Source organism: Pinus tabuliformis, chromosome Q (assembly GCF_031772625.1).
Source record: "Pinus tabuliformis cultivar Carrire ecotype Pingquan chromosome Q, CPIR1, whole genome shotgun sequence".
In the NCBI taxonomy this organism is placed as follows: Eukaryota; Viridiplantae; Streptophyta; class Pinopsida; order Pinales; family Pinaceae; genus Pinus; species Pinus tabuliformis.
This window is the reverse complement of record NC_142296.1, coordinates 33781721-33925899: the sequence shown is the minus strand read 5'-3', so window position 1 is coordinate 33925899 and position 144179 is coordinate 33781721. Positions and strand designations below refer to the sequence as shown.

At 36.9% G+C, this 144179-nt stretch overlaps 1 protein-coding gene across 1 annotated transcript; it reads right to left on the bottom strand.

Moving 5' to 3' along the window:
* Nucleotides 1-66445: 66445 nt before the first annotated feature.
* Nucleotides 66446-143820, bottom strand: LOC149218137 (uncharacterized). Its single transcript, XM_089383826.1, has 3 exons — nt 143521-143820; nt 141449-141802; nt 66446-66694 (listed from the first exon to the last, which is right to left on the bottom strand). The coding sequence occupies exons 1-2, from the start codon at nt 143771-143773 to the stop codon at nt 141480-141482; spliced, it is 576 nt and encodes a 191-aa protein (XP_089239952.1). The 5' UTR covers nt 143774-143820; the 3' UTR covers nt 66446-66694; nt 141449-141479.
* Nucleotides 143821-144179: the final 359 nt, after the last annotated feature.

Here is a 144179-nt window from a genome sequence, read left to right as displayed (position 1 = left end):
CATCTTCATTCCTTGAGAGGAGGGTGTCAAGGAAGGGCAAACTATTATTACTTTCAAATTCCATGATGAAATTTATGGAATTAGACTGATTATTAAGATGAAGGAAAAAAAGGTCCAACTCTCCCTTGCCATGGGACCAAATGACACAAGTGTCATCCAAAAACCTCTTCCACGTCCTCGACAGAAGATGAGAAGAGGTCAAGGCCTTTGATTCGAAATCCTCCATGAATGATTAACCACCACACGGGAGAGGGGGGAACCCATGGCAACACCACAAGTTTGTTCATAGAATTCCCCATCGAAGGAAAAGAAAGTAGAGGTTAGAAAAATATCAACTAACTTAGCAGTATCAGGATTCGTAATACGCTTGATGACCTCGATGGCCTCGATGATAGGGATACTAGTGTAGAGGGATACCACATCAAAGCTCACAAGCTTGTCATCGGGATCAAGCCTCAAATTCTTCAACTCATTGACAAACGAAGCAAAGTCCTTGACAAAGGAATCTATATTAACTACAAGGGGCTTAAGCTTCATTGCTAAATATTTAGCAAGAAGATAAGTGAGCCCTCCTATCATGTTGACAATGAGTCTCAGAGGAGCCCCTTCCTTAGGGATCTTAGGAAGTACATAGATTCTGGGGTAAGAGGGTTACTCTCAATGAGCTTATTACTGAATGAGTTGACCGAGCTACTAATCTTTATAGCAAGAGCCACACTTTTGGAAATATTATTCAAGGGGTCGTTACTAAGTTTCCTGTAGCTCCCGTTGTTCATGAGATGATCCAAAATATTCTTCCTGTAATCCTCTTTATCAAGAATAACCACACCACCACCCTTGTCGGATTTGAGAACAACAATATCCTTGTTATTGTTTAAGGACTTGAGAACGTCAATTTCAAGCATACTGATATTGTTCTTGGGGGGACTTTCATTTCTAAGGGCAACCACATAATCTTGTCTGATGATATCTTTAGTGACTTCCGATAAGTCTCTAATACCATATTGGATGTCACAGATGATATCGTCGACCGAGATCTTTCTAGGAGAAAGGGAAAAATTCAAACCCTTCTCCAAAGGACTAAAGACTTGAGGGTCAAAAGAAAAAACTAGAGAGATTGACTACCTTATTGCAAGAGGAAGGAAGAAAATTAGAACTAACAATTTTATTCAAACCTAAAGATCTAAAACTATTCCTATTATTATTATTATTAGAATTAAAAATATATTCCTTAACTCCCATATTACTATTATCACTATTATTATTATTAATAACTTCATTATAATTACTATTATTATTAATTCCAACGTCATTATAATTTATTATTATTGATATTATTATTATTATTAGTAGTAGTAGTAGTAGTAGTAGGATCTTTTGGTCTCTACATCACCCTCTATTTAAGCACATGCCACGATTTGCATCTTCATCTCATCGTGAGGATGAACCACAATAGTTGGTTTGAAACGCGTCGACAAAATTTTCTCTTATGTGATTTCTACCGAAAAGACTCTTCTTAATGTAATATGGATCACAAAAGCCGGAAAAAAATGTTAGATCACCTTTGCAATAGCGGAAGCTACAGAAAGCTTACTAAGAACCCCCTAAAAAAGGTTTCTAAAACTTTTTCTCTAGCCATAAAATCGAGTAGCACTATTAGCTCCCTTAGTAAGAAGCTTATTGAAGGCAACCCTCTCATTCCCTGAATCTATGGTCTCCCCGAGATACATACGGAGGGGATCCCTCTTCGCCCCATTGTCAATACTATTGGTGGGACAACTTATCTTTTAGTGAAATTTCTTACTAACAAGCCCAAACCTCTCATTGGAAGGTGTGAATCCTTTGTTAAAGATTCATATTCGTTCGTTAACGAGTTAAAGGATTTTAGATTTGACCCTGAGGATTAGCTGGTGAGTTTTGATGTGGTATCCTTATTCACTAATATCCCCATCAATGAGGCCACTGATGTTATCAATCGTATCACTGATCTAGATACTGCCTTTTTAGTTAAAATTTGTCTCACCTCTACTTTCTTTAGTTTCTAGGTTGAATTCTATGAGAAAACCTGCGGTGTGTCTATGGGTTCTCCCCTTTCCCCTATTGTGGCCAATCTCTTCATGGAGGATTTTGAATCCAGCGCCTTGACTTCTACTCTTAACCAACCTAAACTTTGGAAAAGTTTTGTGGATGACACTTGTGTTGTCTGGTCTCACAATAAAGAAAAGTTGGAGTTGTTTTACCATCAACTTAATAGTCAATCGAGTTACATAAAATTCACCATGGAATTTGAAATTTATGGTAGCCTGCTTTTTCTTGACGTTCTTATCTCAAAGAAGGATGACGGTTCTTTTTCTCATCAAGTTTTTCAGAAGAAAACTCACACTGAGCAATATCTCCATTCTAGTTCTCATCACTTTCCTGCTCAAAAGCTAGGCGTTCTCAACACCTTAGCCACTCGGGCATTGTGGGTTTCTAACGAAAATCACCTTGAAGATGAGAAAACCCACCTCCTTAAATTTTTTAATAAGAATGGTTATAGTAGGTCTCAAGGCCTTAGGGATTTTCTAAATGTTGAAAAAGGTCCTAAGAGGAAGATTGATCCCAAGGATTGGTCTTCTGGAGTTCATCTTCCTTTTATTCAAGGGACCACAGATAAAATCGCTAGGGTCTTGAAGAAACATAAGATTCATTCTTCTTTTAGACCCCTTAACACTATTCGGAGTTCTCTTCGTTCTGTTAAGGACCTGGTTAACCCTAAGGATGGGAAGGGTGTTTACATCATTCCATATTCTTGTGGAACTCCTTATATTGGGGAGATTGCTCGATCAATAAACTAAAGGATTTGTGAACATGCTGCCAACATCAAGCATGGTAGGTCTCGCTCCTCTGCTATGGAAGAGCATGCAGAAAAAACCAATCATCACATCTGCATCGAAGAGGCTAGGGTCATTGCGAGGATCAACCATTTTCATCATCGTAAATTTAGGGAGTCCTTAGAAATTGAAAAGAGGAATATTAATTTAAATAAGGATGATGGTTTGAGTATCAGCAGATGCTGGATTCCTGCGTTTTCTTCCAAAATATTTATTTATTTAATCATTTTAATATTGTTATTCCCCTAAACAATTTGATTTTTACTTTTTAATATTATTTTTATTTTTATATTATTAATATCCACCTATTATTTATTTTATGACTCTCTAAAATTAATTAATTAATTATATATATATATATATATGATTTTTTCTTTCTATTTTCTTTTTTTAAATATTTGGGGATATGAATAGGTTTCAACCATTAATTTTAATATTTTTGGAATATTATATATAATAATAGGGTGATAAGGGGTCATAAAAAGTTTTAATAAAAATTAATTAATTTATTAAATCTACATATTATAATATTATTAAAAAAAAATTATTTAATAAGATTCCTAAAAAAAAAAAAAATTAAATTTAAAAAAAAATGGTCAAATCCCTCACTTATTTTTGCCTTTATTCAAATTAGGCATTACTCGATAACTGCAGCTCTCTACATCTATTTATTACATTACCTGGATCTCGTTCCTCATATTGTCTTGAAGATGAACCACACTAGCTGGTTCGAAACGCATCAACAAGAATATCTCTTACGTGATTCTTTCCCAAAGATAATGTTAAAAAAATTATTATTATTAAATCTTAAGTTTTATGAATAAATAATTAATATAAATTATTAAATATAAATTTCAATAAATTTTTTAATTATTATAAATCGATATTAATAAAACATTATTAAATATTAAATTAATTATAATTATTAAAACAAATTGATTATTAAATCAATATATAACATATTAACTTAAATTGATATGGTAATTTGATTATTAAATTATTTTTAATAAATCATTTGATATGATATATTTTGCATTGTTTAATAGTGTTTAGATGTAGATATATAACTTAAACTATATACCAAAATGAAAGTTCAATTCTTATACATGGTACATAGGATGGAACCATATCGATAGGTTAAGAGTATACTAGATTTTAGGTGTCGATATAAAGAGTTAGCATAAGTGTGTAATTCACATCATTGATTTATCATTAATGCTACCAAGAATTATCGACATCATGGTTATTGTAAACGCCCTACGATTATTGAGAATTAGGGTTTTAGGTTCTAAGTTTATGCTTTAACAATATGTTTTAATATTAGGTTTTAGGTTTTACGTCTAGAGGTGTTAGCTTTCAATATTAGCTTTTAGGTTTTACATTTTAATATTGGGTTTAATATTATTAAAATTTATATTATTAAATGTTTTCAAATCTTGATAGTGACCGACCAAGGATGACCTTAGTTGACTAAGGTTGACAATGTTTGAATTTGGTCAACCATGGTTGACTATAATTGAATATGGTTGACAGTGGTTTATATTATTGTTAAAAATGTGCAACATTTTTAAAACATCCTTCTATTTTTTACTATGGTTAATGATTCTTTGGCTATGATTGACCATTGTTGACAATTGTCTTCCATGCTCACCCTTTTTAAACATCACTGATTATGCATGACTATGTTTAACAATTGTTTGACTATGGTTAACCATGGTTGACTATAGTTTCCCATGTTCACCATGTTTAAACATCCCTAACTATTTTTGACTATGAATGACTGTGGTTAATGATTGTATGAATATGGTTTTCCATGCTTTTAATATGGTTAATCACGATTGATTATAGTTTAACATGGTTTTACTTTCACTAACCATCATTTGACCATGGTTTTCTCATGTTCAACCATAGTTGAATATGATTGATTATAGATGATCATGTATTGCATGCGGTTTGACTATGATTTCCCAACCCTTGATTATGGTTTGTTTATGAATGCATATGTTTAACAATTGTTTAACTATGATTGACAATGGTTGTCTGTAATTGTCCATGTCCACCATGTTTAAATATCACTAACAATGTTTTAAGTATGAATGACTATGGTTAACCATTGTATGGCTATGGTTGACCATGTTTTGAAAACGATTAATCATGACTGACTATGGTTCAACATGGTTTTACTATGATTGACCATCATTTGACCATGGTTTTCCTGTGTTCAACCATAGTTGAATATGATTGACTATAACTTACTGTGTATTAAATGTGGTTTGACAATGGTTGACCATATTTTGAATATGGTTTGCCTATAGTTGACCATGATTTGATTATGGTTACCATTGCAATGGTGGTTGTTGATGGTTAGCCATGGTTTGACTATGGTTAACCATGGTTTGACGATGGTTAACCCTAACCATCCACTATATGCCTCCATGGTCAACCATGGCCGTCCACTATTGTTCAATATAATTTACCATGGTTTTCCTATGTTCAACGATAGTTGAATATACAATAGTCAACCATAGCGAACCATAATCAATAATAATCAACCGTAGTTAACATGTATTAATGTCTAGATTAATTTATAGTTAAGGCGTTATAAATGTGTCATTAACATTATATTAAATTCTTATTACTCATATTTAAATGTTATAGTAGTGTTATTAATGTTACATTAATGTGTTAATATATATAGTCATTAATGTGTTAACAAATATAGTCATAATAATTTATTAATAATTAGTGTATTCATACAATATTAACTTAATACATAAATAATATATAAATATTTAATATATCATTAATATTTAATTATGACGTTAATATAATATTAAGACATGTATATATATATATATATAGATATATATATATACATATATATATATATACAAGGCCGATGACGAGTTCTTGTGTTAAAAGGTGGCCGAAAACCCAGAAACAAGTAAGCAATTCATAGCAGTAGGGAAATCCATCTTGTAGGTTTCCATGGATCTCTCAACACTTGGGACTATATCTTCGAGAGAATTTGTTAGGGTTTTAAATTTTGCAATCAACTTTGTGTATTCTGGTTCGTAATATTTTGAGGAAATTATGTCACAGACACATGCCTTCTCCATTAACTCTATGATTCTGATGATTGAAAGGAGGTCTGTGAAAATTATCATACATTTCATGCTCGTGTTATCGAACAATAATTTTACCTCCCTAGAAGAGACATGACACCTGGCCAAGACCGAGCATACTGATAGAATCCCACAACAAATCAAGAGTTGAGCCCATGGCCTCCCTCTAGGCAGGACCTAGTAGTTGAAAAACCTTAATAAAGGAGTGAAATGGAGTTGAAGAGTGGTTGTTGGCCCGTTTAGGGTTGGTTAATGGAGGCATAGGCACGTCGGACTCATGCAAAGCTCACCCATCCATGAAGTCCACTATAGCCATTCGATTCCAACCAACAATTTATCTCATAAACAATTAATTTGTTTACAAATCCAAATCTTTTCCCGAAATTGGCCCGAGATGGCATGCTATAAATTATCTTTCAATAAGTTAATGTAGACAAACTGAAAGGAAAATATTGCTGACCACCACTATAGGATGTTGTTAATATATAACAAGTCTATTTGAGGTTTGATATTGCTGTGAGTGTGGTAGTCAATTGTCTACAAGCGAATATTTATATTTTTTACATAATTGAGTGCGGGAGTCGAATGTTTACAAGTGACTGCAAAAACTATTTACATAATTTTATTTGTTAACCGATTGGCAAGGTTTGTCACAATTCAAAAGCAATTTTCTCGTGATACTTTATAGAATTCTAATTTGTTGTGGCCACATATTGACTTGCTCCTCCACGTGATATAACATTTTATATTGCTTGGGATCCATGCTCTCTTTATCTGTAGTCAAACCATTTAATTTTCATCATTAAGTAACAAGATAATGACTCGATCACCGTTTTGTCTGATAGAAGTTTTCGTGCAATTGAAAATTTTTGATAAAAGTCTAGAACAACGACAATTTTCTAGGAGACCAAGGCATGATAATCACTATGTGATCTCAAATCCATTATGATAATCACCATGTGAGGTGGATTGTTAATCACCATGTGGTGAAAACTTAAACATGATAATCACCATGTGAGGTGTATTGTTAGGAAAATGATCGACATAAGAGTCCCACAAGTAAAAATTATGTTTTTAAGATTGAGACTGTGCGGATGTATATAATTTCTTTTCTAGTTAGTATATATTGATTTTAACCATTCATTTAATATATTAACACTAAATTGAAGATCAAATTAAAAAGTTAAATGTATCTTATGACTTTTAAATTTTGAAATTGAGATGAATTTATGCAAAATATTTTCATATATTTATTTAAATTTGAAAATTATTAAATTGTTTTGAAAAAGTTATATAATTTTTTAATTATAGATTTTATCATTATTTTAATTTTAAGCTAGAGTAATGTGAAAGTGGTTTAATATTAAGTTTTTTGGATGTGATTTAAAAAAAAAAATTGTATTCTTAAAAAGTTATATATAGGAGATTTATTATGATGCGGGGGCATATTCTCCCAAATCAACATTGTTGATTGGATTTTAGAGGGGTCTTGACATTTCTTCAAGGAAATGATTTTGTTGCAAACATTGTAGTTTTCTAGAAGAGTCTAGATAATGATTTATTAAGTAATGTAATGCTAGTATTATTATAATTGATAAACCTTGGAATTTACGAATAAATAATTGATAAACCTTAAATCTTATAAATAATATTTATTAAATATAAATCTTATTAACATTTTTAAATATTTCAAATATTTAAAACATAATAATAAATACTAATATAATATTGTTATTCTCGTGATATAATCATATAAATTTTATCGTACTTATCTTATAAATCCAAATTTTATTAATAAATAATAGTATGGTTATTTTAATGTTATTAGTAAATTTAAATTTTTTTTGTAAGCTTGGTAGTTCCTCTGTATTCATTCTTTTGCAAAAGCAGGTTACAACCATGAAAGATGTTTGGTGGCCTCAACCTGCCCAGAAGGGAAACCAAGTCTGTTGGCCACCGAAACGCATTGTAAGCCATCCAAAATCTGAAAGTCTTAATTCTGTCACACAAGGCCTTATAGGCCTGAATGTATAACAAACGGTTTTTTTCTACTAAGCTACAATATTCAGTACTAGCCGACATATACAACATGAAAAAAACACATCCAAAACTAAACTAAAATAACATCTAGTCTTCAGAGCACGAGCTAGGTCCTTTGCACTAGACACTAGAAGTTTTGACTGCAGGAGGCACAAAATGTGTTTCTCTATACGTCCCACAAGAATGTTCTTCTATTGATTCTAGAATTGAATCAACTGAATTTCCTCGAAGCCAGGATGGGTTTACCAGCATCAACGGATAAGGTTGTAATGTCCCTCTGGTGCAGTAAAACCACTATGGTTGGACTGAGTTAGGTTAAAAAGAATGGCAGAAAATCCAAAGAAGAATATTTCATTAATTATGTAAAAAAAAATTATTAATAAATAAATATATGAGATATATGTACTTGGGAATGAGACACCCAGAAACGAGGTTCTTGCCAAAAAGAAATAATAAAGATAAATCTCATTTATTAATGAGATTATTTCATGATAAGTAATATAGAATAAAATTCTATATAAGCTTACTGGATGGGAGAGAAAGCTCCATTAAGTTGCTTAGGTGGAGAAAGATACTAAGCTTAGAAAATCATAAAAGCACCGCGGGAGAGAAAGTGGGGCTTTTATGGAAAAGCCTAAGCAAGTGGATAAAAAGATCCACAAAAGCGGGACTCCGCTAAAAGACACCTTATCATGAAAGAAGTGAATTAAATACCCATTGAAGGGATCAACAAGAGGTTGTTGAATCCTCGACACAAGCACTCTGAGATCATGGGTGGAATGGAGGAAGTCATTTTTTCATTGGGTGGAGGTGCTCGATGCCCAAGTGTCTCTCTATTGGTTGTTCTGGTTTGATTATTTATGTTATACTATGTCATTCATGTGACTCTAAATGTTGGTATGTATTCTAGTAAATACCCTATGATTGCTAGTGACAAATTAGAGAAAGTTCCGGTTCCGAATTGATAGTGGTGTACAATGGAAGGCAAAATATTAGGCAAAGTATATGAATGATTATTCTAGTCTATGAATTTAGTAATGGGTGAGCATGGTGTTGAGATTAATGTAGAACTGGCTTAATAGAGAAACAGTTCAAACCGAACCCTAGATTAGGATTTTGTTCCTATTTTCTAGGATTTCGTTCAACTTCCCTAAATGTGTGTTTGGTGTATATATTTCTCATGTAATCAATTGTAAGGCACAGTGTGTTCTGCAGAAGCAGTCTTATAGTTGGTGTTTCACACCTGTAAGCTTCTCATATTTGAATTAATAAAGTTTGATTCATATTTTGACATAGTATCAGAGCTACAGCGCTGAAGAAGCCTATACCCTGAGTGGAGAGAGAGACCGATGCATTTTAGGCGAGATCGACGCGGAAAATAGCGCTGACCTTGAAAGGTGAAAATGTTGTGTGTGTGTGTTTTTTGTTGTTTATTTCGCAAGCCATGACTGCCGAGTGGCCGGAGGGCACATTTCTCGCTACTTCATGCAAAGAGAGGAGGTCAAGACTGTCGTGGTCGAGTATTGGCCTCTGCAAATGTATGCTTGGCTATTGGTTATCGAGAACCGATGATAAGCAAGCCTCTTCCCACAAGTGGCTATAGTTTTATGCGGCTTAAACGAGTTCCTCGGCATATGATCCGGCCATGATCGAAAAGAATTCGCCGATGAGTAGGGTGCAAGAGCAGCTTTGAGCATGGATCGCTGCTTTAGGAGACCACGGCTTCTGTGGTCGATGATCCAAATCTACTTGAAGGAGAAAACTTCCAGCAACGTGAAGAGATCGGAGGCCGTGGAGGAGGTCGCAGGAGATCTTGGCCACAGCAGAGGAAATATGTGTTGGTGCAAACAACACTGACAAAACTCAACGAGGAAGTTGGACTACCATGGAGGATGCCAAGGAGGCTGCATTTGTGTTGCACCAACCAGTGGATCGGAGGTGCGTGAAGGTTGCGAGGAGGTGTTGTCTACGTGGAGCTTACAGGGCAGTGAGAAAGAATTCTCCATTGATCGCAAACGTTTTTTTTAGCGTTGGCATCTATGTGAAAAGAGGTGGCTGATTCATTGCATTGCTAATTTGGAGATTGTGTTTGTTTTACTCAAAATGCAAAACAAAACAAATTTGGAGAGGGCGTTGAACCTACGCATTCCTTCTCGAGATTCCTTTTTTTTGCGAGTATGTTTAAGTTGCAACCCGAGTTTGGATTTATTGGTTGGTCCATGGTTCATCAATAAACTGATGGTACTGTGCTTACAGGGATATTGGATTAAGTTAAAAGACAAAAAAAAACAAAAACAAAAAAGAAAATCTTTAATTAAACAAAAGGGCTTATTATTTGATAAAGGGGGCGAATTTTTTAAAGACAGATCTAGGCTCATTGGTTCTGAAGTTTGGTAGTGTTTTTTTTGAAGAGGATATAGGGTTGCTTTTTTAATTGTTGGTGTTGAAGCTTTTTTTTATTCATTCAACATGAATAATCAATTAGCAGAAGCTTACCTCAACGAAAACAGCAAGCTGAATGGATCCAATTACTTTGATTGGAAATTCAAGTTGCAAACCCTACTTGAGGGACACAATGCATGGACAATTGTGAACAACGATGAGGTGAAGCCAAACCTGACTGCGGAGGAACAGCAGCAACAATCCAAGACTGGGACAAGCGAGAGACTAAGGCAAGAATGCTCCTGAAATTTTCAGTCAAAGATTGTGTTGTTCCCCATATCCGTGATTGCAAGACTACACCAGAGATATGGAAGAAGCTCAAGGATCTTTATGAGGTCAAGAACACCAATCGGTTGTTGTTCTTGAAGAGCAAGATTCTCTCCATCAATATGGAGGAGAATGAGACAGTTGTAACATTCATTTCGCGGATCAAGGAGCTCAAGAACAAGCTAGGTGATATCAGTGAAGCCATGTCAGATACAGATTTGGTCACGATTACCATGAATGGTATGACTGACAAGTATCATATGTTCATCACTGGCTTGAATGCAAGAGAAAAATCCCCCGTGTTTGAAGAAATGATAGGGATCCTCATGAAAGAGGAGGAAAAGCGACTAACTCATAAACCTCAGAGTTCAGATATGGCCTTAATGGCGAAGAAGAAAACCTACAAAGGAAAGCCAAATGCAGCATAGAAGAGTAGCGCAGCCCCACAGAGAAAGATGACCTCACCTCAAGGTACGTCTTTCAATAGAAATGACTGTGCGACCAAATGTTTTTATTGTGGTAGAACTGGCCATATAGCCAGATATTGCATGAAGAAGAAGTTTGATGAAGGTCGGAAGAGACATAAACAGCATGTAGGTCATTTTGCTGATGAGGAACAGAGTCAGAAAATTAGACTGTTCATATCTGACTCTGCGCTTCAGCTAAGGATGATGAAGCAGATACCTGGTTTGTGGACTTTGGTGCATCCATCCACATGACAAGGAACAGACAGTGGTTTGAAGACTTCAAAGAGACCAGCAGTGGAGCAAACATATATCTTGGCAATGATAAAGGGTACCAAATTAAAGGCTATGGTAATATTCTTGTTGTTTTTCCTGATGGAAATATTAGACATATCCATAATGTTATGAATGTACCTGGGATCAAAAAGAATATGATCTATGTTTCTACTATAACTAATCAGAATCTCAAGATAGAATTTTATAAATCATATTGTGTCATCAATGACTTGTTGGATTCTATGAAGCCTATTGCATCAGGTATTCATGTGGGAGGATTGTACAAGCTAAATATCAAAAGTGCACCATAGCAGGCATTGACATCATCAGCCATGACTATAGTGGACTTAAGGCATCAAAGGTTCAGCCATATTAACTTCAATGATTTTTTGATTTTACAGAAAAGTGGTATGGTCGAAGGTCTTCCTATTTTAAAACCTGTTCATATTGACTGTGATGCATGTGCACTTGGAAAGATGCACAGAGATGAATTTCATGTGAATCCTGATAGAAAGAAGAGATATATATTCAAGCTGGTACACACATATCTATGTGGGCCTATGCAGACAAGATCGTTAGGTGGTGCAAACTATTTTTTACTGTTTATTGATGACTGTATTAGATTTACTTGGGTATATTTCCTTAGGAAGAAGAGCCACGCTTTTGAATACTTCAAGTAGTTTAGAAGTATGGTTGAAAAGCAAACAGGTAAATGCATCAGGATTATCCGCTCATATCAAGGGGGAGAGTACAAGAAAACTTGTGTCCTCAAATACTGCAAAGATAATGGGATACAACAGCATTTTACAGTACCCCACACTCTTTGAGAAAAGGAGGTTGCAGAGAGGAAGAATAGAACCCTTGTGGAGTGTGCTCGTATTATGTTAAAAGGTAAGAATCTTTCTAACGGCTTTTGGGCTGAAGCGATTAATACTGCAGTATATCTAAAGAATAGGAGTCCAACAAGAAGTTTAGATATTAAAAATCCTTTTGAAGCTTTATTTGGTTATAAGCCTGTAATTAAGCATTTGAGAGTTTTTGGCAGCAAAACCTTTGCCCATGTCCCAAAGGAAGATAGAAAGAAATTGGATTCAAAGGCTGTCAAATGTATTTTTGTTGGGTATTGTACTGAATTTAAGGCTTACAAACAGTTTAATCCCTCTACTCATAATTTTTTTGCGAGCAGAGATGTAGTGTTTCATGAGAAGGTTAATGATGGAATCCATGAGAGTGCTAATGAAGAATGGCACGCGCCCTTGTTGGTGGAAGAAGGAAGTGATGAATCAAGTGACAGCAATGAGCAGTAGCAACAGCAGGAAGGGAAAGAAGATGATGTAGTTTTCAAGCCAAGTCTACAAAATGATGATCAGACAATGTTTGAAGCTACCCCACCACTCAGGAGATTAGGTAGGAAGGTTCAGTTTCCAGCAAGATATAGGGAAAATGCTTTTATAACTAGTATGATGCATGTCGTTGAACCCTCTAGTTACAAAGAAGCCAGTCAATATAGTGAGTGGAGGGTTGCTATGGAAGAGGAATATGAATCAGTTCTCAAAAACAAAACTTGGGATTTAGTTAAATTACCTAAAGGCAAACAACCCATAGGATGCAAATGGTTGTATAAGCCTAAATTTAAAGCAGATGGGAGCATAGATAAGTATAAATCTAGGCTGGTTGCAAAGGGGTATTCGCAGCAAGAAGGCATAGATTATGATGAAACATTTGCCCCTGTAGCTAAATTAAACACAATCAAAATGATAATTGCTTTAGCTACCAAACACCATTGGATGATTCACCAGCTAGATGTCAAATCTGCATTTTTAAATGGGGACTTAAAAGAAGAAGCCTACTTAGTGCAGCCTGAGAGGTTTGTCAAATAGGGTGAAGAATATTTAGTTTGCTGGTTGAAGAAAGTGCTATATGGACTAAAACAGGCACCCAGGTCATGGTATGACAAAATTGATTCATTTTTCCTACAGCATGGATATAAAAGAAGCAAAAATTACCCTAATCTTTATACCATGTTTGATAAAGAGGGAAGGATTGTTTTGATTTATTTATATGTAGATGATCTAATCATTACAGGGAATGTTGATAATCTCATTAAAGGAATCAAGGAGTAGATGCCACAAGTCTTTGAGATGAAAGACCTTAGAGAGCTACATTACTGTTATCGAACAATAATTTTACCTCCCTAGACTAGACACAACACATGGTTGAGACCAAGCATAGTGGCAGAATCCTACAACAAATCAAGAGTTGAGCCCATGGCCTCCCTCTAAGCAGGACCTGGTAGTGGAAAAACCTTAGTAAAGGAGCAAAATGGGGTTGAAGAGTGTTTGTTGGCCCGTTTAGGGTTGGTTAAGGGAAGCATAGGCACGTTGGCCTCATGCAAAGCTCACCCATGTATGAAGTCCACTGTAGCCATTCCATTCCAACCAACAATTTACTAATAAACAATTAATTTTTTCGCAAAACCAAATATATTTCCCGAAATTGGCCCAGGATGGCATGCTATAAATTCTCTTTCAATAAGTAAATGTAGACAAATTGAAAGGAAAATATTGGTGACCACTTCTAGAGGATTTTTTGAATATATAACAAGTCTATTTGAGGTTTGATATTGCTGTGAGTGTGGTAGTCAATTGTCTACAAGTGAATATTGATATTTTTTACATAATTGAGTGCGGCAGTCAAATGTTTACAGGTGACTGCAAAAAGCATTTACATCATTTTATTTGTTAAGTCGATTGGCAAGGTTTGTCACAATTCAAAATCAATTTTCTCACGATACTTTATAGAATCCTAATTTGATGTGGCCACATATTGACTTGCTCCTCCACGTGATATAACATTTTATATTGCTTGGGGTCCAAGCTCTCTTTATTTGTAGTCAAACCATTTAATTTTCATCATTAAGTAACAAGATAATGACTCGATCATTGTTTTTTCTGATAGAAGTTTTCGTGCGATTGAAAAGTTTCGATAAAAGTCTATAACAACGACAATTTTCTAGGAGACCAAGGCATGATAATCACTATGTGATCTCAAATCCATTATGACAATCACCATGTGAGGTGGATTGTTAATCACCATGTGGTGAAAACTGAAACATGTTAATCACCATGTGAGGTGGATTGTTAATCACCATGTGGTGAAAACTGAAACATGTTAATCACCATGTGAGGTGGATTGTTAATCACCATGTGGTGAAAACTAAAACATGTTAATCACCATGTGAAGTGGATTGTTAGGAAAATGATCGACATAAGAGTCCCACAAATAAAAATTATGTTTGACCTTTAAGATTGAGACTGTGCAAGTTGAATAAGGATGTCTATAATTTCTTTTCTAGTTAGTATATATTGATTTTAACCATTCATTTAATATATTAACACTAGATTGAAGCTCAGATTAAAAAGTTAAATGTATCTTATGACTTTTAAATTTTGAAATTGAGATGAATTTATGTAAAAAAAAATCATATATTTATTTAAATTTGAAAATTATTAAATTGTTTTGAAAAAGTTATATAATTTGTTAATTATAGATTTTATCATTATTTTAATTTTAGTTTATTTTCATTTAAGCTAGAGTAAAGTGAAAGTGGTTTAATATTAAGTTTTTTGGATGCGGTTTTTTAAAATCTTTTGTATTCCTAAAAAGTTATATATAGGAGATTTATTATGATGTGGCGGCACATTCTCCCAAATTGACATTGTTGATTGGATTTTAGAGGGGTCTTGACATTTCTTAAAGGAAATGATTTTGTTGCAAACATTGTATTTTTCTAGAAGAGTCTAGATAATGATTTATTAAGTAATGTAATCTAATATGCATCAGTTTGTAAGATTTAGAGAGATCTCATTGAGATCTTAGGAATAGGTTATACCTCAAAGAGACATTCTAGGGTTAGTTAAGCAAGTATTTTGGATCTTAGTCCAACATTAGGTTTATTCTTGGTTCATAAATTGTAAATTTCGAGCAAATAGGGATCAACCTTCTAACGTTAAATACCTATAGAGGCAAATGGCCCGGATTGTCTATATTTTCGTGAAATTATTAAAAATTGACCTATATGTTTTCAAATGTTTTAGGTTTATTCTTGGTTCATAAATTGTAAATTTCGAGCAAATAGGGATCAACCTTCTAACGTTAAATACCTATAGAGGCAAATGGCCCGGATTGTCTATATTTGTGTGAAATTATTAAAAACTGACCTATATGTTTTCAAATGTTTTCTATATATACTCGAGGGGTCAAACAACCCGAAACACTATCGACGTGCCCTTTGCACCTTCTCGTGCAAATGCTAGTATTATTATAATTGATAAACCTTGGAATTTACGAATAAATAATTGATAAACCTTAAATCCTATAAATAATATTTATCAAATATAAATCTTATTAACATTTTTAAATATTGTTAATAAAGTTTATTTAAAACATAATAATAAATATTAATATAATATTGTTATTCTTGTGATATAATCATATACATTTTATCGTACTTATCTTATAAATCCCAAATTATTAAATTTTATTAATTTATAATAGTATGGATATTTTAATGTTATTAGTAAATTTAAATATTTTTTTGTAAGCTTGGTAGATCCTCTATATTCATTCATTTGAAAAAGGAAGTTACATCCATGAAAGATGTTTGATGGCCTCAACCTACCCAGAAAGGAAACCAGGTCTATTGGCCACCAAAACGCATTGTAAGCCATCCAAAATCTGAAAGTCTTAAGTCTGTCACACAAGGCCTTATAGGCCTAAATTTATAACCAACAATTTTTGTATTCTAAGCCACAATATTCAGTACTATCTGACAACAACAACAACAAAAACATCTAGTTCTCGAAGGATTCCACAAGAGCTGGGTCCTTTGCATTGAACCCTAGAAGTTTTGACTGCGGGAGGCACAAAAGGTGTTTCTCTATACGTCCCAAACGCATGTTCTGCTATTTAATCTAGAATTGAATCAACTGAATTTCCTGGAAGTCACGATCATGTTTACTAGCATCAACCGGTAAGGTTGTAATATCCCTCTGTTGCAATAAAACCACTCTGGTTAGACTGAGTTGGGTTAGAAAGAATGGCGGAAAAGCCAAATAAGAATATTGCATTAATTATGTAAATGTTTTTTATTAATAAATAAATATATGAGATATATGTACTTGGGAATGAGACACCCAGAAACGAGATTGTTGCCAAAAAAAAAAAAGATAAATCTCATTAATAAATGAGATTTGATATTTATTTCATGATAAGCAATCTAGAATAGAATTCTAGATAATCTTAATGGATGGGACAGAAAGATCCATTAAGTTGCTTAGCTCGAGAAATATACTAATCTTAGAAAATCCTAAAAGTACTGTAGGAGAGAAATGTGGGCTTTTATGGAGAAGCCTAAGCAAGTGGATAAAAAGATCCACAAAAGCTGGACATCGCTAAAAGAAACCTTATCATGAAAGGAGTGAATTAAATTCCCATTGAAGGGATCAACAAGAGGTTGTTGAATCCTGGGAAAGCACTCTTAGTTCGGGGGTGGAATGGAGGAAGTCAGTTCTTCGTTGGGTGGAGGTGCTCGATTCCCAAGTGTCTCTCTATTGACTATTCTGGTTTGATTATTTACGTTATACTATGTCATTCATGTGACTCTAAATGTTGGTATGTATTCTAGTAAATACCTATGATTGTTAGTCAGAAATTAGAGAAAGTTGTGGTTCCAAATTGATAGTGGTGTACAGTGGAAGGAAAAATATTAAGGAAAGTATATGAATGATTATTCTAGTCTATGAATTTAATAATGGGTGAGCATGGGACCCTGCAGACGAATTGTTATTAGTGGTTAATTGTTATTAATGTAGGCTAATAGTGGTTAACTGTTATTAACTCTTCTGTTAGAAGATTAAGCTATGAGTAATGGGGTGAGGTGTAATACTTATCACTGTTAGAGATTTCACCATTCATTATGGGAAAAATTAGATATATATACTGAGTTGAGTAATTACATGACTAGGAACAATATGTACTTTTATAATTGTTAGAAACAGGGAAAATTTGTGGGTCCTAGTAATTGTAATCATTCCCTATATTCAGAATACTTTCTATGGTTATATTAAAAATATTTTCATCTCGGATGCATCTACATTTTCAGTAGTAAAATGATGAAAATTACCACCTATCAGTATTTTACTGTGAATTGGGTTGCATGTGTAAATATATAGATAGATTATGAGAACTATATGATTGGATATCTTCTAGGATTAATTACCAATTCGCCCTGCCACACCTACATCGTTGCCTTGGTTCTTACTACAATTTTAGGATTTGTAAATTGAGAAATTTATCTTGATTTCAAGGTTGATAGGATATCTAAATTTTGGTTAAATGGTGTGAACAGTGATATCTATACAAATTGTGTTTAAAGGAAAATCAGATGGAATTTAGGATGTAATATGGTTATATGGTAAGAACTAAAGATTCTAGAATTTAGAAGTGGGAGGTAGCAAGAACGGTAATTAGATTGAATTGAAGATATCATTGTGGGGTTAGAGTTTATAACTCACATTTTGTTTGGTTGATAATAATAAGTGAATGGCCAAGTAGAGTAGTAAGGATTGCCAGGTTCGAACCCTACAAGACGTTGAAAATTTATCTTGTGCAATGTACGAGAATAGTCCCGAAAATACTTATTAGACATAGTGGAGTACAATACAGTTCAAGTTAGTACTCTTTCTGTATATGAAAGATTATGGACCAAGTGAAACTATAGTAACTAAGAAAAGTGTTTAGCAGGAATTTCAAAGGAAAACCCGGCATGTCACTTTTAGAGGGTAGTAGAGCAGAGTAAGTTAATTAAATAAAAACCAGCAAGGGATGGGAGAAGAAGATTAGCTCACATCAACAATGATTACATTGTAAAGCCCTAAAGTAATCACAAGCACTTTCATATTTACTGTTATGGAAACTAACTTAGTCCATTGAACATTCAATTGAAACTAACTACTGGAAAGGCATTTCACGTTCATGGTTATGCAAACATGAATCTGCTTATAAATGTAAATATTAAAGTAAACATTGTAAACCATACCAAAGAGTAATGTCTATGATTTAATCTAGCTTTTATGAACCAGCAGTAGGTTCTACTGTGCATGCACCGAAAATTATTCTTCTTACTAAAGAGTCTTAAATTAATTCTACGGGTCCACTTGCAAATATAATCATATAACAATCCCAGAAGCATTTTAATGGGGATGTGATTCAAAATAGGACTATAAGAATGAGTACATATTATTATTAGATGCACACAATCATTACTCTCGACCCATTCACATCTTCTTGCATAGATAAATGACATTCACCATAACTATAATTATAAGCCTGTATTGGCACACCATGAAGTGAACGAAAAGATCAATTCTAAAATTAAGCCAATACAACATTTATACTGAAATATAGCAGAAACATTAACTAAATTTTTAAGTTAACCCATCTTGGAGTATTATCCCAACTCCCAAAAAGACCATCGAATTACGAAGGGTATCAGGAAATAAATAGGTCTTAATAATCTTGAAGCTCAAACTCTATCTGTGGTGAGGGTAAAAGAAGGAGATGACTCGCTGAATATATGTTTAATACAAAACAAAAATTACAGTGTGCATCATATATTAAGAGTAGTTCGTAAAAGAAAAAAATAATGCTCGGCTCTAGGATGCAATGCTCAGCTCCAGGGCATGACATTCGGGGATATTGAGCAAAGTGAGCTTCTGAGCAAGGAAGAAATCTTGGGGCACAAAACTGAAAGTAGCTAGGAGAGTTTAGGAAAGACTTCTGAAGTCTTTTCTCTACACAAGAGCGGTAGCATTTCCATGAAGTTAAAACTTAGGCAAGTTAACCGACCTGTAGAGGGAAAAGCACTAGTTAGCATTCACTGGAGCTGAGGAAAGCCCTGTTTTGTAAGTAAGGAAGACAGTTGTTGGGCTTCAAAATGTCATACAAATATCACTCATTACAATACATTTTTCACCTATGCTTCCGTTATATCACTCATTATTCACTACCATGTCACTTCATTTTCCCTATTGTTCATCATTAATGGGTCTCATTTATATCTTCCAAATATTATTTATTTTTAAGCATTTTTAAGAGAAATTCTTGATTAAATATTAGAAAATAATATATTTTACTTCATATATGGAAAGTGGATTGTTTTTGTGACATGTGTAGGTACAAAGGAAGCTTCCAAAACACCTTTATGTGGCCTTGAATGATCAAAGTCGAATTTGATAAGATAAGCCTCATGGAGAAGATCAAGGACAAAAGGGGGTTATGTGTCTAGATGGTTGAGAGATGTATGGAACTAAAGAGAGATTAGTGGATCATCATTATGGGTTTTTTATCTCATCCCATTGTATAAATAGGAGTACAATCTCCTCCATTTGTAATTTTAGAGTTCCATTTGTAATCTTAGAGTTGGTTTGTATATCATGATGGAGATTTTGAAATAAAGAATCATACTTTGATTTTTTTACTTCTACATTTGAGTCTCCTTTGAAGTGGTGTGCTTGTGGAGTTATGGAGGGCCCCCATGGCCTCACTTGCATGCTTATTTTAGGTATAATTTAATTTATGTTTTTATTTCATTTCAGCTTTTAAGTTCTTGTTAGATATTCTAATATTGGAAGAGATCTTAAAATTCATGTGTTCTTGTAAGGGAACCTTAAGATCTCAGATAATTATTAGATCTAGGTTTGTTTAGTTGTTGGAAGAGATCTTAAAATTCATGTGTTCTTGTAAGGGAACCTTAAGACCTCCGACAAATTAGGAATCTCTCTAGTTTGTTTAGTTGTTGGAAGAAATCTTAAAATTCATGTGTTCTTGTAAGGGAACCTTAAGATCTCCGACAAATTAGGAATCTCTCTAGTTTGTTTAGTTATTGGAAGAGATCTTGAAGAATGTGTTCTTGTAAGAGAACCAATAGATCTCAGACAAATTAGAAATATTTCTAGACCTATAGGTGATACTTCTAAGTTTACTTTCCCGAGTTGACATTAATTGAACTCTAATTTGCATCTGCATTTTAGACCAAACATTTTGGCGCCGTTGCCGGGGAAGTGCAACTAGAAGGACTTAGTAATTATTTTTTACATTTGCTTTTATGGACTAATTTGTGGAACTTGGTGATAGTAGGTTCATAAAGGAGTTCAAAGTTTGGAACATTTTTATTTTCACACATAAATAATTTAAATTCATTTTTTATTTTAAACCCCCCATTTCTCACTAATTCATCTACAGATGAAGAATTTGACAATGTTGAATAGGTACTTCTTGGAGAGCAAGGATAATAACCTTGAGCCAACTCTAAGACAAGTTACTCACATACTTGTAAAACATAACATAAAAATTTTAAATCGTGATGTGAGCATGTTCAAACTTTTAATCTGTAGATGGCTTCATTGGAAGCATTCTTTTACCTACGAAAAAAAAAAATATATATATATATATATATATATATAAAATAAAAATAAAAATAAAAAATAAAAAATATTTCAAGCAAGTTAGATAGAATAAATTAGGAAAATAAAATGAGATCTCATTAAAAAAAATTAGTCTTAATCTCATTAGAAGTTTTTAGTCTTATTTTCAAAAATAAAAATAAATCATCATGAATAAATGAATAAATTCAATGGCACAAAGCGTTGCTTCATCATTGTATTTCTATATCTTGTTTCTGTATCAGGGGTAACCCAAGAGCTTGATTATCGGAAAGCTTTGTCTTCGTCTAAACGCCCCCACGACATTGCAGAAAGAGTGTAGATAATGTGAGGTTTGATTGCAGATCTTAATTGTGTTTATTATCTATCCACGCTAACATGCAGAAATAAAATTAATTCAAGAAATTAGTATGCTCTCTTCCGCGCTACAAGCGATCAAGAAGATCAGAAAATCTATTGAATTATTTAAAAAAATAATAAAAAATCTCGCTGGAAATTTAATTGCAAATCTTATACCCATAGTTTGAGTCATAATAAAAAAATCAGTTTGAGTCATAATAAAAAAAAATCTTCTCTTGTAGAAATCTATCTGTTCTTCATTTTCAGTGACTGTCACCAGATCTCTCAGTGCACTCCAAGAATATTCCTCGTCAATCTCATCTTCGTATGGGTAATCATCTTGTTGATCATATGCCTCATGGGATGGAAAAAGCTCAAACCATGATGCTCACAACAGCAGGCATATGCTTTCTTCAAGCATGTAATCGTGCATGCTCCCATCTAGTGCTCTGTACACATACAGAGAGGAGAAATGGTGCTTGCATTAAGGACACCAAGGATTGTCCACGTAAGAAGCCCATCGAAGGATGCATGATACGCAATAATTGTGCCCACACCCTTTTATCTGAGCCGTCCCTTCATCCTCATTCAACAAGCCACAACCTTCACTGCCAGCAAAATCCGTAACAGTCTGTGGATTTAATTTTATAAAAACCGTTTTTTTTCACGCAGATACCAAAATAGGTTCCCAAAGAACCCAAATTTCCTCTCAAACTGTTAGGAATCCAAGGAAACAATTTCTGGGTTATAAAATGCATTTCGTTCTGAAAAAACCCATGTCTTCATTTTTCCATATTTGTTTTGGTTTGATCACAAAAAGTGATTCAAAACGATGTGTCAAAACTGCTGCGTCTTCTAGTAATGCATAACAAAATCTCATCCTTATGGCGATGCAACCAAAAACCCATGCCTACTCCCACAACTGCACACGTGATAATGAGAAATGAGGATAGAAACAATGTCTACATATTCATATGTGATTCCAATCTGCTTCAGTTTGATGGTGCATCTGAGCTCTTCAACATGGCTTTGATCTCTTGACCAGCATAAACTATGACTCCAACAGAGCAAGAAATGTTTTTCAGCTCACAACCTCGCATTTTGATGGCTCAAGTGAACGTGTAAATCCGCATCAGTGTCGAAGAATCCTCCCCAAGTGCCTTTGCCACAACATCCACTCTTTTTGGGACGGCCATTTTTGGTTGAATGCGAACGTTTGTCGTGATGCTTGCCCACAGCGCCTCCAGCATGATTCTTTGCACCTAGCAAATCAGGTTTCACGTGAAGTTCATGTCCAGACCTTGGAGAGATGGGGGATTTTAGGGATTGCACCGAATCCCTGCTCAAGGATGCAAGCATCACAGCGCCTCCAACATGATTCTTTGCACCTAGCAAATCAGGTTTCACGTGAAGTTCATGTCCAGACCTTGGAGAGATGGGGGATTTTAGGGATTGCACTGAATCCCTGCTCAAGGATGCAACTCGCAGAAGCTCTCGTTGCTCTCCCGTCAGGAACCCATCATTGGAAGCCATAGTGCAAGGAAAGCAATAGAGTAAATCTTAAGGAGAACTCTGCAAATCTACTTCCTGGCTCTTGTAAGGAATAAGAACTACCCGAAAATGGTAGGGTTCTAGTTTATAGTTAATATATTTACAAAAACTGATTCGGTGGCGGATCCTGCTCGAGGCACGGTGAAATGATTGAGATTCTGCTCTGAGCAAACAGTAATAGGGGGATTTGATCTCCTAATCTGTCGACCAGGCCAGAAGGAAATGTGTTGTGAGAGTGCACAAGAATTTGGACAAAGAGATTAACGAAACTGGACGCACAGGATAAGAAAACTCGATGTATTCCATATGCCTTCAATTCCATGTTTTGTGTTTTCTTTTGCATTTGTTTTGCTTTTCTTTTGCATTTACTTTTGTATTTAATAATATATTTTTCGTTCTAATTATAGTAAATGTTTGTTATGATTCTATATTAATATATTAATATGTTGATATAATTGTATTAATTGTTATAGTTGTAATTTGTTATTTGATATGTAATTTGTTGTATATAATTGTTGTTATGTTTGTTATGTATTTTTAATGGTAAGTTGTTATGTTATAATATATGATTGCACTAATATATTGTTTTATAATGTTAGGTAATGATTGTTATTGTTATGTTAGGATTGTTATCATTTTTTAAAAATAAAAATATAAATAAAAAAATTGTTATGTTTTTTGTGACAGTTATTGTTTGAAAAATTTAAAGGGGGAATATTGGCATAAAAAAAAACTTTGGTGGTATGCAAATTGAGAGAATCATGAGAATTATAGAAACTGGTTGATACAGATGAAAAAAAAAAAAAAATTCCACAAAATTCACGCAGGTTTGAAAATAAATAATGGAAGACTTGGAAACAAATTTTGAAAATCGATTTATTAAACATTTGGAGGATTCTATAGATGATGATTATCTTGTTTCGATAGCTTCAAGTTGGCATTAAGCTCATAACATCTTTCTGTTTAATGCTTTTATGTGACATACTAAGACGCAGAACACAACAGATTTTTCTAATGCCAAGCTTTTTGCCGAGCAAATTTCATGAGTTATCTGACACAAACAGGGAGTATTAAATTTCATGGTTATTTTTTTATTTTGGATTGATACTAATATCATGAATTGATTTAATTTCAACACTTTGATTTTCCTAAAATTTGTTTTATTTGGTATGAATTTTTTGCGTAAGAATCATGAAGGAAATGCACATTTCTTCTTGAACACACTTATGTTTTCTTTCTGCCAAGTTTTTTTTACAAGTTACAGGACAATCAAGTGATCATTAAGGAGATTAAATTGTGACGACAATTGGTATTCCAAAGACTAAAGTCATGAAAAATTCTAAAGACAAATCCATCTCCACAATCACTACCTTGCACCTCCCTTTTTGAAACAAATTTTGAATTCCACCAATTGTAAATCCATAAAGCATGACATTTCCATATCCATTTTTCACAGCAAGAGTTCTTATTCATACACCATGCATTTCCTTACAAGCTTATTGTCATTGTCCTTGTCATTACCATTCCCCTTCATTTCCGCCAATAAAACCCTGCTTCTATGGATATCATTGAGTCAAAGTCCTAGAGTCTAATTATCTTTGTAAAAACACCTAGAGGCTTGCATGCCTTAATGGCAAGTACTCTTGCCAATGAACAATGGGAGTACATTAATATCCCTTGTTCGTTGGATCTTGTAGGTGACTCGACCACGACAAATTTATTCGTACCTACAAAGATGTGTTAGGCATCCTGACTCCCATTGGAATCAATGGTGGGAGCTCTTGTGTTGGCTAGGGGCATTCATTAACGGCCACTAAGTCAACAACTTCTTGCTATGTTCGACACCGACACATTTATTCACATAGTAAGATTTGTGCCATCGAGCATTGAAGACTTGAAGACCCATAATTTTTAACAGATGAAGCAGACTTCCTTTCATTGTTTTTCCATTTGTCATGACTTGAGGACAAGTCAATAAATAAGGCTTGGGGGGATGTAACTTCTATATTTTGTATACCTTCCAAGCCTTATACATTTTTAGCCATATTCAGCAGACTCATCAGATTCATCAGACTATCCAATAGAAGATCCAACAGCAGATACGACAATACAGTTCCATCTTTCATCCACAACATGCAGAAGAAGCTCCAGATCAGAATTGCAGCAGCCAAACATGCATGATTCATCCACTTCTTTAGGTAAGTAAGGTATGATGTTTTCTAACCTTTAACCTTGAAATTATTTTTAGATGCTAAAATGATGATATTTGGAAAATATTCCACTATTTCACTATTCCCTTTCTCATTAAAAATTGCCAAAAACCATCAGTTGGGGGGGAATTTCACACTTCATTTATTTCTCTCATTCATATTATATCTTAACCAACATAGTCTTCCCACAATAAAAACTAATACAAAATGATTAGCATATTAAATGACTTATTAAAAATGATTGATCTCAACAAAGTAAATAATGATTGTAACGCAAGAACCAATCATTAAAAAGAGATCTCAACAAAGTAAATAATGATTGTAACACAAGAACCAATCATTCAAAGATGCAAATGCTTTGCAAAAATAAAAGTTATCAAAAGATGTGCAAAGTTAAAATGAAGTCCATGATTGAAAGATGGTTGTTACACAAGAACCAAACATCTTGTAAAAGGAAGCTCATCTAAGAATCAAATCAAATAAGTCATTGTAGTAGCTTGCATGAGGACATGCAAGAGCTTCAGTTGGGGGGTATGTTGGGTTTCAAAATGTCATACAAATATCACTCATTACCATACATTTTTCACCTATGCTTCCATTATATCACTCATTATTCACTACCATGTCACTTCATTTTCCCTATTGTTCATCATTAATGGGTCTCACTTATATCTTCCAAATATTATTTATTTTTAAGCATTTTTAAGAGAAATTATTGATTAAATATTAGAAAATAATATATTTTACTTCATATATGGAAAGTGGATTGTTTTTGTGACATGTGTAGGTACAAAGGAAGCTTCCAAGACACCTTTATGTGGCCTTGAATGATCAAATTCGAATTTCATAAGATAAGCCTCATGGAGAAGATCAAGGACAAAAGGGGGTTATGTGTCTAGATGGTTGAGAGATGTATGGAACTAAAGAGAGATTATTGGATCATCATTATGAGTTTGTTATCTCATCCCATTCTATAAATAGGAGTACAATCTCCTCCATTTGTAATTTTAGAGTTCCATTTGTAATCTTAAAGTTGGTTTGTATATCATGATGGAGATTTTGAAATAAAGAATCATACTTTGGTTTTGTTACTTCTACATTTGAGTCTCCTTTGAAGTGGTGTGCTTGTGGAGTTATGGAGGGCCCCCTGGCCTCGCATGCTTTTTTTAGGTATAATGTAATTTATGTTTTTATTTCATTTCGGATTTTAAGTTCTTGTTAGATATTCTAATATTGGAAGAGATCTTAAAATTCATGTGTTCTTGTAAGGGAACCTTAAGACCTCCGACAAATTAGGAATCTCTCTAGTTTGTTTAGTTGTTGGAAGAAATCTTAAAATCCATGTGTTCTTGTAAGGGAACCTTAAGATCTCTGACAAATTAGGAATCTCTCTAGTTTGTTTAGTTATTGGAAGAGATCTTGATGAATGTGTTCTTGTAAGAGAACCAATAGATCTCAGACAAATTAGAAATCTTTCTAGACCTATAGGTGGTACTTCTAAGTTTACTTTCTCGGGTTGACATTAATTGAACTCTGATTTGCATCCGCATTTTAGACCAAACAAGGGTAAGCGTACCTGTGACGGTAAACCATCCGGAAATAATAAAGATCAATTAGAAAATAACATTAAATGGAAAATAAAGAAAAATACTCTATCTTGGGATGATGATAAGGGGAAGAATAACATTACCTGTATATGTGTTGTGAAACAGAGGGTTTTAATTCCTACACTGAACCAAAATGCAAATTAAATAACAAAAAGGGAAACCAACAAAAATCAAATTATGCTTGGTTGAATTATATAATTATGAACAGGGTAGACAGGATTAAAATCCAACTAGTTTAACCTGAGAATGGCCAGGTACTGGGAGGAAATTCATCCTAGTTTCCTAGTGTTGAGGTTGTCCCTATGTCACATCATGCTCCTTCCATCCTGCACCTGTAGTTACCAAAATGTCAAAAACGAAAACCTCTCCACATACCAAATGAATAAATAGGGGAAACGAAATCCGAGAAGTGAATGAAGTATTGAGGTTAGCAAGATACCTTAAAATTACCTGGTAAGCGTGTTGAAGCTGTTCGTGGTGGTTATATTCCTCTGCGAATGAAAAAAAAGGGGGATTTAATTAAATTATATCAACATCGAGCGACTATGAGCCAGAAGGAAGCCCACCACTGAAATGGAGCGCCATGCATTTAGACACATCCACAGACGAGCAGACGCAGTGGCGAATTTTACAGATGCCACATAGCACCATTGTAGAAACCTCGCTCGGGCAGCATAGCAGCAAAAGAAAATGAGGGTAAGATGGGCAAAAGGAAACCTTAGGGTTTGTGTGAATATTCTGAGTTGTTGATGGATAGAGAACAATCTGGATCGTTGGTGTTTCCCACCTCGATATCAGTGAGGTCCATGTGGCAGAGTACTCGAACTCGCAACGCAAGTACCCGTGTATTGAGTGGGTTGGGTGTGGGGAAAAACTATGTCAAGTGTTAATAATTCAAACTTTGAGGGTGTAGGAAAATTAATTAACCAATCTAACTTCACAAGGAGATATTAATATACGAGGTCTAACCTGGCAATATGCGTCGATGATAGGAAATCTACATATGTTTGAATAATGATATAAAACCATTGTTGAGTATGAATGAAACTATATGGAGAAAATAGTTCATTACTATAAACCTACCTTGTTTAAGATCGAATTGACTTGGTTTAGGAGCATATCAAGTATGGCCTTAAGAACCGAAGTTCAAATACATATACTAAGTGCAATATGGGAAAACTAAACATAAGTTATCAAAAAAAGAAAAAAAAATGGAGTATCAAGGAGGGATGTGACAAAGGTCATGATAGCTTTGGCGAACAAACTTTTCATTAGCCAATATAAATGCATTTTTTGTTTATACTAGGTGGTTAGGCCAAGAGTATGTCCAGGATCCGGAATTAGAACCCACCAATCTTCCACCCGCACTTCAGCTTCTGCGCTCTCGTTGAGCTCTGCTTCCCAAGTTGATATCATCTGTTTGACTTTGGCCGGCGTTCCAACATGGTAAGCCTGAGCCGCGTCCTTATTAATAAACTTAAATATTATTATGAATAAATAATCAATAAAATTTAATTTTATTAATAAAATCTATTAAGTATAAATTTAAATAACTTTTTTTAAACTCAAAATTTATTAAATACATTTTTAATATAAATTATTATTTTAATTATTATAAATTAATATTAATAAACATTACTAATTATTAAAATTAACTATGTTTCTTAAATTAAATTAATATATAATCAATATTATATATATTTTACACTAAGCGTAACATCATCAACATTATAGGAGTTACTACATAATTTGTTATGGTTTTGTTAAATATTTTTTTTTTGTAAGCTTGGTGGGACTACATCTTCATCATGTCCAATATATCACCACAATCGGGGTAGGGAATTGAACCTGTGACTTCACATCAAGGAGTGCCTTAATAGTGCACCAATCACCGTCTATCCAAGACCCCGTGGACGATTTTGTTAAATCTATATATATATATATATATATATATATATATATATGAGATAGGAGTTTAAATATTTTCAATAATCATTAGGCTACTTTCAAATCATAAATTCATATGATATATTAAATTAAATTGATTATTGATTCAATATGTAATATACTAAATTAAATTGATATGTTAAATTGATTATTAAATTATTTTTTAATAAATCATTTGATATAATATATTTTGCATTGTTTAAAAGCAAAGCTAATCAATGATAAGTCTAATCCTAACCCTCATCCTAGTAAAGTTTTTAGATAATTTGCAACTTTTTTGGTGATCAAAAGTTTAAATATTTTCTCGACAAGATGTTTACAGATTTTAACAACTATTTGGTGACTTCCAATCAAGTATCAATCTGATGCTCTTCTATTCAAACTCTTCGACATGAAGGGGGAAAAATAATGAATAAAATCTAAAACACTTTCTAATTGATATTGATAATCAATAAAATCTAAAAAATAAATAGGTGATAGAAATTAACATCCATAATTGTTAAGTATAATGACCATGATTTGACTATGGTTACCATTGCAATGCTAGTTGTCGATGGTTAACCATGGCTTGGCTATAATTAAACGTCATTATCGACTATAGGCCTTCATGGTCAACCATGGTTGTAACTTACCTCATACTCACTCTAACTATTTTTTTTTAATATCGATATAATTAGCAAAAGAGACAATACTTTTAACTATTTTGTTTTCATCATCATTCCATATTTCTAGCTGAACAAAAACATTCATAGAATCAAGGAATTTATCAATAAAAAAATTAAAGAAGAGACCTATGTGGAACCCTTAAGTAGATAATTTAAACCATCAAATTATTTTTTCCTTAACAACTATATTGTGGTCAGACACTCTAAGTATGTTGATATTCTAAAGTAGATAATCAGTGAATTCCATCTTAGTTGTAGCTATTGGTCATGTTCATTGCACTTCATGGAAAAAAGACCAAAATCCTGGTGTGCCATGGACCGAAACAAAAACCCAATTTTGTAGTTCGAATCAAAGGAGAGAAAATTTAGAACAAATAAATCAGAGGGATTCATTAAGAACACAATATAAGCATAAAAAGGGGAAATTACGTGAGACTCGTAAAATCCTCAATGAGAGAGAGAGAGAGAGTTGGGAAAAACCATTGTCTTGTTATAGAGAACCTGGAAACTAGAGAAGGTGGCCCAATAAACTACTGTAAAAATATCACTTATTCAATTCGCAATGTGTGTGAATAAAACCAAATTGTTTACCCGAGGAAGAGTGAAACTCATAGAAGTTAAATGAAATTAGGACTCAAAAACAAATCTTGCACCATCGGAGTAGCCTCCAGCGAAAAACGAGGATGGAGGAGTCTCAACACTATTAGAAAGTAAATCTCCTATATCCAACTACCATAATAACAATGTGACTTGTTAGATCTTCCAAATAAAGATGTAGAAGAATTGTAGATATACCTTGAAAAGAGTTGACACAAGATTTTAATCACTATTTCTACCGTAGGGGTCAAGGTTACTTTCCACTGCAAGAGCCAGGGTGTACGCATGGAGCAAGAGTGGAGTTATAGTTGGTAAATCGAAAGGGTGTGGCAGCAACAGGTAGAACCCTATATGAGAACCAAACCGCTACTTAGATATACTCAAATGAAAATGAGTGAGAAAAGTGGAGATAAGCATCCACTATAGGCCTCCATGGTCAACCATGGCCATCCACTATCATTCAATATAGTTTACCATAGTTTGCCTATGTTCAACCATAATTGAATATACAATAGTCAATCATAGCGAACCATAATCAACAATAATCAACCATAGTTAACATGTGTTAATGTCTAGATTAATTTATAATTAAGACATTATAAATGTGTCATTAATATTATATTAAATTATTATTAATCTTATTTAAATGTTATAGTAGTGTTATTAATGTTACATTAATGTGTTTATCTATATATATATATATATATATATATATATATATATATATATATATATATATATATATATATATATATATATATATATAACTTAAGTATTAAATAAATATTGTATGAATAAACTAATTATTAATAAATATTTATGACTATATTTGTTAATGAAGATTATGTTAATAATAAACCTTGATATTACTATTATTGATCAACCTTGAACTTTATGATAAACCTTAAATCTTATGAATCATCTCTATTAAATATAAATCTTATTAACATTTTTAAATATTGTTAATAAAATTTATTTAAAACATAATAATAAATTTTATTAATAAATATTAATATAATATTGTTATTCTTGTGATATAATTATATAAATTTTATCGTACTTATCTTATAAATCTTAATTTATTAAATTTTGTTAATAAATAATAGTATGGATATTTTAATGTTATTAATAAACTTAAATATTATTATGGATAAATAATTAATAAAATTTAATTTCATTAATAAAATATATTAAATATAAAATTCAAAAACTTTTTTTAACACAAAATTTATTAAAAAAATTATTTTAATTATTATAAAGTAATATTAACAAACATTATTAAATATTAAATGGACAATGTTTATTATATTAAATTAATATATAATCAATATTATATGTTAAGAAGAGTCTTTTCAGTAGAATCACATAGGAGAAAAGTTTTCCAACGTTTTCGAACCAGTTAGAGTGGTTCATCATCAGGACCAGATGAAGATGCATATCATGGCACATGCTTAAATAGAGGATGATGTAGAGACCAAAAGATCCAATAACGATTAGTTTATGAAAAATAATATTTTAATAATAATTATGAAGATCAAATAATATTCTTATAGCGAATATAACGACTAGTTTAATAATAATAATATTATAATTTATAATAATTATTAAGATAAAAATATTAATTAAGAAACTTTCTGAAAACATAAACATTAATAAGAAACAAAGCATCAAAGTCAAACAAAGACAGGGACCGAGTCAAAAATTATGAGTCAAAACCTGATTAATGAGTCAAGATCCTATAACGAAAATAATAATTAAGGGAGGCGAAAATCAAACCAAAGAAATCAAAGAGGGAGGGTAAAAAATTTTAAGGATGAGAAAAGAGATCAAACAAATATTAACATTAAATTCAAATGCCTATATAGAGATAAAACAAAAAATGCTTAAATAGAAACATCAAACCCTAAAAAGCAAAATAATCCGCAAACATAAACATCGAAGAGGACAAAGCAAGGGCCCAACTTCTGCCAACCATGGATGTACCTTACCTCATACTCGCTGTTCTTTTTTAATATCAATATAATAAATTGCCCCAAAAGGTGCAAAGGTACACCAAAGGAATAGAATATTTGAGAAGATTATCTCGCCACAAACCGAGCCCACGACTAAATGCACGCACATAAGGTTTGTCAAAATATCCAATGCAAGCATCATGAGTCGTTTCTTTGGGTGGAGTTAAATTTCCTCTTGATAAGAATACGTAGATGACAAATATATAAAGCTGGTAAGAGACATTAGTAAGGCACATACAAATCTTTGAGAAGGACTGCACGTCTCAAAGAAACATTGTTCGGTTGGGCAGAGACTGTTAATCCCAGACAATTGCAAAGCCTCATTTTCATCTACCTCCCTACATTTAAACTTTTACAAGTGGGGTGGGTCAACAATGTTCACCGTAATGACATGCGATTCTATTTGTTTTTGCATTAAAAGGGTTTGAAGAAAACACGGAAACTGAGGCCCGGAAGCTGAATAATTTCAAATTTGACACTGGAAACATAAATATTTAAAAGTTGGGCATTTAGTATGAGTGTCCAAAGGACACAATGGGGAACATGGAAATCAAATGCGAGTATGTGGAAAGAGCGAGATCTGCGAGATAGTTTTTAGGGAGGGCGAAGAAAACCTGTTTCTGGAAAAAAATGAGAGAAAAAAATATATGCATTAAATATGTATTTATTTACAATTATTTTGTAAAACTAAATCATTACCATTGACATATTAATTATTGATAATATTTTGAATGTTTACCCCTAAATCAAATTAGCCCTCTTTTGTTAATTACGTCGTAAGTCGTTCCCTCTCGGAAGAACTCCCCTCTCATCTTACCTGTCTTGCTATGCTCCATTTGATCTGATGTTAGACGATTAAGATATTCTCCACCCTTGATCACCACCTGTCTGAATTGTTAAACGAGTCCTTCATTTACATTATGGGGAGACGTTTCTTTCTAACTACACCGGCTATACCCTGAGGTATTCTGCCTCTCTCTAGTCGTATTATAGTATACAATGCTCTTTTTTGGATGAAGGTTGAGGAACCTCTCTTTTTTTTCTAGATCTCTTAGGCAATGCTGGCTTCAGGGGAAAGGCATCTTTTTTTCTAGATCTCTAAGGCAATGTCGGCTTTAGGGGAAGGCACAGTACAGGTATTATTATTTCTTCTTTTGATAAGATTACCAGTAACTAAAGCCAATGATTTTCCTTTCTTTATCTTGTCTCCTTAGAGTTTAAATTAAAACCCCTCATTTGGGTTGGTTATCCATCCTCTTACAGGTGTGTATAGTTGGTTTACAGGGCGCCGCTTTAGACCTGTCTTTGGGCGCCAGCATTCAACCAAAAGAGATTGCTGGTTGATTCTTTTTTCCAGATTCTTTTTCAACCCTATTGTCCACTCCCTTCTTGAGCAAGGGTATTCGGTTCAATTATTCAAGATTCCGATTGGATTATTATAATATGGGTTTTCAAATTTATTAGTTAAGGAAAGGAATGGCCGTAGGTATTTAAATTTATTAGTTAAGAAAATTGGGAGGAAGAAGTATCGACTAGCTGGAGTAAAATCCAAGAGGAAGTATACAAAGAAATTCTTGTAGATATATGTAATAAGTAGATAGTAACTATAACCACATCCTGGTATTTTCACTAGTTCATAGTTTGTAAACCTTGTAGTGTATTGTATTGTATGGATTTTTATGATGGTTGTCATCACACTTCAGTTCAAACCCAATAATATTGAAGCGTCCCAAAGCATATTATTTACCTTTAATGGCCAAACGTTTTAACATGTACATTGAAAATGAGGCCACATTGTTGGAATGCCCATTTTTTTACTTTTCATGGCTGGATGGGTGGATTTTATTGACTTTTCATTTGGATGGGTTTACCGCTTTTCTATTCAAAAATTCATACAAAAGTCCTCCACTGTAATGGGAAATATCAACTTTTCTTAAACATATTTCCCTCAAATCATGCCCACGCTCTTGGTATGGTATGAAATAAACAAAGTAATTGTCCAGGTTGGTAATGTACATGGAAGCCCAAGAAAGATAATAAAGAATTGTCAATGTACAAACGAGGAGCATTTTTTAAGTCCAACATAGTGTGTTCGTGAGAAACATGTAGATATCTAAGCGAGTCTTAAGCACAGTGAAAAATTGTCATATGTAAATGTTTTTCTTTGGAATGGTATCGTTTTAATTTTATCGAATACTAATATTTTTTCTATATGAACTAAAAACTTGTGTAGATTAAGTTTCTTTAATATAACTAAATATATTTAACCTAATTATAAAATAATAATTTGAATCATGGGAAAACACCACCCAAACACGGGATACCGAACCTTTTAGATTAGCACTTTAATGAGAAATCATTATAGTTTTGATGAGGATGATGGAGTAACATTTTACATCATGGTTTGAAGGGTATGTAGTGTATTGAGTATATTGTGTTTAATTAAAAGGTAAAATAATTAATTGGATGAAATCATCTTAAATAAGATTATTTATTAGTTTATTAAGGTTTTATGTTTATCATGTTTATTTAAAATGTGAAATATTTAATTACAGAAAATCAGTGTAAATAAGATTGTTGATAGTTGATTAAGGTCTTATGTTGATTAGTTTACTAAGGTCTTATGAAATGTAGGGTTTTCACCATTTCATATTGGTTTATAGTTTTGTATTCGAGGTTGTGTCCTTATAAGGTTATGTAAAATTGAAATTATTCAATACATTTATGGTATCTTACTTTCTATAATCATAAGGCTCCTAAATTTTACATTGCTCAAGATTTGTTTCAATTTAATGACGTTCATCAACATTGTCTTGGTGCAAATTCAAAGGCTAGGGTTAACAAGTGCTAATCAACAAGGAAACTTTGTAGTCTAACATTGACTTCACTAAGTTTGCAAATAAATGGAGGTAGCAATCCCCTGACCGGGAAATTTTGACTTGAGGTGCAGGCTAGGTTAGTTTAGAGATCAACATATTCAATAACCCTTGCATATTCTTTGATCCATATCATGCATCAAAACAATTCATAAAAAGAAAAGGAAGACAAGCCATAACCATGCCATTCATCCATATATAACAAAAATTCTAGTAAATTCCATATTCTTATTATACATTAAGCATCAGTGCATCAAAGATTCCATAATTTCTTATCTAGTAAATTTTGAAATTTCAACTATGTTATTCAGAAATTGTAGCTACTAGCGATATGCACCAGGAAGACCTACCTAGAGGCTTAATGTGATTTTCTTCCAAGATTGAACATTTGAATGAAGCATATTAATTATTTATGAGAAAACCAGTCCACATGTTGAATGTGCTCAAACTATATTTGTTTATTTTACCTTTGACTTGACCTCTATTTTAGAAGGCTTCATAAATCTTGAGGGAATGGTGGAAATTGCAGGTTTCATGATACTCCCTACATGTTCCATGAGTGTATCCAAGTTGTTTGGATTTTTATCAAATCTATTTGCTTTAAAAGGCTTGATAAATATTTGAGGGAGTGGTTGAAATGTTCCATGAGTGTATGCAAGTTGTATTGGTTTTTATTGGATCTCTTTGATTTTAAAAAAGTTTGATAAATATTTAAAGAAATGGGTGAAAGTGCAGATTTCAGGGCAATCTCTCCTTGTTCCATGCTTAGTTAAGGTGTTTTAATTTAATATAAACATACCGATGATTTATTATTTAAATAAGTCCATATGCACATACAATTTCTCGTAAAGCAAAGCCACAAATTGTATCTATAAAGTATGTATTTATATTTAAATTTGGTATTTAACAATTATATTTTTCCAACTATTTACAAATATTCAACAACTGCTTCTATTCCTTTGGGTAATTTGTTGACATTTGATTCATGTCAATCTCTCTCCAATAACGGAATTTATTTAAATCGATCCATATGAACATGTAGTTTCTTGTAAATCAAAGCCACTAATTGTGCCTATAAAGTACATATTTATATTTAAATTTGTTGACATTTGATTCGTGTCCATCTCTATCCAATAGTGGAATTAGTTGAGGGAAATTTGTCTACATTTGATTCGTGTTGATTTCCATCGAAAAGTAATGATATTAGTTGAATGCAAATATCCCTTTATAACAAATCAGACTAGATATACTATTGGAAAATTTACAGGGACAGTGGATTCGTGTTGACCCCATTCAAAGTAGTAGTATTATATCTAGTCAAATACTACAAGTGCAGATTCCCTGTTAACTTTGAGAATTAGTTAAAAGTAATAGACTTTCTTAGATTCTATTTGAATTATTTAAAAGTGCGAGAGTTTTTATCCTAGTGAGTTTTTAATCAAAGAGAAGTAGTTAAGTCATATTACATGGAAATCCATCCTGATTTTTGTTGTATTTATACAAATAAATTTATGTTAACTTTTGACTCTAAGATAATGGATGAGTTTAATGTTTAAAACATAAGGAAAATATTGGAAGTTTTTGTCAATTCCCTTATATATATGTTTATACTAATATAGTAATTAAGGTAAATATCTATATAAATGAGAGACTATAAAACACATTAAATACATCTACATGTTAGCATATAATTAGTTTTCTACTTTTGACTTATAGTTTCTAAAATGTAGATTGGAGCTAATGCATGCCTCATCAATGCGACTATAAAACACATTGACATATATTTTTATATACAATTAGTGTTTATAACTTTTATTTCTTTTTTTTGGAATGTAGATTTCAGGTAATGCATATCCCATCAAAGTTGAAGTCCAACCCACCTTGACCATCATTTTCATTGGTTTAAATGGAAAACTTACTGTATTAGGAGATTCAATGTTGTTATCAATAATGAAGCAAAAACATTACAATGATTGAAATTAAGTAAAACCAACTTGTAACATATATTTATAATATTTCAAAATATTAATAAGCAATTTAAAGTAATATAAATAGTTTTCAAAAAAGGTAGAGGTTGAGAAAGTACTAAAGTCCACCTTTAAAAATCTCATCAAAATTTTCAAAGAAGTGTTTCTCTTTAAATTCATTCAACAATTTTGAGGGTACCTTTATTTTTACATGGAGTGCTTTGAAAAGAAAATTACAACCAAGGAGCATGAGCTAATTAACTAGTATATTTTTTGAAGGATGTTCCATGTTAAAACTTTATTAGTTAAAAGTTAACTCGTGAATATTTTTATTTGCACAAGCATTGGAATTTCCATTGTTTGTGGGTTGTTGACATCATCAATTAAAAGAGCTTTGTTATCCTAGTCTAGGATTCAAAGACCAAATGTGTTCATCTTCATTATTCAAATTTACCATACTTGTGGTAGAGTATGGTAATTTGAGATTTTCAAAACCCTTGAGTTCAAAAGATTCATATTTTGGCTTCAACTTGATCTTATTATAATTTATCTAAAATCATTTAATGTAGGTCACTATGATCTGGTCCACATACTCATAAAAAAGAGAATGATACAAATGTTTACTATAGTTTTAATTGCGGGAACAATGTAAATGGATTTGAATGAAACCCAAGAGAGCTATATCAATTGTGGAAAATCTTGAATCCCAAATAAAGTTGACATATACAAATAGGGTGTGAATAAATTCCAACCATTCAAGTAGGCAAATACTTCAAACCCAAGTGTTTCAAGTGCAAATACATATGGATGTTTAACCAAAATACCAAATCAAGGTCTTCTTGTCAATAATTGTTAAGGATAGAGATCTTCGCTATCTTTATAGTGCATTCTTTGGCAACTACACTAAATAACCAAAAATAGAACTTGATACTGTGGATACTCTTTTCATGTCAATGATGCAATTCTCGAGACCCGCCTTTTTCAGTAACATTTAAAAATTCCACTTACACCCTTTCGAAACATCTTGTGACACTTTCACTATCATCGTGGAAGAGTAATAATTTAATGCTCTCTTTCCTATGCTATGCTACTCTTTCCTACGATTATGCCTTACGGCATTTCCTTTGCAACATGTGGTGCAAATTCTAGTGATATAAAATTATTCACATAGAGTATACATACATATGTTTGTTTGACTTGAATTGTAGATTTTTTTTGCTCATTCTTGTGAGAAATAAAATCCTCGCTTTGTTGTACAACCAAAATTCTATCTTTGTTGTAGATCAAGGTTGAGGCATTAGATCAGGATTGAGGCTTGTCTGTCAAGTGGTAGAACATGCATTCATTTATTTAACTCGAATTCTAGAATCTTTTGATGTCTTAGGTAAAAACTTGTTAAATGAAAGATTGGATTTAATATGTTTTTCATTGTGAGAAACATATCTATGGAAGGACTTAGGACGCGTGTAAACATATCTATGGCATAATCATTCTCTCCCATCATGTTACTTTTGAATTGTCCGTTTTCTCCTTGGGATTTTTACGAGAATTTTTGGAAAGGTCCACCATGTGGACTTAACCATTAACAACTTTCTTCTAAATACCAAGAAGTCTCTATTACTCAAATGCTATTTCTCGATTATTCCCAAATAACTCATTTATTAATTTAATAAAATTTAATTTAATTACATAATCAAATAATTTCAATCCTAGCTTCCATAGCCATTAAACTCAAACAATAATTCAACAGTCTAAAAATAGTCATGTTTTTAAAAAGAAAAACACGGGGTGTCATAATGGCCATCCACTATCATTCAATATAGTTCATTTTAAACCCCTCATGGAAAAGCTATTTTGCAAATTTATGTTATATGGAAGGTTTTCCTCATGGCTTCTTTGAGTGGAAATCCATGTTTCCACTTAATGAAAGATAATGTCTTTTTGAGATATTTATCTCACTTTTATTGATATCTCTATAGCACAAGCTACTTTTCCTATGGAAAACACAAGGTAGGTTCCATACACATAGGGTGGTAGATGTTCCTTGCAATGTCTTCTTAATTAGAGTTACTTGTAATATTGATAATAAACATAGGCATCCTCCCCTAATTCAAGGTGGTATTCAAACTTATAGATTATTTTAGCCATGTGGCCTTCAATTAGAGAGGCATGGGAATACTAAAATGTCAAAAGAATCACCTTGAAAATCAAATTATTAGAGATAAAAGTGAAGGAGTACAAACAAGGAGGAAACTAGCAGAAAAGTTTGAGCAAGGTCATATAGCCATGTTGTCACAGATAGAGCCAAAGAACTTTGAGGAGGCAAGTAAAGACAAAAGTTGGATAGATGTTATGAAGGAGGAATTATACCAAATTGAGAAAAACGAGACTTGGGAACTAACACCAAGACTTGTCAGAAAGAATATCATTGGCACAAAATGGGTATTCAAAAATAAGATGAATGAACATGGTCAAGTTGTTAGAAACAAAGCCAGACTCGTGTGTAAGGGGTACTCACAAATAGAAGGACTTGATTATGAAGAGACGTTTTCAACAATGGAGAGATTTGAGGCAATTGAGATGTTTTTGGACTTTGCACGCTACAATGATTTCAAGGTGTATCAAATGGACGTGAAATCTTCTTTCCTAAATGGTGATCTTGAAGAAGTCTATATGGAACAACGCGAAGGTTTCTCATTGACAGATAATCCTAATTATGTCTGCAGGTTAAATAAAACACTATATGGTCTTAAACAAGCACCTCGGGCGTGGTACTCTAGACTTGAAAAGTACCTTCAAAAACAAGGGGTTCAAGAGAAGAGGAGCTCATAGTAATTTGTAAATTAAGGTTGATAAAGATGAGTTATTGATTATAGTTGTGTACGTGGATGATATTATGTTTGGCAGCAATAAGCATCATCTAGTAGAATGGTTTGCTGAAGAGATGAAGACCAAGTTCGAAATGTCTATGATTGGAGAACTTACCTTCTACCTAGGGCTCCAGATCCTACAAAACATTGAAGGCATATTCATTTCTCAAGAGAAATATCTAGGAGATATGTTTAAAAGATTTAAAATGAAAGATTGTAAACCTGTCTCAATCCCCATGACTGCAGGATGTAAGCTATGTGCAGATGATGAATCCCATGATATAGATCAAAAGAAATATAGATCTATTATAGGAATTTTGTCATACCTAACAACTTCTCAACCAGATAGTTGGCAATCGAATTAGTAGCAAGGTATCAATCAGCACCCAAACAAAGCCATTTGCTAGAAACGAAAAGAATATTTAGGTACTTGAAGGGGACTACAAGCTATGGTCTATGGTATCAAAAATGTAAGGATTGTACTTTGACGGCATACACAGATGCAGATTGGGCGAGTTGTGTGGATGACAAAAAAATGACAAGCAGTGGTGCATGCTACCTAGAAGAATCATTAGTGGGATGGCTAAGCAAAAAAAAAAACATCAATGTCTTTATCTACTGCAGAAGCTTAGTACATTGCAGGTGCAACCTGTTGCACACAACTATTTTGGATGAAACAAACACTACAAGACATGAAGGTAAATTTTAATGAACCTATATCTATCAAGTGCAATAAGCATTTCGAAAATCATGTGCTCCATTCAAATACTAAACATATCCCTATAAAGTACCAAGAACAAGTGGTTGAGGAAACAACGCAGAAGGGAACAAATAGCAGACATATTTACAAAACCCCTTGCTAAAGAACAATTTGAATATTTGAGAAACAAGCTAGGGATATTACCTATAGACTCTCTTCACTAATGTGACTTCAAAACAAGAACCTGAAAGACTCCAGAGTATATGAAATTGAGCACGATTTAAGGGGGAGATTATAGGAACAACAAGGAGTAATGAAAAAACACACAAAGCTTATGATCACGTCAAGAATGTGAAGCAGTTAAAGAAACAGCAAGAACAAAATCATCATCAAAATGAGAAATCAAGTCACGTTCTCGAGGAGCTAACAATATCAATCAAGTTCACTATTCAAGGGTCCATTCTTCATTGAAATTATTTTCTTTCATGTATATATATTCTATGCATAAACATGTAAATAAACTTTTGCAAGTAGACTCTGTACCAGTACTGCTAAGACAATTAGATATCTATTCAAATCATGTTGGAGGTTAAGCATGACTTATTGTAAAATTGCATCATCAATGTTTCTCAAAATTCTTCATCTCTCTAAATGCATCAATGTACATTTTAATGATCCTTGATTAAAAAAATGTATGAAAACTTGAGAGCCATCCAAATACAAACATAGAAGCAAAAGCAAAAACATTTCTATCAAGCCCAGGAGCAGACTCTATATATTTGTATGGTTGGTTTATAGATGCATTCATCATGAAGCATCATGAGATCTACATCCTAACCAATTATTTGCAATCTCCATGTGAAAGATTTATGTCAGCATCTAATCAAATATTGTACCAATTTCATTGCATCACTAGGATTCATCAAAATCCTTCAGCGAGTCATTATGAACACAATGATTTGAATGCAAATGGTGAATGCCAGAAAGTAAGATGGATCTACTATGAAAAGAAGAAATCTATGGAAGTGCTTCGGCAACATTAAACTAAATATTTTTTTTGAAATCCACATGCTCATAGGAACAACGCATCAAGATCTCATCTCTATATTCAATAAAAACAACAATATCAGCAAGCTCTTGAAATCATGATGACTAATCTCTTCAGAAAAGGGAATAACATCAGGCAAAGGCTATTCTCAAAATCTCTGAAAAGAATTTTTTTTGGCACAATTCTATGTGTGGATCCTTAAAGCAAATGAACAAGTCAATAAAAGCCACAGTTAATGAACCCATTTTAGAAAATACAGGCTTTGAAAGAAAACCATTAAGAATTTTCCAATAGAAATAAAGATCCAAATGCATTACTCTCTAGCTGCATTGGATACACAAAAGAACTTGGTAAAATTTGATAATCGTGAGCAATGCCATCTCTAATGGGTTCTGAAAAGCAAGATTGTTGACATAGATCTCAATGTCAATACAATCGTACAACCTGGAAAATATGAAATGTTGGAAATTTCTGGTAATTTCAAACATAAAAGATCAAAGAAAATGCTCTGTTTCTGCCACAGGATCTTTTGCACAAGGAAGCTAACTTGATTTCTGAGAATAGAGATTTTTCACACCCATAAAAACCTTTATATTCATTAATAAAATGCCTGATACAATTTTCTTCCTCTCTCTCAGAGGGATTCACCAAGAACTTTCACAAAAAAAAATTACTCTGCCTCTTTTACAAATAATTTTACACTGCTGTGTAAAATCTTCATTCACTGCTATGTGAAAAGTTTTTACATTGACTGCTATAAAAATAAAAATGCCTTACATAGGTTTACTCCTGTAAAATAAAATAAAAACTTTCATATTCACTCCTGTGTGAAATTTCTCTTTACATTCAAAATTCTGGGTTTTCACATTACATATAAAAAAAAACTTTTCATTCCCATTCGTTTCAACAAACTGCAAGCACCTGTAAAAAGGAATTTTAAATGTTCATTTGCTGCCGCAAGTTTTCTTTTCATTTCATCCCTGCTCTGGTTTCAATTTTGTTTGCACTGCAGTGCTCTCCCCTGGTTTTCTATTCGCGGCCTCAAAAACCCCAGTTTCTTCTCCTCACGTGTGCAATGACAATACAAAGTCAACGCATACAACCAAAACTATATTGCGTACATACCATATGGGTTAACAATAAAAAAAATTACATGCCATAAAAACTTTAAATACTTTACCTAAGACTAGGACAGTTCAATAAATGCATTTAATAAAAGCCGGTGGTAAAATAAATAGGAAACGTTCTGGCAGGTTCAAGGAAATCCATGTGCGTTGACCTGATCGGACGCATTTCGCATCCTTCAGCCACACAACCTAATCGAAGTTTAATGTCCGGGAGATGGGCAGTTTTGGGTTCGTACACAGGACGCGTGGCAGCAGCGGATTGTGATGGAGGCCCTTTGACGAAAACCGCTTTGTGCAAAAGGTGGTGCGATATGAGACAGTGGTTTTGGTGGAACAACACTGCAATAAATGCGCACAGATGAAATTAATGTTTCAACACTCCCCTTTAATTTCAGTTGCTGGGTTATCAGTCATACCCAAACATTTCCTCAAAAATTCGAAACTCTTCTGGTCCAATGGCTTTGTCAAACTGTTTACAACCTGTTCCTGAGTCTTGCAATGTTGTAAAACAATTTGTCCATTGCTCACCAATTCTCTGATGTAGTGAAACCTTGTGTCAATGTGTTTCGTTCTCTTATGAAACACTGAATTCTTTGATAATGCAATAGCTGAGCTATTGTCACAAAAAATCATTGTTGCTTTTGCCTGCTCTTGGCCTAAGCACCTCAACATTCTTCTCATCCAAACTGCTTGACATGCTGCTGCTGTAGCTGCCACATATTCTGCCTCTGCTGTAGACAATGCCACAATAGACTGTTTCTTAGAAGCCCATGAAATGGCTCCTGAACCCATGTGAAAGACATAACCGGAAGTGCTTTTCCGATCATCTACACTTCCAACCCAATCACTATCAGTGTATCCAATTAAATCTGAACATTCTGAGACAATATATAAAATTCCAAACCTTTTAGTACCTTTAACATACCTCAGAATTCTTTTTGCTGCCTTCCAATGTGCTTCTTTTGGCCTCTCCATGAATCTGGAAATTAAACTAACAGTAAACATTATGTCAGGCCTAGTTGCAGTTAAATACATTAGACTACTAACTATACTCTTGTACAAACTAGGATCAAAGTCCTTGCTGTTGTCCTCTTTGCTGAGTTTTAATCCCATTATTGTGGGAGTGATTGTTGCCTTTCACTCTTACATATGGAATCTTTCCAATACTTCATTTACATATTTTGCCTGTGAGATAAAAATTCCATTTTAATTTTGATCTACTTCTATTCCTAAGAAGTATCTCAGCAATCCCATGTTAGTCATTTCAAATTCTTCTTTCATGACTGTTTTGAACTGTTCAATGAGGTAGCCATCATTACCTGTAAAAATCACATCATCAACATATAACACAACAATTAGTAATTTACCATCCTTTTCTTTGACGTAGACAGTGGGTTCTCCCTCACATTTGTCAAATCCATTCTCTAGTAGATAGGAATCTATCCTACTGTACCATGCTCTTGGCGCTTGCTTCAGCCCATAAAGAGCTTTCTTCAATTTGCACACTTTGTGCTCTTCGCCTTTCTTTTCATAGCCTAGAGGTTGTTCAATGTAAACCTCTTTCATTAACACTCCATTTAGGAATGTTGACTTCACGTCCATTTGGTAAACTTTCCACTTGTTTTGTGCTGCTATGGACAGCACTGCTCTCACCATTTCCATTCTTGCAACCGGTGTGAAAGTTTCCTCATAATCTCTCCCATACTGCTGCTTGTACCCTTTGACAACCAGCCTTGCCTTGTGTCTTTCTATCTTGCCTTCAGCATTGCACTTGGTCTTGTAGATCCATTTGACTCCAATGACTTCTTTACCTTTTGGTAGCTCAACCAAATCCCATGTCTTGTTTCTCTCTATGGCATTCATCTCCTCATCCATAGCTTCTATCCATTTCCTATCCTTAATTGCATCTTCGAAATGAATAGGGTCATCAACATGACAATACAAAGCAAACAGGGAATTCATACCTTCATCATAAATGTCACTTAAATTTCTGAACTTCTTACCTCTTTCATTTGGTGTGCAAGTGCTTAAAGATGCACTTGAATTTCCTCCTTGTGGTGTGCTTGGAGAAGCACTTTCATTTATCCTCAAGGGTGTTCCTTGCTGTCCTTGTGTTGGCGTTGTTGTTTGGGGATGTATTTCAGCCACCTCTTCATCATCTTCATCATGAGACAAACAGTTTTTAACATTCATTGTTTTCTCTATGCTTCCATCCCAATCTTCCTCCTCAATGAACTGAACATCTCTGCTGACAAAAAACTTCTTGGTGGATGGGATATACAACCTGTAAGCTTTGGATTCCTCACTGTATCCAATGAAAATACATTTCTCCCCCTTGCTATCCAACTTCCTCCTTAGCTGATCCAGAATGTGTGCATAGGCCACACATCCAAAAAATTTCATGTGGGTGACTGCTTGCCTTCTCCCACACCATGCTTCTTCTGGCACTTTGTTCATCACTGCTTTTGTAGGACACCTATTCAAGATATATACTGCACAATGTACAGCTTCAGCCCAATAATCATTTGGCAAATGCTTTGCCTTCAACATGCTCCTCGCCATATCCATGATGGTCCTGTTCTTCCTTTCAGCAACTCCATTTTGCTGCGGGGTGTACCTAGCTGTAAACTGTTTGTGTATTCCATTTTCTCTACAAAACCGTAGGAATTCCTTGGAGATGTACTCACCTCCTCTGTCAGTTCTCAAAACTTTGATATGCAGCCCGCTTTGATTTTCTACAAGTGCTTTGAAATTTCGGAATTTTTCAAACACTTCACTTTTGTTCTTAAGGAAATAAACCCAAGTTCTTCTAGTAAAATCATCAATGAATGTTAGAAAATATTGGATGCATGCTAGTGATGGAGTTTGCATCGGTCCACATAAATCTGAGTGGACAATCTCTAAGGGTGTCTTTGCCCTTATGCTTTTCCCTGATGGAAAACTTTCTCTGTGTTGTTTTCCCAATATACAACCTTCACAAAGGCTGTCTGGTTTCTCTATCAATGGTAATCCTCTTACCATTCCTTTTCTGCTCAACAAGTTAAGACCTCCAAAGTTGAGATGTCCAAATCTCAAGTGCCACAACCAATTTTCATCCTTTGGTACACTTTGGAAAGCCTCTTGGGTAACTGTTGCAATTACTTCTTTGTTTCTCAAGTTTGTCCTTATTCTGAGAGGGAACATCCTGTTCCTTGTCATCTTTACTTCAGCAATGCATATTTTGCTGGGTGCTCTATCCATGATGGTGCATACATCATTCTCAAAGAAAACATTGTACCCCTTCTGAACAAGTTGTCCAATACTCAAGAGGTTACATCTCATTCCAGGGACATAGTAGACATCTGCTATGGTTTTCTTCTCACCTTTCTTTGTAAATATTTTTACTTCTCCTTTTCCCATAACAGAAATTTTGCTATCAGTCCCAAGTGTGACTTGTGATTCAACACTCTGATCTAAGTTTGAAAGCAGGGCTATGTTTCCTGTCATATGGTTACTACAGCCGGAATCTAAAAACCATATATCATCACTGTTTGTTTCAGCCATGTTACAAGCTAAAAACACATTATCTTGGCTGATATTTTCTCTAGTGATATTTGCATTTGGTCTATTACTCATATCATGCTGTTTTTTCCTACATTCATTTGCATAATGCCCATATTTTTTGCAGTAATAACATTGGACATTGGATTTTTCATACCTTTGTCCTTGAGCATGATGTTGTCCCCTTTGTTGACTGCTGCCTTGGCCTTGGTTCTGATTTGGATTGCTGCCTCTTCCTTGAGCATTTGCTGGACTGTTCCTTCCACCTCTGTTCTGGCTTCTGCCTCTTCCTCTCTTGTTTCCTCTGCCTTGACCTCTTCCTCTTCCAAATGACATCTGGGTCTTGAAGGCTTACTCTAGAGATGAGTTTTCATTTCTACTCAACCTCTGCTCATGTGTTATCAGTGATGCATGTAGCTCATCAACTGAAAATTTTGAGAGATCCTTTGTCTCTTCTATGGTGGTGACAATCACATGGAACCTTGAGGGTAGGACTCTCAATATTTTCTCCACAATCCTCCTTTCTTCAAGAGTCTCTCCATGAGTCCTTATCTGTGTGACCAGACCAATTACATGTGTGAATAATGAGTCAATGTTGTCTGACTCCTTCATGCTCAGGTTCTCAAAATCTTTCCTCAGCAATTGTAGTTTTGCAGTGTTCACTTTCTCCATGCCTTGATAGGTTGTCTTGAGGGTTTGCCATGCTTCTTTGGATGTCTTAGTCGCTGCTATCCTTGGAAACACACTCTGGTCCACTGCTTGATACAAAAACAAAAGGGCTTTTGAATCCTTCTTCCTATTTCTCTTCAGCAGATCCTTCTCTCCCTTAATTAAGCTGTTAAATTGATTTTCATCTGCTGGTTCTTCAAACCCATATTCAACAAGTTCCCATAGATCTTGAGAGACAAATAGGGCTCTCATGGTTATTGCCCAATAGTCATAGTTTTTCCCATTAAACTGTGGGATCTGAGTATTAAACATGCCCATGCTAATGCTTGTGCTAGCCATTCCTTGCTTTCTCAGCTATGCCTATAAATCCTTGACTGTATATTTAAAATACTTATTGTTTCTTCAGCAGTAACAAAAAAAAACTTTGAGGAATGCCTGGATTCTTTTGCCTGAGACTTCACTTTGCTGGAGAGGATTTACTGCTGCAAAAAAAAGAACCTTCCTTCAACTTCTTTATCACATTCAAAGAGCCTAGATCTGCTCTGATACCACTGTTGGAAATTTCTGGTAATTTCAAACATAAAAGAACACAGAAAATGCTATGTTTCTGCCACAGGATCTTTTGCACAGGGAAGCTAACTTGATTTCTGAAAATAGAGATTTTTCACACCCATAAAAACCTTTATATTCATTAATAAAATGCCTGATACAATTCTCTTCCTCTCTCTTAGAGGGATTCACCAAGAACTTTCACAAAAAAAAATTACTCTGCCTCTTTTACAAATAATTTTACACTGCTGTGTAAAATCTTCATTCACTGCTATGTGAAAAGTTTTTACATGAACTGCTGTAAAAATAAAAATTCTTTACATAGGTTTACTCCTGTAAAATAAAATAAAAACTTTCACATTCACTCCTGTGTGAAATTTCTCTTTACATTCAAAATTCTGGGTTTTCACATTACATATAAAAAAAAACTTTTCATTCCCATTCGTTTCAACAAACTGCAAGCACCTGTAAAAAGGAATTTTAAATGTTCATTTGTTGCCGCAAGTTTTCTTTTCATTTCGTCCCTGCTCTGGTTTCAATTTTGTTCGCACTACAGTGCTCTCCCGTGGTTTTCTATTTGCTGCCGCAAAAACCCCAGTTTCTTCTCCTCCCGTGTGCAATGACAATACAAAGTCAACGCATACAACCAAAACTATATTGTATACATACCATATGGGTTAACAATAAAAAAAATTACATGCCGTAAAAACTTTAAATACTTTACCTAAGACTATGACAGTTCAATAAATGCATTTAATAAAAGCCGACGGTAAAATAAATAGGAAACGTTCTGGCAGGTTGAAGGAAATCCATGTGCGTTGACCTGATCGGACGCATTTCGCATCCTTCAGCCACACAACCTAATCGAAGTTTAATGTCCGGGAGATGGGCAGTTTTGGGTTCGTACACAGGACGCGTGGCAGCAGCGGATTGTGTCGGAGGCCCTCTGACGAAAACCACTTTGTGCGAAAGGTGGTGCGATATGAGACAGTGGTTTTGGTGGAACAGCGCTGCAATAAATGCACGCAAATGAAATTAATGTTTCAACATGAAAAAGGCAAAGCAAGAAGAGACTTAATCAATCTAAAGAATTCAATACTTGTATACTTAGTGGAATTGGACAAGCTCAAATGGTAATAAATAAAACAAACTGAGGAGAGAATGAGCATGAAAGATATGGGTTGACCAGTGTCAATTTTACTCTACAATTAAATACAGCAACGTTCACAGGGTCAATTCATCCATTGGCAATTGCAAAGAATGAATCGCTGGTGGAAGAGCCTTACAAATTGTGTGTAGCACTGAGGTACATGAGTTGGGGTTAGAAAATAATCAATTACACTGAAGCATTATATTATTGGCTTGGAAAATAATGCTAGACATTACAATCTCTATCATTGAAGTTGAAACAGTGACATCTACAACATACATTAATGCTACATAAAGCGTTACAAATCTATGTTAAGACAAAGGGCATTAAACCTAATGAATCAACTATTACATGGTATGCAGACTTTATATGCCAAGGAATGTTATATCCCAACCAAAAGATACAAGAGACCCAGAAAAATGATGATAGACATTGAGCATTGAAATTAGGGTTTTGTGCCCTAATTTCGTGATCATGCAAAAATGGCAGCGTTGGCAGCGTCAAATACAATGGATTATGCATGCGCCCTTAATTATTATGAATGATGGCTTGTCTCTATGCATCTCTATATGGCTCAATATTGCCTAAAGCTAATTGTGTCTCCAAAACCTTATGGTCCAATCAGCGCTCTCGCTTATATCATAACCTTCATCATAACATTGTAACATCATTTATCAATTTCCAACTTTAGAGTCCTGATTAATCCATCTTCTTGTCACATTTTCCGCAAGTTTGAAGATTCATTACAAAGTGTTTAAACATTAATATCCACTGTACATGTACTTTGAATGGCCCTGGACATGAACATCTCTCAAAATTCAAATAATTACTCACATTTCTAGAAAATATTATTCCCTCCTAAGTTTTGACAACCTATTCTGAGGCCCTTTGCAAATAATATTTTACTCTCACGCCTTCTCTTTGATAGAACAACTTCGCCAATATTAGCCTGCCTGGTCAATAAATGCCACAAATCTGGAGAGGTGCAGTTGTTCTCTCAGTACTATGGTTTCTCCATAGGTGGAAAATAAATGTATTTTCTCATTTATCTACGCTTAGACAAGAATGGGTATAAGGAAGGACTTCTCACAATTCTACTTGCAATACTACTTCTGATGTAAATTTTATTTTAAGGTGTAAGTATGACTGGAACAGTGTTGGCGTTTTAGGGTTTTATGCCCTAATATATCGATCATCATAGCCGCATGGTCGACCTCATGGGGCGTGCTAGGCTTCCGGTCATTCTTTGCTTATGTCCGTGGGGATCACTCGATTGTAATGCTTTGTGATCTGTGCTCTCACGAATTCATTAAATCTATCCTTTCAATCGTTATTTTCAAAGGTAGTGTCAATTTAGAGAAAGGGAGCCTTCGGCGTTTGAGGGCCTTCCAATGTTGCATACAAAGTGATACATATTTTTTAGGAAATAATAGATTGAGTGCTCTAAAGCGCTCTTCAACGCTCATAAAAAGTATTTGCGCCGCCATCGCCCATGACAGTGAGTTTTTTCGGCTTCATGCAAAAAATGATTAGAGACAATATTGTCTTTGTCCTTTATGACCAGAGATCTTTCATACTGTAAGTTTGTCAGAAGAGCCACACAACTTGAGGCAGCATACCCTATTATTCATTTCAAAATCCAAATGAATATAGGAAACTTCTACACCTCGCTTCGTTAAGAAGCGTTCAATTTCAGAAGGATGCGCCTTTTCCGCCATAACGATCAAATAATTCTAGAAAAGGATTCCGCATATGAGTTCTCGTTATTCTTATTTTTTGTGTTTTTGCTTAAAGGTGACAGGATTGCAGTGGAGAGCAATGGGCAGCATTGGTATCGCAATGGACATGCATCTGTAGCAATGCTTGAATAAAACGTAGTGTCGAGCCACATGCATCTGTAGCAATGCTTGAATAAAACGCAGTGTCGAGCCACATGCATCTATAGCTCTAGGGATCTCGCCATACAAAACATGGACAGTAGTGGTAACGCAGTGGAGAATTCGGATGGTTGCTTGGCTATGGAGACACGTTAATACCAATGTGTTATGCGTTAATGAAGTGAATTAATACGTGAATATGAAGCTATGGACACACGTTAATACAGATGTGTTACTTAATCCCAGTGCGTTAATACATTAATATGCAGTTATTGCAATACGTTAATAACGTTAATGCCAAGTTGACCAAATGTGTTAATTAACGGCAAGCTGACCAGCATGGAGGATGAAGCTATGGAGAATTTCGATCATTGCTTGGTTGTAATTCTGAACTTGTTGTATTGACTCCATGCTGTTTGAACCCCTGACTTTCTAGGGTCTGCCACCGTCACATTACGCGATGATATTATCGTAGGCGTCTAGAGACGAATGCAGTTATATGTAGAGGTAGTACGAAGCATGAGCTGCAATCAGAAAATTATTTCCACTCCTTCATTAGATCAGAAAAACAACCGGGCAGGCCGAAATGTGATTGTTTCTATCTACGTATTAAAGGTCATTTCTGCATTATTAATTGAAAAAACACCTTCACCACCAGCTCTCAGCGATCAAGGTCTTACGCAGATTCCTGCAAGATGGGAGGGAGAGTGTTAGGCCCCTATACTACTGGTGTAACCCCTTACTGTTTTAAGTACAACCCACTTATTATATTGATGTACCCATGTAGTGCCCATATTGTTACTATTGTGCCCCATAGAAGCCCACTATTGTTATTATTGTGCCCTTACATTATTATTGTTATGTCGGCTCTCATTATGTTATGACCCCTTAGATTCCTATATATAGAAAGGAGGTCTTTTCATTTGTATCATCCAAAAATTGTTCATTTATGTAATGTAAAGGAGGTTGCCCCCTCGAAGAGGCTGAATTCTAAGGCGTTGATCTATCTTTTCTATCTTTTCTTGAGCTGGTTTCATAACATTTGGTATTAGAGCTTTGGATTTTAGGGTTTCGCTGCTCCAAACAGGTCATCGTGGCATTTTCGCTATAACTTTTGTTCTACGATGTTTCAGTAGTTGAAAAAAAAACCCATTTGAGAAGAAATCGCACTGAACCTCAGGTCTGAATTTTAGAGCTTTTCGCGTTATATTTGCGGAGATATGATCTGAGGAAGTTGGTCTTTTCGCAGACTCTTGAATTACATTCCAAACAGGTGACCTGGGGAAAATCGTCATAACTTTCTCTCTGGGGATCAGATTGAAATTTCGTAAGAAGGTACAGGAAGAGGACGGACTGTAGTTTCTTGTATGCATTTTCATATCCAAAGGTATAAACAGTGACTCGTGGCACGTCGTACAAGTTCCCTCTACTGAACTAGTCTATAATCAGGTCATCTTGGGAGATTGTGCATAACTCTTTCTTGGAGAATCCAATTTGGATTAGACTGAAGGCATTGGAAAGAGGACACATAGGGCTACTACAGGTCACAATTTCAGAACTTAAAGATCCAAAAGTACAGAGTTACAGTCGTTTCAAGATCAAGCTCCTAAAATCAAGAAAAAGCAAGATGAGGAAGTTTGATGGCAAGGATCCGATAAATTGGATACTTCAGATGGAGCAATATTTTGATCTGCATGGTGTACCACTGTTACAAAAGGTATGTATTGCATCTTCATATTTAGAACCGGATCAATTTTTTTGGTATGAAGGGCTTTGTTCTTGTAAACAACTTGTTACGTGGTCAATTTTCACGAAGGAAATGATAACACATTATGAGGATACAAAGAGCAACACCTTCTTTAGAGCAACACCACAACAATTGGAAAGAGTAAAAAGGCTTTGTGACATAGTGGAAAGAAAAATTATGGAAACTAGGAAGCATACGCCTCACAACTATAAAGATGGAAGTGTTGTTTCTCCTAGCTTTCCACAACCTACAAGGGTTACACCACAACAATTGGAAGAAAAAAGAGAAAAAAGGCTTTGTTACAATTGTGATAGCGAATGCACTAAAGGTCATAAGTGTGCTAAGAAGAAGTTATTTTACATAGAATATGAAGAGAAGAAAGAAAAGGATCAAGAACATCAAAAGAAGAAGATATACGCCAGGACCCCACCCCAGAGAAAGAAGAAATGAATCAGACCATATCTTGTAAAGCATTGGCAAGAATTACCACTCCTCAAACTCTCAAAATAGAAGGACATATCAAGAAGAAAAAGGTGCAAGAAGTGAAAGATCACATCGAGAAAGAAGAAATGAATCCAACCATATCTTGTAATTCATTGGTCGAAATAACCACTCCTCAAACCATGAAGATAGAAGGACATATCACGAAGAAAAATGTTCAAGAAGTGAAAGATCACATCGAGCATCAAGAAATGAATCCGACCATATCTTGTAAAGGATTGGAAGAAATTACCACTCCTCAAACTCTAAAGATAGAAGGACATATCAAGAAGAAAAAGGTTCAAGCAGTGAAAGATCACATCAAGCATCAACAACAAGTTCTCTAAATTTTAAAAGATAATGCCACTTCGGTGCAAAATCAAACGAAACAACAGGTAGATCAACATCGTAGTGAAAAATGTTTTGATGTAGGTGATTGGGTATTTTTATTGCTACATCTCAAGCAAGTTATTTATGAGAAGGAAATGTTGGCAATACTACATGCACTTAAAAAATGGCGACCTTACCGAATGGGAAGACTCTTCAAGGATAAGGATGTGGAAGCATTGTTTTGTGCTATCTCTATTATCCAACGAGATTAGATAAACGAAACAAGGGATGAATGGAAGAAGGATGAAGAAGTATGGCCACTTATTCAAAAGTTGCAAAAGATCCCAATTCAAACAATATTTCCAGAAATTGAAGAAGGAGGAAAAATCATATTGCAACCTGGAGCAGTCACAGAAACAAGAACCCGACAGCTACGAAATCGATCAATTTCAGAGTATCTCATCAAGTGGAAGAACTTACCCATTAAAGATTCCACATAGGAGGACAAGAATTTTATACAGAAGCATCAAGAACTACTCAAGCGTTGAGGATGACGCTTTTTGAAGGAGAGGGGCATGTTAGGCCCCTATACTACTAGTGTAACCCCTTATTGTTATTAGTACAACCCCCTTATTATATTGATGTACCCATGTAGTGCCCATATTGTTACTATTGTGCCACATAGAAGCCCACTATTGTTATTATTGTGCCCTTACATTATTATTGTTATGTCAGCTCTCATTATGTTATGACCCCTTAGACTCCTATATATAGAAAGGAGGTCTTTTCATTTGTATCATCCAAGAATTGTTCATTTATGTAATGTAAAGGAGGTTGCCCCCTCGAAGAGGCTGAATTCTAAGGCGTTGATTTATCTTTTCTATCTTTTCTTGAGCTGGTTTCATAACAGAGAGTGTGAAGTGGGTGATAAGTTCAATGTTTCCCACTGCAACAACAAAATCATTGGAAGCTTGCTACTTTCTTAAAGGATATAAAATGTTTCTCTCTTCTAACATTTTTAATGTTTTGATATCTCTAAAGAACATATTTCAAATCGCCTACGTTATTCTCTTCGTCTATATACCTCTATATTATATGTTGAGTTGCCAAGCCATTTCAAAATTATATCGCATGGTTGAATGATAGAGCATCATAAGATTGTTGTTGATCTTAAATTTCCAGAATTTATTGTGTACAAACCACAAGTTGGTGGTAAACAGGTCTCACTTGTCACTACAATTAGGTTTACAAAGGAAGCTCCTCTGGTAAAGATTCATGCCTTCTAATGCCATTTTTGAAAGTTTTTTGAAATAGCAGCAGAGGAAGAGGTATTGTTGGTGTACTTGAAGCCAATTTAATTGAACTTGTTGATGACAAACAAGACTTCATTCTTCATAACCTACAGAGGTTGGTATGATTGCATCAGGCCTTTTGTATAGCATGTGGATGGTATTTAGTCAGTTGTATGAACTTTGTCTACATCCCCACAGACAGTACTCTTTCAAAAGAATCTCTTGCAGATAATGGTGACTATAAAAGCCATGCCTTTGTATTGTGCTCTTTCTATGCTTTCAGAATATATGATTGAGAATGGTTAGACAAAGTATTTTTCCAATATACATGAAGTTGATGGCCTTCTTATATCTTATTAATTATTCTATATTGGTGCTAGTCAATTTATTTTAAAGTGCACACATTCCAATCATTCCAAGCAAGCATGCCATGATTTCCTTACAAAGGGTTCTCTCAAAAGTGTTCTTGCAATATGTTATAGTGTTATAACAACAATATTTTGTAGTGCGCTCTTATGATGTTAAAAATTTCTGAACCGTTTTTGGAGCAATATTTGTGGAGCAACATTCATTCAATCTGTAGAAGCTCTAATAAACCATCTAGAGTAGCATTAAGCCAATGATGCAAAACAATACATTGCAGGTTTAAAGCAATAAAGCAATGATGACAGCTATACTAAGGACTCTTTTACAAGCTAGAAAGCATCTATAACCCTTTGTCGTTGATGTCAAAGGGGGAGGTAAATAGAGGTCATGGGCAGTGATGAGAAATATCTTCCATGACAAAAGAAGGAGGACGAATGAGTTGAGTTGCCATCAGTGCCAAAGTGGGGGATTGTTGGCAATATTGGCATTGATGTCAAGTTAAGTTGATTGATTAATGTTGATAAATGTTATTGATGTCACTAAGCACATTAGTGATGATTCGTGTTGAAGGGAAAATGTACATAAATGTTGAATGATAAATACAAAAGGTTGAAAGTGATGTGAAGTGCAAAGGTTATGCTAATCAATGTGAAGGTTAAACATTGAAAGAAAAGCTAGATTACATATATTTATTTGAATAGAAAATGTAGATAATCCAAATTTGATTTGTCTCTTGTAATTATTACTGAATGAGTTGTTAATTCAACTCTATTTTTTTATTACAAATAATTTTCTAAACTAAAAATGAAATGACAAACTTGTGAGCAGTTTTGGAAGTCCAAGAGACTATGTTTCATTTCATATTCCTCCAAAGAATACAAATAACCAAGAGGGCTTGCTTATGAAACATATAATGTGGAATGAAACAAGTGTTCTTCCTTTTTGAATAGAAGTGGTCTACATCAAAGAAAGAATGAGCAGCAGCAAAAGAGAATAATAGGGAAGAAAATGAGCAGTTCAGCAGAAAACTTGACAACAGAATTGGATATGAGGTAACCAGCGCTTGTGACTTGTAAAAAAAAAAAAAAAAAAAAAAAAAAACTATATTGCAGCTTGAAAAATAGCATGTTGAGGTACGAGCCCCCTGTGGGTTGTAGCCTGCAGAAAACTAGTGGGAGTTGAAGCTTTCGTTGAGCTAGGAGCCTCTTGTAGGTTGGAGCCTACAAAAATCTGATGCAAAAAGGAATAGCAACTTGCCTTCACATCACTTTTAGCCTAAAGTTCGTAGTTTTCTCCTTTCAAGGTTTCCACTTATATCTAGTGTCTTTATGTGTTTAATTCTTGCATGTTGTGTGAATGCTTTGAATTCTTGATAAACCTATCGATAAACCGTTATCCTTGAAATCTACAAAAGCAATACAATAACGATTGAGCACAAACATAAATCATTAACTGCATAAGAATAAGAGTAAGTTGAGCAAAAATAAAGAATTAAATCACTGATTCACCCCCCCCCCCCCCCCCCTCCAGTAATTTCCCATCTTAAATATCATCCCTCTTTCTTGACAGTAATATTATTTTTTCCTTTGCCTTTAAACTCATTGTTTCCTTTGTCTCCAGATTTAAAAGGCTTCTTGTTGGAATCTTGAGGAACATTCTTGCCTCTTGATTCTAAATGAGTTGCATGAACACATACTTCAACTAGATTGGTGGGATTAAAAATAAGTATAGTATATATCAAATAACTATGTAATCCACCTATATACTTAAGGAGAGTATATTGTAAATTTAAATCAACACCCAAGATTAAAGCTCTTTTTCTAAATTCTTATATGTAACTTTGGACACTAACCTTTAGCTTGTCTAAAATTTTGTCAATCCATAATTGTTTTTTTGCATGTAAGCTAATGGATAAAATTGTCTTCTTAATGCAGCTATAAAATCATTCCAAGAAGAGATAAGTTTACCATTTTTCTTCAAATCTTCTTGAGGTCTAGCCTCCCACAAGATAATAGTTGCACCTTCCAAGTGAAGAAAAGCAAGCTAGATCTTTGTAACATCATGGTCAATCTTTTGAATTCTGCAATAGACTTCAATTTGATGAACCCAATTATCCAGCTTTTCAACATTTATTTCCCCATTGTACATAGGCAATTCAAATTTGACATCAAGCTTAATCAAAGGAGACTTAGCATGTCCTTTGGAGATAGAGGAGGAGTAGGTCTATAGGAAGGAGGTGAGGATGGAGGTGTAGATGGAGGTGGAGGTGGAGGCTTTCTCCCATTACCACCATTACCTTTTGGTTGATTAGAACTTTCTCCTTGCAACCTTGTTGTTCTCTCATTGTACAACACTTTCACCATCTCACACATATCATAGAAAGCATTTCTAAAAGCTCTCTCATCCTCAGACATCAATTTTGGTCCTTGTCCTTCTTCATGTGCCATGACTTGTGGAGTTTGTGGCCTCCTTGAGCCAATTTGAGGGTTTGGTTCTTCAAGTACTCATTCTCCTCTTCTCAATTTAAACCTTGTAAGCATTCAAAAAAAACTTGGAAATTTTGTCAAACATTCACAAAAACAATGCATTCATACCAAACTGATCTGAAATTAAAATGAAGGTTTCATTAAATGTTTTGCAAGCTAGTTTATGTTAGGCTCCTATACTACTAGTGTAACCCCTATTGTTATTAGTACAACCCCCTTATTATATTGTTGTGCCCATGTCGTCCCCATATTGTTATTATTGTGCCCCATAGAAGCCCACTATTGTTATTATTGTGCCCTTACATTATTATTGTTATGTCGGCTCTAATTATATTATGACCCCTTCGACTCCTATATATAGAAAGGAGGTCATGTCATTTGTATCATCCAAGAATTGTTCATTTGTGTAATATAAAGGAGGTTGTCCCCTCGAAGAGGCTGAATTCTAAGGCGTTGATCTCTCTTTTCTATCTTTTTGTGAGCTAGTTTCATAATATTTAGTATCAGAGCTTTGGATTCTGGGGTTTCGCTGCTCCAAACAGGTCATCGTGGCATTTGCACTATAACTTTGTTTCTGCGACGTTTCAGACGCTAAAAAAAAACCATTTCGGATGAAATCGTTTTGAACCTCCGGTCTGAATTTCAGAGTTTTTCGCGCTATACTTGCGAAGATACAATCTGAGGAAGATGGCCTTTTTGCAGCCTCCCGAATTACATTCCAAACAAGTGACCTGGGGAAAATAGTCATAACTTTTGTTTTGAGCATCAGATTGAACTTTCGTAAGAAGCTACAGAAAGAAGACGGACTGTAGTTTCCTGTGTATATTTTTCAGATCCTAAGGTCAAAATATTGACACATGGCACTTCATATAAGTTCGCTCTTCTAAAAAGGTATATAATCAGGTCATCTTGGGAGATTGTGCATAACTCTTTCTTAGAGAATCTAAATTCGATCAGACTAGTGGCATTGAAAAGAGGACGCAAAGGGCTACTGTAGGTCGCAATTTCAGAACTGAAAGAGCCGAAATTACAAAGTTATATGCATTTCAATATCGAGCTCCTAAAATCAAGAAAAGGCGATATGAAGATGTTTGATGGTAAGGATCCGATAAATTGGATACGACAGATGGAGAAATATTTTGATCTACATGGTGTACCACTATTACAAAAGGTATGTATTGCATCTTCATATTTAAAACCAAATAATTTTTTATGGCATAAAGGGCTTTGTTCTCGTAAAAAAATTGTTACGTGGTCAATTTTCACGAAGGAAATGATAGCACATTATGAGGATACAAAGAGAAACACCTTCTTTAGCCAATTGATAAATCTCAAACAAAAGTGTTCAGTGGCAAAGCACATTGAGGACTTTCAAAATTTGAATATAAGGGTAAATGATATTCCAGAGAAGCAAAGAATCGATGTCTTCATAGGTACTTTAAAGGATAACATTCAACATGAGGTTCATCTTTGAGAACCTGATTCATTGGAGAAGTCATTTAGGTGGGAAAGAAAAATTGAAAGCGAAATTATGGAAACAAAGAATCCCACCACTTATGACTGTAATTATGGAAGTGTTTCTTCTCCTAGCCTTCCACAACCTACAAGGGTTACACCACAACAATTGGAAGAAAAAAGAGAAAAAGGGCTTTGTTACAATTGTGATAGCAAATGCACTAAAGGTCATAAGTGTGCTGAGAAGAAACTATTTTACATAGAGTATGAAGAGGAGGAAGAAAAGGATCAAGAAACATCAAAAGAAGAGAATATATGCCAGGACCCAACCCTAGAGAAAGAAGAAATGAATCCGACCATATCTTGTAAATCATTAAAAAAATTACCACTCCTAAAACTCTCAAGATAGAAGGACATATCAAGAAGAAAAAGGTTCAAGAAGTGAAAGATCACATTGAGAAAGAAGAAATGTATCCAAACGTATCATGTAATGCATTGACCGGAATTACCACTCCTCAAACTATCAATATAAAAGGACATATCAAGAAGAAAAATGTTCAAGAAGTGAAAGATCACATCGAGCAACAAGAAATGAATCCGACCATGTCTTGTAAAACATTGGAAGAAATTACCACTCCTCAAACTCTCAAGATAGAAGGACATATCAAGAAGAAAACGGTTCAAGCAGTGAAAGCTCACATCGACCATGAACAACAAGTTCTCCAACTTTTAAAGGATAACGCCACTTTGGTGCAGAATCGAATGAAACAATAGGTAGGCCAACATCGCAGTGAAAAAAAATGTGATGTAGGTGATTGTGTATTTTTACAGCGACATCTTAAACAAGCTATTTATGAGAAGGAAATATTGGCAATACTGCATGCACTTACGAAATGGCGACCTTACCCAATGGGAAGACACTTCAAGGTAAAAATGGATCATGATAGTCTTAAATACTTTTTAGAACAAATATTATCTTTAGAATAATAGAAAAAATGGGTCACAAATATGTTGGGTTATGACTTTGACATCATCTACAGAAAAGGGAAGAAATTTTTTGTTGCAGACGCACTCTCAAGAAAGGATGAGGTTTTGGAAGCATTGTTTTGTGCCATTTCTATTATCCAACCAGATTGGATAAACCAAACAAGGGATGAATGGAAGAAGGACAAAGAAGTGTGGCCACTCATTCAAAAGTTGCAGAATATCTGAATTCAAACAATATTGCAAGAACTTGAAGAGGAAGGAAAAATCATATTGGAACCCGGAGCAGTCACAGAAATAAGAACCCGACAGCTGTGAAATCAATCAATTTCAAAGTATCTCATCTAGTGGAAGAACTTACCCGCCTAATATTCTACATGCGAGGACAAGAATTTTATACAAAAGCATCAAAAACTGCTCAAGCGTTGAGGACAACACTTTTTGAAGGAGAGGGGCATGTTAGACCCCTATACTACTAGTGTAACCCCTTATTGTTATTAGTACAACCCCCTTATTATATTGTTGTGCCCATGTAGTCCCCATATTATTATTATTGTGCCCCATAGAAGCCCACTATTGTTATTATTGTGCTCTTACATTATTATTGTTATGTCGACTATAATTATATTATGACCCCTTAGACTCCTATATATAGAAAGGAGGTCTTGTCATTTGTATCATCCAAGAATTGTTTATTTATGTAATGTAAAGGAGGTTGCCCCCTCGAAGAGGCTAAATTCTAAGGCGTTGATCTCTCTTTTCTATCTTTTTGTGAGTTGGTTTCATAACAGTTTATGTCTTTTAGGCAATAGATTGTGATTGCATAAGCAAACAAAATAAAATAAATTTTGCAAATTTTTAATAGTTAAAATGGACAATAATCAACATGAAAACATAGCAAATTGATGACGGAGTTCACCCCCCTGGGCTATGTCTCCGGGTCCAACTTCCAATGGTGGCATTTTTTATTATATGCTCAAATGTTCAAATACATCAACATAAAAGTCTCAACTTGCAAAATAACAATGGCATTGCATCTAGAATGCCCAAAAACCCTTATGTAGGCTATTCTTAGGTTCAAAAAGGCTGAAAAATGGCCAAGATAGGCCTCCTCCTTCAAACTGCCTGCAAACACCTCTACAAATTGGTTCGCTCTGCAAACTTGGCCACAAACTAACTCGGTGGTGTGTTGGTATGACACTCTGATGGTATCCCAGAGGTTTCGGTTCGATCCACATTTATCAGCCGACTTAGTGTTTTTTGGTTATATAAAAATCATTTTTTATGGGTCGTAGCCCCTCCACTCCTTATCGGTCATATGGCAATACATGCGACAGTGGGGGGTGGTCCATAAGCCACGCGCCTCCCTAGCCCCACTCTCGGTCTCGTGGCAGTCAATGAAACTTAGGCCCAGGGTGCGGGTAAGGTGCCACGAGCCTCACCCCTCCACATCTCTCGTCAATGGTCACATATCAGAGATATGACCTAGTGCTGGCGCTTAACCTCTGCATCTTCTCCTACACCCCAGCTGGTGGTTACAGTTTGTCAATAAACCGTGTCGCGCCCAATCGGCCCAACCCTCCCCCCAACCATCGATCTCAACGACAATAAATAAAAGTCTGCCACCCACATATAATTAGAACCACCCGTGGCATAACAGTAGAGCAGTTCGTTGTATGTTGGAGGTCAGTTGTTCGATTCCTACGAAGCCTATCGGCCACATAACAAAAATTTGGCCTCTCCAGAGTGTCGCGTGGCGCCCTAGGATTAGGCCACGTGTCACTCTATGATTGGCCCATCCCTCAAAGCCTTCAACCAATAATGATGTACCAAGTGTCCCCATAAGATTGGTCCACGTGTCAAATTCTGATTGGCTTCCGTATTGCCCAATCAGCAAATTACGTCAACATAACATAATTGTATGGACTACCACTGTTGGCATTTTGGCACAGGTATGGCGCTATGGTACAGGTGTTGTCCTTGATGGCAACTCACTTTGGTGACAGATCTCAGTTCAGGTGCTTAGAATGAAGGAAATCTTGTATACGCAGGTACAGCTTGCAGAAGACGCGTATACACGCGGTTTATACATTTCGAAGTCGCGTATGCGTATACACGCACTTTTATGCACATAAAAGTGCGTACATGGTGGGAAACTTATTTTTTGGACCGTGGTTGTTAGTCCTTGGAATTTAAACCTATGGTTGTGGACCATGGTATCTCGTCAGAAGAGTTGACCCCAGGTTTTGGGCCCTTGGTATTGGTTTATTATGGTTTTGGACCGTGGTATTGTGGAAGGCCTAAAACTATAAAAGAGGAAGGAGATCATGTGGCAAATCACCATTTGAATTATTGAATATCTGATATTGTGCTAGATCTGGAATACGTGTGATCGGGTTATGGTGCAGATCTAGATCTGAAAAAGGAGGAACCTAAGCGCAAGAAGGATAAGGGCTATTGACGGATCAAAATCTCAAGGCTTGAACATTGGTATCTCTGTATAATTTTGATCTATTATATGTGGCGCTCTCTTGATCTATACATCTGGGTTAACTAATGTCTGAACGCTTAAAAGAATAAATTATCCCTTATAGATCTGTACGCAGGTTCAGTGAATTGAAGGTGCGTATACACGCTTTTTCTGTGAATGAAAGAAGCGTATACGCAGGTTGGTTGTGATACAGAAGCGTATACACGCAGGTTGCTTAACAGTGAAGTAGCGTATATATCTTGATTTATGTTCTAGCTGCTTCTGTTTTATTGTTGCAGTGTTCTGGGTTCAGAATTGGTGCTTGATTACAGTTACTGTGTTCTAGGTACAGTGGTCAGAAAAGTGCTTATTTGTTTCAGCTTTTGATTGGTGAAAAGGAGTTTGGGTTATGCAGAAATTCTTGATGTTTGATTGATGTTACCTGTGGATCCAGTCTAAAAATTAATGAAACGAGGTCCCTGAAAGCAAAGAGAAGGTTGCAGCCTTCTGCAGGTACGAGCTTGCGTACTAGTATCTCAAGCTAGTACAAGAACTTAGGGGGTTGGAGCTCCCTTCCAAGAAAGCTGGAGAACGAGAGAGAGTTGTAGCTCTCTGCAGGTTGCAGCCTGCGTACTGGTAAAGTCTGCTCCAGTACAAGACATTGTAAAGAGAAGTTTCTAATTAATAAGAAGATAGAGACGAATTGCAGCAGGAGGTTTTCACCCACATTGGGTTTCCTCCTTATATCTTGTGTTCTTGTGTGTGACTGTCTTCTGCTCTGTTTCACTATTTCTGGTACTGTTTATGTGCATCTGAATCACATATTAATAACTGACATCTGAAGGATAATTCAAATTATAAGTCTGCTTGATATACGCGGGTTTCTTTATCTGTAGTTGTGTATATGCGCGGTTTTTATTAACTGAAGTAGCGTATATCATCTGGAATTTAAAAAGGAAATATTTGGCTTGATAATACTGATTCACCCCCCCCCCTTCTCAGTATTATTTTCAACCACATGGCATTTGTACACAATCGAGTAAACACTACAAGTTGACTTTTTGGTTGTTTGCCAAAAACTTCAAAGCGTAATAACTTCCTCATACGATGTCAGATTAGCGATTCAAGCGTCGTTGGAATCATAACGATGAGATCTACGATTTGGAACAAGTTTTGGAAGATTTTGAGCACTTTCAGTTTGATCCCCTGGATCAAATCATAAAGCATATAAGTTGTTTGATCTTTGCACACAGAGAAAATTTATGAGCAGAGATGTATTTTTTCATGAGCTTACAAATGAAGGCCAAAGGATGATGAGTATAATGCATGGCATATTCCTTATCAATATGATGATGTCAAAGAGGAAGAAAATGATAAAGAAGAATGGAAAAAGGAGGAAGAATGTAGCAACTTGGACACTTGTAGTAGCCACAGTACACCAAGAGGAAGAGATGATTCACATGAAGCAAGAGAAGAGATGAAATCAATGAAGTACCAAGAAGATCATCTCATCAAACTCAACCACCAGTAAGATTTAAAGATTACGCCTTGATGACTAAAGTTATAAATGTCATAGAACCTTTGAATTTTGAAGAAGCTAATGAGCATAAAGAGTGGAGAGATGCAAAGAAAGAAGAACAAAGACTATATTGAAGAATGATACTTGGGAATTAACATAATTTCCTAAAAATAAGGTACCCATATGATCAAAATAGTTGTTGGAATCTACATTTTAAAACTTATCGAAGTATAGATAAATATAAAGTCAATTTAGTTGCAAAACGATATTCACAAAAAGAGGGAATTGATCATAAAGAAATTTTTACACATGTAACTAAGTTAAATACAATTAGATTGATGATTTCTTTAGATACTAAACATAAATGTAAACTACATCAGTTAGATGTTAAGTCTGCCTTCTTGAATGGGGAACTAAAAGAAGTATATCTTGTTCAACCAAAAGGGTTTGTTAAAAAGGGTCAAGAGCACCTTGTTTGCAAATTAAAGAAAGCTTTATATGGATTAAAACAGGCACCAAGATCATGGTATGTGAAGATTGATTCTTTCTTTCTTCATAAAGGTTTTATGAAAAGCAAAAGTGACCCTAATATGTATATCAAGTCAAATCAAAAGGGGCATGTTATTATGATTTCTTTGTATGTTGATGATCTTATTATAACAAGAAATGTTTCTAAGTTAATTGATGAAGTTAAAGGACAATTGTCACAGGAGTTTGAAATGAAAGACCTTGATGAATTGCATTATTGCATCGATCTTGAAATATGGAGAGAAGGTGGACAAACATTGATTACATAGAGTAAATATACGAGGGAGCTACTCAAAAGATTCAAAATGGACCAATATATGGTAGTATCAATATCTTTTCTACAGAATACCAAACTCTATGGTAATGATGGGACGAGAGGTGGATGGTACATTGTATTGTCAATTAGTGGGAAGTCTAAACTATATCACTGCAACCAGGTTGGACTGCATATTCAATTAGCATCCTAAGTCAATTTATGGCGAAACCTCTTAAAAGCCATTGGAAAGAAGCAAAGCAAGTACTTCGGAATCTGAAAGGAATCGTTAACCTTGGTATTAAACATACTAATGATTTCGATGTTGAGTTGGCAGGGTATTCTAATTCAGATTCAACCGAAAATCTCAATGACAAAAAATCACCTTCAAGATATGTACTTAGCCTTGGATCTAGGATTGTGGGATGTAGTAAGAAACAACCAATTGTTTCTTTGTCATTGACTGAAGCTTAGTACAAAGCTTTGTGCATTGCTACATGTGAAACAATTTGGATGAAGCGAGCTCTTGAAAATGTGGGAAAGTGTAGAAAATGCCAACAATTATCAAGTGTGACAACCACAGCACCATCAAACTAACCAACAATCTTGCGTACCATGATCAAAACATATTGAGACACATTATCATTTTGTCAAGAAAAATATGCAATCTAAAGAAATTGATTTAGTCTATTGTAAAATCAATGAAAATTTGGCTAACATCTTTACACAACCGCGTAGAAAGGAAAAAATTAAAGTATATAGTAATCAGTTAGGTGTGGTAGAAAACACATTACTCCATTAAGGGGGTGTTGGGATAAATCTAGAAGATTCTCCTAAATGTAGAGCTTATTATGTTGGTTGAATTGTTTTCCTAATTTCTCTTTGATCAATTGTTAGTTCCTATATTCTGGGAATCTTCTCAACTAGATTTACTCCATTAAGGGGGTGTTGGGATAAACCTAGAAGATTCTCCTAAATGTAGAGCTTATTATGTTGTTTGAATTGTTTTCCTAATTTGTCTTTGATCAATTGTTAGTTCCTATATTCTGGGAATCTTCTCAACTAGATTATAATCCTATATATGTAAGTGATTATGGTCTAGTGAATGCAAGTGTGTTGTGTGAGTGGTGCAGTCTCATGTGTGAGCAATTGTCTCACCAATGAGTTGCAACCCTTCATATTCTATTTTTTGGGCATTTGTGAAATAGGCTTTTCTATTAAGTTGCATCCAAGCATGTGTGAAACAGGGTTTTCTATCAAAATATGAATCCACAAAAATTTCCAAAAACCAAATATATTACCTCAATTTTGGCTGAAAGTTTATTTACATTTTTTAACATACAATATTAGTAAATTGTAATAACTAAGAAGTTAGTTTTATCCAAGGTTCTTTAACTCCATAAGGTGCATCTCTTGTCAAAACATTTACATTACTTACATATTTACAATCGCATATTTTACATATTTGCAATCAGAAATGATACCATTAGATTCAACACCATGACTACTTTATAATTGTTTCCCCATTTTATTATAAATTTGTATTTTTTATTTATTTTCTTTTAAAAATTGCATCTTTTGTATTATATATATATATTCACAACCTTGAATTAGTTTTAGCTTTTTAAAAGGCATTTTTAGAGTATATATATATATATAACCTTGAATTAGCTTTTGCTTTTTAAAAGGCATTTTTAGAGTATTTATTTTTAAAATTATAAATTTAAATTTTGAAGAAAAAAGCTATCCAAATATTTATAAATAAATAAATAAAATACTCAATCATTATTACCATAAACATTCAACCATTTCTAAAGTTCATTAAGGATCAATGTCAAAAACAAATAGATTTCACCTATTAATTATTAATTTAAAAAAAAATCATAAAAATGATAATGAAGTTAAATAAAATTTCCTACCAATCATCATTTTATCACCATTTGAAATTCCAAAAAATCATAAAAATGATAACGAAGTTTAATAAAATTTCTTACAAATCATCATTTTATCACCATTTGAAATTCCAAATATTAATATACGTTATAATTCTTGGAAATGTAAGTACCAATAAAGCAACATTTTAAAGTGTCCAGAAAAACAAAATAAGAACTCATCTTGGTGAATTCACATATGTATCATAATTTATATACCCATATAAAAAAACTTGAATAAACAGAACAACTATGAAAGTTTATACGTATCTATCTTGGTGAATTCACATATGTATCCTAATTTACATACCCATATAAAAAAAACTTGAATAAACAGAACAACTTTCCAAGTTTATATGTATCCACATATGAAAAAAAAATATTAAAAATCAAAACAAAATTCGAGCATGGCTCATAAAAAATAGCATCAAAACTCAATATAAATTACTACATAAATCCATGAACTATGAATAAGGATAAAAATAGCATCAAAACTCAGTATAAATTACTACATAAATCCATGAACTATGAATAAGGGTAAGCACCAACTACCACCTACATCCTGCACATAAAGATGAAGTATGATTAATATATATAAATAACAAAACAAAAAAACTTCTAACACACAGTTCTTAATTTATATATTGAGGCATCATTGATGTTAAAAACATAAGAATTGCATATAATGAACTTCAGTGGAGATATCATTGATGTTAAAAACATAAGAATTACATATCATGAACTTCAGTGTTTAGAAGATATCATTATGGTATATGTAATGTATTAAGAACTGTGAAGATATCATTATGGTATATGTATTAAGAACTATGGTAATATGTATTAAGGAATATTATATATATGAATTAATATTTGTTAATATCATAAACTTCAATGTTTAGAAGATATTATTATGGTATATGTATCAAGAAATATAGTAATATGTATTAAGGAATATTTTTTATATATAGATGATGAATTAACATTTGCTAATATAAGATGAAGAAATCACCATGGTATATATATTAAGAAATATTTTATATATAGATAATGAATTAAAATTTGCTAACATAGGATGAAGACATCACCATGGTATATGTAATAAGTGTTGGACAAAGATTGTCATTGATGTCAATATGGCAATATTCAAAGAGGAGGGGACAGAGCCAAGAGGAGCAGACCAAGCCAAAGGAGCAACATTATATGCCATGTATATACCAAAGAAGAGGAGCTATCGGAGCATATCGGAGCAAGAGGAGCCATCGGAGGAGCAAATGCAGCAAACATAGCCATATATGCCACAGATAACAGATATCGGGAGCATACACAGCTATCGGGAGCTTATTGGGAGCCATCGGAAGCAGAACTCATATAGATATGTCATCGGGCTTGTAAAACCCATGTATGCATGCTTTAACATTATCGGCGGTTAAAAACCATATATATGTGCATTCACAACTATCGGGAGCAAAACTATGCATATATGTGTTTAACACTATCGGAGGGCAAACGGAGGCTAAGACTTGGTTATATATATGCATTCACAACTATCGGAGGAGAAAACCCCTATACATATGCCTTAACACTATCGGCGGGCACACATTACAAACACACTATAGGCGGAGAAGTTTATATATAAAGGCATATATATGGATATCGACGACATCGCTAATCGGCGGTTCAGCTATGTGCCACCACTGAAACCTCCGATTGCGATAAGCATGCGGACCCGACGGGCATATAAAACATGGTCCAATGTAATATCGCATCCGCCTATGTCGCTGGTCTCAAAGGGCTGTCACTTCCGAAACCCCCGATTGCGATATACGGTTGTGGACCCGACGGAGGAATTAAAACCAGTCTATAATATATCGCATCCGGCATTTCGGAGCGGGTATCGGGAGTGGTAAAGGCCCTGCCTCCAATTGCGACAATATATGCGGACCCGACGGGCATATAAATTATGGCTTAATATCATATCGCATCCGGTTCATCGGAGCAGTGGTGTATCGACCATTGGCGACTACCGATTGCGATAAGGGAGCGGACCCGACGGGCACATAGAATATGGTTCAATGCAATATCGCATCCATAAAGAGGATTGGCTCATCGGCCATCGGCCCTTTGCGATCGTTGACTGCGATGAATGTTGCGGACCCGATATATTATAGATACGGGTGTTATGACCCTTGAAGTCCGACCTTTAGCACTGTCGACTGTTTTTTCATATATTTCCTGTGCAATTTGATATTTGGCCTGCGCGCGCCTCTGAGGCAAAAATGCATTCGATAAGGATCCCGATAGCTCAGGAAACTAACTCATGGCGATAATGATTACGATTGGGACGTGGCTGTTTGTTAAGCCATGTCAATGTGTGTATGCGGCCTCTCTTTCCCTTGAACGTGTCTTGTGAATATTGAAACGCCCGGATAGACAGAGGAAGCCATGGATTGGGAAGCTGAAGTGTCAAGCGAGCATAGAAGACCAAGCGAGTCAGAGGAAACGATAGCCACTGAGGAAGAAGCCAAAGAGCCAGCGTGTAAGAGGAAACGAATGGACAGAGGCATGGAATGTATAAAAACAGAAAACACAGAGGACTGGGTTGTTGTTGTTGTTGTGGTGAAAAAACCAGAGAAGAGGCAACAGAACCAGCGGAGGGTGCATAGGCAACTGAACCAGGGTAGGGTACAGAGGCAACAGAAGTAGCAAAGACTACAGAGGCAACGGAAGCAGCAGAGACTGTAGAGGCAACAGAAGCAGCAGAGACTGTAGAGGCAGAAGCAACATAACCAATTTATACCAAGGTTGGCTTGGAGCCCAAGAGGTTGGAGCCTCAGAACTGAACAGGATTGAAGTCCTTGGGAGTTGGTGCTCCTAAAATCCAAGATTGGTGTCTTGGCAAAACAGAGTTGGTGCTCTGGAGGTTAGAGCCTCACTGGAGTCCAAGTTGGAGCTTGGCAACCATTCATAGTCAGATATACTTATATTGTATTTATTTCATTGCACTGTATTGAGTCTTAATAAAAGCATTTATTCCAGCTGTCGATTTTTGTGTTCTGTGTATACATATACATATCTATATATGCTTTTGACAATCATTAGAACAAAAATAATAAATACTGATTCACCCCCCCCCCTCTCAGTGTTTCCAACAATTGGTATCAGAGCAGGCTTCTTCATACTAGCCTAACAGCTTGAAGAAGGATCAGCAGCCATGATGAGAAATCATGGAGCATCAGGAAAACCTCCTCTGTTCGATGGCACTAACTTTGGGTTTTGGAAGAAAAGAATGACTTACTACTTAATGTCCCTTGGACCTGAAGTCTGGCATTTTTGTCAAACTGAATACCAAGCGACTTCCACTCTTCCAACAGACCAAGACGAGAGGAAAGCACATTGCAAATGCAAAGGCCATGAACTCTATCACTAGTGGAATCACTAATTCCGAGTTTACAAAAATCATGCACTGTAACTCTGCCAAAGAAATGTGGGAGAAGCTAGTTGGCTTGTACGATGGAGACTCAAAAGTCAAAAAGGCAAAGCTTCAAACTCACTGAAGACAATTTGAAAGTTTGAAGATGGAAAATGAAGAAGACATTGCAGCATACCTCCTCCGAGTAGCTGAAGTGGTAAATTCCCTGAAAGGATTGGATGAAAAAGTTGAAGAAAGTACCATTGTTCAAAAGGTATTAAGGTCTCTTCCAGACAAATTTGACTCCAAAATAAGTGCTATAGAAGAATCAAAGGATCTTGACACCCTCAAAATGGATGAACTCCATGGAATTCTCACTGCCTATGAAATGAGGAAAGGTGGTCCTAGCTCCAAAGATGCAGCATTCAAGGCCTCAAGGTCAAAGGAAGGGAAAGAAAGGAATGACTGTAGTGATGAGTCAGATGTGGAATCCGAATTGGCTCAATATGTACGAAAGCTAAAGAGATGATCTAAGCTTAAAGGCAAGTATCCTCTTATCTGTTTTAAATGTGGTAAAATAGGTCATTATGCAGCAAAATGTCCTCATAAACATGACAGTGATGATGAAGGAAATTCTAAAAGAATGGCACATAAAAAGAAAGGGTTCAATAAGAAAAACTTCTTCTCCAAGCAAGATGAGTCTGATGAGGATGAGTTTATGGTCGTCAAAAGGAAATCAGATGAGGAAAGTGATCATGATGAAAGCCAAGAAGCATTATTCATGGCACTCACAAATGATGATGACTCGGGCCTAGAAGGGAATGTAGATGAACTGTTAATAAGCGCCATTGAAGAAAACGAGAAACTACGGAACAAAATCATTTCTCTCAAAGTGGAAAACGAGGAAATAAGAAGGAGAGAAGATCTTTTGGAAGCAAAGCTTAAAGAAAAAGAAGAGACTTGTGAAGAACGCGAGGCCGAAGTAGTATCTCTGAAAAAGGAGTTGGAGCAAATTAAAAAGGGTTGTAAAAGCTCTCAAATACTTGAGACTATTCTGAAAAATCAAAAACCTCAACATGATAAGTCTTGGATAGGTTTCAAGGGAGAATCCTCAAGCACTAAGAATAGTGCGAAAAGCTATGCCGATCCACTTTCCTGCAATCCAAAAGATGAAAAAGTATGTTATCAAAAGTGCATCCCAGATTCCAAGAATGAAGAAAGAATTACTCCAAAGAAGAATGTGGAGTCGAATCATGGACACTACAGCAAATTCAAACCTGTACTCCACCAAGGGCCCATCCAAAATTCAAAGAACGAGGGAGGAGTAATTCCCAGGAAGGAAATCGACTCAAACCGTGGTTGCTTCAAAACCATCTTTCTTGGACACTGCTTTCACTGTAAAAACTTCGGTCACCAAGCTAGACACTGTATGGCTCGCAGAAGTGAAAAGACAATGCAAAAGGACCGAGTAATCAACTCATATGCCCCCAAAAAGCAGGGACAAATCAAAACCTTCAATTCATTTGATCCCTTGACCAAATTTGATCTGACTTGCTCTTTTTGCTACAATAATGGACACTATGAACAAGACTGCCCACTCAAAGGAAGAAAGACGAGTAGCAAGAACTCTGGCATGGACAAATGCGGCCTGGCTCTATTTGCGCAAAATAATGGAAACCAGTGGTTTGTGGATAGTGGGTGCTCCAGACACATGACAGGAGACAGAAGGAAGTTTATCTCACTGAGCAAAAAGGAAGGGAATGTGTCCTTTGGAAGCGGAACTGGCAAAATTGCAGGAAGAGGAACAGTTACTCTGATCAATGGAAAAGGTAAAGCTCAAGATGCTCTGCTGGTTGACGGACTCAAACACAACCTTCTGAGTGTCAGCCAAATCTATGATAAAGGACATAAGGTTGTTTTCAGCACCAAAGACTGTGAAATAAGGAACTCTGCCTCAGGGAAACTTGTGGCAAAAGGGGTGAGAACACCAGACAATATTTACGTTCTGAACAAGATTCAGGAAAATAAATGCTACTTGAGTCAGACAGATGAGAGTTGGCTATGGCACAAGCGACTTGGACATACCAGCTTCGAAAATCTGATCAATATCAGCAAGATCAAAGCTGTACAAGACATCCCAAGGCTGTTCAAACCAAATCAAGCAGTGTGTGGTCCATGTCAACATGGAAAGCAGACCAGAACCAGCCACAAGACAAAGGAACATTGTACATCAAAGCCCTTGGAGATCATCCATGCTGATGTGTGTGGGCCAACTAGAAATCAAGCACTCCAAGGAGAAAGGTACTTAGTGTTATTTGTTGATGATTATACTAGAATGACGTGGATATATTTCATAAAGTATAAATCTGAAACCTTTGAGTGTTTTAAGAATCTAAAAGCCCTTGTAGAAAATGAAAAAGATTCAAAAATTAAGTGCCTCAGAACAGACAGAGGAGGAGAATTCACATCAAACGAGTTCAGTAAGTTCTGTAATATTCATGGAATTAAAAGGGAATTCTCGGCTGCCAGAACACCTCAGCAAAATGGGGTAGTTGAAAGATGAAACCGAACAGTCCAAGAGATGGCAAGAACCATGCTATTAGCAGCAGACCTACAGCCTAAATTCTGGAGGGAAGCAGTAGGGACAGCTGTCTATACACTGAATCGGACTCAATTAAGACCAAATTGTGACAAAACTCCTTATGAGCTATGGAAAGGAAGACCTGCTTCGGTGAAGTACTTCAAGATATTTGGAAGCAAGTGCTTCATAAAAATAAATGATGGCTCACCTGGAAAGTTTGATTCTCGGGTTGATGAGGGGATATTTCTTGGATACTCTCCACGGAGCAAGGCTTGCAAGTGCTACAATTTTCGACTGAAGAAAATAGTGGAAAGCATTGATGTAAAGGTTGATGAAGATCTTCCAGAAAAGGATATTGAAGAACATGAAGATGACTTTCTCCTTGAAGAAGAAGAACCTAAAGAAGAAAAGATAGATGATGAAGAAGAAGAAGAGAAAAGAGAACCACCTCATACCCCTTCAAAGATGAAGTATATTGAAGGATATCATCCAGAAGAGCAGATCATTGGCGATAAAGATGAAGGTGTGCAGACCCGAAGAAGGATATCAATTACACCCAAGAGAAAAGTCATTGCTCTCCTATCTATGATAGAACCAGAAACATTTGCAGAAGCAAGTAAGGATCCTCACTGGGTAAAAGCAATGGAAGAAGAAATGTCCCAAATTGAGAAGAACAAGACATGGGAGCTGGTACCTCGTCCAAAGGACAAAAACGTAATAGGAACCAAATGGGTGTTCAAAAATAAAATGAATGAGGAAGGACAGGTTATCAGAAACAAGGCAAGACTTGTCTGCAAAGGCTATTCACAAATTGAAGGAGTTGACTTTGAAGAGACATTTGCACCCGTGGCCCGTATGGAAGCTATCAGGATGTTCTTGGAATTTGCTTGCTCAAAAGGATTCAAAATCTATCAAATGGATGTGAAATCAGCATTTCTAAATGGGGAACTCAAGGAGGAAGTCTACATGGAGCAGCCAGAAGGTTTTGATCTGACAGCAGGAAAGGACCTAGTCTGTAATTTGAAAAAGGCTTTGTATGGATTGAAACAAGCTCCTAGAGCTTGGTATGCCAGACTGGATAACTATCTCCAACAACAAGGCTTCAAAAAGGGAGTGGCTGGAAGCAATCTATACATAAAGACAGATCAAGGTAAGTTACTAGTTGCTCTTGTTTATGTCGATGATCTGATTTTTGCTAGTAATAATGATGAAATGAGCCATGAATTTTCTCAAAGCATGGCAAAAGAGTTTGAGATGTCAATGATAGGAGAGCTGTCCCACTTCCTTGGACTTCAAGTATCTCAAACCAGAGCAGGATTGTGTATATCTCAAGCCAAATATCTAAAAGACATGCTCAAAAAATATGGAATGGAGGACTGTGCACCCGTGAGTACACCTATGACCACAAACTGCAAATTGAGCAAAGATGATGACTCCCCTCTAGTAGATGCAACTCATTACAGGTCAATGATTGGAGCCCTTCTATACTTAACAGCTACACGACCAGACATAATGCAAGCAGTAGGAATGGTGGGAAGATTTCAATCTGCTCCCAAACAATCTCATTTATTAGTTGTAAAAAGAATTCTCAAATATTTGAAGGGAACTTCTGATTTTGGTCTTTGGTACCCAAAGGACTCAACACTAACGGTAACTGCATACACTGATGCTGATTGGGCTGGAAGTATAGATGATCGGAAGAGTCCTAGTGGAAATGCATTCTTCCTAGGAGACTGTTTAGTATCTTGGCTCAGCAAAAAACAGTCATCCATATCATTATCCACAGCCGAAGCCGAGTATATTGTTGCAGCAGACTGTTGTTCTCAGATACTATGGATGAAGGAAGCTCTAAAAGATCTCGACATATGTACAGATCAACCGATTATCGTCTATTGTGACAACACCAGCACTATCAGTCTCAGCAAAAATCCAGTGATGCACTCAAGAACCAAACACATACCAATCAAGTATCATTTCCTCCGTGAGCAAGTAGCTGAACAAAACATCGCTCTGGAATATATCAGTACTAAGGAGCAGATAGCTGATATTTTCACAAAACCTCTTCCTCGGGAAGCATTCGAACATCTGCGTCAAAAGATGGGGGTTATTTCGTTATCATCATTCAAGTTCATTCATAAAGACGCAGCAGGACAGGGGGAGCAGTTTGACAGGGGGAGTTCGTATGCATTCCTTTGCCATTGATGTCAAAGGGGGAGAGAGCAGAAGAATATTGCCATCAATAACAAAGGGGGAGATTGTTGGACACAGATTGTCATTGATGTCAATATGGCAATATTCAAAGAGGAGGGGACAGAGCCAAGAGGAGCAAATGGAGCCAAGAGGAGCAGACCAAGACAGAGGAGCAACATTATATGCCATGTATATACCAAAGAAGAGGAGCTATCGGAGCATATCAGAGCAAGAGGAGCCATCGGAGGAGTAAATGCAGCAAACAAAGCCATATATGCCATAGATAACAGATATCGGGAGCATACATAGCTATCGGGAGCCTATCGGGAGCCATCGGAAGCAGAACTCATATAGATATGTCATCGGGCTTGTAAAACCCATGTATGCATGCTTTAACATTATCGGCGGTTAAAAACCATATATATGTGCATTCACAACTATCGGGAGCAAAACTATGCATATATGGGTTTAACATTATCGGAGGGCAAACAGAGGCTAAGATTTGGTTATATATATGCATTCACAACTATCGGAGGAGAAAACCCCTATACATATGCCTTAACACTATCGGCGGGCACACATTACAAACACACTATCGACGGAGAAGTTTATATATAAAGGCATATATATGGATATCGGCGACATCGCTAATCGGCGGTTCAGCTATGTGCCACCACTGAAACCTCTGATTGCGATAAGCATGCGGACCCGACGGGCATATAAAACATGGTCCAATGTAATATCGCATCCGCCTATGTCGCTGGTCTCAAAGGGCTGTCACTTCTGAAACCCCCGATTGCGATATACGGTTGTGGACCCGACAGAGGAATTAAAACCAGTCTATAATATATCGCATCCGGCATTTCAGAGCGGGTATCGGGAGTGGTAAAGGCCCTGCCTCCAATTGCGACAATATATGCGGACCCGACGGGCATATAAATTATGGCTTAATATCAATCGCATCCAGTTCATCGAAGCAGTGGTGTATCGGCCATTGGCGACTGTCGATTGCAATAAGGGAGCGGACCCGACGGGCACATAAAATATGGTTCAATGCAATATCGCGTCCATAAAGAGGATCGGCCCATTGGCCATCGGCCCTTTGCGATCGCCGATTGCGATGAATGCTGCGGACCCGATATATTATAGATACGGGTGCTATGACCCTTGAAGTCCGGCCTTTAGCACTGTCGACTGTTTTTTCATATATTTCCTGTGTAATTTGATATTTGGCCTGCGCGCGCCTCTGAGGCAAAAATGCATTCGATAAGGATCCCGATTGCTCAGGAGACTAACTCATGGCGATAATGATTACGATTGGGACGTGGTTGTTCGTTAAGTCATGTCAATGTGTGTATGCGGCCTCTCTTTCCCTTGAACGTGTCTTGTGAATATTGAAACGCCCGGATAGACAGAGGAAGCCATGGATTGGGAAGCTGAAGTGTCAAGCGAGCATAGAAGACCAAGCGAATCAGAGGAAACGATAGCCACTGAGGAAGAAGCCAAAGAGCCAACGTGTAAGAGGAAACGAATGGACAGAGGCATGGAATGTATAAAAACAGAAAACATAGAGCACTGGGTTGTTGTTGTTGTTGTGGTGAAAAAACCAGAGAAGAGGCCAGCGGAGGGTGCATAGGCAACTGAACCATGGGAGGGTACAGAGGCAACAGAAGCAGCAGAGACTACAGAGGCAACAGAAGCAGCAGAGACTGTAGAGGCAACAGAAGCAGCATAGACTGTAGAGGCAGAAGCACCAGAACCAATTTATACCAAGGTTGGGTTGGAGCCCAAGAGGTTGGAGCCTCAGAACTGAACATGATTGAAGTCCTTGGGAGTTGGTGTTCCTAAAATCCAAGATTGGTGTCTTGGCAAAACAGAGTTGGTGCTCTGGAGGTTGGAGCCTCACTGGAGTCCAAGTTGGAGCTTGGCAACCATTCATAGTCAGATATACTTATATTGTATTTATTTCATTGCACTGTATTGAGTCTTAATAAAAGCATTTATTCCAGTTGTCGATTTTTGTGTTCTGTGTATACATATACATATCTATATATGCTTTTGACAATCATTAGAACAAAAAATAATAAATACTAATTCACCCCCCCCCCCCCCCCCGTGTTTCCAACAATAAGAAATATGGTAATATGTATTAAGGAATATTTTATATATAAATAATGAATTAAATTTTGCTAATATAGGATGTTCTCACTATATAACTTGAACTATCCATTATGTTAAAACCATAAGAATCACATATCTTTGAACTTGTGTGATTATGATATGTATCTTTATGGTATGTGTATTCAAAAATATTTTATATATAGTTGAGAACTAACATTGGGTAACATGTAGATGATGCAAAGATAAAGGTAATTAATATATCCATGTTTTTTTAAGTATGATATGTAATGTTCCTTGTGGATTAATTGCTTAAGAGAGGACGAAGTAGCCTATCCAACCCTGTAGGCTATAGTTTTTGATAAGGGGGAAACCCATGATCCAAAATCTTGGGGTAGTTAGTTCAAAAAGCTCAATTTTTGGGTTACACTTGTAACCCCTCACATTAGATTAAAAAGGAAAAACCCCATGAGGAAACTATAAATAGAGTGATGAAATATTTCTCATCATCGAATTGGATTGAATTATCTATGTTTTCGTTGAGCCTGGACTTTGAGGGTTTTAAGACCATTTTTTCTTAATTAGTTTCAGTGAAGCTGATCTCACCCTAACTAATATTGTCTAGTTTCGATGGAGTTAATTGCATCCTACATCTGAAACATCACTGATCTAGTTGGCAAAGCAAGGAAGCAATTTTCTGTGATTTAATTGGATTTATTGTATCACCAACATGTTTTTACTTTTGTATCAATGTTGTACATAGTCAAAGAAAAGAACCAAGAAAAAAAAACAAGTTTGGGATGATGTGTATAAAAAAATTGCAAAGTTATAAAATTAAAAACAAAGGAATGATAAAAATATAAAAAAAAAACAAAAAAGAGGAAAGAAATCGTGAAAATATTTGTGTGTGTGTAACATTGCCGGTTAAATAAAAGCACTCCATCTGACTAATAGTAAAAAATTGAAGATTAAGTGGAGCGCATGATGGGTAGAGCATCTGGTGACGCGTGTGCAGTAAGGCCCATCCAACGACATGAGCGTCCACTACCCCTGATGGAGTTTAACGGGGGTGAGGTCGCTTAATGGGTTGTTTGCTAAAAACCACCAACGGCAATGATCAAGGGCCAAGATCAAATGAGCGAAACCCGCTCCCCCACCACCACCCCCGCAATTTTCAAAACAGGGGGTGCTCAAAACCACAAGCGGATTTCCAAATGTGTACGTAGACTAATGGCAAGCGAGCATAGACAATCAGTAACCACTGCCGCGTTAGACTCCACGTCACCCATGATAACCCTAACGTGGCCATCCACATCAACGCCACGATGGCATGACACCATCCAACCGAAAACATATTTTAAAACAAAAGCGCCAAATTACAAAGAGAAAAGGGCCTTTTTACCAGAAAAGGAAAAGAACGGGGCTTTCATGCAAACCAGTGGCTAGGATCGCGCCAGCTCAGATTGTCAAATCCTTCTTGTGTCATTCAAGCTTTCCAAGTCAGCCCCTGTCACACTATAACTGTCCGGTAACTTTGTTTCCTCTTCTGTCATTCATCTATTCTCAGTATTTTGAAAATGGCCAAAACCAAAGAATCTGTGTCCAAAGAAGTCTAGAATTTGTTAGCATTCCCTTAGTAGCCAAAGAATCGGATATTCATGATACCCAATGCCCTTTTGATTTGTTTTACATCCCGGAGCAAGCCGCACATTGCGCTAGCTAGTCAAATGACTTATTTCGCATTGTCCAATCAGGGTGGCGTTCCTTCATGGTGCCTCATGTTTACGATTTTCTTGAATTTGAGTTTGCTTGGCTTTTGCATATATTCCCCAGAAACACTCCATAATTTCCAAAGAAGGCCACAATGTCATCCAAGTCATCCCAGAACCAATTCGAAATGCATTTTGATTTCCAGTCATTCATAACCTTCAGTAGTTCACTGATGAGACATTAGCACAAGCCTATAAATCCCTATCTCAGAGTGACAAGGAAAACTTGCTAAGGGTTATGTTGCCTTCTGGAGCCTCAATTCCCCAACCAGCCATCAATTATCCTCTGTCAATCTTTTTTTAAATTGCCCAACAAGCCCTATCTGTGATCTCATGTATTCTTAGAGAATATGACGTTGACACTGTCAATGAAAAAACTTTGGGCTTTCTTAGTTTAATGATACACTCTAGGGTAACTGTGGATATTCCAACTTATCTTGCACAGTCCATCAATTTTCAACTTCTGAACTTCCAAGACACCAAATATCTTAGATATCCCTCTTACCAGCCGTCAATTATCCTCTGTCAATCTTTTTTTAAATTGCCCAACAAGCCCTATCTGTGATTTCATGTATTCTTAGAGAATATGACGTTGACACTGTTAATGAAAAAACTTTGGGGTTTCTTAGTTTAATGATACACTTCAGGGTAACTGTGGATATTCCAACTTATCTTGCACAGTCCATCAATTTTCAACTTCTGAACTTCCAAGACACCAAATATTTTAGATATCCCTCTTACGTTGTGCATCTGATTGTATACCTACATGTGACAACATTTGTTCATATAGACTTAAATATCCTAAATGCACATAAATAACCATAATTTGTTGTCTATTGGACTGATGTTAGCAGAAGGAAGGATCTGAACTAAGGTTTTTCTCAATACCTCTCCTCTTTCATGTTCATTTTCTTCATTGTTTTGAATGGTCAGCCTCCACCTAGGATCCTGCCTGATATTAAAGAATACCTACAGCTCGGCCCAGATACAAAAGTTGGATCTTGGTTTGTATTTGAGAATTACATTGAGATTCGATTGTGTGGTGTTGAAATTCCCTCCATACCATCTACCAGTTTTCTTGTCTATGAGGATATTCACACTGGAGTTTATTAGACAAAGTCTTCATGTGGACCAAATTCATTTTAAGTGCAGGCATCAAGGACTCTTTTTTAAGGTTAAGAAGTCAATAGGCCCTTTTCTTGTTAATGCCAGACAGGGATTCAAGATAGCAGAGATATGTTGGAAGTTATGAACTTCACCAAAGGGGAAGTGTGGCACTGTGATCCACATCACATTATTTCAGACAAGCGAGTTCATTATGGATCACCACCTTATGTGCATGACAGCCAATCAGATCTCGAGAGGTTAGCAAATAAAGAATTCTGGATTGATGATCAAATATCTCAGAAGCAAGCTACAGGGATGACAGAAGATCGGCATAGTAGCTTTGTATAAACTCCTATGCTGAAAGAGAAGGGTTCAAAAAGCGATATTATTTAAAAGGAGGGTGTAAGAACTGATCCTAAAAGGGTTCATGCTGTCAGCAACATAGCTTTTCCAAGAAACAAAAAAGAGATCCAGTCATTTCTTGGGAAAAAAAAATTCTGAGGAAATTTATTTTCCAGATTATGCAAAAATAGTGAAGGAGATCACTAACATGATGAAAGAGGGTAGGGAAGTAAAGTGGACTCCAAAATCAAGGTACTTATTTTCACATATCAAGAAGGCCTTGGGCAAAGCACCTGTTCTTGTAAGTCCTGATTACAGCAAACCCTTTTAATATTTTCTTTTGCATCAGAAACTACTATAGCAGTTGTATTATTCCAAAGGAATGAAGAAGGGAAGGAGAAGCCGATGACCTTTTTCAATAGAGTATTAAAGGATGCGTAACTCAAATATGATATCTTGGAAAAGCAGGCTTATGTCCTAGTCAAAGCATTAAAAGCCTTCAGAACATATATATTGCATTCTCAGATCACTGCGTATGTTCCCACGGGCCACCAGTGTAGTCAAAGCAGTTTTTACCTAGGATGATAGTGAGGGAAAAAGAGGATGTTGGATAGCAAAGATTCAAGAGTATGACATGGAGATTAAAGCAAGGAAACTAGTGAAATGCCAAGGTCTAGCCAAGATCCTCATTGACTCAAATTGCAATCTTATGAGAATAAATTTGTTGTCAAATAACCTAGAGCCAAGTGCAGGAAATGAAAAGGAACAATCTGAAAATTCATGTAAAGAAGAAATAATGCAGAATACTCCATTGAAAATTAAGTATAAATATGTGTTCAAGATGGTACAAAGACATTGTTTCATATTTATTATATCTTCAGTGCCCTCCAATATTAGATAAGTCAAAATACGGATGTTTGAAGCTACAGGCCATGAACTTTTGCATTTCCAACGACAATTTATATTGGAAAGACCCTGGCGGGATGTTGCTGTTGTGTTTAACTGAAGAAGAAACAGCAAACATCATAGATGAGTTTCATGTTGGCATATGTGGAGGACATCATGCTTGGAGAGCAACAGCCTATAAGATTTTGAGAGCAAGATTATATTGGCCTAAATTATTTGCTGAGGTGAATGTAACAAGTGCCAACTTTTTGCTAGTAAACAAAAACTTCCTTCTTTTCCCTTGATCCTTGTTTCAATTGAAGCTCCTTTGTTCAATGGGGGCTAGATTTCAATAGGGAGATTCATCCAATATCAAGTGAACAACATAACTGGATCTTGACCGCCATGATTATTTTTCCAAGTGGGCAGAAGCAGTCCCCACCAGATCAACAACTGACAGTGTAGTTATCAAACTTTTGGAAGAAAATATTTTGGCAAGGTTTGGATGTCCTAGAAAATTAGTTATTGATAATGCACAAGCTTTTAAATCTGTGAATATGATTACTTTTTGTCATAAATATAACGTCATCCTCAGTCATTCCACTGCCTATCATCTGTTGTAAAATGTAACTAGGGTCGGTCTTCATAATGACATAAAATTATGATCTTTGTAAATGATGAAAAGAAGAGAATAAAATTATTTTTGTAATGCCTTGCTTTATGGGATTCATGGGCAAGAGATTTTATTTAGATGACTCCCATTGAGAGCCTTAGGATTTGTCATTAAAGTCAAAGCGTAAATGTCATGTATGAAGAACCCTTCTTGGGGATATAACAATGTATATGAGTCTATGAAAATGTCTAGAAGCCCTCCAACGACAAGCACTAGTCCTGCTCTTGAAGTCGGCCTCAAAACAGAAAGGAAACTCATGTCGGCTCACCTTATATGAAGACACATCTATTCGAAATGTAAAGTCGGCTTATATTGATGGGCAAACAACTATATATAGGTGTGTAGGCAATCCGCATTTACACAGTTCAGAGTTCGGATTCCTCTGAGATTTTCGGATGTTAACTACAGTCAACAAGTTCGGATCTCCACAGGAAGTCAAGTTCGGATGTCACTAAGATTTCGGGTGTATAGGAACAGTAAGAAGTGCGGATTATCTTTGAGATTCAGATGTCTGTTTTAGAGTAGAAGTTTCAGTGCTCTAAACAGAGAAACACAATTCGATGAAGTTCTGTTCACCTATGTAATTCAGATCACAGTGGTAGTGACAAGTAAAGGAACAACAGTTTGGATTTCAGAAGGAGAATCTCGGTGCCACAGTAGTAGATCACAGGTTGGTCAAGAAACCACAGTTCGGTGGTATATAGAGGCCACAGTTTGGTACTCTGAAGGAGCTATTCTTAAGTGATGTATCACTGCATTTCGATGCTGCTGCAGTGGTCATATTTTGGTGACATTACATTGACATGTTCCGGTGCCATGCCTAATATATATACAGTTCATTGAAGAGATGATCTGAGTTTGAAGAAGGCCGAAGAAGAAGAGTCAAGAAGAAGAATAGAGAAATAGTGTTTTGGTCTTGGAGTGGCCAATAGGTCAAGGGTCTTGGTCTTGGTATTCGTCAATTGAAATCTCTATAAGAAGAATTTGTGCGTGTTTTCCTCTCAAAGAGTGAGAGGTTTTGGCCCTGGCTCATAGCCTACATTCTGTGTCTCTTGTCTATTTATGTTCATGCATTGGTAGTTGTTTGATGAATAACACTAATAACTTAAGCAAAGATATGATCCTAAGTTAATGAAGTAAAAACACTCACACGCAGTTACTAATGAAGAGAAATCACCTAATTCATGATGCCCTAGATTTCTCAGCGTCATCCACGGGGAAATGGTCAGAATAAGAAAAAGAAAATTAGGGACAATCAATTGAAGTATATGCCTTCAGGGCAAATAGGGTGACCACAAAACGATCAACACAAAATTCTCCATTTGAACTAGTATATAGTACTTAAGCATTGTATCCTAGCCAGTTAGCTTTACATGTAGCCAAGTCGTTACGGATACTGAAGAAGAACCAAATGCTTCCACAAGGAGAATGAATCAATTGGTAGAATTGCAAGAAGACAGGGAACAAGTGAAATTGTGCCTATAAAAGTACCAGGAAAAAATGAAGTTGACATTTGACCGAAGAGAAAAGGATAAAGCGTTCTAGCAAGGAGACTTGGTGCTAAAATGGGACATCAAGCAAGAAAGAAAAGGCAAGCATGGAAAATTTGATGCATTGTGTTTCGGGCCTTTTAGATTACAGAGGTCAAAGAGAACAATGCATTTTTGCTGGAGAACCTAGATGGTGAACTTCTACAACTCTCTGTGAATGGGCAATATCTAAAGCATTATTTCTAGTATTGAGTCATTTACTCTTCTTCCATTGTATATATCGGTGTGAACATTGTAGATATTGGTGTGTTCACTTTTCAAACGCATTGTACTCATTACAGTGCGACTCCATGCTCGAGGTGAAGGCACTAATCTACAGTTTTAGCATTCCTTAGTAGGAATGTTATCACTAGGTGGGGTTGATGTTGTAGCACCAACATGTTTTTACTTTTATATCAATGTTGTACATAGTCAAAGAAAAGAACAAAAAAAAATGAAAAAAAAACAATTTTTGTAGGATGTATATAAAAAATTTGCAAAGTTATAAAAAAAGGAGAAAAAAGTGAAAAGAAAAAAAAAGGAAGAAGAATGATAAAAATATAAAAAAGAAAAAAGAAAGAAAGAAATTGAGGAGAAAATGTGTTTCTATGTCTATGTCCAATTACATTGTAGGTTAACAAAAAGCACTCCATCCAAACTATACAAAAGTGGGTCTTAAGAGTCAAAATTTGAAGATTAAGTGAAGCGCATGATGGGTAGCGCATCTGGTGATGTGTGTATAGCAAGGCCCATCTGACGGTATGAGCAGCCCCTAGCCCTATTGGAGTTTAATGGGGGTGGGGGGCGCTCAATGGGTTGTTTGTCGAAAACCACCAATGGTGACGATCAACAGCTAAGATCAAATGAGCAACCCCCACTATTTTCAAAACCGGAGAGCGGGGGGTGCTCAAAACCATAGGCAGATTTCCAAATGTGCATGTGATTAATACGTAGACTAGTGGCAAGCAAGTGTGACTAACCAACAGCCATTGCGGCTTCAGACTCCACGTTACCCATGACGAACCTTAATGTGGCCATCTATGTCAGTGACATGCTGGCATGACGTCATCCAACCGAAAACAATTTTAAAACAAAAAGCACCAAATTACAAAGAGAAAAGGGGCTTTGTACTAGAAAAGGAAAAGAACAGGCCTTTCACGCAAACCAAAGCCTAGGACCGCGCCAACTCAGATTCTCGAATTTGTGTTGCGTCATTCAGGATTTCCAAGTCAGCTTCAATCACACAATAATTGTTCGGTAACTCTATTTGCTCTTTTGTCATTAATCTATTCTTAGTTTTTGAAAATGGCCAAAACCAAAGAATCTATATCCAAAGAAGTCTAGAATTTTGATAGCATTCCTTTAGTAGACAGAGAATAAATATTCATGATACCCGATGCCCCTTTGATTTGTTTTCTATCCGAGAGCAAGCCACACATCGCACTAGCCAGTCAAATGACTTATTTCGCATTGACCAGTCAAGGTTGTGTTCCGTCATCGTGCCTCATGTTTATGATTTTCCGGAATTTGTGAGTTGCTTGGCTTTGCATATATTCCCTAGAAATGCTCCATAATTTGCAAAGAAGGCCACAATGTCATCCAAGACACCCCAAAACTAATTTAAAATGCATTTTGATTTCTAGTAACTGAAAACCTTAAGCAATTCATTGATGAGACATTAGCACAAGCTTATAAATACCTATCTGAGAGTGATAAGGAAAACTTGCTAAGGGTTATATTGCCCTTTTGGAGCCTCAATTCCCCAACCAACTATCAACTATCCTCTATCAATCTTTTTTTAAATTGCCCAACAAGCCCTATCTACAACATCATGTATTCTTGGAGAAGATGATGTTGGGACTGTGAATGAAAAAACTTTGGGGTTTCTTAGTTTAATGATACAATATGGAGTCACTTTGGATATTCCAACTTCTCTTGCAATGTTTTTTCCTTTATGTTTTGATTTCTAGAGTTGTAGGTCTAACATGTCTTGTTAGACATTTTTGAATTATTTTGATAGGTTGTAGGTATCCCTCAAAAGGATTGGGTTAAGAGGAAGCCTTCGCCACTTTACCAAAAGATAAGTACCTTATTCTTTGTTTTCATCTTTCATGTTTGATTCCTCCTCACATCAAGATTTATTCATATTGTATGTTAATAACTCTTTTCTTCATGTTTTCCTTGGTTAGGAAAGATTGCAGAATACATAAAGGTTATGGAGGAGACTTGAAGCATGGAAGAAGTTTTGTTACAAAGGAAACCCTTCAAGAATTGATGTACTAAAAGGTTTGTTAAAGAAACAACTCAAAGCATGTCTTAGACTATAAACTTTGTTATTAAGTTCTCTTCATGTAAAAGGTACGATCATTCTTCTTTTATTCGCCTTACATTATTGAAATCGTTATGTCTAGGGTTTTGAATCACAAATATTCTTGTTAGGGTGATTAATCATTAGATTGAATCTACCCTCATGATATTATTTGATCATTTTTGTGTAACCCTAACCTTTAGGGTTCACTACAAAACCCTAGCCTCTTGTTGTTAAGGGTATGTCAATATTGATTATGAAACCCTAGTTTACTTAGGTTTGATGATGAAATCTAGAATTCCTATTCTTTTAATGTTTAGGTCTTGGTATTATTATGATAGAAACCCTAGTTCTTTAGGGTTTGTTGTTAATGTCTAAGCTATATATTGGAACCCTAGATCTTTTTGATGAATAAGGGTTTGTGAACAAAACCTTGTAAGTAAGATTCTAGGAATGAAGCCCTAGGTATATGAAACCCTAGCACGGTGAAAATTGTCGTATATCTAACTTCGATGTACTGATTGATGAGAAATGTTATTGCATGAAATCCTAGATATGAATATGCTAGTATGCTAACTTAATTGTTGATACTCATGTTTTAGTTTGTGTAATCTAAGGTTTGTAACAAAGCCCTAGTAAGGATTGATATTCTAGGATATGATGATATTGTTTTCATGATAAAATCTAGGGTTTGTTACGGGTTTGTAACAAACCCTAGTAGTGTCTAAAAGAATATTGTTAAAACCTTAGATGTATTGAAGAATTGTTATTTGATTGAATTGTTGATATTTAAGGCTTTGTGTCTCGAAGATGGAATCTAGGGTTTGTAATAAATCATAGTAGAGTCTGTCATATATCTTTGAAATTAGGGCTCTAGACATAATGAGACTGATATCTTGATAGTGTTGTTGACGTAGTCTAGGGTTTATGACAAAACCCTAGCAAGAAGTCGAAGGTTTAAGTGTTTGATGCTTCCATTATATTAACATGATTTTGATGTAATTAACTTCATGCTTTTGTATGTTTGAATTTGGTTGTACTTGCTATTAAAGTTTTGTAGACACATAATCTTCAAGATGTTGAAGATGTTCGTAAGTAAAAATGACTTGTTAATATTGATAAGAATGATGAAGGAAGTTATGTGAATGATGATGATCAAGATGACCTTGATGACATAAGAAGGAATGAATCCGTGAAAGGTTCTCCGATTTTATAGAAGAAGAAAAAGGTTGATCTCTCTAAGTTGAGAGGGAGCCTAGATAGAAGAAAGGGTATGTCTCCCCAGTTAAGAGGGAGGGCATATAATGACAGTGAATACTTTGAAGTAAGCAAAAGTACTATAGGTGAATGTTCATGAAGTTGCAAACAAGAGAGTTGAGAAGATCGGAAGCAGAATTTGGTGTTGCTGAAAAAATGAAAGAAGAAGAAAGCTTCCGACAAATTGTATATGGATAACTTGGTGATGATAATAGCATCAGAATGACTGAGAACCCCGAAGGTTTGTATTTACTTACATTTGAAAGTTTATTGTTGATTGGGTTTTGAGTTTGTACAGGTAAATCTTTCCATAAAAGGGTTGAACACTCTAGAAGCATGCTTGGACAAATGGATATATCTATTTTGATAGGGAGAGTTGAAGCATCTAATGGTGGATGCTTGGGAGGACATATGGTCGACCTATGTGTTGATGTCCAGATCCTGAAGAGGGAGGGTGGTGTTGGTCATGGAGCTCCAACCTTGGATACACACCTAGATCCTTGGGTTGATGGTTAGCTAGTAAGCCTGATGGTACCCAGAGTGGCTGGAGGGTGGTGTTTGTCATGGAGCTTCAACCTTGGATAGGTACCTAGATCCCTGGGTTGATGGTTAGCTAGTAAGCCTGATGGTACCTAGAGTGGTTGAAAGCTTGAGTCCATCTTAGTCCCACCCGGATAGAATACCCTAGTCAAGTATCTAGTCTGCAGCACTGAGTGTGCTAGAACTCTTCGTAGTTCATTTTGAGATCTTCCATGTACCTCTATATATATGTAATTATGAATACCTCCCTAGTTAAGAGGGAGTGTTGAAGAATGTAACTAGTGTCGGTCTTCATAATTGTATTTGAGTCTTGATGTAATACATTTGTCAAAAGAAAGAAAAAGAATTTGTATTATTAAATTAATTGACTTATTAAAGCGTCGGTTTCATGCTTGGGTCAATGTTTTATAGGTCAAAGTCTCCATTGACGCACTAGCAGAAAAAGAGTGCGAAGTTGTTGGAGGAGGAGGAGAGAAGCCAGGAAGAAGAAAACTGAGTTTTTGAGCTACCTTTCTCTCACACGTGCGAAGATTCTAGGCTAGGGCTGAAATTTTGTTTATGTTGCAGGGCCAAAGTTCTAAAGTTGGGGGCTGAAAATATGTTGTTGGGGGGCAAAATTTTGATCTGAAGATGCACTTTGAAGAGCTGACACTTAGAAGATTGAGCAAAGGACATCTACTAGGAGGAAGGGTTGACTTGGTGGAAGAGGAAGATTTGTTAGTCTAAGGTCTTTGTCTATCTCATTTTGAATCTACTAAAGGAAGAGTTTTTTGAAGATAATTAAATAAAATAAAAACTTAATTCAAGAGACAGAAACATGGTGAAAAGGCTTTTAGGCCTGAATCTATTTTTACAAAGAATGATGATACAATATATATACATCAAACTATGTCTCGAGATAGTTAGTCTATCTTGGACATGCAATCTCTTGGTTGAGTGAATATCTCAACCACACACTAATCTAGGAGGTTAACTAGTTGGAGAGAATCTCTCAACCAACTAGACCTTAACAAACTCCCAAGTATTAGGAACAGACTCTTTCTAGAATTGGTGAGCACATCAAAGACAAATAGGGATTATATTTCCAAGTTTCATAATTTTATTATTTTGGACTTATTGATTGTGAGTATGAGGCTAACATTCCCCCCCTCAATCATAAGTCCAAAGTAAGAACCTGGTACCATCTATTGAAGAATCTAGGGCAATTAATTTAATAAGATTCTTCTTATGATGATAACTAATTGTGAGGTACTTTTTACTGTTTCTTACAATCTTCTCCTGATATTATTAGAGTGTGTTTTCTTACTTCATCAAATAGTTACCAAAACAAAAGAGACAAAAACACAAGATGTTGGCTCTCTGCCAAGGCCAAAACCTCACACTCTTTGAGAGGAAAACCCGCACAAAATTCTTCTTATAGAGATTCCAATTGAGAATACCAAGACCATGGCCCTCGACCTATTTAGCCACTCCAAGACCAAGACACCAATCCTCTTCTTTGTCACTGTTGAGATCATCATCATTGTTGCAACGTTGAGGCCATCACTACTACACCATGTGGCAACAAAACTTATAGCTTGTTGGTTTGAATGTAAAAAATACACAAGAGTTGAAGCAACAAAAACTATAGCGTCTTGACTTAAATTGTAAAAATACACAAGAGGTATTTTGTAATAGTAATTTATTATATATAAAAATGTGCAAGTGATGGTTCAATGTTACAATGAAGGCTTGCTTTATATACCTAAGCAGGTATCTGTGTCCCTTTATGAATGGTACACACCTCTTCACTAAACTAATCACTAATTAATCATTGTTTGATGTAGTGTTATTATCTATTCTTTCATTATTTTTAATAATTTATGTTCGTAGCATTGCCTTCCCCTTCAAAAAGCTTTGTCCTCAAAGCTTGTTGCTGAAAGGACTTGATCTCTTACCTGCTACGAATGTCTTCTCTTCACTTCCGCTAATAATTTCTTCATTTGACCGCGTTAATTTGGCATGTGTAATCGTTGATAGTACCACCTTGGGATTAGGGTTGTTCCATTTTTTTTTATTTTTTTTTAATCATAATAAAAAAAAAAAAAAAAAATTAATTATTTTTTTTAAATAATATTTTTTTAATTAAATTAATTTAATTATATATTTGATTTATATTATTATTAACTATATATATAATATATATAGTTATATAATGGACCGTCACACCTTTAAATAATGATTATTTGACAGATTCGAATTCTAGCCCAGTTGTCGAAGTCATACTCAGCACAGTGGTTGTTTAGACAAGGGACACCATTACGTTTCAACCTCCTACGACCGTTGATGTGGTAGTGAGAAAGCAAATCGCTCATGGCAAAATCTAACAAAACCTTTACGTCTTTGTGCTCTGCTAGACAATTCTTGCTCAATTTGTCATAAATGTATTTAGCCATTCGTAATGCATACAACAAGTGCTTGCCTTTAAATGACTTGGCCCCTGGTCGCGGTTTAATATCTTCCTCATCTGCCCTAGCATACCACTCAGTGCTGCTCATATACGAAATTGTTTTGAACCCATATTTGTGACAGGGACGACACAACATTTTCCAAGGTCATGCATTGATCACCATATTCGATACCTACTAGGTACCTATTTACGTCACACCCTTTAACCGAGGGAAGGGGGGGGGGGGGGGGGGGGCACGACGCTTGTTGGCGGGGTTGGACGCAACCTTTTTAAATGGCATGTGTGGAGTTCCTCGTCCGCTGTTGAGACAGTGGTCCGTGGAAGGCTGCAGTCTGAGGCGCAGTGGAGAGGGGACGGGCGCAACTCCCACCACCAACATCTTATCAATCTTGTTGGGCACCACACACGCGCAAACCACTGGATTTTCTTCACATCCTCCTGCGCCATGGCAAGTTCTTTTCTCAAATTTTTCTGCTCCTCTTTCATGTACTCTTCTTGAATTTCGTGGAATTCAATCTCTTTCTGCAACTTTTTCCTCCTGGTATACAGATATATTTTGTCCTCTAACAAGTTTGACTGATAGAGTTCCAAACACACTAGACCAGTGCCCATTGCAGTGGTAGTGGAAATTGCAGGAATTATTCTCCCGGCTATGAATTTAGCTTCCATCTTGTCCACTTCAGGTATGCTATAGTTCCTTGCACGCATATTTGCAAAACTAGCTATAAGCTCCATTTGATAATTTGTATTGTCATCCTTTTCAAACTGAATCAAACTCATACAAAACCCTGACGACAAATTCTTCACCCCACTTTCTAGTGTTCTAATTAGATTATCAATCATTGTACTACCATCAATTGTCGATGGATGCATGTTTGTAGCCTTCTCATCTATCACAATATTCACCCCCTACTTTGGCTTAAAAACTGAACTCTGCACTTTATCAACTGCCTCTGTTAACTTCTTTGAATTGGAACCCCATTCAGGAATGGGAATTCCATATGTATTAGCTCATAAAATTGATGTTGCAGCAATTAAGGACATGTGACTAGGATCATTGGAATTAAATTCTAGGGGCTTTGGAAAACGCTTTGGAGCAGACCAGAACGGTGCACCTCCACTTGTTGTTGCATTCTCAGGGAATGTGTAGGTAAGTTGCTTCACCTGATTTGAAAAATAGTCCTCAAACTTTCTTCTTGCCCAAGATACATAATCTTCAAATGTTTCACATCTCTCTGAAACCAAACACTCAACAACACACTCCAGAAGTTCTCAAGATTGAGCATCTCCTGCTGACTTCATTGTTGCTTTATATTCTTATGGTTTCATGAGAAAAGCATTTGCTTCAGCTGGAGTTTTCTCTAAGAAACCCTCAAATTCTAACCTTGCCCATGTTAGACAATGGTAGATATTATGTGGAAATGAGTGAAGCGTGCACATGGGTGCCTTCTTTTCAGGGGGATCTTGTGATGCTCCGTAGTTCTCAATCAAATGAGGAATGACCATTTGGGTGTTGCACTTGATTCCCAGAGTTCCAGACTCTAGCAATGGCTTCTGGAAGTACACACCTTGAATCAACATACAGCCTGGCATTGACATTATCCAGAGCATTTAATACAACATCAACCTCACTGTTCCAAAAGGAGTCGTCAAAGACATGTTCGGTATCTGGGCTCACATGATTTTGCAAGGCTTCAGTCTACAGCTTCGCAGCCTCTGTTTGCATAGAATTTTTTGGCAATATAGACACCTCATGACCTAAAGGCTTGCCCTCTTCAGAACCATCAATGTCTTCTTCAACATTTTCCTCATTGTTATGATTCCAATTGACGAATACCAAGATCATGACCCTTGACCTATTTAGCCACTCCAAGACCAAGACACCAATCCTCTTCTTTGTCACTGTTGAGATCATCATCATTGCAGCAACACTGGGGCCATCACTACTACACCACCGAGATCATTACTGCTACCACTCTGCTGCACCTTCATCAAGATCATTGTTGCTCCTTCACAGAGACCATAGTTGCTCCTTCACTATAACAATGAGGTCTCTATACTAAGATATGTATATATACATATGAGAGTTGCACTGAGATCATGATCACCACAATGTCGAGATCATGAATGTGTTTAGAATATATGCCGAGACAGAGTGTCATTGTGAGATCACCGAGATCCTCATTATCCGAGACTGTGACTATGTCTAGAGAGTATGACGAGAGTGTATTACTGAGAGATCTTCATCACACATATGCCAAGACTATGACTGCGTCTTAGTATGCCGAGACAATGTTTATTGAGACTGTGAGGAGGCCGAGACATCACCTCTGTGATACCCATCCGAAAACACAGAGATCCTTCTCCATCCAAAACACTGAACCACTGTACTCATCCAAGATTTTTGAACCACTGTACTTGTTCGAGATTTCAGAGGATCCGAGTTCCTGTACTGCTTGTAATGCAAATCCTTTGCACGCCTATATATAGTGGTTAGCCTTGTATATAAGCCGACATGAGAGAGGGAACCATTGTGTCTCCTTATTTGAGACGACATGACTGCTTTTTACATTGTTTGGAGATTGATTTCTTCAAGAGGGATTGTGCTTGTCTTTGGAGGGTTGTTCGACATTTCTATAGACTTGTATACATTGAACATAGACTCAAGAAGAGCTTCTTCATACATGACATTGACTCTTTGACTTAACAATAAATCCTAAGGCTCTCAATGGGGGCCACTAACAAATAAACCTCTTGCTCATGAAACCCATCTGGCAAGGCATACAAAAATAATTTTATTTCATCATTTACAAAGATCATGTCATTATGAAGACCGAACCTAGTTACGCTTTCTTAGGTATTCATAATGGTACTTAGTCATTCTCAATCTGAAGAATTTCTCATAAGAAGAATCGGATTGGTAACTCATCTGTATAGCATCATAGTAACCAACATTGTTTCCACAGCAAGGCCTTGACTGACAGCTCTATCTCTCATTAGATCAAAGCACAATGTTGGCAAAACCAATGACTATAGACACCTTCATCATTGTCTCTCAAGGTACATACCCACCCGGGTGTTCATTGAGTATGACCTTCTAGGACTATTCTTATCTTGGGTTCCCAACCCTCAAAGAATATCGTTCCTCTTGCCTACTCTTATCTTGGATGCCCTACAAATCCTCAAAGAGCATCAGATGCCAGATGATTACCCAATCCTCCATTCTTTCTTCACAAGTGAAGACAAGAATGTTGTGTCTATCTCTCCCTCTCAACTAGGGAAGATATGCTCATTCCTGTAAAGGAATGTACACAAGCTCCTTCTGACCAGGAACTTGCCCAAGCTCCCTTTTAATTAGGGACTTATCAGATCTCCCTCTTAACTAGGGACTCTCCTTTTTGTCAGCAGCTTCTTCTTCGTGGGTCCTTTAGCTGCTTGATCAATTTCCTTCCTTGATGACATGAAATTCAATCGAGCTTCTTCCTTATAGGGCATTAGCCATCCATCACTTTCTTTCTTGGATCGTCATGTCATTCCTTTCCTCATGGAAAGTGCCCTTCTTGATACATATCTGGAACCTTCGTCATATGGCTACTTCTTCCTCATCATGTTTCTTTCAGGAATTTCCATCCATCACATGAATGGTAGTTGTCTAGTACTTACAACTCTTGTTCCAGAAGCCCTGCATGAACTCATCCAAATATTATTCAAGAAATCAAAACATAACATTAAATCAAATCGTACCTTACAAGATGGCTCTTCATCATAACATCTTCCTGTGGGTATCAGCGTCCTGCATACATGTTGTTGATACATGTTGACACATCTCCCAAAGATATCCATTGTCAAGGGTTTCCACCTTTTTCAGACTTCCATCAGAGTCTTCATATCTTTCCAGGAGATTTCCTAGTCAAATCTTCTTGATCTTTTGGATGTTGATTGCCTTCATCGTGGTTGCATATCTCATGATCTCTTCCTCTTACACATTCCATTCCCAGGAGCTTCCAATCAAAGTTCCTTAATTGTAGTCAACCACCTCATACTTCATATGAGGACATATTATGTTGATTTCATCTAGAGTGACGTATGACTTCCTGCATCCTTTCAAAGGAGGAGATCCCTTTCCCTTGATCATGCTTCTCAAGATAGTAGTAGTGATCCATGTTACTTGCAAACATACGACATGACTTTATAATATTAAATACAGGTATACATACCTCATTTTACCTTTAGGTCATCTAGGCTTCTTTCAGCAGCTTCCTTGATTGAAAAGATCTTCAATCCCTTGATCTACTTCATCATACCATCGTCCCATGAATTCCATAAGTTGGAGTTCCTGATGAAACACTTGCTTCCTTAATGGGCATCGCTAAAGCCTTTGAACAAGATTCCAAGAAAGTTAGTTATGAAGGTGACTCCAAAGTGGTAATAGTCGAATAGATCATCAAAATAGAAAGGTTCATCTTTCATCATGCAAATTGTCTAGTCAATTATCTTGAATTAGGCAAGTCATTAGTTGCTTTGAACCATGCAAGTTCAAACGTATCAGGAGATAAACCAAGAAAGTGGCAGATTGGCTTACAAATACGGCAATCTCCACCAAGAAAAACCAAATTATGTCTTTGGGAATCCACCCCATGGTTGAGAAAGACAATTGGAAAATACTCAACAAGGTTTCTAGACCCAAGGAACCCCTTCTCAACATTGTGCCCAGCTAATCCAGATTGGATTATTATATTACGTGTCATCTATGAAGAATCACCTTACATCGTCATTTTTACCAATGGGTCCCAGTATGGAGAATTGGGGTCTGAAACATTTCGGAGCCATTTTGAGGCATTAAACGAGGTTATTTAGGTGTCAAAACTTTCTCACTTTAGTGTCATAGTCTGAGACATTCTACATTCAAAGACCTTTCCAACAGTGCAAAAATAACATTAATCAGGGTTCATATGCAAAAGTTATGTCTCTCACAAGTTGAACTACTATGTTTGACCACCATGGTATGAGTGCATGCCACGTCAACCCCATCACTCATACATATGGAATAAGCCATGTGTGGATGTTGAAGAAAACTCTTGAAGGTTCAAACCCCTAACTCTGGTTGAAGGTTGAAGGAGTCAAACATTACCCCTAGTTGGCTATCGTGCTATGTTATATTTTGTGCCACTAGGACAAGTAGGGGTTCCTTTTTTTGATATTGTATTTCGTTCCATAGTTAAGCAAAGCAACTGAGAATGAGAAGCAAGAGGCCAAAACAAAGGGGGCTAGGATTCTGTAACATCCATATAGGCCATAGGTCTCAAGTAAATCCAAAAAGAGTACCTTTTCACTTGTACTTGCACATTTTCTCTAGCAAAAAATAGAAAGCAAAGCAATCTCACCTTCTAGCTGGGTTTTCTCCTATAATGGTTTCCAGGGTAAAATCTTGGTGTCTATTGTGGATGGTGTGTGTATTTCTTTCTATTTTCTATTTTTTGCATTTCATCTAATATAATTAATTAAGCCAAAAATCATCTAACTAAAGAAATTGGGATCTATGAAAAAATTAACAATAAAGATTTCATAAAAGTTTATCAAATCTGTTGTGACTAACTATTTCAATGGAATATCCATGGCAATTTGCAGACCATATTGGTATTAAGGTAGGCTTCTTTGGGGAATTTCATGGGACGTTGCAGGGGATCCAAGAGCCAATTTAAGAAGAAAGTTGCAAAACCCTAGACACAGCCAACAAGTTTGTTCACAATAACACCCATGATCCAACAAAAGAGAGATTTGCAACACTAGAAGCACAAGTTGTCAACATCAACCGCAATATGAACTTCCTTATGGTGGCTCTGGCAAACAAGCTTGGAATCGAAGAAGATGGAAGTTCCAACTTGTTGACCACTCCATGTCAACTACCCCATAGCTGTACATTTTTTCGCACATGGATTTCCATCATGTCCAAGCACTCAAATGATCCACAGATTCATCATTATCAGCTATATGTACACTGGAGTTTTGTAAACCCATTTTGCATTTGTAATGTAAATGATCCTAGTAAGACAAATGTATGTAACAACTTACGTAAATTTACTTTTCTGGTGATCATTTCTATCCTAAGAGGTTTTTAGTCTCACCAATTCATGTGCGTTTCTAAACACGGATGATCGGCAGAGTTTTTCCCTCCAGCCTCACCCAAAAGCTAGGGTGGATTTTGTCATCAAGATTTTAAATGAGTCCAAGTGTTGTTTATCAAGTCTTTGTAAAAGTGATTTGGGAATAATTCTAACTATTTGGTTAAATTATTTTATTACAAATCACTTAGTCTACCTTAGTCTACTAAATCATATTTTGTGTCGCAGAAATGGGTAATTATTGAGGGTCTATAACGAATGAGTGTTCCCCCTTCATGGGTTAGAAATATAATACTTCATGTAAAAAATATTTAGCGCATGGTCCCTCATAGTTAGACACCATGGCTATATTAGAGGGTTGGAAAAATTAATAATCCCCTCATAAGTCAATTAATTAAAATTTCTGGTTAAAATAAATTAAAATACTAAAATCAGAAATTTAATTAATTTAGGACCTAAGAAATTAAATTCTCCAGCGTTTAAAATCTGTGGGTTTTAAAGTTTTTAATTTTCGGAGGTCCTCGGCCAAGGGAATATTGAAAATTTCAAGATATTTTAAACCCTTGGGCCATAGTAGTTAAGTCAAAGTCAACTTTTTGCGGCAATTAACTCAAAATAATCATTTTTGAGTTAATTAATTAAAAGTGAAATTCGAATTTCCCCAAAAAAGTAACATTACTTCAACGGTGATGATTAAAAGATCAGTTGATCTTCATGAACGGTTGAGATTGTTTTGATGGGGATCAAGCCAACTAGTCGTTGGAGAATTTTTCTACAAATGAGAGGTCTCTCTCCATTATTTGGATCTGATTTCTGAATCATGTACTTGCTCTTTCAGATTTATGTGGTAATACTATTCTTAATACTTTGTCGTTTTTATTTGTATTCGCTGGATAATAGCCTTTGAGGATTGATCTGTGTACAGGTATCTTGCACAAATTTCTGGGTTTTTTAAAATATAATTTTTATTTGGTAGAAGTAGCAAGTATCTCTATTTCTAGATGATTTTATGATCATTTTTTGAATCTCTGTTAATCTAACAAGCAGATCTAAGTGTGCAGAAGTTATCATTCAGGATTTGGGCATTTGGGGAAGTCCTCAACTAGACCAACTGACTCTCAGATCACATAATCTAAGGAACCCGTTGTTTTTAATTTCTGAAGTTATCTTACAAAACATTTTACTTGCAGGGTTTTTCTTGGGCTTGTGCCTCTTTAAAATTTCAACTTTATTTCTAAATTTGTGCAAAATTTGTTTAAATATGGCTAATAGAAGGCTTTGATCTACAGATCTGCTAGATCTGTAGAATATTATTGTAGATTTCTAAATATTAAATTTTTGGTTCATTGATGTTTTGGGTATTTCATATTTTTTGTATATACATGTTGCTGTTTTCTATCTTTCGTTTGAGCAGGGACAAATCCAAAGATTGCAAGTGATTTTTTGTGGATTCTTCCCAGCTCTAGGCCTCGGAGGGTCTCTCCATTTTGTTTGCAGGTTGAAGATACATTTCAAGGAGATCGTGGGCAAATCAAATATTTTTAGGGCCTCAAGACCCAGCACTGGCCATCCCTCTCTTCATTCTCAACCTCCCCTCAGTGCCATCTCTCAACCTCACAGCATTCCACCCTCAAGCCTCCTCTCCTTCACCAAAATTTTCCATCATAAATTTTCCACAATTTTTTTCCAAAAAATTTTAACAAAATTTTCTAAAAAAAAATCTGAGTTGAAGATTTTCAATGACTTGGGCAGCTTGTCTCCAGGTGCCTTCAAGCCCCTAAGGGCTGACAGGTGCATGTTTTGTAAACTTTCCCTCATTTCATTTATTTGATTGAAAGTCAGGATAATACTGGCATAGATTTTCGATTAGCTAAAATATAGCAGCGAATTTAATTTACATCTTTTACTATTGTACATTGCAAAAATAGAGGCCATCTTCAATGACTTTTTGCATGCTAAATTAACAAAAAAATTTACATTGTTTCACTATTGTTCAATAATTTATTTCTGAGTTTTTAGATCAAATGCATCAGTAGATCATAAATAGTTAAACTCAGAATTTTTTTGAATTATTAATCATTAATTTGTCATGTGAATTTATTGTTGTGATACATAGAAAAACTTGAATATTGCATGGTTATAGGACCGTTGTTTTAGAATATATTGTTGGCATTAACATTTGATTTAAGAGCAAATTACTAGACTAATATTTCATTGATGTAATATGAGTTTAAACACTTAGTTTAATTTATGAAATACATTTGTTTTTACATGCTCATTCAAGAAGGATTAATTTAGTTTTACTTATGCATCTAATGATCTTTAATTGAGTACCTCATACAAATGCACTTCTGAATTTAAGTGTTTTATTTCCAGCATTATACATTCCAATTCTATTGTACATTTCAGTAATTACTTGTGCAGATTTTACATTTCACATTGTTGGTATAAGTGTTTGTTTTTACATTGACGCCATTTTTTTTTTAGCCTTAAGTTAAATAACATTTAAGACATATTTCATAAATAATTTTAGGCCCTCATTTAACTAAAATTAACGAAGTCCCTGAATTTCACATAGCTTTAAGTTTTTCATTTGCATATGAGACAGTCAAGTCATTCAGTAGCAATTTCTCATCCTTTACTTGGACTTTATTTCCTTCACAAGATAGTTGACTCCACAAGGCATTGGTATCATTTTCCTCAAGTCAAATTGAATCTTTCACAATCTTGCGCAATCTAAACAAGTATTGGTTGCTTAGTTGTGTCTCCCAAACTGGTTGGTTCCCAACTAGTTTTCATTCATCCCATTTCTATAGGGTCTACCCCCCTTAGTCTGCTATAGGGGGGTGACTCAAACGGAGTGATTGGGGATCAGTGTGACAGCCCCCGATCTGAGTCGTTGTTGCGGTGCCCAGACATTCTGTGTGACAACACAACTCAAAGGTTAGATCAAAGGGGAAATGAAAACCCAATAAAGGAGTCAAGGAAAGAACTCGAGAAAAATCAATCGAGTTCAACTGTCATTGCCCACTCATAGTCCATGTTCAAGATGGAAGCGAAGGTCAACATAAAGCCATATCAATCTGACATCGATGCCTTAAAACTAAATCAATGGTTATAACAATTAATGGTGTATTTTAGTGTTTGCCATATAGATGAGGAGTAGAAAATATCATTTTCCATACTGGAGTAAAAAGGCCATGCTCTAACCTAGTGGGAAATCCATATGAAGACACTTAGGGTAGAGGATGATCCCCCAGTAACTGAATGGGAGGACTTCAAAACCATTATAAAGACCTAATTCTACCCTATTGGGTATGTAGAGGACCAATGGATCCAGTGGCACTACTTCAAGTAGAGGCAGCCACAAAGTGTACAGGAGTACACCACTGAGTATAGGAAGATGGCCATCATATTAGGCATCTCTCCCAAGAGTCCAAATGTAATCCTCCAATATTTGGGTGGTCTACATAGCCATCTATGAAAGCAAGTGTTGTCTACCCTATTGGGTATGTAGAGGACCAATGGATCCAGTGGCACTACTTCAAGTAGAGGCAGCCACAAAGTGTACAGGAGTACACCACTGAGTATAGGAAGATGGCCATCATATTAGGCATCTCTCCCAAGAGTCCAAATGTAATCCTCCAATATTTGGGTGGTCTACATAGCCATCTATGAAAGCAAGTGTTGTTGTTCAAGTTAAGAACAATGGAAGAGGCTTGTGTACAAGCACAATATTTGGAAAGCATAGACCAAAAGAAAGGGAAATCAAGGGGTTCAAAGCAGAAAGAGCATCAAAAAGCTTCCAAGGAGGGGAAGATGAAGTGGAAAGGTGAAAAGGATAAAAGGACAAAAACCACTACACATCAATGTAAGGATCCTAGCAATCATTGCAACATTGATGTTCATGCTAAGAAGAAGCGCTGGAAATTGCATCCAAAACTAAATCCAAAGAACTGCAATAAGGATGGGAAGAAAAAGAATCTTCTAGCGACAATTTTGAGCAATCAAGTTGAAAGCAGCTCTGATGTGGACCAGAAGATTGTCTACACATCAGTGCAAAAGGAGGTGAATCTGAGTAGCCTTTATCACCAAGAAGAGAAAGAGATGGCCAAACTATTTCATATTAAGATCCAAGTCAAGAAGACCAAGATCAATGCCCTATTTGACTCAGGTTCACATGCTATCTCATAATAGTCTATCTAGTCAACAAACTTGGATTGGAGGTTTGCGATCATCTTAACCCAAATCTACTAGGATGGGTAAAATTTAAATAAGGATGCAAAGATCAAGGTAACAAAACAATGTAGAATAATTTTTGCAATAAGTGATGATTATATTAATGAAGTAAAATTGGATGTAGTACCACTTGATATATGTGGAATCATGTTTGGGAGTCCCTACATGTATATGCGAGATATGATCTTAATGCAAAGAGGAACCAATATCACCTCATCAAGAGTGGTATATCATTCATCATCAACGCGCACAAAGGCAATTCCAAGATTTCCCTGGTAAGTGCCAACCAAGCAAAGAAGCTAATCAATTCCAGTGAAAAGTATGTTTTATTTTTCTTGAGAGAAAATTAGTCTGTTGACGAGTCTATAAGGTCAAAGACATCCCTAGTGAGGTGTAATAAGGAACAAAAACAACAACTGGAAGGGTCACCACAGGCATACAAGGGAGTGTTCCAAGAACCTTAAGGGTTACCACCCAAGAGGGAAGTGGAACACGAGATCCAATTATTGCCAAATATTGGGTTGTATAGACAGTTTATTCTAGAAGCAAATGAAGTGAAGCAGCTGTTGTTAGAGTGGGGTATGATTCGACCAACTACCTCACCTTGTGGGTCTCCCATCATCATTGTGCCAAAGAAGAATGGGACTTGGTGAATGTGCATTAACTACAGAATGTTAAACAAGATTGCACTCAATGATCAATGATTTGTTAGATCGGTGACAACAAGAAAAATACTTCAGAAAGTTGGACCTCAAATCGGGGTATGACTAGCTTCTAGTCAAAGAAGAAAACACTTGGAAGATTGCCTCCAAAACCAAGAAAGGCTTGTATGAGTGGTTGGTAATGCCATTTGGTTTATGCAATGCACAAGCTAAGTTTATGTGACTAATGAATGATGTATTACGCCCCTATCTATATTCATTTGTTATCATTTATTTAGATGATATACTAGTTTACAATGCCACCTAAAAAGAGCACATCACACTTGATGTAGGTTCTAGAGACTTTGAAGAAGCACTAGCTATTGGAAAGTCTCGAAAAATGTGAGTTTGTACAGCATCTTTGATGTATTTATGCTATGTGATTGGTGGAGGGGAGCTTAAGATAGATCCTGCAAAGATGGAGGCCATCATGAAGTGGTCGAAGCCTACAAATTGCCTTTGAGTTAGGAGTTTCATTACGGCAACATAGTAACTGTAGAAATTTGTACCTTCATTTTCAGCAAGAGTTGTGCCACTCCACGCCATAACGACGAGTGGCAAGAGTTCTAGTGGGGGAAGAGTCAACAAAGCCCTTTGGAGAGTTGAAAAAGAAAATCAATCAAGCACCAATTATGTCATTACCAAACTTGCAAAAGCCCTTCAACGTAGAAATATATTTGAGTGGGTATACCATGAGAGCAATCTTGATGCAAGGAGAAAGACCTATATGCTACCATTACAAAATATTTTATGAGGTAGTTCTCTACACACACAAAAAAAGCTCTATGCTTTGGTACAAGTTGTCAAAAAGTGGAAATACTATCTGATGGGAAAGGAGACCATCATCCACATAAATCATTAGACGCTACAACATATGTAGACCCAGAGTAAGCTACAACAAACTAGACACTAAAAGTGGATGGAGCTCTTATAGCACTTTCATTTAGTCAACAAGTACAAGAAGGGTGGCACAAACAAGTTGGAAAATTGCTTTCAAGGCCACCCACATCAACAAGCACAGCTTTAGGAACTTTGATGCACATGGTGCCCTTCACCCATGATGCATACAGAGGCATATACAGAAGATGAGGACTTCAAGGAGATATTTCAGTAGCTACAGGGCCAAAGTCAATGCAAAAGATGGTGACATCAAAGTTAACTATCATCTCCATAAAAGGTTACTCTACAAGCTAAACAAGATTTATGTTCCTAAAGGTAAGAGACTGCAACTAATTAGTGTTAGAACTTAAGGTCTTATAGGTTCATCACACCTTTGGAGCTTCTTAAGATAGTCAATCAAAGGATCAACCAACAAAGGATCGACGAACAAGAGACAGGCAATTGAGGGATCAACTAGAATCAAGTGGTCAACCTAGAGAAGCAGATGTCTATACAATTGACTGAGTGGTTGAGATAAACCGAATGGTCAATTCGACTGAAACAGTTGACTAGTCAATGAAAGATGAGTCGACTAGAATAGTCAACTAGCTGAAAAACATAATGGATTTCACAGAAATGGTTGGAACTGTTGAGGCTCGTTTATGGACTGACTCTTCCATAATCCAAGGTTGTCGATTAGATTCAAACACTATAAATAAAGGACCCTATCGGTTGAATATGAACTAAATCTTATCAATCTTGTGGTGATGAAGTATCTGACTATCATGCATTATAATATTTTGATCACAATACGTTGTGCTTAAGCAGTGTAATGGTGTTTTTAGACACAACCCATAATCTTCGAGCGTGATTAATCATTTATTTATTTCTTTTAGATTCTTCTATATGTTCTCTGTTCAGGTTCATTCCCCAACATGGTACCTGTTACCGCTCAAACTAGCAAGGGGCCTAAAAGGGACTCTTAAAAGGACAACTATTAAGTCAAGAGCAACGATGGAGACTTAGCCCACTGTCACCTCAGCTAAGACTCCCTACTCTTTACAGACTTTCACCGATGGGAGGAGACCAGTGTTTTTAAAACCGGAACCGGTGACCGGACCGGTCCACCTAATGAACCGGTTTACCGACCGGAACCGGTCTAACCGGGACTGGTTTGGTCTAAACGAACCGGTTTTTAAAAAATACATTAAATAATTAATTTTTAATGAAACAAAACTATTTTTAAGATGTAAAACCATGATTCCAAGCCAATAGAGACAAAATATGCAAAGTTTGCTCATTTATATACCATGCAAAGGTGAATATATCAAAATGGCACCGAGTGCAATACATATCATCGACAAAATAGCAAAATACATAAGAAATGAGGCTCTCTAAATGGCCTATAAAGTCCAAAAACAATGCTGCAAGCTATGAGGCCATTGGCCTACTACAAGTCTACAGTGTACACATGATCAATCATCAAGTCCATCACCACTACTAGACAAAGGATCATCATCAGGAGCTACATAGACATCATCTGGTTCAGAGTCTGAGGATGCCTCTGCCTCATCTGCAACATCAGTATCAATGCCACCAATGACAATAGAAGTGGACCTAATGGAAGCACGAGTTTGTCGACCTAATTGTATCTTGAATATCGCAACAAATGAATTCTCAATTATGATACTAAAAACAGAAAAACGCAATGAAACAATACACTAGCACCCAATTAAATACATTATCAGCAGAGTTCAAATGTTCAAATAGTGTTAAAAGAAGACAATCTAAAATTTTTAGATTGGAAGTATTATTGAAGCCAAAACACAGAATGCGCATGTTTTCCATGTCATTAATTTTTTTAATTAATTCCCATCGAAGGTCAATACTATAGGAATCAATTGATCGTTGACCTGTTATTAGCTCAAGTCGTGATAATATTTTTTTTATAATCTATAATGTCTAAGAAAGAAAATGCAAGTTTATCTTTTCATATTGGTAATTTGAAAGCTTATTGCAGGCTTAGCCTTTTCCGCTGTAAATTTTACATTTATGAATTTAAGTCAACCTATGATTTTCAATGTAATTTTTGCAAATAAAATACTTTTGCAAAAGTTTAATCTTTGATAATAATTGTTTTATAATCTCTAATGTTTAAGATAGAAAATGCATGTTCATGGTTTTATATAGATAATTTGAAAGCTTATTTCCGATGTAGTTGTGACGCAATTGTAGCTGCATATATATATTTCTGGTCAATGCCATAAGTCACAACCACCATTATTGTGAGCCGTTCTGCCTTTATATTATTTTCTACGCTTTGTTTTTCAAATGTTTAAACAAAACCAGAATGCTACATAATTGCAATCAGTGAAATATATGCAATTAGTCTTCGATATTGTGAGATTATAATTGTGTCTCAATTTATCATTACATGAATTTGAGCTTAAATTAAAGTATACGTTTTAAATCACAATCCCATCGTATATTTTCTTGTTGCGTTATCAATGCTAGATTGATCAGTGGCCAAACTCCGCTGAGCGTTATTTTGAGGGAACGTTGTTCCCTCAATTTCTTGTCTCAAGGATTCATATGCTTATGTTCCCTTGAATAAAGAAGAGGTAGATAGCCATTCCAGAACACTGTCGTTGATTAGAAAGCCGTGAGTCTATAGAGCTACGACCATATCGAACAGAAGACTTGTTGAGGCATATTCTCTGTCACTGTAGATTGATCCTATGAGTGTAACTTGTAGATGAGCAGATTGTTGAAGTCCACGAGCTGTTGTAGATGAGCAGATTGTTGTATATGTTGAAAATTGAGAACCTGTGGGCTGTGCGTCGACTAGTGAACTGTGCTGTCCATAAACCGGCCGGTTTAGGACGGAACCGGCAAGTTTGATACAAACCGGCCGGTTTTGACCGGTTAGGGCCAGATTTTGGGCACAGGAGGGAGCTGACCGGGTTTATTAGGCCGGTTCGGACCGGCTAGCTATCTAACCGGCCGGTTTGACCGGTAACCGGTTTTTGTGGCCGGTTTTTAAAACTATGGAGGAGACCCGGTATATGGAAGTCACTTGAGAAGGATGAATCAACAAATGGATGTGAAATGACCTTAATGATCCTTTTCCTAGAAGGAGGTTAAGAATGGAGCTTACTTGCTCTTCAAGCAAGGTACAAAGACTTCTAGGATAAGAAGGTGAAGATTTGAGGGCTAGGTTAGAGGAATATGTCTTGTAAAGGAGTTTCCCAATCCCTAAAATCCTTATTAAACTTGACTTCCCGAATTGTTCTTAAAGAATTGACTCGTCAAAGGTATGGGACCACACGAGGCCAAGTGGACCCAGCCTAGGTTAAGGAGAGAAAATCTAGCAACCAATGATGATCTTAACCCAAACAAGGAAGGGGAAAGAATCAAAACAAGAAATTCCACTTAAAGGTGTCAAATTGATCCTATGAGGTGCTAGCCTAGGGAATACCAGGGCAAAGTTTGATCTCAGAGCTAGGGCTTGGGATATCTCACAACTCCACTGTCGGAATGGCTTCAAATTTGGAGGAGGCCTTGAGGACACACCAGCGCAGTAGAGGCTAGGAGATCGAACTTTTTCTATGGCTATTTTTTCGAGAAAGTGATGCCCTAGGTGACCCAACTTGGCTAGACCTAGAAGAGAAAGGGAAAGGTGGAGAAAAATGTTCTTTGAGTGATCACCTATTGGTAGACCAGTGCCTAATCCCTTGGGGAGAATGGAGTCTAGGAGAATGATGAGAAAGGACTTCGTATTTCAGTCAAGGAGGCCTTAAGGACTACTTCGCTTGGCCTTTAGGGCAAGAAGAAGTGACCTCAAAGCTTTTATACTTCGCTTTGCAAAAAGAGATGGCTTATCAAGATAAATTCAATGATAGAATTATCCCTAGGAGATTTCATTCAACATACATGGCCCATACATTGAGAGATGCTATATAGAAACAATAATTCCACAATTTCACAATTATGCAATGCAGCAATTAGCCCTAGTATAGCGAAAATCCCATTCAATGCATATGACAAAGTAAAACAAGAATAGCATTAAATGTGTGTACTTATATGTAAGAGAACATATCCAACCATCAACAATTTGACAATAAAGAAGCTCCAAGATAAGATACTCCAATCCAAACATCAAAATTCATCCATGCTCCAATTCATCCTCCAAGAAAAAGTGTGAAATTCTCAAGAGAGAAGAATGATCCAATCCAAAGTGATGATACAAATGAATTCATGTTTCTCCTATTTATACACTCATTAGGAGTTCGAATTACCTAATTTGAGCTTACATTAGTCGATCAACTAAAATAGTGTGCAACTAACTATCTATTGGTGACAAGCCCACCAAACTAGCTCATAAATAAAATAATAAGCCTCCCAAGATGTCGAATAATCAATAATGCATGTCATTAGGCTCTCTAAGAGAGCCTGATGAAGTCCATACGTGCCAAAATGATGAGTTGGACTTCCAAAAGTAATGGACAAGGGGTTGGTCCCTTGTTCTCCACATAGTAAACCTATGGTGCTCCCAACCCTGTGAGGGCACACAAGTGGCCTCATGGGTTTCCAAGTAATTCGAAGATGCTTGTAGAGCATCTGTAAGGGCTTAGATGATGGTGTAAGTGATGCCACATCAGCATACAAGTCCTGGGTCATCTGCCAAGTGCATGGTACATCTGTGGGACTGGCTGGCAAAGGTGAACCAGGCGCATCTTCTTCGTCTAATAGGTGAATCTCAAGCAATCTCTAAACATCTTTGGGGATCCATGGAGTGTTGTCTACTGTTGTGGAGACCTGTGGCTCTCAACACAAACCCTACATGTGCCAATGTAGCCCTCTATAGAGGGTTAGGACCCCGTATACGGTATAGGGAGACCAAACCCAAGATGGAGATCACTTGCAATCCCGTATAAGATCCAATGCGGCCCCTAGCCTTCCAGTACAACAAATCATCAAGGAAGTCGAGTAAAAGAGCTGACAAACCATGGACCACAATTGGGGACTTCATAATGGCATGCCCTTCCATAACAGGCTTTGGCATGTGCTAATGTCTCCAAGCTCCAAATGGGGTTAACCAAGTATCCCATTAGGTGATTTCTACTTCTAAAGGGGATAATATGTGCAAGGTACATCCTTTAAAAGGTGGTGGCATGTGATAAAAGATGAATGGAGTAAGGAATGAAAAGGGGCAGCCCTGGGCCACATGTTGGGGCACAAGGGTAGCTAGTAAGAGGGAAGCCCACACTTGGGTATATAATGTATGGGAAGGAGCAATCGTGATACATGAGGTGGCCCGACCTTGATTTTTCCACCCTTGTTTATATGCCTTTTGTTCTTTATGATTTTACTTTAATTAACTTCTCAGGGCTCAAGGGGTAAGAGCATGATGTGTGAGATATAGCAATGGATACCCCATTTTAAGGTAAGGCAGTTCATTGCCCACCAGGGGTTGGGACAATCATGGGTTCCTATATGATGAACGAGGCTCATAGAACCCATAGGAACCAGGGTGATGGCCATGATGATGGGGTAGAGCTTATGCATTGGCTTTTTCCCACGTGCTAAATGTGTTTGTCCCAAACATCTTTTGCATTTTGCGGTACATTTTCCTGTTGAATGTGGCCATTTGTGCTTTTACTTTTCTTTTTAGCTGCATCAACCTCTGGGGCATCATTCCAAGCCTGACCCAAAGTGTGGGCAAGGGGAAGGGGAGAGCTAGCCTTATAAGGACCCAGTGGAGGAATGTGGACCTAGGTGGGAGAAATGATGAATGGGGTAAAATGAGTGGAAAGGGGGGTAATATATGCGAATGAGAGAGCGGGACCACATGACCAAAATCAGGGTTTCCCATTTAATACCACCCCTAAAGCCAAATGGTCAATAAAAGAGATCCCACAAGACAAGAATCCAAGGTTAATATCCAAAAAGGGGTCTAGGGTACAAGAGCACAGACCTAGCCCATTCTTTCCGCTGAATCCCCCCATTAATCCATGCCCAGAAGTGTCTATGATAAGCAAACTACAATACTCAATTGCCAAATGACAAGGCATACCTTTAGGTTTGGGAGGCCCACCTTCAAACATACGATCACGACAAATGGGTGAGGGACCACATGGTTGGCTCAGGTGGCGAAGAAGTGGCACAACGAGCTAGTTGGTGGCTGCAAGGGGTTGTTATCTATCCACTGAGGACCATCTTGAAGAAAAAAATTCTCCTAGGGATATCACCCACAAAATGGTGGGTAACAGTACTAGAGCTATAGGTTTTGACCTCGCCCTATTGTCTTTAATCCATGCAAAGTTGGATCGTAGTGATTGACTCTAGGTTGCTTGATTTGTTAACCAAAACCTATTTGAACAATTCAAATCTATTAGAATTTTGACGATGGCTTCCAATATTGATCCAATCATTTTAAATGGACAAAATTATGTTGTTTGGAAACTAGACATGGAAAGCCTACTAAAGAGAAAAGGGCTCTTGCAATATACAAAGACCGTTATTCTAGATCTGAAGGATGACAAAACGAAGTTTGTCATCGATGGACAAAAAGATGAGGTAGTGAGGGTCATTACAAGCTATATTGCTTAAAATATGTTTTCATACGATCAGGATTGATCGTCCTCATGAGGTCTGGAAGAAGCTAAATGTTGAGAAACCAAGTGCAATGAAGTCTAACACCTAATTTATCTTGATAATTACTTGCGAATATTAGATGTCTTCTTATGTCTTCTTCATCAAGCAATTATACAAATGTTCAACCTTTCAGGGAAATATAGAGATCACAAAGACAAGATACACCAAAGTTAGTATAGCATCTAGGGCAAAACCCACAAGGGGAAAACCAAACAATCCTTCTCTTATAGAATCAAATAAAAATGAGAGATATCTAAGACCAAGACCAAGACTAAACTGCGATCAATATACCAAGTCCAACCCTCCTCCAAGTCACATCCAAAGTCAAAGTCAACAATGGTCAAACTGCTCCAAATCATGTCAACGTTCTGAAATTTGGACCTACAACAAGGGGCCGAAATTCAACTTGCAACTACCTCAGAGTTTCGACCTCTTTCACAAAAAATCAGACCTCCATATGTGTGAACTGCAATAGTCAAAAATTCGGTCAACAAAGGGATTATTCTTCTAGTTTTGACCTGCCTTCTCTCCTTTAGCTTGACCTCTTCTCTCCTTCGCTAAGTTCAAAAAATGCTTCTTGTGATGATGTGTGAGTATACCCCAAGTAGGTCGAATTGTCTCTTATATATAGTTGTCTAGGAGGGTTGAATAGGTGTCACCTTGGAGGCCCAAGCCGACTTTTCCGACGAGGACTGACTTGGTCATCTTGTGGACTAGTGACTCAAAATAAAATTCAAATTTATTTTTCTTACAAATGTCCAAATGGGACATGACTCAAATATTTTTTTCTTTTGACTCATAATAAATTCTTTTTGACTCTTTTTTACTCTAAGCATGAAGAACATGCTTTAACAAAAATATAAATATAATAAATACATCAATGATAAATTTACATTATGAAGACCGAACCTAGTTACAACTTCAACACTCCCTCTTAACTAGGGAGGTATTGATAATGACTCATAGGGCTCAAGTTGAAATATTCATATAAGAAAGGATCCAGATTAATAAGTGTTAATTTTAGGTATGTTCTATCCTTAGAGCAATTTATTTCAATTTTCACAGTTAGCTCAATAACTTTTCTAGATTAGCAATCACATCAACATTAAAGTAAACTGCAAATAGAGCATAAACATAAATCGCAGAAGACAAGCCAAGACAAGAGGACACAAAATGTGGCGCTAGCCAGGGACAAACCGCAATGTGGGGAAACCCTTGATCAATTCTTCTTATATGTTCTTCAATAGTTCAGCAGAGAGAGAGAGAGATAGTACGTTTACAACAGAAGTCAACACTTTGACTTATCTAGATAAGAGCATAGATCATCTCTAAGAAGATGTTACATGAGATAAGTTGAAGACATGCTGCTTCAACTGATTCTCCAAGGTGACTCCTTCACCTATCGTTGTGCTGCATTTCGTCATCATGTTGCACCCATCATCACTATGTTGCATCTCATCATGCTTCATTAATCATGATTGTACCCATCACTATACTGCATTATGTGCCATTGTTGCACCATGTTGCCATACTGACCTATGTGTTGGTTGCACCTTGCTTGCTTGTTGTCCCTTGCTTTCTTGTTGTCCCTAGCATGCTTGTTGTCCTTAGCATGTTTGTTGTTGCATGCTAGTTGTACCAATACATGCTTGCTGCACTAAGTATCATGTTGTTGTCCCAATATTAGTTTTTTGTCCCTTGCATTCTTGTTGTAACATTGCATGCTTGGTGTACTTGCTGCAAAGTACCATACAACTGTCCCAATGTTAGTTAGTTTTCCCTTGCATGCTGCTCTCCTTCGGAGACAGATGCTCCAGCTGAAATCCCGAATAAACACTCCGGCAAAGCCTCAACTCCAATCTACCCCATGAAAAACCCCAGCGTCAGCCTCTAGGAACTGCGTCAGCCTTTTCTGCCCTCGACGTCAGCTTTCCCAGCAGTTCCGACTATTCCCAGCAGTTCTGGCTTCTGCCCTCTGAGTCATCTTTCCCAGCAATTCCCTACAATTCCAGATGTTCCTCGCAATTCCAGCTTCTGCCCTCTGCATCAGCTTTCCCGGCAGTTCCAACAGTTCCAGCAGTTCCAGCTTCTGCCCTCTGCATCAGCTTTCCCGGCAGTTCCGACAGTTCCAGCTTCTGCCCTCTGCGTTAGCTTTCCTGGTTGTTCCCGCAGTTCCGGCTGTTCCCGGCAGTTCCGGCTTCTGCCCTCTGAGTCAGCTTTCCCAATAGTTCCAGCAATTCCCGGCAACTCCGGTTGTTCCCGATAGTTTCGGCGTCTACCCTCTGCGTCAGCTTTCCTGGCAATTTTGATAGTTCTCAACAGTTCCAGTTGTTCCGGCTTCTGCCCTCTAGATTAGGGCAGCGTTATCCCTTAGGATCTCTCCTCCTACTAAAACCCAAAGGCAAGTAGAGAGGAAGAGATCCCAAGTGTTTTGAAATGACTTGAAGGCCACCTCTATTTATACTAAAACGTTGAACACAAGTGGGGTTTATTTGGTTGTTGGCCGACCTTGACGAATTGTCCCATAACACAAATAAATTCATATCTCCATGAATACTTATCGGAATCGGATGATCTTTAGATCAATCCTACACCTCTCGATGAGAGGGATCCAAGAAAAATATCAACTTCCATTAATAAGATGACCCACATGGAGTTTGGCCCTAGTTGCCAATTTTAACAATAAGCATCATTATAAACACCATTATGACCAGCATTGTCAAACTACCAAAGCCTTGACAAGTAAGCTCAATCTCTCCACTAGATCAGAGCACAATGTTGGGAGGCATTCAATAGGACACTACAACCGCCTCTCCCAGGCACATACTCCACCTAGGTTCACCAAAGTATGTACTCCACAGGACCATTTCCTAATCTGTTGTCACAATACTTGACACAAGGAAATGTTAATCCTTTAGACCATTCTTATACCAAATCAAAGTACTTGACTTACGATTGTCAGTCTTGGTCACAATCTGTGTCTCAAGAATGTCGGTCCATGATACTTATCCAATTTACCATTCTCCTTATCCGTGTTCATGTACTTGACTTACGGATTTTACTCCTGGCCATAGTACATGACACATGGAGAACAAGGTGCCATCCTCAGCCCCTCTCAATATGGGAGGAGATATCCACAAGCCCAAGCTTGTCTCAAAAATACTCATGCTTTCCCTTAGGAAGGGGCTTTATCAAAACATCCGCTACATGTTCGTCAGTGAAGATATACTATAGCTTCACGATTACTCTTGCATCATGTCATGAATAATAATGTGCTTCGGCCTTCCGGGTTCTCTGACAATCTTCACACATCTTTGATCAATATGGTCAAATCCAACATGTCATCGAACATTTATGGAGCCAAACTGTTTCATAGCTAATTGTACAAGCTTCCATATCTTCTTCCTTCATAGTGCAATAGAGTCTTGCTTCATGCTTTACCAAGAAACCATACCAAATCCCAAGTAGAACCAACCATCAGTAGTAACTCTACTCATCATCAACACTGCCAACCCAATCAACATGTCCTTCAATCAAATGTATCATGGAACCAATCAGTTACTAGTACAATGATGGATAAACAATATCAAAACTCTCCAACTTCTGCTAAATGGTGTTGTCCTAGGTCTATGCTTTGTCCTCCTACCTTCTATAGGATTTTGGTCCCAAGCTTTTCTTGCCAAAACTCACGTAGTAGTGTATCCATTCAAGATATGTCATATTCAGCTTTCAACTCCCTCTGAAGATAATACCTCTAACTCATGAGTTCTTCTTGAATTATTCAATTTGATTCCAAGGTATGAGGTCTTCCTTAATCAGGAGACTCTTTTTTCTTGCCTTTCAAGAATCAAGAGTAACCTTTCCAGCGAAGGCAATTGTCTTATTATGAACTTCTTCGAGACTTGCTTCCATGTTGTCATCTAAATCTAAGTGTTGACTTCTTTAATGCATACTTCAAACTGTCTGCTCCTCCTATAGAATATGCTTTGCTATGTCCTTCCAATTGTTCTATCTACTTGTCAAAGTCTAGTAATATAAGAAAAGTTTGCTTTTTGACATGCTTTGCACTAGTCATTGTGGTGTCACTGGCTCATTCTATGATGTATAAGGTCAAATCTGCTTCACTGAATTTGAAGTGAATGTTAATTCTTTCTGGCTAGAAGAATCTCTAACATGCTACAAGCTAGATGTTGACTTCTATTCATAGACTTCTTGACTACTCTGCCCTTTTCAAAGTCTTGACTGCTATCCTGTTAGCTTCCTTACTTCTTAGAGTAAAAGTTAGCTTCCTCTGTATCTGCATGATGAAATACGAGCCTTTCTACATTATGTGGGAACATTTTTGGTCTTCTTCTTATGCACCTGAATATTTCTTCTAGAATTCTGTGATGGATTCTATGTAGACAATAGTCAAGGAGGCTTTCCTTCTTAAGAACTTTGGCAAATACTTCAATGAATCGATTCTCTCTTTCAGCTACTTTATTATAGATGACTATGAGCTCCCTCTTAAATTCAATCTCTTTAAAAAGGACCTACAATTCACGAATCCCAATAATATTCTATGCTTTCCCCCATAGATTATATAATTGTCTTGCCATCAATAAATACTATTCTATCTGCCATTTTCTAAACAAGAAATAGAAATCAAACTTGACTGCAAACCTGGTACAAAAGTAGATTTTAGAGCTATGTACACCTGTCATATTCTTCATTATCGTTAATAGTAGAGATCCTTGTTGTCTTCAACCTTGGGTTTCTTCAGAGCTTCTTCATCTTTAGTTGTTAATGCTTCATGTCTTTCCTTCCTCTTATTATTCTTAGGGTTCTTGGGACAATCTCTCTTCAAATGTCCATATTCATGACAACCATAGCATTGAACTTTGGACATATCCTTATTTCTATGGGACTTGTTGCCATTATTTTTGTGTTGAGATCCAAACTTTCCAAACTTCTTTCTCAATCTAGCTACAAAAGCTTGAGAGTCTTCATTATTAGGTTGAGTATCATTTTTAGCCTTCAATCTTGATTCCTCTAGAACACATGAAGCCCATAATTCTTCAAAGGTCGAAGTTTCCTTTCTAGCATAGATGCCTCCTGCAAAACCATCCCAAGCTAGAGGTAAAGCATTGATTACAAAAGTGATCAATTCAGAGTCAGATATAGTTTCACCAAGCCCTTGAAGTTGATCTTTGATTTTTGATATCTTCATAAAGTATGAAGCTATGTTCTCTTCTTTTGACATCCTTGTTCCATAAAGTTGATTCCTTAGAGATATCTTTTGACTGGTTGTGTTGATGGAGTATAATTTCACCAATGTGTCATAGACTTCCTTAGATGTAGACAAATCTGAAACAAAAGAAATGAGATGGTCTTTGATGGACTCAAAGAGAATCCTTTGAGCTCTAATTTCTCCCTTATTGTATTTGGCCACTTCTTGAGCATTGTTTTTATCTGGTAGAGGAACATTGCCTTCAACAAATTGCATGACTTCATTTTCTTTAAGGACTAGATCAATCCTCTTCTTCCAAGCATCAAGCTTGTTGCCTTCTTTGCAGATAGATGTCATTAGATTGGAAGTATTAGACAAATAGCATAGAAGAGTACTTACTTGAAAGTGAGAGAGAAATCTGCTATAAGAATACCTTCAAGGGTGTCCTCAAGTGAGTGAGAGTTGCTATAATGATGTCTTCAAGAGAGTGATCTTCAAGCTTCCTTCCTTAGCTTTGATAGTGAGAGAGAGTTGCTACCAGGCTGTCTTCAAATATGCCAATAGATTGTGATCTTCAAGCTTCCTTCCTTCACCTTAGCTCTGATACCATGTTGAGAAACCAAGTGTAATGAAGTCTAACACCTAATTTCTCTTCTTGATAATTACTTGTGAATATTAGATGTCTTCTTATTACTTCTTATGTCTCTTTCATCAAGCTATTATACAAATGTTCAATCTTTCAGGAAAACATAGAAATTACAAAGAGACAAGAGACACCAAAGTTAGACTAGTAGCCAAGGCAAAACCCACAGGGAGAAAACCCAACAACCCTTCTCTTATAGAATCAGATTAAAATGAGAGATATCCAAGACCAAGACCAAGACCAAACTGCGATCAAGGTACCAAGTCCAACCCTCCTCCAAATCACCTCCAAAGTCAAAGTCAACAATGGTCAAACTACTCCAAATCTAGTTAACGTTCTGAAATTCAAACCTGCAACAAGGGTTTGAAATTTGACCTGCAAATACCTCAGAATTTTGGCCTCTTTCACAAAAAACAGACCTCCGCACGTGCGAACTACAGTAGTCAAAGATTCAACCAATAAAGGGAATATTCTTCTAGTTTTGACCTACCTTTTCTCTCCTTTGACTCAGCTTCTTCTCTCCTTCACTAGGTTCAAAAAATGCTTCTTGTGATGATGTGTGACTATACCCCAAGTAGGTCAAACTGACTCTTATATATAGTTGTTCAGGAGGGTCGAATAAGTGTCACCTTGGAGGCCCAAGCTGACTTGTCCAAGGGTCAGCTTGGTCATCTTGTGGACTAGTGACTCAAAATAAAATTCAAATTTCTTTTTCATACAATTGTCCAAATAGGACATGACTCAAATGATTTTTCTTTTGACTCTTTTTTACTCTAAGCATGAAGAACATGCTTTGACAAAAATATAAATATAATAAATACATTAATGATAAATTTATATTATGAAGACCAAACCTAGTTACAACTTCAGTACTAAAGACACTATTTGACAAAATAGAAAAAAGTCAAGTCATGTAGTTAGAGAAAAAGTTGATCTCTCTTGATCCACATTTGCTTGTGTCAAGGAGCTGAAGTTGGAAAAAAAAATCGAAGAAAGATGGATAGCTCATTGAACTAGTCTTGGTGAAACTAAGAACACTTTATGATGTGTTCTATTTCCCATTTTTGCACCAATTGGAGATCATGCAAGGAAGATGGTAAGGATTGCACCTTTTACACTGTGATTTATTGATCAAGCACCAACAAAGGTTATTTGATTAAGGAAAGCTTGGTGGTAAGCACCAAATGCACTTATTCAAGGGAAAGAGGAGGTTGATTCAAAAGGAGAGAGGAAGCAAGCAAGAATGCCTTGATAAGAATGCTAAAGAGAATGGAGATGGGTCAACATCAACTAGGAATTGAAAGAAGATATGTCATTATTGTGGGTAGACAAGACATACAAAGAAAACCCATTGGAAGAAGAGTAGCAAGTTGGAGCAAAAGGTTAAAATGTTTGCACGAAATGTGTAAGCTAAGAGATCGACCAAATGATCTACTAACAACTTCACTTTTTCATTCGGAACTCAAGTATACAATGTTCACACCGCGCAAAAAGAATGGATAGTGGATTTTGATTGCACTCATTATATGGCAAAGAATGCTTCATTGTTCTTCTCCTTGGAAAAATTGCTCGTCATGGTGATGAATTTTGTTGACATGGCAGAATCATGAATGTATATCATGTCCCTAGCCTGAGCACAAATTTGTTGTCGATTTCCCCACTGACACGGATTGGCAAAATTGTTGAATTTTGGTCGAACTGGTTCTTTATCAAAGATATGAGGAAAGATAAGTCGATTGTTTTCGAAGGGATTCTCGACCATAAGAATGGGCTGTATAAGTTTTGTGACTTGTCTCAACCAAATGTTGAACCAACTACCTTTATTGCACAAACCGACCACTGAAGTCGACTCTAGCATGAATGACTCAGACATATGAATTTTAAAAGTCTAAAGACAATAGCAAAATAGAACATGGTTTTTGGGTTACCAAAGATTCTTGCATCTGGTGGAGTCTGTAAAGGATGTGTGTTGGGCAAGCATCATCAGGCACCCTTTGTCTCTAAAAAGTGTAGCATGCACAGAAACTACTAGAGATGGTTCACAGTGATCTTTGTTGCATTAATAAGCCTTCATTGGCAAGTGCAAAATATATTTTGACCTTTATTTATGAGTTCTATAGATTTACTTGGGCCTATTTCTTGAAAAGTAAGAGTCATGTCTTTGAAAAATTCAAGGAATTTAGGCATTAGTTGAGAAATAATATGGTCAACCCATTAAATGCATGAGATCTGACAATGGGAGAGAGTATGTGAATCGACCATTTGAAGAATACCTTGTTCAGTCGGTACCTCTTGTCAAAGGTCGATCCTCGATACCCCACAACATAATGGTGTGGCAGAACATAAGAATATAACCCTAGTCAAAATGGCTCAATGTCTCCTACAAGCCAAAGATTTACTAACAAAATCTTGGACTAAAATTGTCTAATATGCCAATTACCTTCTAAATCTTATCCTCACTAGAGCTATCAATTTTGTGAGTCCAGTGGAACAATGAGATGGCAAGAAGCCCATAATCAATCACCTCAAAAATTTTGGATCTATCGCTTGGGTCCATATTGCCAATGATTGCAAAAACAAATGTGATGCAAAGAGTCATACTTGCATCATGATGGGATACTCTAAAGAATCAAAAAACTATCAATTGTTCGATCCTATCAAAGAAAAAAATCATTATCAAGAGAAATGTGATATTAGATGAGGTCTTCTAGCATTATGTGTTGAATTCTTATGGACAATTGTACAATGATCCCTTTGTTGTTGTTGAAGATAATCGATAGATTGTCCCTTTTCTCAATGTTTCAACCGCTCCGTCGACTACGTCAACCCACCAATGGTCATCTCCAACTAAAATTGTAACCTCTCTTGATCGACTTTCTAAAGCAAATGACAATTCACCAACTCCTTGGTTACCTCAATAGGCTACTAAAACAATTTGAGTTGTTGGACCTATTGTTGGTGATGTTTCCTCAGGACGATAAACTCGCAGTTAGAAGCAACATGCTAATAATGCCTTAATGGTTCATGTTCATGGAACCTATGTCCAAAGTTGTTAAAATTAGCAACTAAGGCCAAATTCCACTTTAGACAACTCATTTGATGCAAATTATGGTTGCATTGAATTCCTCTTTTCGAGAGGACCAAAATTGATCTAAAGATCATCTAATTTGGACAAGCAGAAGTGTGCTTTTGAATTTATGCCCACACATGTGCAATTTGTTCAGGTCGACCACATCATCATGTAGGCTCATGAAGCCCAAGAGACATGTCACTTCACCCTCAACGACTTGTATAAATATAAGTGACGTCTCACCTCATTTGGCATCATCACACACACTTTTTCTTCTCTATCCTTCTCTCATTGGTTAGTACAGCTATTGGCCAGATCTTCTCTCTCACACCTGTGGCAAGGAGGACGAATTTTCTGGGCAAATTGCAAGGCCAAATTTCAGGACTGTTGCAAGGGTTTGACCAATGTTGACCAAACACTTTGACTCATCATTTGACTGCAATTTTTGTGGGAAAATTTTGTTTTTGGCAAGCCGTACAAATTGGCACAGAAATCGAGAAATTCTAAGCACTTTGACTTGTGTTGACTACAGGCTTGTTTGACCGTAGAAGTTGACTTCAGTTGACCAAGTTTGACTGTTGTTTTGTGAACTATTTTGACTGCTATTTGACTAGTTAAAGAGGCCAAGTTTGACTGCCTTTGACCGAGCTTCAAAGGGGAAGTTTTGCTGTTGCGTTGACCATCTTTGACTTTCTGGTTAGGGTTGAATTTGACTGCAGTTGACTATAGATTTGACAGGGTTGTTTTGACTTTGATTTGGCAAGTCAACTTTGACTTTTTGTACTCTCTCTCTTTCTCTCTGTTGAACATTTGATATAATAATAAGAAGAATTGATCAAAGGGTTTTCCTCACATTGGGGTTTTTCCCTGGCATCCGCCAAATCTCGTGTCCTCTTGTCTTGGCTTGTCTTCTGCATTTTATTTTGTTGACACCTAATCATCAGGATTGGGTGAATGTAATGTAAATAAATAATAAAGAATATGAACAGTCATCGGGAGATGAAGTGAACAGTCTCTCCCTCATGTATATAATAAAGACCAACCTGAAGGAATAAAAAGAATTGATTTGGTGGAGTTACTGCTTGGCCTGACATGGTATCAAAGCAGGTCCTATTTTTAGTATTCCTGCCTTTGTAACTCCATTTTTCTGCCTATTTTCCTGTTCTGCCCATATTTCAGAACTGACACCCCTGACCTGGTATTCTCTCTGGGCTCTCTGCCATAATAATTTTCTGCGCCCTCTTCTCTGGAACGTTTTTCGTTATCCCTTGTCTCGCTAATGCGCGCTTGAGTGCTGCGTGAGGGACTGTTGAGGCTACGTTTGGCATGTCGAGGTTCTAATCCTGCTATTGTGGATAGTAAGGCACCGTGGCGAGCTTTGGACTGGTGTGCATCGGTTGCCTCCACGCTGGAACGAAGAACGCTACTTCGATGAATGCGAGTTGAATGTGTTGAATTTGAAACCTATAGTGTGTTGAATTTGAAACCTGTGGTGCGGTGAATTTGAATGTGTTGGATGTGTTTAAGCGTTGTCTTACATTGAAACCTGCCCATACATTTAAGCGTTGTCTTCGCTTTTGAATGTCTTCGCATTATTATGTATGCGTTGTCCATTTACATTGAATATATGTGTTGTATTACATTTAACACTTAAACGCTACTCCATACATACATTTATGCTCATACACTTGAGCTCCTACCTTCAAAATCTGTTGAAACGAGGAACAATGAAACCGAGCGCTATCCTTGAATGTTTGTTACAGTATGCATTATTTTTGCGTTGTCCATATGTGTTGTTTAACACTGTGGTGAATGTTTGCGCTGTCTTATATTGTTGTCTTACATTAAACACTCAGAGCGCTGTCCATATGCGTTGAAAATGTTGAATGCAGTCAAAGGGAGTTGCTAAATAACATTTTATGTTTGGATGAAAACATAAGCATGTTAATTCTTGTAGAGTTTTGTAGTCTTGGGTATTGACATTTGCTGTCCAGTCATATCAGAATTATATGTTTTCCCATTAAGAGTAAAATTTTGCAGGAGAAGTCTTTGTTACAATATGCATTCAATCATATCCATTATGGGAATAGTTCTCACTGGCAAGGAGAACTATTCTGAGTGGTCCCGGATGATAAAACACACCCTCATTTTCAATGAGTTCTGGAAAGGAGTGTGCATTAGAGACGGAGACAAACAGCCAAAACAGCCTACCTCAGACAAAGAGCTCGCCATTTGGAAAAATAGAAACAGCAAAGCCTATGCATTAATTGCAGCATCCGTAAGTGAAGAGGTGAGTCGCCATATTACGCCATTTTCAACTGCTTTAGAAGCCTTACAAAAGCTGAAAGAACTCTATGACTCACATTCTGCACTTGAAGTTGTTCAACTCATGATTAAGCTCTTCACTCTTGAATTGCAAAATAATGATCCTCTTGCTCTTGCATCCGAAGTAAAGTCTATAATTCATGATATCCAAGCCACTAAAATTGATTTGGATATTCCTCTTATCGCTTTTCTCAAGGCACTTTATCCTACTTACTCCAATTATCTTGAGTCATTGCAAGCAAATGGAAATCTTAAAGACATTACCTTTGACTCTCTTGTGAAAAAATTTGTTGAAAGAGAGAAAGCTTTTGGAAAGAAGACAGCCCCTGAATCTTCTGAAGAGGTTGTGTGCCTTGCTCATAAAGAAAAGCATCCTGTTCAAGATTCTTTCAGAGGAAGAGGTGGTCGAAGAGGAAGAGGAAGATATTTCAGAGGCAGGGGGGCAGACACTCTCAAGGAGAAAAGGCAGATTTGCACTGCATACGCTGCAAAAGAAATGGATCACATGATGCCTCTACATGCAAGTTACCTTGGGACAAAATTGAGCAGCAAAGAAATCAACCCAAAGGTAAAACTGATGATACAGACAAAGGTAAAGCACCTAAATCCACTCACTATGTTGTGGCACAATGTAATATTGGAGTAAATGAAGATTTATTTAATGCTTCACTTGCTTCTTGGAAAAATGATTGGTTGCTTGATTCAGGAGCAACTTGCCACATGACTCATAGAAAAGATTTTTTTGAAGAATTTACTGACAATGTTGATGGAGCAGTATACTTTGCAGACCAATCAAAAATCAAGCCATCAAGGCTTGGCACAATCAGGCTTAAATTGTCTGGTCTTCCTGACTTTCTTCTGCATCATGTTCTATATCTCCCACAGCTGAAGAGAAACTTGCTGTCCTTGGTCCACATCCGCCAGCAAGGTCACTCCATTCATATGTTTGATGGCAAGCTTGAGGTGAGAAAAGCATCTGACCACTCACTTGTCATGAGGGGAATAGAAGAAGAAAGGCTTCTCAAGCTGCAAGGTACCTTTGCTCGTGCACAACATTTTTCATACAATTCTCATTATGAAGAAGATAAACTTCCATCAAGTTTATTATGGCATGCTAGATTTGGACATTTGAACTATGACAGCCTCCGCTTGTTGAAGAAAAATGGTGTTGTTGGTTTGCCTACAATTCCTAGGAAATTTAAGCAATGTGATGCTTGCATTCTAGGAAAGCATAGCAAACAGTCTTTTCATGATTCACATTCAAGAGCACATAGAAAACTTGAACTCATTCATTCAGATTTATGTGGTCCAATGCCTGTTCCTTCTACAAATGGAAATAAATATATGATGACATTTATTGATGACTACACCAAAATGTGTTGGATTTATTTATTGAAGAAGAAATCTGATGTTTTTCAAACATTCAAGAATTTTCATAAATGGATTGAAAATGATGCACAATCTCATATTGGGTCTATTCGCACTAATAATGGAAAAGAATACACATCAAATGAATTTGAAAACTATCTTCGCCAACATGGGATCAAACATCAAACAACTGTACCTTATAATCCCCAATAGAATGGTGTAGCTGAAAGAATGAATAGGACAATCTTAAATATGGTATGATCCATGCTCTTCTTCAAAAATGTAAAGATAATGTTTTGGGTTGATGCTATTCTATGTGCTGCATATATAAAGAATAGACGTCCATCTAATGCTATTAGAAACAAGACTCCATATGAAATGTGGTATGGGCATGTTCCTTTGGTAAAGCATCTCAGGGTCTTTGGTTCCACTTGTTATGCCTTGATACCAAAGGTACATAGAAACAAACTTGGTGCAAGAAGTCGTAAGTGTATCTTCCTCGGGTATTCAAACACATCCAAAGCATACTGTCTCTATGATGAAGTCAATAAAAAGTTTGTTGTATCTAGAGATGTAATTTTTCTTGGATCATCCAACACTAACAATGTTGTTGAGCGGCAACTTGATTGCTTGAATAGATTTGCAAATGCAAAATCATTTCAAGAATTTGATAATCAGATTCCACATCTTGAAAGGGGGATTCCTATACTAGATCAACATGTGGAATCTTCTTCTGAAGAACTCTCTCCCCCACATGAAACTCCAACAACGGATGATGCTTTAAGTGATGTGATTGATAGAATTGGGAGACTCAATCTTGATTCAATCCCATCTCAATCAATGGAGCAGCCTGAACCATCTGAAAAAGGTCCCCCAAAGTGGCTGATAAAGACACTTGAAAGTGTTCATCCTGATGAAGTTGAAAAGACAGGAACTAGAAATTCAAATCGGCAAAATGGAGGTGATGTAGATGACTCTAATTCACCTGTTGTTATGGATGTTTCTTATGATTGTGAATTGAACTTGTCTACAAATTTTGAACCAACTTCCTTCAAAGACGCTGCTTCTCATGATGAATGGAAAGAAGCGATGCAAAAGGAGTATGATGCCCTCATAAAGAACGGCACTTAGAATCTGGTTGATCCTCCATTAGGAACCAAACCAATTGGCTGCAAGTGGGTCTACAAGAATAAGTATAAAGCTAATGGCTCACTTAACAAGCACAAAGCTAGGCTTGTGGCAAAAGGTTTTGCACAGAAAGAAGGGGTCAATTATGAGGAGACTTTTGCCCCCACAGCAAAATGGGTTACCATCCGGACACTCTTTGCCCTAGCAGCTCAGAACGGTTGGAAAGTCCATCAAATGGATGTAAAAACTGCTTTCTTGAATGGAGATCTAAAAGAGAATGTTTTTATGTCCCAGCATGAAGGATTTGTTGTAAAAGGACATGAACATAAAGTATGCAAACTTGTGAAATCCTTGTATGGCCTCAAACAAGCACCGCGAGCCTGGTATTAAAAACTAACTGAGCATCTTCTGAAACTCAATTTCAAACTTTATTTATCAAGAAAGTTGGCAAAACAGTTGTATATCTTGTGGTATATGTAGATGATCTTTTGATGACAGGGAACAATGAAAGTTACATTGCATCCATAAAAAAGGAATTGGGGAAAAGTTTTGAAATGACTGATTTGGGTTATGTTCATTACTATCTTGGTATTGAAGTAACTCAACATCCAAAGTCCATATTTCTTTCTCAAAAGAAGTACTTTGGAGATCTGTGGAACAGGTTTGGCATGACAGAATGCAATCCTCTCACTACTCCAATGGAACAAAACTTAAAGCTCACATCTATTGAAGGAAAAGAATTTGAGGATGCAACAAAGTATAGACAGCTTGTAAGAAGTCTCAACTACCTAACTACTACCAGACCAAACATTTCGTTTGCTGTTGGAATCCTCTCCAGGTTTATGCAAAAGCCTTGTGAGGGACATTGGTCTGCTGCAAAATGTTCTAAGGTACTTGAAGCGAACTCAAGACCTTGGAATCAAGTATACACGGGTGGACGACTTCAGCTTGATTGGATACTCTGGTTCAGACTTCGATGAAGACAAAAAGACTGGGGTATCTACTTCAGGATATGCCATGAGTCTTGGATCAAGAGCTGTCTCCTGGAGATCACGCAAACAATCAGTTCCAAAAGATTCCACAACAGAAGCAAAATACGTGGCAGCAGCTGAGGCAACAAAAGAAATTGTGTGGCTCAGGAAAATTCTTGAAGATTTGCAGGTAAAACAAGTACAATCAACCCCACTCATGATTGACAATACCTCTGCAATAAAGTTGGCCAAGAACCCAAAGTTCCATGATCGAACGAAGCACATCAATACTAAATATCATCTGATTCGACATCATGTTGAGGCCAAAACAATCCATCTCCGTCATTGTTCCACTAATGAGCAAATTGTAGACATCTTCACCAAAGCGCTTGGAAGAGAAAAGCTTGAACGATTCAGAATGATGCTTGGACTCACCAACATCCCTTCAGATTAAGGGGGGAATGTTGACACCTAATCATTAGGATTGGGTGAATGTAGTGTAAATAAATAATAAAGAATATGAACAGTCATCAGGAGATGAAGTGAACAGTCTCTCCCTCATGTATATAATAAAGACCAACCTGAAGGAATAAAAAGAATTGATTTGGTGGCGTTACTGCCTGGTCTGACATATTTTATGTTCTATCTACAGTTACTGTCAATGTGATTTATGGTTAATGTGATAGCTATTGGAAATTGTCATAAGGATGCTAAAGGAATATTGAAGTAATTGTGCTAACCATAGAACATACCATTGTTAACTAAAATTAACATGGTATCAGAGCCCAAGTGAAGACAAAACCCAACCAAGAGAGAGTAAAGCAATCACTAAGAGAGATTTGTTGGTTCAGGACAAGCCTCAATGGCTTCTACATCTTACTTCAAATCTGAGGATAAGCTCAAGGACAAATCTAACTATCATGCATGGAAGATGACTTTGGATTTGACTTTGGAAGAGCATGATGCCATGGACTATGTGCAGGGAAAAGTGGTGGAGCCTCCTTCAAATGCACTAGCTGCTACAAAGATGAAGTACAAGAAAGGTGAGGTCAAAGCTAAAAGAATTATCATAGACTCCATTCAAAAGCATTTGGTTGCCTATATTTCTAATTTGGGAACATCTAAGGAGATGTATGATAAGCTGGTTGGGATGTTCAAAGTAAACAATGCAAATCAAACATCTTTCTTAAAAACAAGTTGAAGGACATCAAGAATCAAGATGGATAGAGGGGAGTCTACCAAATCCTACTTTATGAGAATAAATCAAATCAAGAATGACCTACTATCTATTGGAGAAGTTATCGCTGACAGGGAGCTCACTCTCATTGCACTTGGAGGTCTTTCAAGAGAATGGGATGTGTTTAACACCACCATTCTCAACGATGACAAGATTCCTAGTTTCGATAAATTATTGGCTAGATGCACTCAAGAAGAGCGAGGATGATGGAAAGAGACAAGCCTTCAAATGGAAATGAACCTATTGTTTTCTCTGCTCGTGCAAAGAAGAAAAATAATGTTGGTCCAAGGAAAACAGGGTCAAAGTTTCAAGCAAGGATTCAAAGAAGGAAGGAAAGGAAGGTGCTACAATTGCAACAAGTTCAGCCACTATGCTAGAGAGTGTCCTCACAAGAAGAATTCTCTAAGGGATGACGACGACAACAACAACAATTTCAAAGGCAATGGCAATCAAAGAAACAACAGGTTCAATAATAAAGGAAAAAGGAATGCTCTCGCTGCTCAATATGGAAATGGTTGACCTCCCAAAAGGATGAGAAATTCCAGGTATGAGGAAAGTAATGTTGTAGAAAAACAAAATGAGTTTTATCATATTTCTGCTCTATCAACTGCCTCTCCTCCAAATACTTTGGATCATTAGTTGATTGATAGTGGAGCCTCAAGGCACGTCATTGGATACAAAGACTCCCTCTCAAATTTGATTGAAAAGAAGATTAATTTGGAGATCATACTTGGAGATAATGCCACCTACCCTGTGAAAGGGATAGGTATTGTCACTCTTCACTTAAATCAAGGTCAAACCATTCATCTACAAGAAGTATTTTATGTGTCTAATTTGAAGAAAAATCTGGTGTTTATTTATGCGATGGAAGATAAAGGCTTCAAGGTAGCATTCATTGATGGAAAGGTATGTATTTGGCAAAGAAACCCTAAAGATGCATTTGCACTTGGATTTAGGGTTGATGGTCTCTATCAAGTTGGAGGAAGTCCTTTGGGAGCCTTGACTTGCAATACTTCTTCAATCTGAATTATGGCACTGGAGATTTGCCCACCTTCATTACAAAGATAGTCACAAGTATGCTCGAGTTCAACATGAACCATGAAGGAGTTTGTCAGGGTTGTGCAGCTGGGAAACTTACAAGGGGACCATTCCCTTCAAGTGAAAGCCAAACTACCGATATTCTTTAATTGGTCCATTCTAACCTATCTGGTATGTTGCCCGTAACATCATTGGGAGGATACTTATACTACGCAATTTTTGTGGATGACTTTTCTCACAAAACATGGATCTATTTCTTGAAGAAGAAGGATGAAGTGTTCAAATGGTTCTGTCCTTTCAAAGCCTTCGTAGAAAATCAAATAAGGAAGAAGATCGAAATATTGAGGACCGACAATGGAACCGAATATGAATCAAATGAATTCAATGACTTTTGCAGAGAGACTGGCATTAAGAGGGAGACAATTGTTCCATACACTCCTGAGAAAAATGGAATTGTTGAAAGGAAGAATCGAACAATCATGGAAGCCACCTGTGCCATGCTCCATGATCAAGGTCTACCCAAATTCTTATGGGGAGAAGCTTCTGACACTACCGTGTATGTTCAAAATAGGTGCCCACATCAAGCATTGGATTTCAAGACACCCGAGGAAGTTTTCACTAGTAAGAAACCTGATGTTTCTCATTTAGAATATTTGGTTGTCCCGTGTATTTTCATGTACCTAAAGAGAAAATAAACAAATTCAAAGCATCTAGGAAGAAAGGTATGTTGAGCCGCCAAATTAACATTCACTTTCACTCTATTTTTCACCTTTATCCTCATTTTGTCACCTCATTCCATCACATTATCATTACATGAACGTACATTATCATTACTACATGAGTTCACATTTACATTTTCCAAAGTTATTAAGTTCATGTATTTAGAGTGAATTTATGATTAAAAGTTAGAAAAATAGCATGTATTTGCTTATACCTAAAAATGGCTTGAGTTTGATGACATGTGTAGGTCATTTGGAAGATTCCAAGGCACCTTTATGTGGCCTCCCAAAATCAAATTCGAATTTCAACTCAAGAGGTGAACCATATTCCAAGGAGAAAGATCATGGAGATCTTGATGTGTTATGCTCTTAACCTGCAAAATAATACCCAGATACAGAATATGGGAAGAAAAGATACCCAGAACACAGAATATGCGAAGAAAAGATACCCAGAACACAGAATATGCGAAGATTTTATTATTCAAGAGCAATGTTCGCAAGCCTCTTCGAGGGGGCAACCTCCAATAGAGCAGAGCTCGATTACCAAATAAGACACGATGCTCCTCGTAGGGAGTCTCTATCCTTTATATATGACTCATACATGCAATACCACGGGCCAATACCGTGGGTTTTATTAATACCATCTATCTAATACTACGGCCCATTTGCAACTAACTGTGGTCCCGTCATTAATTGCGGGTTAACCACTTACAAATATTAATATGGGCTTTACTGACTCTTGACTATGACGTGATCCCCATGACATAAATAAGGGGGTTAGGGTGGGAACCACTTACAAATATTAATATGGGCTTTATTGACTCTTGACTATGACGTGATCCCCATGACATAAATAAGGGGGTTAGGGTGGGACCCTAACATGATGTGTCGTGGGATTTGTATCTAATATTTAGGGATAAGTTGAGACAAGTATGGATCTAGTAGATATTTAAGGGATCTACATTCATTGAGTAGATATCCTTAATTCATGTATAAATAAGAGGAGCATCCTTCAAAGAAGAAGTACAGTTATCAGTTATTCATTAGCATCAATTTTATGATTGTTCATTCAACATGAATAATATCGTTTTCTTGCAATTATGAGTTATGAATGTTGCTTGACTCTTAAGGAGTGATAGTTGTTCATGTGTGCTCATTTAGGAATGGAAGGATCCCAATACCAAGCTAAGTACACTTTGTTGTAGAGTAATGTTCATAGTTGTGAATATACTAGTTTTAATTCTGAATGTTCATCTTATTTCTTTGTTGTAAATACTTGAAGATAATTTCAGTATGAATTCATGTTATCGCCATGTTTTGTTGTGTGAAGATTGATCTCCTTTCAGTAATTATTTTGGATGTGGAAGGACAACTAGGACTCTTAGAAAAGAGCCTCTTCTCCGTGAACTAGGACTGGACGGAATCAAGATTCACTTTCTTATATGCTTTCATAGTTACATTTCATCATGCTTTCTTAGATGTTTGGCAATGTTATTATAGAAGGAATGTGGAAGGACAACCAAGACTCTTGAACAAGAGCCTCTTCTCCATCTTCTAAAATAGACTAATCTCATTGACCAATCATTTATATGCTTTCATAAAATAGATCTGAATCTTTTCTTTTCAAAATAGTTTAGATTTGTAATATGCATTTCCATTCTAAACAAACTTCCTACAACAGTTTCATCTGAGGTCCCATATATTTTGGTTTGCTTCTAAGTTTACGAAACCCCCGGGTTGACAAATTAAATGACAAGGATTTAGCATACAATTAAATCACCCTACAAGGTATATCTTTTGGCTATAGTGAAAGTTCAAAGGCATATAGAATCTATGTGCCTGGTCAAAGAGATGTGGAAATAAGCCATGATGTCACCTTCGATGAAGACACTACCCTTGGGAAAGCCAGAGATCTCCCCATTCCAAGGAAGGATAATGATGATGTTGTAGAAAAGCGAGATGATCCTCCGACAAATGAGCCTATGCTCGATGTTGAAGGCCCGATGAATCCCATTGATCCACCTCCTAGTGATCCCTCTACCTCAAGGAAAAGACCTTTGTGGCTCAAAGACACTCGAAGATGCTGAAAGACACACTGCTCCAAGGGAGACATTTCGTGAAAGTAAGAAGCCAAACAAGTATCAAGGGTACTTAGATGCTATGAGTACTATTATTCAAACTGAGCCATGTTCGTTCAAAGAAGTCATAAATCACTAAGTCTGGAAGGATGCGATGAATGAGGAATATGAATCTATCATGAAGAATGATGTCTGGAACGTGGTGCCTAAACCCAAGGACAAGTCTGTGGTCACCTCTAAATGGATTTACAAAATAAAACATGGAGCTTACGGGAGTGCTGAAAAGTATAAGGCCAGGTTCATTGCACGAGGCTTCTCTCAAAAGGAAGGAGTGGACTATGACGAGATATTTGCACCGGTTGCCCAATATGCCACTATCCGACCTATTATTGATCTTGCTGCCACTCAAGGATGGAGCCTACACCAAATGGACATTAAAATTGCTTTCTTGCATGGCTCGCTTAAGGAGGAAGTCTACTTGAAACAATCTCAGGGGTTCGAAGTACAAGTCTACAAGATCGAAGGACACGCATATGCAGGTTGAAGAAAGCCATCTATGGGTTTAAGCAAGCCCCTAGGGCTTGGTGTTATGAATTAAATATTCATAACTATATATAGGGTTAAATTAAATAATAAAGTATTAGAATATTAACAAATTAATAATTTAGATATAGATTAACACTAAGCTACTTAATTAAGTTTGAAGAGGCATTAGTCAAAAGACATGCCTCTCTACGCTGGTATGGCCAATGAACTCCTATATAAGGAGAACTGCCATGGCCATGTAAAGGCATTCATCCAGTGATATTAATAAAAATATTTAATATACATATAAATTATATTGTATTTCCAATTATTTAAAATTTAAAAAATCAAGCATACAAGAATCTATGTAGCACTTGGTATGAAAGGATTGATAGCTACCTTATGAAGCTGGAATTTACCAAGAGCGATGTTGATCCTAACCTATACTTCAAGGTTGAAAAGGACATGCCTCTCATTTTGGTCTTTTATGTAGATGATCTCTTTCTGACAGGTGCAGGCCCTCTTGTTTATCAATGCAAGAGAGAGTTGGCTTCCGAGTTCGAGATGAGGACCTGGGACTGATGCACTACTTCCTAGGCCTAAAGGTCTGGCAAAAGCCAAGTAAGATTTTACTTTCTCAAGGAAAATACATTGTGAAGTTGCTCGAGAGATGTGGGATGGTGGATTGCAAGTATGTGTCTACTCTGATGGAACTCAACTTCAAGAAGCTATGTGGTAGTTCTACTAAGCCCGAATTGGCAAACGCTTCTGAATATAGACAACTTGTGAGTACCCTGATGTTCTTGGTAAACTCTCGTTCGGACATATGCTTTGTGTTGAATACGTTAAGTCAATTTATTTTCGAGCCTCATCGCACACATTGGATTGCTACTAAGAATCTATTGAGATATATTCGTGGCACAAGCAACTATAGATTGAGATACATTGCCAGGAATTTGAGGCTACATAGATATACTAGATGCTGACTGGGCTGGCAGTGTGGTGGATCAAAAAAGCATGTCTAGATGTTGCTTCTCATTGAGGTTTGCTTCAATTTCTTGGATGAGCAAAAAGTAGAAATAGGTTGCTCTAAGCACCGTCGAGGTCGAATACATTACAGCTAGTATGCCCTCTTATGAGGCTGTTTGGTTAAGGAAGCTCTTTAGTGAGCTATTTGAGCACGTGTTGGATACCATCGTGATCTTCTGCGACAACCAAAGTGGGATTCGCCTTTCAGAGAATCTCATGTTCCACGACCGCTCCAAGCACATTGATATCAGTGACCACTTTATTCGGGATATGGTACAGAGGGGAGCAATAAGGCTCCAAGCCTCCAACACATCAAAATTGATGAGCAGGTCGCAGACATCCTCACTAAGCCCTTAAGGAAGGTCAAATTCTTAGCATTCTGAGAGAGACTTGGAGTCGCGGAAAGACCCTCCCATGAGGGTCCCGCTTGAGTTGAACATTGAGCTCTGGGAGCTCCTGGGGGCTTGGGGTACTTCTTCGAGCTATAAGCGACCATAGGGTGAGCAGTTCACCTTCCCTATTGGCGCGTTGTGTACAGGGTGAGTGGTTCACCTTCTCCTATGATACCCCATGATGGTTGACATGTGTGTAGAGTGAGTGGTTCACCTTCCCCTACGATTAATGACACATGTGTGTAGGGTGAGTGGTTCACCTTCCCCTACGATTGATGATATATGCATAGGATGAGTGGTTCACCTTCTCCTATGGCATATGAGCAGGATGAGTGGTTCACCTTCTCCTGCGGATGCCCCAGCATACATCCTACCCATGTAGTCTGAGACTCATGGGAAGTACCTCTCATCTGGCCAATGAGATGGGTAAAGTGGATAGGTACCATAGTACTACCGATGGATGCATCGTGTACTGTCGTACTCCCTATGTCTAGGATGCCAACAACTTGATTGGGGATCATGTCTAATTGAGGTTCTACCTCTGGGCTGACTTTTGTCAATGGAGAGTGGTAAGGTCTTGTGACTCGCTCTCGATCGATTCTTCCTCATTATTCATATCAATGTTTAGCAAAGCAGAGATGAGATGAGATACAAAGATGGTACATGACGACAGGATAGCATGATGATCGATGCTGATGGATGGATTGGCAGGTGGAATTCTCCCTCGTTGAGAGGGAGTGTTGAAATTGACAACTAGGGCCAAATTCTACTTTAGACAACTCATTTGATGGAGATGATGATTGCATTGAATTCCTTTTTTCGAGATGACCAAAATTTATCTAAAGATCATCTAATTTGGACAAGCAGAAGTGTGTTTTTGAATTTATGCCCACACATATGCAATTTGATCACGTAGACCACATCATCATGTAGGCTCATGAAGCCCAAGAGACATGTCACTTCACCCTCAACGACTTGTATAAATATAAGTGACCTCTCACCTCATTTGGCATCATCACACACACTTTTTCTTCTTTCTCCTCTCATTGGTTCATAGAGCTATTGGACAGATCTTCTCTCTCACACGTGTGGCGAGGACGATTTTCTGGGCAAATTGCAGGGCCGAATTTCAGGACTATTGCAGGGATTTGACCAAACACTTTGATTCAACATTTGACTGTGATTTTTGTGGGAAAAAATCGTTTTTGGCAAGTCATACAAATTGACACAAAAACCGAGAAATTCTTATCACTTTGACCTGTGTTGACTGCAGGCCTGTTTGACCGCTTCAGTTGACCAAGTTTGATTGTTGTTTTGTGAACAATTTTGACTGCTATTTGACCAGCTAAAGAGGTCGAGTTTGACTGGCTTTGACCGAGATTCAAAGGGGAAGTTTTTCTGTTGCATTGACCATCTTTGACTTTCTGGTTAGGGTTGAATTTGACTGCAATTGACTGCAGATTTTACAGGGTTGTTTTGACTTTGATTTGGCAAGTCAACTTTGACTTTTTGTAATCTCTCCCTCTCTGCTAAACATTTGATATAATAATAAGAAGAATCGATCAAAGGGTTTTGCTCACATTGAGGTTTTTGCCAGGGATCCGCCAAATCTCGTGTCCTCTTGTCTTGGCTTGTCTTCTGCATTTTATTTTATGTTCTATCTACAGTTACTATCAATGTGATTTATGGTTAATGTGATTGTTATTGGAAAACTAAATTGGAAATTGGCATTGGGCTGCTAAAGGAACATTGAAGTAACTGTGTTAAGCATAGAACATACCATTGTTAACTAAAATTAACAAAAGTCCTATGTTGATGTACAAGGATAACCTAAACGGGAACAAGCTATGTAGGTTGAACTCGATTCTCTTTTGAAGAATCACACTAGAGACTTAGTTCCTTGACCACAAGGAAAGAATGTCATGAAATGTCGATGGGCATATAAGACCAAATTCAATTTTGAAGGAGTTATTGAGCGTCGTAAAGCTCACTTGGTTGCAAAAGACTTTTCACAGAAAGAAGGCATCAACGACAATGAAACCTTTGCCCCTATCACAAAGATGAATTATGTTCAAGTAATCCTATCCCTTGTTGCTTTTTTTTGGATGACATATTCATCAAATGGATGTTAAGAGTGTCTTCCTTCATGGTGACTTATCCAAAGAAATATTGATGGAGCAACCCCATAGTTTTGTGACAGATTCAAATCTTGCATGCCCATGGAAAAAGTCATTTTATGTTTTGAAGCAATCTTCTCGAGCTTAGTATGGTAAAACTGATCAATTCTTTCTCAACCTTGGGTTCAAACATTATGAATCTGATCATAGTCTTTATGTATTACACTGTAATGGTGATACTTTGATTATTATTGTATGTTGATGACTTGATTATCATTGGTAATAACATTGAACAAGTTCTTTGATTGAAGAGTCGACTCGTTGACATCTTATCTTTTGATTATCACTAGTAAATACATTGAACATTTTCGATTGAACAGTGGACTTGCTAACATCTTTGACATGTCTGACCTTAGCCTTCAAGTTTTACCATTATACAATGGTATTTTTCTCTCTTAATCAAAATATGCATTGGACTTGTTGAAAAAATTTAAGATGGACGGTTGTAAGCCATGTGCTATACCTTTTCAGTAGAGTGTGAAGTTGACAAAAAAATGTCAAACACAAAAAATCGATGCCACCTTTTATCAGTAGCTAGACAATAGCCTTATTTAACTCACAGTGAACCTGATATTTCTTTTGTTGTTAGTGTGGTTTCTCGGTTTATGCAAGATCTGCAAGAAAGCCACAAGAAAGCTACAAAAAGAAGTGTTTGTTACATTAAGGGTACCTCTCATTTTAGTATCAAATACAGTTAATGTTCAGATTTGTTAGTTGGCCCCACCGACTCTAACTGGGAAAGCAATGATAATGACAAAAAAATCATTATGGCTATATGTTTCACCTTAATGTTGAACTGATGATTTGGTTAGGTAAGAAATAATGTGCAATCTCTCTATCTACTACTAGAGTTGAATATCGTTAAGTTGTTAATGTAGGAACAGAGGCAGGTTGGCTTCGTTAACTCTTGGGAGAGCTTGGGTTTCTTGTTGAGGACTCAACTGCTATTTATTGTGACAAACAAAGTGCAATTTAGGTTGTTGACAATCATGTCGCACAGAGTAGGATGAAGCATGTCGAACTTCATGCTCACTAGTTAGAGACAATTGGTTCAAGAAAAGGTTGTTACCCTTCTATATTGCAAGATAGATGATCATAATATTGATATCTTTATGAAGCCATTGGCTAAAGCTAAGTTTGTTAAGCTACATGGCATGTCTGGGCTTCAGGAAGCTGCAATTATTGGGGTAGAAGGGAGTATCCTCGAGACATGATTTCACCTCCTGAACCTCCAAAGCAAGGTGCTAATGGAGGGGTGTTGGAACCTAAGGTCTTATCAGTTCATCACACCTCTAGATCTTTTGGAGAAAGCCAATTGAAGGATCAACCAATAAAGGATCGGCTAATGAGAGACAGTCAATCAAGATCGCCTACAATCAAGTGGTAGACCAACAAAGTAGTTGATTGTACAATCAACTAAACAATCAGGTCAACTTGGGAAGTTGACAAGCCGACGAAAGATGAATTGACTAGACAAGTCAACTAGCCAATGAAATAGAGAGAATTTCACAGAAATGATTAGAACTATTGAAGCCCATTTATGGATCGACTCTTCCACAATCCAAGGGAGTTGTTTACATTTAGACACTATAAATAAAGGACCCTATGGGTCAAATAAGAACTGAATCATATCAATCTTGTGGTGATGAATTATCTTACTACCATACATTGTGATGTTATAATCACAATGCACTATGTTTAAGAGTTGTAACAATGTCTTTAGACACTACCCATCATCTTGGAGCATGATTACTCTTTTGTTTATTTCTTCTAGATTCTGTTATATTCTCTGTTCAAGTTCATTCCCTAGGACCACACCTCTAAGGTTGTAGGGAATTTGGGTATTGGGAAAACAATTGCCAATTTACAAAGGTGTGTGGAATAATCCAAAATGCAAATAGATTTTGCAAGGTTCATTAAAGGATGTAATCTTTGTTATATGATATCAAGAAGTCTAGTAACAGGAAGCAAGGTCTATACCATCCCTTACTTGTACCCACTCATTCTTGGAAAAATATTTCAATGGATTTTGTGGGAGGTTTACCAACTACCAAAGAGGGATATCATTAGCTATTTGTGGTAGATGACAAGATCAGCAAGATGTGCATTCTCATACCTGTAAAAATACAATCAAAGGGAAAAAAGCAACAAACTTGTTCTTCAAACAAATATAGGTGCACTTTGGGATACCAAGGAGCATCATTTCATATGGGGACACCAAATTTCTTAATGCATTTTGGACTATGTTGTGGGAAAATATGGGCACGAAGTTAAAGAGGTCTACAGCATTCCATCAACAGATAGATGGGCAAACAAAAGTAGTCAGCAGGATTTTGGTGCAACTTTTAAGAAATTACAACCATAAGCATCTCAAGACTTCGAATGAAAATCTAGTCTAGATACAGCACTCTTATAACAAAGCAATCCACACTTCTACTAGTAAGTCCCAATTTGAAACTTTTTTGAATATTTGCCACCTTCACCTCTGGAAGTTGCATATGTACAATAAGGAGTGAGGGAGGATCTCCTAGGGGATGCATTAAGAGCAGAAAAAATTTATTAAGAAGATGTTGACAGTGCTAGACCCGCCAACATGTCAAGGGGATCTCCTCGGTAAGAAGTCCCAATTAGACCTCAAACTGTTTGGTGTAGGAGTCCCAACAGTGGGTCATAAGGTAATGGCTTGACCGCGATGTCGCACAAAGGCAAAGTAAGATAACTCTGTCAGTAGCAAGGGTGTGACTACTGCAGCGAGTCAAGGAAGATGTATGAGAGGTTCTAACACAAGGGGGGAGATAAGGGTGAAGGTGAGTTCCAGGTTGAAAGGGATCAGTCCCAACTCGACTAGGAACACAAAACACAAAAGGACATACACAGCTTCCGGCAGAGCAGTCCACTTGGATGCGGTAGTCACAACATACAAGGTAAGATAACATGTACAACACTCACGGATCAGTCTGAACGAGTGCAATGGTTGTTACAGCAAGGTTCATGTGAAAGGTTTGTCTGGTGTCCGGCAAAGCAATCGACACAAGCGGTGACAACATTAACAGCATATACAACACATTTGCAACAAGATTCATATAATTGCATGTGAATCAGTTCATACACAAATACGTAAGTTAAACAACATATATCATTAAGCCAACCGAAGTAGTCCAACTACAATAACAACATATGCATGAAAATGTGTTGGCTCGTATTATATAAAGTGTAAGTTCCAACCATACAATACATCCATGTAAACCTGCTAGCCCCATCAGTGAAACATTACAGCCACATCCGCCTATTCCTCCAAAGAGATGTACTAGCTCTGTGCAGTGGAGAAGCCAAGGCGCGTTACAATACTGTCCAAGCTTTCTTCAAGATAGTCTTAATAGAAGCTTGGCTAACCAAAAGCCTTTACAATGTGTTCTGAGGGACTATTTATAGCAAAGGGTGGGGTGACCCTTGACATTCCCCTTTGTGACAGTTCAACTACCCTCATGACTCTTCACCTACTCTATGACTATTTCATCCAACCATTAACACTTGACTTACACTTGACATGACTCGACATTACAATGCGCATGTACTCATGTGAGACAACATGGCTTGAGCAAGCCTTGCAAGACATCACTGACACTCAGTTCGTTGTGATGAGACCAACTCTTTGACATGCTTGTGATGGTGAAGGTGGTGAACTGATGCCAAGCTTGGTCGTTCGTGATGATGTGCATGCACCTCATGGTGACATCTTGCTGAAGCGAACTCTTGCCTCCATTGCAACCGGTGCATTGGTTCGGCCCCTTCATCCAACTCGTTTGCTAACATGCGCATGGTCTTCTTGGGTACGATTGAACCGGCAACACACTAATGCATAGTGTCTATGTTGATCTTCAAGTGTTTGTTGGTGATCATGCGCATCAACTTGCCGAAGTACATGTTCAGCTCCAGTTGGACTTGCTTCTTGCCTTCGCCTTGGTGAGTGTGTTGAATGGGTTGGATTGCATACGAGCGCACAATGACATGCACGTTGCTGAATCCCTTGCCTGTGATCAACAACACTGCTCACCATGTTCGTTCTGTGTCAGCGGCTGGGATGGATCTTTAACTTGTATGGGCGCAGTTTCATCCGTGAGTGTATGTTGCGTCCATTGTTGTTCTTGTTCCTGTTGCAACTCATTCGCCTTTCTGTGCAGCGTCATGTTCTTCTTTGAGTTGATGCTTCCGCACATGCAACTCCTTCTTTGATCCATTCCTTGTCTTCGCGTGATCCTCATGTCGCGCCGTCACCTCATAGTCTGAGTCTCCAAAGCTACTTTCATCATCGATGGGTCTGCTTGAGCTTGCAACTTTGTTCCGCCACTGTGTTGTCAACAACATTCCTCTTGCCTCCATCGCATCCGCTGCATTCGGTACGCTGCCTTCAACTGTTGTTCATGATGCTGCTTGTTGTGATGCTTTTGTTTTCATATCTTGATGTCCTTGTCTACGAACAACTTGATATCTTCGTGAGAAGGCAAGCTCTTAGACATTTGATCCATTGCATCTCCAGGTGTGCTTTGGACGATGTCTTCGACTCTGCTCTCTTGGAAACCATTGTACCTGCACTGCTAAGAGGCAGATGAACATCTAAAATCCCTGGAGACATGGCAACACTCATGGCAAGCAATCTGTCAGTCGAAAACCAAAATGAACTTGAGAACTGACTTACAACATACCTGTGTGATTGATTATGAAGGTTCTGCAATTTCGGCTCAGAGGTCGGGAGACTGACTATCGAGACTGCACAAGGCACAATCTGGGCTACTGGGAGATTGACTGACTGTTGGAACTGCGCAATGCACAGTCCAGTCAGGCAGCTGGCTGCTGGGATTGCGCAATGCGCAATTCCAGCTGGGAAGGACTGCTGGCCTAGGGATTGATTTGCGCAATTTCTTGGGCCAAGTAGCCACTGTCCTCCATAAATGCGAAAAACAGTCCTGGAGGCCAGTGCTGGGCATGAATGCGCAAATCTGGGGAGGAAGGTGAACTTTCCTTTCCCAGATTGCGCAATGCAGCCTTGGTGAAGGCAGAGCCCAAGCCAAGGTTGGCCCGACTCGCCGACGAGCAACTGAAAGCAAGTAAGATAGTGAATGCATGGCGACACTAAGTGATAGCAGAAGTGATTAACAATGCATGCAAAACATGAATGAAAGATTCAGCGAACTATTAAACATGCATGTGGGTGAGGCAGTTCGCCGGTTGGGTGAATGTCCGTGCAAAACAATTTCATGCATGCGACAGCTATGAGATAGCAATGAAAACTGAAACAGAGCTAGAACAAGCTAGTATACATGTAAATGACAGCAAGCGTTCAAAGAAATCAAGCAGACAATACTCATACAAGTGAAAACCCCAAAAGCAACAGAAATGCAACACAAGGCATGGGAAACGAGCTTACCCCAAAATAGTTGAGTTGAATGTGCCAACTGCTCTTAAATGTGATGTGGGATGTCAGAGCTATAAGATTGATGTGAGGAATGAGCTCTGCAGTGTCCGGTTGATAAGTTTTGATAACATCGAGGTTGTGACGCGCATGCCACAAATCTAGGGAAAACGACACTTGGTGTGAGGTTTCTGAAATGATCCTTGCATGTAACTTTCAATTGCTAAACATAGATCCCTTAAACAAGGGATGCCTTTGCATGTTGCCTTGGGAGAAGCAACCAATGCATGCAAGTCTATTTTGCTCGATCCCGAAGGGAACCAATCAACTCGGCTGCACATGCAAGCGACTACTCGACTGCTGGGAGAAAATGCACATTTCTGGCTGGGAGTTGGGCTGGTTGCCTAGGAGATTTACGCAATTTCTGGGCAAAGCAGCTGACTACTGCCCAGATTTGCGCAAATCCTTGGCTGAGCAGCCCTGCTGGGGAAAATTGCGCAAATCCTATTAGGAGTGTTCGCTGGCAGGATTGCGCAATCTTGGAGCCCAGCAGGCTGCTAGAGAGGCTTGCGCAATTTTTGGAGGGAAGGTTGGTTGCCCTCCAGAAATGCGCAATTTTCAAGGGGAAGTTGCTCAGCCTGCAGTTGGACTAAGTCCGGATGAACAGCCTATGAGAGGAATGGATCAACTGTGATCGACAGGCTGCCTTTGTGCAAGGAAAACACTGAAGCTTGAGTACTTGACGAAGCAAGACAAAGTGCTGTGAAAGGTTGGTAAGGAGGCTCCAAAACAGGCTAAGGCAAAATTTTGGAGGGTGGTTGTAGCCGCTACAACAGAAGATTAAGCAAACGCATTTGCAAGTACAAGAGATGCTAAAGAAGTCGCAAGGAAAATACAAGACAAGGCATGATCAACACAAACCAAAGAAGTAATTCATAGTGGCAGACAGAGTATGGCTACAATTGAACAAGGGACATCTACACGATGCTAATAAGAAGATCAAGGCTTTGCGGTATGGCCCTTTCAAAATATTGGATAAGGTGGGAGATAATGCTTACAAACTCAATGTACCCCCATACATGTGCATTTACCTTGTGGTGAATGTGGAAAATCTCAAACTCTGTGAGCCTTCCATGTTGATTCAAGAAGAGGAGTAGGTCCTACCTTCCAAAAAAGACTTAGCACCAAATGCTCAAGCAAAGTTTACAAAAGATACAATTTTGCAAAAGAAGTCCAAAACAGCAAGATAGGGGCAACATGACCTTTGGCAAATTGGATTGAAAGGACAACTTCTAGACAAGGCTAAAAGATACTCCAAGGAGAAGGCAAAGAAAAATTTAGCTCACCTCATTGAGTAAAGCCTTTGGAGACCAAAAGCCTCCCTAAACGGGGAGGTATCATCCAGATTGGATCATTATATTATTTATCATCTATCTTGATGCTTTCATAGTGGAAAATTTGGAGGAATTAATATATAGGGTCATTTTTACCTGCAGGTCCCAGTTCAGAAAATTGGGATCTAAAACCTTCCAGAGCCATTTTGAGGCATTTAACGAAAAAAAATTGGATCAAAACTGTCCCACTCTCAGCGTTAGACCCCGAGACATTGTTATACATTCAAATACATTTGCAATGATGTAAGAATAGCGTGACCGTGTCAATCAGAGTTTGTATGCAAAAGTTGTGCCTCCCACAAGTTGACCCATCATGTTTGACCATCATGGTAAGATTCTGTGCTATGTCAACCCCATCACTCATGCATATGGGGGCTAGCCACATGTGGACATTGAAGAAGACTCTAGAAGGTTCAAACCCATAACTCTAGTTGACGGTTGAAGGAGTCAAACATTACCTTTAGTTGGCTATCCAGCTATGTTATATACCAGGCCACAAGGAGGAGTAGGAGTTCCATTCTTTGCTATTGTAATTTGTTCCATAGTTGAGAAAATAGCAGCTATGCATGACACGGGTCTTAGGTAACACCATAGAAAGTACCTCTTCACTTGTACTTGCAAGTTTTCTATAGTAGAGAAAAATTAGAGCAAAGCAGCCTCGCCTTCTAGCTGGGTTTTTTCCCATAAGGGTTTCCCAAAGCAAATCTTTGTTTCTAGCATAGATGGTGTGTGTATTTCTTTCAATTTTCTATTTCTCACATTTCAGCTAATTTAATTAATTAAGCAGAAAACCAGCTAACTAAAGAAACTAGAATTTAAGGAAAAATTAGTAGTAAGATTTCAAAAACTTTATCAGATCTGTTGTAATGAACTGTTCCAGTAAAATATCCATGGCAGTTTACAGATCACTGCCCACCTTCATAATTTCTGAAGGTCAGAGGCTATTTATTTCACCATGATTAAGGCACCATCCCCAATTCATTCTTCCTATAGGGGCGAGATTTGGAAGTAAACCATCCTAGGAATCAATGGTGAGCGACATTCGAAACTAAGCCACATCCTCCCCCAGGGAGAGTAAATGCTGATTTCTGTTCATAATTGGGGGTAAGAATCAAGACTGTCCCCTTCACATCTCAATCCTTCCCTCTGGAGTAGAGTGTCTTCCAAAAATGGCAGAACCAGGGAGAAGTGTCTGTTTCCACCACGAAAAACCAATTTGTATATAGAAATCCAGATATGGTTGAAAAAGACAATTAGAAACATATTGAGCAAGGTTTCTTGACCCAAAGGAACCCTCATCAACGTTGTGTCACATCCAACCTCAGATATAAGAAGGTCAGAAGCTATTTATTTTACCATGATTATAGCACCATCCCCCACTCACTCTTCCAGAGGAGAGATCTGGAGGTGCGACTCTCCTAGGAATCAATAGTGCAGGTTCCGAGGTCCCGAGGCATTCGACACCTCAGCCAACCCACTATGTGGAGTGAATGCTGGGTTGTGTTCATGATCAGGGGAAGAACCAAACTTGCCACCTTTGCATCTTAATCTTCCCTTCAAAAGCAAAGTGTCTTCCAAAAATGGCAGAACCAGGGAGAAAAGTCTACCCTCAATAAAGCACCAACTTCAGCAGGGGCAGAGTAGCAGAATAACACATTAAATTCTCAGGATTGGTTCAGTAGCTGGATGTCCCACCAGGGCCAAAGGGTAAGCTTGTTTGAACTAGATTCCTAGCCGTGAAGATGCAATAGGATGTCAGCCAAGAGAAACTACCATTCTCTGTGTCAGTTGAGTGAGAACCTGTATGAGCAGGATGAGCAGAACACCCAACAGCAAGAAGAGTAACTGCAATTCTGGAACATATTTGCTCTTCTTTCACCAGCAAGAATTTGGATAAAGCAGAAGAGGAGGAGGAGAAACTCAAGCAGAAAAATCACCACTGTTAGAAAATTCCCGTGGGCAGTGATTACAAGGGTCAAACCTGGTTTTCATCGAAGAAAAGAAGCCACCAATTGCAGATGGGAAGAATACACGAGGAAACTGGCATCCAGAGACATCTTGGCACCTGACACAGAAAAATCAGAGATATGTTGTGCTGGGTTTTGTGTCGATTTCAAATACTTAATTCATGTGATTTTTAATAATGTGCACTAAGATTTCGATTTCAGTTCTAAATGAATTTATAGATTTAGGAAAGTCAAAATTAGTGGAAATGGATGAATCTGGGAACTTCCTTGTCTTTGAAAGCTTACTATAGATTTCTCGTTGTATTTGGTGCTTTCAGAAACAAGAGTCTATTAAAAGTAAAAACCTTTTTCTAATGAAAAAAATAGGAAGTGAGTTGAGATGAGAACAAGGGAATGTCCCCCACGAGTGAACAGCAGAAAATCCCAAAAAATGCTCGCAGTTGACAAGCAGTTGCAGCCATAGACTTCAGCTAGTTAACTTCAGCACTAATAACCAGACGATATAATGCCTTGTAAACAATGTATTTTTGAGATATACTGATGAAGAAGATTAGTGCATGTGTCTCAATTGATTGAACATTTACGATGCTCACAGTTGACAAGCAGTAGTTGCAGCCATAGACTTCAGCTAGTTAACTTCAGCACTAATAATCAGACGATATTATGCCTTGTAAACAATGTATTTTTGAGATATACTGATGAAGAAGATTAGTTCATGAGTCTCAATTGATTGAACATTTACAACTTTCACAAATAGAATTTCTAAAGAACTTCACTTCAACCCATATCTAGTGCATTCTATTCAAAATATAACCGAGTTTAAACTGTTGTTCCAGTGAGCAAATCAACAGTATCCCAAAACGTTCAGTCAAGGACCATACCTGGAAATTCATATCAGAAAACTCTATTCTTCTACCGGCGGTCCAGGTATTTTTCAACAGTTGCTATTAATGTAGTCTTAGGTACCGCTCCAATTACTGTGTCTTTCTTCTCTCCATTCTTGAAAACCATAACAGTTGGAATGCTCCGGATACCATATTCAGTGGCAATGTTAGGACTTTCATCAGTGTTAAGTTTCAAGCACGTGATCTTCCCTGCATATTGCTTTGCAAGTTCATCTATTAGAGGTGCAATCATCCGACAAGGTCCACACCATGGAGCCCAAAAGTCTACAAGCACGGGAATGTCGCTCTGCAAGACCAGCTTCGGCCAGGTTGAATCATTGACCTCCAGAGCTGCATTGTGGAAGAGGGATCGAGAATGTTGATACATGGTCTTTGCAATGTTGGCATGAAATTTCAATTTTTAACTGAAGCACTTCAGAACCTAAAAGGTTTGAGGCAGATAATATATAATGATGAACCAGTTTGTCTCAAAAATTTCAAGCAGGTAACACAAAACAGTTTATCTTTCCCCTGTTAAAATAATATTTCAATTTTCAACTGAAACAGGCTACTATGGCTACTCTTCAGCACCTGAAAATTTTAAGCCAGATAACATAAAACAGTTTGCCTGAAGTGGGCCATTTCCTGTTGTTAGGTAAGATTCTCTAGGCGCTGTATAGTCCTGGTGGGATGAAGGATCCATCGACAATTTGTGCCTGTGTGTAAACTGTGTCCACAATGGTGCATTGTCTAGACAGTGCACTGGGCACATTCAATATGTACACTAATATATCAAATTTTTGAATTCAAGATATTTGCTGTGAAAGGAGCAGGCCCTTCAACAGCCCCGGAGCTGTCCGAGGATCCATCAACACTTTGTGTTTGTGTCAAAGTGTGTGTACATGTAACGGTGCACTGGATCTAGACTATGCTTTGGGTGCATTGAATATGGGTAGTAGCACAGACGGTTCATAACCCGATTTTGATGTGCACCTCGAGAAGTGCAAAAGCTTGAGGACGTGTACGCTGAGTTCAAACAAATGGCCAATACATCAAATACTGGAATTCAAGGTACTGTTCGGCAGTCCACATTGGGTAGTTGGTTTGATCAACCCTTCAGGTTTGTTGGTAACAACAACCTGGTCTCGGCGGTACAGTGTAGTATATCTAATATTCGTTTTTGAGTTCTTTCTAGCATATTTTCCAGTCTAATTACCTTAGAATTTGGTAGAGATAGGGTTAAATTGGTTGGACTCACAAGGAGCTTGAGTTGTGAACTTGTGAACTTTCAAATTATTAGAGTTCTTTCTAGCATATTTTCCGTCTAATTACCTTAGAATTTGATAGAGATGAGTTAAATTGATTGGAATCACAAGTAGATTGAGTTGTGAACTTTTTCAAATTATTTGAGTTCTTTCTAGCATATTTTCCGTCTAATTAACTTAGAATTTGATAGAGATGGGTTAAATTGGTTGGAATCACAAGTAGCTTGAGTTGTTAACTTTCTATAGTGTCTGAGAGTTTTCCAAAGTGTTGAATCTGTATTAATGGTCAAAAACCCAATTTTAAACTTAACTAAATTCCGAGAAAAACTCCAAAACGTAGTTAGACAAGGCGGACGGGTGCATTAGCACAACCCCCTCTAAGGAGAGTTTTATATACGGCTAGAGGTTCCGAAGCTCGAAGACATATATTAGAGTTCAGACACATGGCCAACCTATCCACTATAGGAATTCCGTACAGACAACCTCGCGATTGATACCAGACCAGGGTTTAGATGGGTATGTGTCAGTTGATACATTGTTTTTCTGAAATTAATTTGTTAGGTGAAATCAAACCTAAAGCTGACCCAATCCTCTAATCTATCAGCTTTCAATATTTTGCAGTTTGTTAAACTAATTTAGATCAATGGCACAGTGAGAATCGACCCATCGTTTATCATAAGCAGCCATAGGGAATTGCCCATAGCTCTCAAAAGAGCTAGACATAAAACAGTAAATATTATCACATCAGCCTCCCTTGGCTCAGTAACAGAAAAGTCAAAAAGCCAGCAGTGGGACGAGCAGTACCTTCAGTTGCTGTTTCCTGGGCTTCGCAAACAACTCCTCTTGGATGTGCCTTCCTTGTGGGCTTATGTAGAGATTTTTCATAACCAGAGAAAGAAGTGGAAGAAGATTTGACTCTGAATCCATTGCAAATGGGCAAACCGGCTCGGCCTCTAGCTTTTTTTGAATGTAATGGAGGGGCGTATGTACATGATGATGAAGAAGCCGCCGCGGTGAAACTATGAGAGGAAACGCAATTTGCAGATGACATCGCCATTGCCAGTGCAATTACGCCAAGCGAGGAAAGCGGGAGATATATATATTAAAGGTGTATCCATCATCTCATAGGCCATTTTATGACCTTGTCTTTGTGGCTATAATATGGTATGGAGAATGTAAGGTCTTCAAATGTCCATCACCCCTCCCTCCAATGCCTTATCCCCTCAAATAATACGTCTGCCAAAATGCGTGGGCCACAGCGTCAAGCAGATGAAAAGAGCTTTCATTCAAATGCATCTTAGATCCAAACTTGTACTCTCATCTGTAAATTGTTCCCAAAAAATGTTCAATGATATTTTCCCAAAAATATTGTTAACTTTTTTTTTATATGGAATATTTTAGGCAAATTATTTTTTTCCCTTAGGGTATAGTAGATATTTTATTTAGGTTAAATATTGTCGAAT

Coding starts and splice junctions, on each gene's coding strand:
- LOC149218137 (XM_089383826.1), bottom strand. CDS start 143,773: ATGGCGATGTCATCTGCAAATTGCGTTTCCTCTCATAGTTTCACCGCG. Junction 141,803..143,520: donor CCAGGAAACAGCAACTGAAG/GTACTGCTCGTC, acceptor TCCACAATGCAG/CTCTGGAGGTCAATGATTCA.